The sequence below is a fragment of the Oncorhynchus keta genome, chromosome 14, assembly GCF_023373465.1.
Source record: "Oncorhynchus keta strain PuntledgeMale-10-30-2019 chromosome 14, Oket_V2, whole genome shotgun sequence".
Classification (NCBI taxonomy): domain Eukaryota; kingdom Metazoa; phylum Chordata; class Actinopteri; order Salmoniformes; family Salmonidae; genus Oncorhynchus; species Oncorhynchus keta.
In genome coordinates, this window is record NC_068434.1 from 39189752 (window position 1) to 39313592 (window position 123841).

Genomic DNA, 123841 nt, shown 5'->3' on the forward strand with positions numbered 1-123841 from the left:
TAAACTCAGCAACAAAAGAAACATCCCTTTATCAGGACCCTGTCTTTCAAAGATAATTAATCAAAATCCAAATAACTTCACAGATCTTCATTGTAGAGGGTTTCAACACTGTTTCCCATGCTTGTTCAATGGACCATAAACAATTAATGAACATGCAACATGAAGATGCAGACGGTAGGCATTTAAGGTCACAGTTATGAAAACTTAGGACACTAAAAGAGGCCTTTCTACGGACTCTGAAAAACACCAAAAGAATGATGCCCAGGGTCCCTGCTCATCGGCGTGAGGCATGAGGATTGCAGATGTGGCCAGGGCAATAAATTGCTATGTCCATACTGTGAGACTCCTGAGACAGAGCTACAGGGAAACAGGAGAGACAGCTGATTGTCCTCACAGTGGCAGACCACATGTAACAACACCTGCACAGGATTGGTACATCCGAACATCACACCTGCGGGACAGGTACAGGATGGCAACAACAACTGCCCGAGTTATACCAGGAATGCACAATCCCTCCATCAGTGCTCAGACTGTCTGCAATAGGCTGAGAGACGCTGGACTGAGGGATTGTAGGCCTGTTGTAAGGCAGGTCCTCACCAGACATCACCGGCAACAACATCACCTATGGGCACAAACCCACCGTCGCTGGACCAGACAATCCTCAAAAAGGGCTCTTCACTGACGGTTGTCTCACCAGGGGTGATGGTCAGATTCACGTTTATCGTCGAAAGAATGAGCGTTACACCGAGGCCTGTACTCTGGACCGAGATCGATTTAGAGGTGGAGGGTCCGTCGTGGTCTGGGGCGATGTGTCACAGCACCATCAGATTGAGCTTGTTGTCATTGCAGGAAATCTCAACGCTGTGCGTTACAGGGAAGACATCCTCCTCCCTCATGTGGCACCCTACCTGCAGGCTCATCTTGACATGACCCTCCAGCATGACAATGCCACCAGCCATATACTGCTCGTCCTGTGCGTGATTTCCTGCAAGACAGAAATGTCAGTGTTCTGCCATGGTCAGCGAAGAGCCCAGATTTCTGGGACCTGTTGGATCGGAGGCTGAGGGCCAGGGTCATTCCCCCCAGAAATGTCTGGGAACTTGCAAGTGCCTTGGTTGAAGAGTGGGGTAACATCTCACAGTAAGAACTGGCAAATCTGGTGCAGTCCATGAGGAGGAGACGCACTGCTGTACTTAATGCAGCTGGTGACCAGATACTGGCTGTTACTTTTGATTTTGACCCCCCCCCCCCTCGTTCAGGGACACATTATTCCATTTCTGTTAGTCACATGTCTGTGGAACTTGTTCCGTTTGTCTCAAATTGTTGAATCTTGTTATGTTCATACAAATATTTACACATGTTAAGTTTGCTGAAAATAAACGCAGTTGACAGTGAGAGGACGTTTCTTTTTTTGCTGAGTGTAGAAGTAGGGCTCGTCTACCTGGCCTGCGTGCAAATGTAGGCCTATACATGTGCCCATTTGGTGACGTCTGATAGTATTTCTGATTGTCTTAACTCACCACCACTTTTGAGCTGTGGGGCTTCCCAAAGTAATTTTTCTTCACCTCAGAAAGCAAGTAAACAAAGTGTTTTTAGAATCAATTGAGAATGACAATAGCAGCCTGGCCCACCCAGAGGGAAAACGGGAGGAACCCCTGGGGCAAACTTGCTGAATAGAAGCTCTCCTTCGTCATGGATGATCTTAACTTTGAGTCTGAGGAGGAGGCAGTCAAGTATTTGAAAAATATTTCCAGATCGATAACCACTCGACATGAAAGAGAAAAATGTAACGCTCTGATCCAGTAGAAACGTCATAATGATTGACAGATTACTTCTCATCCCTTATAGCTCACTGGCAATGGAAACTCTGAGGGCCCAGAATATTTGGCCATGCATAGCCAATGTGATTTATAGAGTATTTATTTTTATCAGGATATTTTTTTTACCTGCAGGCTGCAATGTTTTTATGTGTTGGCTTTATGTAGGCTATTATTACATAGTTGGTAATGACAATAAAATATACTTTTAGATTTGTACCATTTTCATTTGTATTTAGATAGAATATAGAATAACCACAGACAATGTGTCACGCCCTGATCTGTTTCACTGTCCTTGTGATTGTCTCTACCCCCTCCAGGTGTTGCGTATTCTCCCCATTGTATTTATCCCTGTGTTTCCTGTCCCTCTGTGCCAGTTCGTCTTGTATGTTAGTCAAGTCAACCAGCGTGTTGTTCCCGTACTCCTTTTGCTATTCGCTTTTTGATAGTCTTCCCAGTTGTGACCCCTGCCTGACTCTGGGCAACTGCCCCGCCTGCCTGATCATCCTGCCTGCCCTGACCTTGATTCTGCCTGCCCTTCAGTACCTTTTGGACTCTGAACTGGTTTTGCCTGTCCACGACCATTCTCTTGCCTTACAATACAATAAAGAAATATTGTAAGACTCCAACCATCTGCCTCCTGTGTCTACATCTGGGTCTCGCCTTGTGTCATGATACAATGATTTTGAGATACAAAGACTATTATAAATTAAATAAAACTGTTCCATGAAAATGTTCATATGAAAATCAGAACTGGCATGCAGATTGGTGGAAATAGTAAGATAAATTGGCACCCCAAACAAAAAAGGTTGCCGACCACTGGTGTAGCCAACTTCAGGAGCATAATAGCAGAATCTGAGAAGGCCAAAGGCCAGCAGCAGCAGGTGGGTCGGGAACAGGTTATCTTGATCTCTGGCTCACTTTGAGTAATTTGTGTCTTCATTATTTAGTCAAAGCGTGTTTAAAACATACAGTTGATTTGATTAAAACACATACATTGTGTCTATATATGGAAAAATATGTTTAAAAAAGTTAACAATGTTCAACAAATGTATTAATCAAAAGAAAATATTTAATTGGTCAGGGGCAGCTCTAGTAGAAATGCAGGAAATGAGCTTTAGATGTTTAAAAAAAATCTGAGCACGGACCGTCTTGGACCCCCTCACTTCTAAAAACAAAGTTGTGCCCTTGGTAATAACCTATTCATTATGTTGATTCCTGCTATGAAAGTATCTGCCTGCCCCTGTTTCCCTGTCAGCTGCCAACTCTCACTCCCTCTCCCCACTGTGAGCACGGAGTAAGGGAGAGATTCTGAGAAGCACAAGCATGCATATGACCGTTGTTCAAAATGCTATTGTGGGAGAAAGATCATTTTTAAAGCAACTACTGTTCTAGTTACAGACAGGAGAGTCACAGCTTTGTCTGAATATACAATGTATTTCTAACCTATAAATATTGAGTTCATGACATGGCACCACTTTACAACCGGAGTAGGCTGTAGTTATAATGAACAAAAATATTGTAACTACGTGTTTTACGTTTTTATTATGGTTTGAACAGAAGGCGCTTTGAATTTTGGGCCTGCTCTGAAATATGTGATAGTTGGCTTCTAAACGAGTTGGAAAGAGTGAGTGTAGTGTCAGTTTGTATCAGTTTAGTGTCAGAATGACATCTAATTGACTGATGGACAGTGACTTGCTGGCTGACTTTTGTCCATTTGCAATATGTTTAAACAGTGAGGTACCATCACCAAAGTGACATTCTGAAATCAACCCCAACGAGCGAGAATCACTGCCCAGCCATCCCGAGTTCATCAGGCCAGTCAATTTTGCATTTCTGCAATATTTTTGAGCATGACAAATTTGTGATGGTAAAAGCCCATTGAAACATATTGCAAATGCACAGTGCATTTGCAATATGATTCAACAGTGAAAAAACATCACCAAATGGACATGATGAAATCAACACAACGAGCGATGGAGAGGAACCACTATCACTGCCCGGCCATCCCGAGTTCATAAGGCCAGTCAATTTTGCATTTCTGCAGTATTTTTGAGCATGAACAATTCGTGATGGTAAAAGCCCATTGAAACATATTGCAAATGCACAGTGCATTTGCAATATGATTCAACAGTGAAAAAACATTACCAAATGGACAGGATGAAATCAACACAACGAGCGATGGAGAGGAACCACTATCACTGAGTTCATCAGGCCAGTCAATTTAGCATTTCTGCAGTATTTTTGAGTATATATATATAGTATTATTGAATATTTAAAACATACAATATACTTGCAGTGAAGCTGCTCAACAACTACGTCACATTAGTCATCTAACAGACACTCTGCTGGCCACCATCTTTGGATTTCCACTCACCATATCTTTCAACTGTGCTGTGATGTTTAACATACAATTTCAATCTATCTAATTGAATAGAATCCCCAGATTGTGAATTGAAGATAAATACTTTTACTAAGAGTATTATTATATTAGTAATTGACTGACCCGGTCTCTCCATATCTCCCAACAGTACTATTTCTAGGGTAAATTTTAGATCAATGATCAATGCATTTTCAGCCATACCTGAACCTGAGACCAGAAACAGGCTACCTGAGGGCAATACCAAAATAAATAGACTATTGATTCTGTATTCTCACAACAAAATCAGCAGAGCTTTGATGATTGTATGCCCCTTCGATGATTGTTGGTGGAAAGAAATCTATATAATAATTTTAGCTGAAAAGCACGAAGTTTTGAATATTGCGTTGTTTTATATAGCAACTCATGCACCCTTTACCACGGAATCGAGACATCAAACATTTCTTCCCAACTATTTTGCAATCTGTATGGCATAGCTGTCAACATCCTGGTCCTCAAATGAAACTGGTATACTAGTAGAAAGAGGAGGAAGGGAAGCGCTACCTAAGGTACATAATAGTACATTTATGTAGATAGAAGGTGCTCTTTGGTAAGGCACTACAAGTGAGAACCATTTAGGGTTAAAGTAAAACTTTTTAATAAGTGAAGCTTTTAGAGAGAGGTTTAGTGCTTTTATATTTAATCATCTCAACCCACCCAATTCATATTCACTATATAGATAGGCACTCTTTATCTTGTCTGGCTTAGCGTCCCAGATAAAGCAAAATCTTTTTTTGCTTATATGATTTGAAAAACAAATCATCAGGAGTAGGCAGCGCCATAAGTAAGTCAGTAAACTGAGATATTACTAAGGAGTTAATCAGGGCAATTTTTCCATAAATAGACAGGTATTTACCACTCCATGGCTGCAGGATCTTTGTGGGATATTTTTCAAGTTTTCTATTGAAATTCATTGTGGAGAGCTCATTCATATATTTTGTGACATGAATAACAAGTATGTCTACTTCACTGTCAGCCTGATAAACTTCAGGGTAATGTAAAAGTTTTATTTTTTAAAGATCCAAAACGTAATATTGTACACTTATCATAATTAGGTTTTAGTCCAGAGAGATCAGAAAATGTATCTAGATCTTCAATGAAACATTGCAGGAGTCTAGCTCGCGGACCTATGTCACGGTTGTGTGGAGAGACGGACCAAGGTGCAGCGTGATTAAAGTTCCACATATTTATTTGCGCGAAACTGCCAAACAAAAAGAAACAAACAAACGAACCTAGATTACCCACCCTAGTCACATCCCGACCTAAGCAAAATAGATAATAAAAAGGCTCTCTATGGTCAGGGCGTGACAACTTAACATAAAACTTGAGTCATCGGCATGCATGGACACTTAAGCCTTTGATTTCTAATCCTCTACTGTTGTTATTTGATCTGATTTTAATAGCTAGCATTTCCATGGCCATAACGAGTTCATATGGTGACAGTGGACAGAGCCCAAACTTGAACCTGATTGAACATCTCTGGAGAGAACTGAAAATTGCTGTGCAGCCACACTCCCCATCCAACCTGACAGAGCTTGAGAGTATCTGCAGAGCAGAATGGGAGAAACTCCACAAATACAGGTGTGCCAAGCTTGTAGCGTCATACCTAAGAAGACTTGAGGCTGCAATCACTGCCAAAGGTGCTTCAACAAAGTTCTGAGTAAAGGGTCTGAATACTTATGTTAATGTTATATTTCCGTTGCATACATTTGGGGGGAAAAAAAAAAAAAAACGTTTTTGGTTTGTCATTATGGGGTATTGTGTAGATTGATGAAGGGGGGAGGAACAATTTAATCAATTTTAGAATAAGGCTGTAAGGTAACAAAATGTGGAAAAAGTTGAAGGGTCTGAATACTTTCCAAATGCACTGTATATATCTATATATATATTTTTATCTTAAGCTGACAAGGGGTAGGCCTATGCTTTTAGCCATTTTATTTAACAAAAGCCACAATACCCTCAGATACCCCCTTAATCGAGCGCAAGTTTTAATTTACACACCAAGCACTTCACTGACAAAGATATTTAAGGTGGGCATGGTGACTAGGGTTGAATAGCGAGAACTGGGCTACTGAGATTTACCGCCCAAATCCACTCTCTTTTCCAGGGATAAATAACTGTGAGAAATTATAATACCTTATTTATATGAACAGCATTATGCAAAATGGAACTGTTAAATTGTATGCATTGTCTAAATCTGGCTTCTCTATGCCCTTCTCTCTGCTATCTGCATGATCAATAAGCAATGCTCAGGGTGGGGTCAGACAGCGCATAGCCATATCTAATTCTCAGAGAACATTGCCATCTACAGGCTTTTTTGCTTTTCTGTGAAGTAGCCTATATATCATAGACTGTGTATTAGATAATGACACAATAATTGTGGCATTTTTGGGCTTGGGCTCATAATATGTCTTTAATGTAAGGCTCATAAAATGTATTTAATGTGTGGCTCATCAGGCTCAGGTAGCATCAGGCTTGAATGTTAATGCCGACCAAAGCTCCAATGAAATCCAGACATTGGCTATTAATATGCTTTTGAATGACACTTCCAGTTTTGGCGGGAAATGCTGGGTTACCAGGGAGAAAAGTGATTTATTCTTGGGATGGATCATTTGTAATATACTGGGAAAAGATTCAACCCTAATGGTGACTGAAGGAATTGGCTAACGAAATCCATTGACAGTAGACTATATTTTTGTCTGTCAAACAGGTAGGCCTACCGCTTATTTCTTGAATATGAAGAAATAGCCCCCAATACAAAGATGTTTTGTTGTTAGTAGACTTAAGTCAAATTAAAATGAAGACTGTTAACCCACTTTCAGCACCCATGTCCTGTCCATCTCCGCGGCTGCCGCTTCATAGTAATGCAAATTATGTAAATTACTCTATATGTCTTATTGTGAGGTCAGTAACTCTGATAAATAGCTTCATTATGGACAACATATTGTTTTTATTCAAATGAATTATAGCCATAACAAGCCTACCTCCGGCCCTCCTTCTCATCTTTGCACTCTCCCTTTCAAATGAATAGGACATCTGTAGGCCTAGTCCTCATGCACAGATTTTTTCAAACAAATTGACTCACCTCCTGAAGTGCCACCATTCACAGCACAGTCCTTGGTTAGGCAGTACAAAACAGTTTACATCATCAAGAGCAGGGCAGGCTGGGGCTCATGATTGGGAACACCTATCCATTGCAGTGTGTAATGCAATGTAGCCTAGTTTTATCTACACCATCCAAGCAGTGCAAAAACTCGGGAAAGAAGTACATTTTCTTAGAAATATAACTTTGCCCTGTGCTTCTCAGAGCATGCACTTCGTATAGCCTAGGCCGATAGCCTATAGTATAGGCTGTGGATCATTTTATTGAGACCACACAAGGCACACTTGATATTGCGCGTCCAGCAGAAAAACAGGGATGAGGAGCATCATCAGGCACACAAGATACTATAATATGCAACTAATTCTCGAACCTTGAGAAATATGACATTTAATCAATACATGTTTTATAAAATATAGATGTTTTTGTCAAGGGCCTACACATAAATCAAATTCAAATCAAATTTATTTATATAGCCCTTTGTACATCAGCAGATTTCTCAAAGTGCTGTACAGAAACCCAGCCTAAAACCCCAAACAGCAAGCAATGCAGGTGTAGAAGCACGGTGGCTAGGAAAAACTCCATAGAAAGGCCAAAACCTAGGAAGAAACCTAGAGAGGAACCAGGCTATGTGGGGTGGCCAGTCCTCTTCTGGCTGTGCCAGGTGAAGATTATAACAGAACATGGCCAAGATGTTCAAATGTTCATAAATGACCAGCATGGTCCAATAATAATAAGGCAGAACAGTTGAAACTGGAGCAGCAGCATGGCCAGGTGGACTGGGGACAGCAAGGAGTCATCATGTCAGGTAGTCCTGAGGCATGGTCCTAGGGCTCAGGTCCTCCGAGAGAGAGAAAGAAAGAGAGAATTAGAGACAGCACACTTAAATTCACACAGGACACCGAATATGACAAGAGAAGTACTCCAGATATAACAAACTGACTAGCCCCCCGACACATAAACTACCGCAGCATAAATACTGGAGGCTGAGACAGGAGGGGTCAGGAGACACTGTGGCGCCATCCGAGGACACCCCCGGACAGGGCCAAACAGGAAGGATATAACCCCACCCACTTTGCCAAAGCACAGCCCCCACACCACTAGAGGGATATCTTCAACCACCAACTTACCATCCTGAGACAAGGCTGAGTATAGCCCACAAAGATCTCCGCCACGGCACAACCCAAGGGGGGGGGACGCCAACCCAGACAGGATGACCACATCAGTGACTCAACCCACTCAGGTGACGCACCCCTCCCAGGGACGGTATGAGAGAGCCCCAGTAAGCCAGTGACTCAGCCCCTGTAATAGGGTTTGAGGCAGAGAATCCCAGTGGAAAGAGGGGAACCGGCCTGGCAGAGACAGCAAGGGCGGTTCGTTGCTGTTTTAGTGACCTTAGGACTGTTGTCTATGAAACAGGAATGTCCGGGGGTATTGGGGGGCAGAAGCATTATAAATAAAGCCCAGAACACCACAATCGACCACGATAAACCCCAGAACACTAAACAAGAAATTAAAAATAAACCCAGAACATTAAACAGCAAATTAAACATGTCTCATAGGCCCATTGTAGGTGTACTTTGTGCCTCGTGTCAAGAACACAATGACAAAAACCCAGAGGACATTTTATGTGAGGCCCCTGAATGTTTTAAAGGAGTTTTGGATATGAGTGATGGACATATGGGTTACATATTCCAACCGGAGGATTCAACTGTGAAAATGTTCACAGACAGCGTCCACAGCCCCCTTTATCAAACAAAACCCGGGAGTTTTTCTCCTGTACTGCATATGAGAGAATGACTTCAGATACGGCTAGTGCTATGTCAGATTGAACACGCCCTGAGTGGTACATCCCTGCCCGGCTACGTGTTGGAAGAGGTAGTGTGCGGGCGCAATGATTTGAAAGCCATAAGAATCTCTTCAATGGCGTATATAGCCCCGACTCCAAAGTGACAATTTTAGCATGTGCCTAATATGATAGTTCAAATGCTACAAAATCAGTTAGTTCATATGTATTTTCCAAAGCCTGCAAGAATGTGAACTATTTAATGCCTGTCTTTAGCTTTAAGTGGGGCGATTATCATATATTCCTGGCCCTGATGAAACAGCTGGACAATCTTTTCCAACCCAGGGTCGACAGGCACGATGTTTGATCTCTCCGGGGAATGAAAACTTATGGAACGTGGAGTGTGCGGGATATCTTGCGAGCAAGAGAGGCTAACCCTATAGCCTCCCCCTTTTCTGGAAGAAAGGAATAGTAAAAATGTTGAACTAATTATAGCATGTTTTAAAAGGTCTGTACTAAATATTTAGAATTAAATAAAGGGTTTTAAAATTGTATCTCACCTTTAACGCCAGGAATATCCGTCTCTCTCTCCCAGTGTGTCTCAGAAAAAGGCTTTCAGGAAAGATGTGTGTGTGCGAGTGCGTGTGCGTGCGGGCGTTCGTGTGTGTGTTTCAAAAATATTGTTTTTTTCAGTGGTGTGTGTCTAAGGGTGTGCGTGTCTCTGCAGGGATGTTTGAAACAATGTTGCCACTATCATGTCACTAGCACTTAAGCCTCTCAAATCACACTTTAATCCCCCAGGGATGTGGGGGCTCAAAAGTCAAACCCCACAACCAGATTAGAATAGGTCTAGACAACCTCCTAAGGTTTAAAAACAATGTTTTTTTCGAATCAATACCGGTACTAACGGTTCATTATGCATACAGGATGTCCCCCCCCCCCAAAAAAACACTAAACAAACCCCCCCCCGTCTGTAAATTCATTCCATACATTGTCTCAGTCAGAACACAGTAGCCCATCTGAAAACTCTTTTCCTGCTTTTCTACAAGCCTATACACATGGAGAGTTTTGAAGGTGAGGTTGTGAAAATAATATATTCGATTTTGGGTGCGTTAAGTATTTTTTGGGAATTGTTCCATATTATGAAATTACTACACTGTTGGGGACTATCTCTCTCTAATATTTAAACGTTGGTATATATGTTTTTACAGATATTCTAAAACGGGTGGACATCGAATTTTCAGGTATGTATTTATGTCAATTGCATGTATTTTTATAGGTTAAAATGTATATATTTCGTATAAATATATGTTAATATTATCTAACATCTATTGGATACCCGACATTTACCCAGTTGCTACCTGGAATAATTGATTTGAATCATCCAACATTAGATGAGAAATCTGAGGTTCAAACCGAGACCGCGTCTTGTTTACGCAGCCCGTCCCCATCACACTATTTTCGACGTAAGTCCAAAAATAAAATCCATAATAATATTTATACATTAAAAACATAAAGTGTGTACCCTATTTTAAAAGCCAATCTTGTGTTTACAGCAGACAGCCCCCCAACAAGGATACATGATGCATTATGGACTTCGGAGGAGCAGATGAAACAGACAGTATTCTACCATTCTGCACGAACGGTTTTACCCAAACACCCCAAGAACCGCAGCTTTAACCAGCAGATATACACACCCGGGAACCTCAAGCCAATCACGACATAATCTAGCATTTACGGCGCTTCACAGTCCTTCACGACTCCGAACAACTTTGGCACAAGTGCATTGCATTTTTTGATAGAATATGTTAAAACAATGTCAAATATATATTTTTTCTGACTACAACGATACAAACCCGGGAGAATCTGCAAAGACAGAGGAAAAAAAGGGTAGAACCCCCGGTATCCATGATTCCTCAGAACAGCATGAGTCAAAAAACTCAGTGGTAATATAACTATATATATTGTTAATATATTATTATATCTGAAATGTATTTTACATTTTATCTAATATATTTTATTTTTAATACCCTATATTGTATGTATATTTTTCTTTTAGACTCCTCCCAGGCGTATACCGGCACAGGAGGCCCAACACATCGAGAGGACATGGTCGAGGAGGAATTCAGCGCCCAGGACATACCGAGTAAAACATTGAAATCTGATCATTTCAACACTTTAAATGACAATTCTGAGCTAGACAATTTGCTGATGTCATGATCATGATACAGCAAATTCTGAGGTAGAAACAACAGATCCTGAAATAGAACAAGATAGGTTTCTCACAGCCTTTTACAGAGCTCTAAAATCCAGAGATGTTCAGCTTCACAAACGTATGGTTGCTTTACTAAAGCGGCAATACAGTCAAGATCTATCCTTCTGGTGTAACGGTTTTCTAGGTGTGGTGAAGGAGAGTCGGACCAAAACGCAGCGTGTAGATTGCGATCCATATTTAATCAAACAAACGTAAACACGAAATAACACAAACACTACAAAACAATAAACGTAACGAAAACCGAAACAGCCTATACTTGTCAACTAATACAGCGACAGGAACAAAGACACTAAGGACAATCACCCACGACAAACTCAAAGAATATGGCTGCCTAAATATGGTTCCCAATCAGAGACAACGATAAACACCTGCCTCTGATTGAGAACCACTCCAGACAGCCATAGACTTTGCTAGATCACTCCACTAGCTACAATCCCTATATATACAACACCAAAACCCCAAGACAAAACACACCACAATACAAAAACCCCATGCCACACCCTGGCCTGACCCAATACATAAAGATAAACACAAAATACTTTGACCAGGGCGTGACATCTGGCATTGAACAATGCCCCGTTTGTTAACTTCTTATCGCTAGGGGGCAGCATTTTCACGTTTGGCTGAAAAGCGTGCCCAGAGTAAACTGCCTGCTACTCAGTCCCAGTTGCTAATGTATGCATATTATTAGTAGATATGGATAGAAAACACTCTGAAGTTTCTAAAACCGTTTGAATGATGTCTGTGAGTATAACAGAACTCACATGGTGGGGTGAAAACCTGAGAAAAATCCAACCAGGAAGTGGGAAATCTGAGGTTTGTCATTTTTGAACTCTTGGCCTATTGAATACACAGGGTCTATGGGGTCATTTTGCACTTCCTAAGGCTTCCACTAGATGTCAACCGTCTTTAGAAACTTGTTTGAGGCTTTTACTATAAAGGAGTGGCTCATAAGGGCTCTTAGAGTGCCAAGAGCTGATTACACGCATTCACATTGCTTTTCTGAAGACAAAGCAATTCTCTAGTTGGAACATTATTGAAGATTTATGTTAAAAACATCCTAAAGATAGATTCTATACATCGTTTGACATGTTTCTACAGGCTGTATTGGAACTTTTCGTCTGAACTTTTGCCAGGAACTGCCGCGCGTTGTGAGTTTAGATTGTGTACTGAACGCGCAAACCAAAAGGAGTTATTTGGACATAAATTACGGACTTTATGGAACAAATCAAAAATGTATTGTGGAACTAGGATTCCTGGGAGTGCATTTGGATGAAGATCATCAAAGGCAAGTGAATGTTTATAATGCTATTTCTGACTTTGTTGACTCCAAAATGGCGGATATATTTTTGGGTTGTTTTGGTCTCTGATCGCTGTACTCTGATTATTGCATGGTTTGCTTTTTCCATAAAGTTTGTAAAAAAAATCTAAAACAGTGGTTGCATTAAGGAGAAGTATATCTTTAAATCTGTGAATAAGACTTGTATCTTTTATCAATGGTTGCAACTACCATTTTCGGCCTTAATCGCAGGCCCATCCAATAGCGGTAAAACTTGTTTTGTAAAAAGTGTGTTAGAGAATTCTGAACATGTATTATCTCAGAAACCTGACAATATTGTGTGGTGTTATTCATGTTATACACCTTTGTACGATGAGCTGTTGAAGAAAATATAAATATACCCGCATCCCTATGTGATGATGAACTTTTACCTCCTCATGAAAACAATCTGCTGGTTTTGGACGATATGCTATTTGCAGGTAGCGAACATCCTGAAATTGCACGAGCTTTTACCCAATATATTCATCATAGAAACCTGTCCGTGCTTTACTTGGTGCAGAATGTGTTTCACCAAGGTAAAAATAGCCGTACCATTAGTTTGAACGCCAATTACATGGTTTTGTTCTAAAACCCTAGAGACAAACTACAAATAAACACTCTAGCTCAGCAGATGTACCCTGGAATGAAACCTTACTTTATGGAGAGCTATGAGGACGCTACCAAATCGTGGATTTAAAATAAAATACTCCAGAACACCTGAGGCTCCGAACAGGCTTGTTTCCGTGGGAGTGGCCGGCGGGGTACATTCCTAAAAAGTAACCTCTATGTCTCTGCGTTTAAAAAGAAACCTGCCGCTCTTGAGAAGCCTAGTTGGGGCTACCCCTAAAGAACGGAAGGCCATCTTGGGTCACTGTTTTTCAGATCTCATATTATTCCTATGTGAGATTGCTTTGAATCTTCTCAAAGGACGCATTCCACTCACCCTGACCCAATTAAAAAAAATAAAGAGACAAAAGACCGCGATCAAACTCTTTGCCAATAAAAGGGCCAGTCTTTAAAAGAAAAGACAAAGCTTACAACAGTCTGGGGGTTTTCTCCTACCTTTAATAAGTATAGCCGTGCCCTTCATCACCAGCCTTATTGCTGCCAGACGTGGGGGTTGAACACAGAGTGTGATGGCAAATCAAATCCGCTTGGTGCCTCAACAAGAGTTGAATAGACTTAATCAGCAATTACAGTGTCCTGAAAATATCATACAAACAGCGGGAAATGATTTGGATATGACCATGAAGGATATTTTGAACCGAAAAGGTTTGAACGCCTATGATAAGGTCCAAAAATACACAAACCTCTTGAGAGAGCCAATCCCCTGTAATGCCTGGACTGGCGATCTTACCGGTTGAAGATCAAATGCCTGTTGAAGTTAATGTGATGCATGACATGTTGACACATGTTCTGGCACGTAACAGGAAAAATGTTAGATACATTACGAACAAGATAAAAAACTCAAAGGGGGCTTCTACTTGGAATGACAAAGGAGAGTTTATCTTTCAGGGCGCTGTTGTCAAGGGTTCTCATATGATGGACTTGCTTAAAAGTACCACAGCAGCCCACAAGGTTGCTGATGACAGTAGACCTCCAGGATGGCGTCAGTTTCTTAAGGCCCTGGCAATCCTCAATATTCCCCTCTTGGGTGTACCAAATTCTAAGCTTCGTCAACAGATTCAAACTTTATAACAAAAACCTTCAACAGCACCCCTAAAGATGTTCTAACAACTCCTCCCCCCTTTGAAAGGGATGATGATGATAACTCATTTACACCCCTGAATGTCTCCAGACCATTTCCTAATCCTGATATCTCAGTGTGGTTAGAATTTTGAATGACTTTTGAATGACTATGATTAAATTCAATCCATTTTATTTGAAAAATTATACAATTTAACATTTGTGACATTCTTGAAACATTTGACGTGAGCCTTGATTACAGGGTCTTAAAGGACACATACTTGAACACTTTTGATATTTTCTAACAAAACAATCTTCAACACTATCATTACTATCATTACAAAACCCATACGTAGAATGTATGCACACATGACTGTAAGTCGCTTTGGATAAAAGCGTCTGCTAAATGGCATATATTATTATATTATTATTTTACTTCTTAAATCATCATTATAAAGAGACATAACATCTTCAAAAGAAAATCCACGGGCTCTTTGTCATAGGTAGAATACACCGTGTTGACCACATGTAGTGGAAAGGTTATCTTGTATTTGTTTGATGCTGTAGTAGATCTTTGATCCATTTTTGGTCAAAAACTGTTTAATAGATTTGGGGAAATGTGAAAATCCGGGGGGAAAGCCGTAGGACTCAAAAAAGTTTAGATTTTTCTTCGTCCTTCATCTTCTAATGTCACAGCTAGCCAATGCTCACCCGGCATGTGTTTAGGATGGATATTGACAGTAAACATGGCCGGTCGCTCCTGCCATTTCTCAATAGGTAATTCATCACAAGTCCACACTCCACAAAATTGTTTTCCAATCAAGGGGCTCATGAGACCTTCTAGCTCTTGGGTGTTCATGTCTTTGCTCAACAATCCTTAATTAATAATAATCCACTCAGACTTGTCTTCGGGCATTCACTTCCAAGATTGAATAAAGGTGTATGGAAACGTATTTCCAGCCTGAGGTTACCTTGGGACACCACAGACAGATATTCCGAGGTGTCATCATCAGATGATAAATTGAATACATACAATGTGTAACCATGTGCAAAATAATTTCTGTCAATATGTAAAGAGAGATCTTTTAGATGCCTCCCAGTAGCCAGGAATAGATTGTAAAATTCTTGCACAGATATGTTGTTATTCAATTGCGGTTGGAAAGCCTTAGCAGGGACCTGACGTCCGTCATGACAGAGAGCTACATACTCTGCATTGAAATGTTGAAAATTAAAGTTTTTTTTAATGTAAGCTGCCCGTATTAGAGGCGTGATCAACCAAGCCTATAACCATGTAGCGGGGTAAAGGGCCTAGAAAAGGGTTTTCTTGACTACAGATTCTACTGCCCACCGGTATGCTAAAGGTTTTCATGGTAATTCTTTGGAGAGGGTAAAGGGTATTTCCTTTCATCAAAGCCTGTGAATGACCCAGACAAAAGGCCAGAGATACAGACACTTTTTAAAATAAAAAGCGTTGCCCCCAAAATTTTTATCTAAAATCACTTTCTTGGGCAGACTTCAGACAAAACTCGTCCTTGGCCCTGGTTAATTTTAGCCTTAAATCAACTGAATTTAAGAGTAAACATTCTCGAAAGAAAATGTCAGAGTGAATAGGCCCTAGCAGATGAAACTCTCGAGATTCAGCACAGTAGCACAGTAGAATATTGGATATTGGAGGATAGCCTTATGTCAAGAAATGCAGCAAAGAAGCCACTTCTCTCCAGGAAAAACATCACAGACATACTGATATTCTCTTCTGACAAAGAGGAGTGGTAGGAAAGATCAGAGGATCAATGCGTAGAGTGGTAAGTGTCCATTTTAATATATAAAACTGAACACTACAAAAATACAAAATAACAACGTGAATGAACAAACGAAAATCAAAACAGTGTAGTGTAGTGTAGTACAAACACAGACACAGGAAACAATCACCCACAACTCAAGGGTGAACACAGGCTGCCTAAGTATGGTTCTCAATCAGGGACAACGATTGACAGCTGCCTCTGATTGAGAACCATACCATGCCAAACACAGAAAAGTAAATCATAGAAAAACAAACATAGACAACCCACCCAACTCACACCCTGACCATACTAAAACAAAGACATAACAAAAGAACGTGACACCATGGCCAGAACAGGGCTCCGGGCAGCCGAGCGGAAATGGAGGAAAACTCCCTCCCTGCGGACCTGGCATCCTTTCACTCCCTCCTCTCTACATTTTCCTCCTCTGTCTCTGCTGCTAAAGCCACTTTCTACCATTCTAAATTCCAAGCATCTGCCTCTAACCCTAGGAAGCTCTTTGCCACCTTCTCCTCCCTCCTGAATCCTCCCCCCTCCCTCCTCCCTCTCTGCAGATGACTTCGTCAACCATTTTGAAAAGAAGGTCGATGACATCCGATCCTCGTTTGCTAAGTCAAACGACACCGCTGGTTCTGCTCACACTGCCCTACCCTATGCTCTGACCTCTTTCTCCCCTCTCTCTCCAGATGAAATCTCGCGTCTTGTGACGGCCGCCCCAACAACCTGCCCGCTTGACCCTATCCCCTCCTCTCTTCTCCAGACCATTTCCGGAGACCTTCTCCCTTACCTCACCTCGCTCATCAACTCATCCCTGACCGCTGGCTACGTCCCTCCCGTCTTCAAGAGAGCGAGAGTTGCACCCCTTCTGAAAAAACCTACACTCGATCCCTCCGATGTCAACAACTACAGACCAGTATCCCTTCTCTCTTTCTCTCCAAAACTCTTGAGCGTGCCGTCCTTGGCCAGCTCTACCGCTATCTCTCTCAGAATGACCTTCTTGATCCAAATCAGTCAGGTTTCAAGACTAGTCATTCAACTGAGACTGCTCTTCTCTGTATCACGGAGGCGCTCCGCACAGCTAAAGCTAACTCTCTCTCCTCTGCTCTCATCCTTCTAGACCTATCGGCTGCCTTCGATACTGTGAACCATCAGATCCTCCTCTCCACCCTCTCCGAGTTGGGCATCTCCGGCGCGGCCCACGCTTGTTTAGGATTGCGTCCTACCTGACAGGTCGCTCCTACCAGGTGGCGTGGCGAGAATCTGTCTCCTCACCACGCGCTCTCACCACTGGTGTCCCCCAGGGCTCTGTTCTAGGCCCTCTCTTATTCTCGCTATACACCAAGTCACTTGGCTCTGTCATAACCTCACATGGTCTCTCCTATCATTGCTATGCAGACGACACACAATTAATCTTCTCCTTTCCCCCTTCTGATGACCAGGTGGCGAATCGCATCTCTGCATGTCTGGCAGACATATCAGTGTGGATGACGGATCACCACCTCAAGCTGAACCTCAGCAAGACGGAGCTCCTCTTCCTCCCGGGGAAGGACTGCCCGTTCCATGATCTCGCCATCACGGTTGACAACTCCATTGTGTCCTCCTCCCAGAGCGCTAAGAACCTTGGCGTGATCCTGGACAACACCCTGACGTTCTCAACTAACATCAAGGCAGTGTCCCGTTCCTGTAGGTTCATGCTCTACAACATCCGCAGAGTACGACCCTGCCTCACACAGGAAGCGGCGCAGGTCCTAATCCAGGCACTTGTCATCTCCCGTCTTGATTACTGCAACTCGCTGTTGGCTGGGCTCCCTGCCTGTGCCATTAAACCCCTACAACTCATCCAGAACGCCGCAGCCCGTCTGGTGTTCAACCTTCCCAAGTTCTCTCACGTCACCCCGCTCCTCCGCTCTCTCCACTGGCTTCCAGTTGAAGCTCGCATCCGCTACAAGACCATGGTGCTCGCCTACGGAGCTGTGAGGGGAACGGCACCTCAGTACCTCCAGGCTCTGATCAGGCCCTACACCCAAACAAGGGCACTGCGTTCATCCACCTCTGGCCTGCTCGCCTCCCTACCACTGAGGAAGTACAGTTCCCGCTCAGCCCAGTCAAAACTGTTCGCTGCTCTGGCCCCCAATGGTGGAACAAACTCCCTCACGACGCCAGGACAGCGGAGTCAATCACCACCTTCCGGAGACACCTGAAACCCCACCTCTTCAAGGAATACCTAGGATAGGGTAAGTAAGGGTAAGTAATCCTTCTCTTCTCCCCCCCAACAAGATTTAGATGCAAGTGGCTGTTCCACTGGTTGTCATAAGGTGTATGCACCAATTTGTAAGTCGCTCTGGATAAGAGCGTCTGCTAAATGACTTAAATGTAAATGTAAAATGGCCATGAAACCCCCCAGACCTTAATCCCATCGAGAGCTTGTGGTCAGAGAGCTTGTGGTCAATCCTCAAGAGACGGGTAGACAAAACCCCACAAATTCTGACAAACTCCAAGCATTGATTATGCAAGAATGGGCTGCCATCAGTCAGAATGTGGCCCAGAAGTTAGTTGACAGCATGCCAGGGTGGATTGCAGAGGCCTTGAAAAAGAAGGGTCAACACTGCAAATATTGACTCTTTGCATCAACTTCATGTAATTGTCAATAAAAGCCTTTGACACTTAAGAAATGCTTGTAATTATACTTCAGTATTCCATAGTAACATCTGACAAAAATATCTAAAGACACTGAAGCAGCAAACTTTGCGGAAATTAAAATTTGTGTCATTCTCAAACTTTTGGCCACGACTGTAGACTCTCGCCCGTATGTCTTACATGATTCATGATTTGCTCCAATATGTATTGCTACTTGTTCTCTTCGGGTTTATTGAGCCAGAATGTCTCCACATCAGCCACCAAATCTTCCTTGTATTTGTTGTTGTCCACCAGTGTGTGCCGGATTTCTTTGAGTTTCTCGTGGATGTAGATCGACTCCTTCAGTTCATGTAGGAAAGCCTCGGTTAACCCTTAAACTCTGGGAATAGATGGCACAAGACCCATAGACTCCAGGGCTCTGACCATCGAATGTATAAAGCGGCTGGACCACAGTCTTTTCACCAGCTCCTCAAAATGGTTGAAGAAGTAATACCGCTGTGGGACATATAAACATGGATGTCGTCGTTGGCTGGGGTGATTGATCTCACAACCGATTATTTTTTCTCTTATATACGCTTCAATCACCACGTCTAAAAGTACGGCAACAGAGGCCTTGGTGGTTTCCACAAAAATAGTACTGACCACTGACCACCCCATTACAGTATCCATTTACTGAGGACTCAAATTGCAGTTCATATGCCTTCGACTAGATGCCAACAGTCTTTAGAAATTGTTTCAGGCTTGTATTCTGAAAAATTAGGGAGTAAGAGCAGTCTGAATGAGTGGACCCTGCCGTTTCACAGAGCTTTTTCATGCACGCGACCGAGAGAGTGCCTTTCTTGTTTACCTTTTATATTGACAACATTATTGTCCGGTTGAAATATTATTGATTATTTAGGCTGAAAACAATCTGAGGATTGATTATGAACATCGTTTGAAATGTTTCTACGAACTTTACGGATACTATTTGGATTTTTGGTCTGCCTGTTGTGGCTGCGTTTGAGCCTGTGGATTACTGAAGAAAATGTGCAAACAAAACGGAGGTTTTTGGATATAAAGAGACTTTATTGAACAAAATGAACATTTATTGAATAAATTAATGTCTTCTGAGTGACACCATATGAAGATTATCAAAGGTAAGTGATTCATTTTATCTCTATTTCTGACTTGTGTAACTCTTCTACTTGGCTGGTTACTGTTTGTAATGATTTGTCTGCTGGGCTATGTTCTCATATAATCATAAGGTATGATTTCGCAGGTAAAGCATTTTTTAAATCTGACACCGTGGTTGGATTCACAAGAAGATAGGTTTAAAAATTATGTAAAATAGTTGTATCTTTTCTGAATTATTATAATGAGTATTTCTGTATTTGAATTTGGCGCTCTGCAATCTCACTGGATGTTGGCCAGGTGGGAGCATCCCACATACCCTAGAGAGGTTAACCTCTCTTGGGTAGAGGACAGTATTTTCACCTCCAGATGAAAAGCGTGCCCAAAGTAAATAGCCTGTTACTTAGACCCAGAAGCTAGGATATGCATATAATTGGTAGATTTTGATAGAAAACACACTACAGTTTCTAAAACTGTTAGAATAATGTCTATGAGTGTAACAGAACTGATATGGCAGGCGAAATTCCGAGGACAAACCAACCCAGGGGGATTTTTTTTTTTTAGGTCATAGGATTTTCCAATTGGTTTCTATGGGAACCCCTATTTATGAGGACCCTGGTTGCAGTTCCTATCGCTTCCACTAGATGTCAACAGCCATTAGAAATGGTTTGATGTTTTTCTTTTGAGAAATGATGAGTAGTCCTATTCATTGTAAGTGTCAGTCCAGGCGGACTACTGTTTTGATGCGTGTGAACTGGAGCGCGCTTCACATTGTTTTTATCCGGTATTGGAAACAGTTTATTCCGTCTCAAATTTGATTGATTATTTACGTTTTTGGGTACCTGAGGTTGGATTAGGAACGTTTGAAATGGTTGGACCAAGTTTACAGTTAACTTATTAGATACTTTGTAGGCATGTTGGGCGAGTTGAAACCGGTGTATTTCTGAATCAAACATGCCAAATAAATTGACATTTTTGGGACATAAAGAAGGACATTATCGAACAAAAGGACTATTTGTGATGTTTCTGGGACATTTTGGAGTGCCAACAGAAGAAGATCTTCAAAGGTAAGGCATGAGTTATATCGCTATTTCTGACTTTTGTGGGGCACCTGCCTGGTTGAAATATGATTTTCATGTGTTTGTATGCGGGGCGCTGTCCTCAGATAATCTCATGGTTTGCTTTCGCCGTAAAGCCTGTTTGAAATCTGACACAGTGGCTGGATTACCAAGAAGTTAAGCTTTATTTTTATGTATAACACATATTTTCAAGAATGTTAAATATTTGAATTTGGTATTTTTGAATTCCGCAATTCTGCAATTTCACCGGATGGTGGCCAGGTGGGACGCTACCCCTTTGTGATAACTCTCAGTTCGGGACACACCACCTTGCGAAACATCTGCCAGTCTTCAAGCCTGTATTCCACTCATAAAGTCTGGTCTGTATATTCTTCGGCTACGGTATAGAGTTTCACTCTACAGGCTGGGTAATCAAACAGATAACCCCATAGCTGTCCATTAGACATCATCACTTGATCTTTCAGCGCAGTTGCGGGCGGTATTTGGGTTCTATACATATTTAGAAACCGCTTTTTTGGCACATCATATATTGATTCTTTATACTCAGACCTTTCTCTATGTTTCAAACAAGTGTGTCACTGATCACAAAATCCATGTTTAATTTCTTTTAGTGGTTTATCGTGGTCGCTTGTGGTGTTCTGGGCTTTATTTATAATGCTTCTGCCCCCCAAAACCCCCGGATATTCCTGTTTCATAGACAACAGCCCTAAGGTCACTAAACAGGGTGGGGGCCATACTCTTTGAAATGTTCAAACACATCCCCCAGTGTGTGGACCTCAACGAGGTCCCTACACATCATCATGACAACTTCAAAGGAACAGATGCACTATATGCTTAAATAAACACTCACTCTAAAGCGTGAGAACCGAACGACAGGATGCCCATATATGGGCACTCCCTAGAGCACGTGAGAACTTCCCATATATGAGCATACACACGTGACCCATGACATAGGGTCATAAATCACACGTTTGACACGTGCCATCTACTCTATTCTTTCTTATGTTGTTTGACATTTTTACAAATTCATTCAAATTGAAAAGCTGAAATGCCTTGAGTCAACAACTATTCAACCCCTTTGTTATGGCAAGCCTAATTTAAGTTCAGGAGTAAAAATGTGCTTAACAATTCACGTAATACAGTCTGGAGTTTACATACAGTTAGGTTGGAGTCATTTAAACTCGTTTTTCAACCATTCCACAAATTTCTTGTTAGCAAACTATAGTTTTTTTCATTAGGGACATCTACTTTGTGCATGACTGTAACATTCGTCCTCTTCTTCTGACGAGGAGTAAGAGATATTGGACCAATTTGCAGCGTGGTAAGTGTCCACTTTAATGTAAAACTGAACACTACAAAATCCATAATAACAAAGTGAAAGAACTAAATAAACGAAACAGTCCCGTGTGGCACAAACACTGACACGGAAAATAATCACCCACAACTCAAAAGTGAAACCAGGCTACCTACGTATGGTTCTTAATCAGGGACAACGATTGACAGCTGCCTCTGATTGAGAACCATACCAGGCCAAACACAGAAATCCCAAAACATAGAAAAAGGAACATAGACAACCCACCCAACCACACCCTGACCATACTAAACAAAGACATAACAAAAGAACTAAGGTCAGAATGTAACAATGACACAAGTCATTTTTCCAACAATTGTTTATAGACAGATTATTTAACTTAACATTAAATGTTTCAGTATTCCAGTGGGTCAGAAGTTTACATACACTAAGTTGACTGTGCCTTTAAACAGCTTGGAATATTCCAGAAAATTATGTCATGGCTTTAGAAGCTTCTGACAGGTTAATTTACATAATTTGAGTCAATTGAAGGTGTACCTGTGGATGTATTTCAAGGCCTACCTTCAAACTCAGTGCCTCTTTGCTTGACATCAGAGGAAAATCAAAAGAAATCAGCCCAGGAAAGAAATTGTAGACCTCCACAAGTCTGATTCATCCTTGGGAGTAATTTCCAAACGCCTGAAGGTACCACGTTCATCTATACAAACAATAGTACGCAATTATAAACACCATGGGACCACACAGCCATCATACCACTCAGGAAACGCGTTCTGTTTCCTAGAGATTAACGTACTTTGGTGCGAAATGTGAAAATCAATCCCAGAACATCAGCAAAGGACCTTGTGAAGATACTGGAGGAAACAGGTACAAAAGTATCTATATCACTGTAAAAATGAGTCCTATATCGACATAACCTGAAATGCCGCTCAGCAGGGAAGAAGCCACTGCTCCAAAACTGCCATAAAAAAGCCAGACTATGCTTTGCAACTGCACATGGGGACACGGGTCTGTTGAAAGAAAAATAGAACTGTTTGTCCATAATGACCATCGTTATCTTTGGAGGCAAAAAGGAGGAGGCTTGCAAGCCGAAGAATACCATACCAACCGTGAAGCACGGGGATGGCAGCATCATGTTGTGGAGGTGCGTTGCTGCATGAAGGACTGGTACACTTCACAAAAGAAGGCATCATGAGGAACGAAAATTATGTGGATATATTGAAGCAACATCACAAGAAATCAGTTGAAGCTTGGTCACAAATGGGTCTTCCAAATGGACAATGACCCCAAACATACTTCCGAAGTTGTGGAAAAATGCCTTAAGGACAACAAAGTCAAGGTATTGGAGTGGCCATCACAAAGCCCTGACCAGAATCCCATAGAGCATTTGTGGGCAGTTGTGAAAAAGTGTATGCGTGCAAGGAGGCCTTTAAACCTGACTCAGTTTCACCAGTACTGCCAGGAGGAATGGGACAAAATTCACCCAAATTATTGTGGGAAGCTTGTGGAAGGCTATCCAAAATGTTTGACCGAAGTTAAACAATTTAAAGGCAATGCTACCAAATACTAATTGAGTGTATGTAAACGTCTGACATACTGGGAACGTGATGAAAGAAATAATAGCTGAAATAAATCATTCTCTCTGCTATTATTCTGGCATTTCACATTCTTAATATAAAGTTGTGATCCTAACTGACCTAAAACAGGGAATTTCTATTCGGATTAATATCCCTAAATGTCAGGAATTGTGAAAAACTGAGTTTAAATGTATTTGGCTCAGGTGTATGTAAATGTTCAACTTAAACTGTATATTGGATGGACTCTGTGTGAAATAATAGTGATTTTAACATTATTATTTTATGACTACCTCATCTCTGTACCCAACTTATGCAATTATCTGCATGGTCCCTCAGTCAAGCAGTTAATTTCAAACAAAGATTCAACTACAAAGACCAGGGATGTTTTCCAATGCCTCACAAAGAAAGGCACCTATTGGTAGACGGGTAAAAGAAAGCAGACATTAAATATCCCTTTCAGCATGGTGAAGTTATTAATTACAATTTAATCCTGGGTCTAATCCTGAATGTTAATAGCTTAAAACCTCATTCCAGCCAGTGTCTATACCACAAGTTACCAAAATCTATGATTTTGAAATGCCTATTTACTCTGTTCCATCTGACTGCACAATCCCCTGTCTCCTCAGCCCAGCCAGGCAATTTATAAACTTGATCTCCACTATAAAAAGCATCGAGACATTATCTCACATTTCTTTTAGACTAACATTGAGTTTTCAACAGCGGAGATTTGTATAAACCTTGCTGTCTGTCTCTTCGACACTTGCAACATTATTTTAATATTCCAATTTGATCTCCAGCTGTCCTATTTCAGGAGATGGGACAAGACAGAGAGGCAGGCAGAGTTTCTCAGCCATTCGAAATCATGAATCAGATAGCATAATTTGAATGGATATATACAAATAAATGTCAATTGAAAAAAGGTATAATGAAATGAAATGCAGCTAGTTTGCTGTCTTTCCAACTTCAGTTTGAAGTGATTATGTTAGCGGTGTTGTTGGCTAGCTCCTCTGAACAACAGTGTCCTGACGAGAGCTGATTTTCCATGCCAGGTGAAATTGCGCATTTTTAGCTCATTGTCATGGATGTGTCCAAATAAATGTCACTAGAAAAGCTTAAATAAATGCAAATGCAGCTACTGTTGTTATTCTGGCTGTACTGTTTAATGTGACTGTAAGTTAGCCTTATTTGGCTAGCTTGCTAGCAAGCAAGCAAGGGATAAGAACGTTGCCAGCCAGTATGGCAATGGAACATTTAGAACGAACGACTGGGTTGCTTCAATAGATACAGAATAAAAAGACTGAATGACTGGGTCGCGTCTCTGGCAACCGAACCGATAGAACGAATGACCAGCCGGCTTGGGTAGCAATATCTTGTGGAAGGATGAAATAGTATGAATAAATTCATCCAAATAAAATGTTTTATTAAAATATGTCAATCATTATTTAGGTATGTTGGTAGCCCGTTGTATGGAGGAAGACACATTTCAGTTGAATGCATTCAGTTGTACAACTCCCATTCCTTATATTGGCACAGTTTTCCAGCCCTCAACTTAATCTTGGGCTTAACAATAGCCATGCCAATATATCCTCCAAACACCGACTTCTCGGGCATTATCACTTAATTGGATTGTGTATCAATACATTCAGTCACGACAAAGTTACAGGCATCCTTCCTAACTCAGTTGCCAGAGAGGAAGTAATTTCACCACGAGGCCAATGGTGTCTTTAAAACAGTTACAGAGTTTAATGGCTGAGAGGAGAGTTGTATGACATTGAAGCTCGTCTGGAAGTTAGTTAACACACTGTCCAAAGAAGGGCCAGAAGTATACAGAATGGTATCATCTGCGTAGAGGTGGATCAGAGAATCACCTGCAGCAAGAGCAACATCATTGATGTATACAGAGAAAAGAGCCGGCCCGAGAATTGAACCCTGTGGCACCCCCATAGAGACTGCCAGAGGTCCGGACAACAGGCCCTCCGATTTGGCACACTGATCTCTGTCTGAGAAGTAGTTGGTGAACCAGGCGAGGCAGTCATTTGAGAAACTAAGGCTGTTGACGCTGCCGATAAGAATGTGGTGAATGACAGAGTCGAAAGCCTTGGCCAGGTCTATGAATACAGCTGCACTGTCTCTTATCAATGGAGGTTATGATATCGTTTAGGACCTTGAGCATCGCTGAGGTGCACCCATGACTAGCTCGGAAACCAGATTGCATAGCGGAGAAGGTACAGTGGGATAAGAAATGGTCGGTGATCTGTTTGTTAACTTGGCTTTCGAAGACCTTCGAAAGGCAGGGTAGGATAGATATAGGTCTGTAGCAGTTTGGGTCTAGAGGTGTCTCCCCCTTTGAAGTGAGAGATGACCGTGGCAGCTTTCCAATCTTTGGGGATCTCAGACAATATGAAAGAGAGGTTGAACAGACTAGTAATAGGGGTTGCAACAATTTCGACTGATAATTTTAGAAAGAGAGGGTCCAGATTGTCTAGCCCTGCTGATTTGTAGGGGTCCAGATTTTGCAGCTCTTTCAGAACATCAGCTGTCTGGATTTTGGTGAAGGGGAAATGGGGGAGGCTTGGGCAAGTTGCTGTAGGGGGTGCAGGGCTGTTGACCAGGGTAGGGGTGGCCAGGTGGAAAGCATGGCCAGCCGTAGAAAAATGCTTATTGAAATTCTCAATTATAGTGGATTTATCGGTGGTGACAGTGTTTCCAAGCCTCAGTGCAGTGGGCAGCTGGGAGGAGGTGCTCTTATACTCCATGGATTACAATGTCCCAGAACTTTTTGGAGTTTGTGGTGCAGGATGCAAATTTCTGTTTGAAAAAGCTAGCCATTGCTTTCCTAACTGCCTGAGTATATTGGTTCCTAACTTCCCTGAAAAGTTGCATATCACAGGGGCTATTCCATGCTAATACAGTATGCCACAGGATGTGTTTGTGCCGGTCAAGGGCAGTCAGGTCTGGAGTGAACCACGGGCTATACCTGTTCCTGGTTCTAATTTGAATTTGAATGGGGCTTGCTTATTTCAGATTGTGAGGAAAGCACTTTTAAAGAGCAGCCAGGCATCCTCTACTGGCGGGATGATGTCAATATACTTCTAGAATACCCTGGACAGGTCGATTAGAAAGGCCTGCACACTGAAGTGTTTTAGGGAGGTGTAATTGGAGGGCAGGTTGGTTAGGATGATATCTTTGAGGGTGCCTGTGTTTACGGATTTGGGGTTGTACCTGGTAGGTTCATTGATCATTTGTGTCAGATTGAGGGCATCAAGCTTAGATTGTAGGATGGCAGGGGTGTTAAGCATGTCCCAGTTTTGGCCACCTAACAGCACAAGCTCTGAAGAAAGATGGGGGGCATTCAATTCACATATGGTGTCCAGCACACAGCTGGGGTGGTCTATAGCAAGCAGTAACGGTGAGAGACTTGTTTCTGGAAAGGTGGATTTTGAAAGGAGAAGCAAGGAGTAGGATACGGCTAAAAAGCTATATGAACTGGTCGTCTAGTATGTTTGGAACAGAGAGTAAAAGGAGCATGTTTCTGGGTACGGTAGAATAGATTCAATGCATAATGTACAGACAAAGGTATGGTAGGATGTGAATACAGTGGAGGTGAACCTAGGCATTGAGTGACGATGAGAGAGGTATTGTCTCTAGAGACATCAATTAAACCAGGAGAGGTCACCGCATGTGTGGGAGGTGGGACAAGAGGGTTATCTGAGGCATATTGAGCAGGGCTGGAGGCTCTACAGTGAAATAAGACAATAATCACGAAACAAAACAGAAATGGACAAGGCATATTGACATTAGGGAGAGGCATGCGTAGCCAAGTGATCATAGGGTCCAGTGAGTAGCTGGGTGGGCTGGAGACACGGCGATTCAGACAGCTAGCGGGCCGGGGCTAGCAGGCTAGCAGAAGGGCCTTAGAGAGAAGTTGCGATGGAATAAGTCTGTTGTAGCCCCCTCGTGCGGTTACGTCGGCAGACCAGGCGTGATGGATCAGCAGGGGTCCGTGTAGTAAAAGGATCCAGGCCAATTGGCAAAATAGGTATAGTAGCCCAAGAAATTGGGTGATGGACCTCTTCAGCTAACAGTCCGGTATGCTCTGGACAGCTAGCGGGCCGCAGCTACCAGGCTAGCAGATGGGCATTCAGGGGACGTCGCAAAGGAGGAGCCTGTTGAAAAAAAACCCGCCTGGCGGATTACGTCGGTAGTCCAGTCGTGATGGATCAGCGGGGCTCCGTATCGGCAATAAAAGGGGTCCAGGCCAATTGGCAAAATAGGCATTGTCGCCCAAGAAGTGGCTGATGGACGTCTTCAGCTAGTCGGGAGATGGGCCTAGCATAGGCTGGCTCCAGGCTAATTGGTGCTTGCTTCTGGACAGAGACGTTAGCCAGGAGAAGCCAATCGGAAAGCAGATAGCTAGCTGCGGTGATCCAGGTGAAGAGGTTCAGAGCTTGTGGTAGGAATCCAGAGATTTGGAGAAAAAGAGGTCCGATAAGATCTGGGTTGAATTGCGCTGTGCAGACTGGCACGAGTTGTCCGGGCTAAAGGTTAGCTGATGACCGCTAGCAGTGGCTAGCTGACTCGTAGCTAGTAGCTAGTTGGCTGGCTAGCTTCTGTTGGGGGTTCCGGTTCTAAAGTAAAGAAAATATCAGATCCATACCACTTTGGGTGAAGCGGGTTGCAGGAGACTATGTTGAAGTTGGGGTTAAGAAAAATATTAAAAATATATGTGAAGAAAAAAGATATTAAAAGATATATATAAAGATATATACACGGGACACGACCAGACGAAGACAAAAACGCCTGACTGCTACGCCATCTTGGAAGAATGACTCAGAGGTGTGAATACTTATGTAAATAAGATATTTCAGTATTTAATTTTCAATAAATTAACTTTGTTACATAATTAAATAGTATGCATAATGAACCAGTCACCACTACAGCAGCGACACTAGGATGATAATAAATTGTTGCCACGTCAACAACTGCATCCATCCCAATTATACAAACATCCAAAGCATTGGATAATGAATACACAAACCAAAACACTTCCATGTATGATGACATGATTATCAGTCTCCCTACGCCATTCAAAACTACAGATCATCCTTGATAAACATCTAAAACATCTGATAATTAATAAATAAACCAGAAAACATATATTTATGGTGATTATCAGTCTCCCTACGTTATTCATAAGAGCGTCTTGCCCACCTGCTCTCCATGATAGTCTAATTAATAAAACAATTACTGGATTTAATTGCCGTCTCCTCTCCATCTGCTCCATGGTCTCTGAGATGGAAAGAGTAACCAGCATTCAGTAAGTCTCATTTGAGCAAGAACAGCCTATGGGATAGAAGCCTATCTTCTGTTTCTCTGAGAGGGATAGAGTAACCAGCATTCAGTAAGTCTCATCTGAGCTAGAACAGCCTATAAGATAGTAGCCTATCTTCTGTTTCTCTGAGAGGGATAGAGTAACCAGCATTCAGTAAGTCTCATCTGAGCTAGAACAGCCTATAGGATAGTAGCCTATCTTCTGTTTCTCTGAGAGGGATAGAGTAACCAGCATTCAGTAAGTCTCATCTGAGCTAGAACAGCCTATAGGATAGTAGCCTATCTTCTGTTTCTCTGAGAGGGATAGAGTAACCAGCATTCAGTAAGTCTCATCTGAGCTAGAACAGCCTATAGGATAGAAGCCTATCTTCTGTTTCTCTGAGAGGGATAGAGTAACCAGCATTCAGTAAGTCTCATCTGAGCTAGAACAGCCTATAGGATAGAAGCCTATCTTCTGTTTCTCTGAGAGGGATAGAGTAACCAGCATTCAGTAAGCCTCATCTGAGCTAGAACAGCCTATAGGATAGTAGCCTATCTTCTGTTTCTCTGAGAGGGATAGAGTAACCAGCATTCAGTAAGCCTCATCTGAGCTAGAACAGCCTATGGGATAGTAGCCTATCTTCTGTTTCTAGCGACAGGCAGCTTGATTTACAAAATGTTGATTGCTGAGAAATGTGATTGTTTATCTTGATTATATTGTATTTTATTTAGTATACTGAGTGCCAAGAAGAAATGCATCAGGTTCCATATTTTGTCTTTTGTATGACACAACCAGTGATCAAACGCCCAACCTGTCTATTGCTGTTTTGTTAAGTAATTTTTGTCTTATTTCACTGTAGAGCCTCCAGCCCTGCTCAATATCCCTTAGCTAGCCCTGTTGTTCCACCCCCCACACATGCGGTGACCGCACCTGGCTTCTGGAGGCTTCTAGCTTCTAGAGACAAAACCTCTCTTATCATCACTAGGTTTACCTCCACTGTTCTCACATCCTGCCATACCCTTGTCTGTACATTATGCCTTGAATATATCCTTCCGTGCCCAGAAACCTGCCCCCTTTACTCTCTGTCCCGAAAGCACTAGACGACCAGTTCTTTAAGACTTTAGCCGTACTCTTATCCTACTCCTCCACTGCTCCTCTGGTGATGTAGAGGTTAACCCAGGCACTGCAGTCTCCAGCATCACGCCCATTCCCCAGGCGTTCTCATTTGTTGACTTCTGTAACCGTAAAAGCATTGGTTTCATGCATGTTAACATTTGAAGCCTCCTCCCTAAGTTTGTTTTAATCACTACTTTAGCACACTCTGCCAACTCGGACGTCCTAGTCGTGTCTGAATCCTGGTTTAGGAAGGCCACCAAAAATCCTGAAATTTCCATCCCCAATGGTAACATTTTCCGACAAGATAGAACTGCCAAAGGGGGCGGAGTTGCAATCTACTGCAGAGATAGCCTGCAGAGTTCTGTCATACTATCCAGGTCTGTGCCCAAACATTTCGAGCTTCTACTTTTATAATCCACCTTTCCAGAAACAAGTCTCTCACCGTTGCCGCTTGTTATAGACCCCCTTGAGCACCCAGCTGTGCCCTGGACACCATATGTGAATTGATTGCCCCCCATCTATCTTCAGAGCTTGTACTGTTAGGTGACTTAAACTGGGATATGCTTAACTTCTTCGATATAGGGGAGGATGAAAAACGTTCCCGTTTTAAGCAAGATATTTTGTCACAAAAAGATGCTCGACTATGCATATAATTGACAGCTTTGGAAAGAAAACACTCTGACGTTTCCAAACCTGCAAAGATATTGCCTGTGAGTTCCACAGAACTGATGTAAACAGAAAAAACCCAGATAAAAATACAATCAGGAGGTGCCGCATTTTTTGAAACCGCCTCATGGCAATGACTCCTTATATCGCTGTGGAGGAGCTAGGAGTCAGCTTACCTTTTCCACGTTTTCCCCAAGGTGTCTGCAGCATTGTGACGTATTTGTAGGCATATCATTGGAAGATTGACCATAAGAGACTACATTTACCAGGTGGTCGCTTGGTGTCCTCCGTCGCAATTATTGCGTAATCTCCAGTTGCAGTATTTTTCTGTTTCTTCTGATGAGAAGCCAGCTGCCACCACTGATAGATTATCGAATAGATATGTGAAAAACACCTTGAGGATTGATTCTAAACAACGTTTGCCATGTTTCTGTCGATATTATGGAGCTAATTTGGGAAAAAAAAGTTTGCCGTTGTAAGTGACTGCATTTTCGTTTTCTTAGCCAAACGTGATGAACAAAACGAAGCTATTTCTCTTTACACAAATAATATTTTTGGGAAAAAATTAACATTTGCTATCTAACTGAGAGTCTCGTCATTGAAAACATCCGAAGTTCTTCAAAGGTAAATTATTTTATTTGAATGCTTTTCTTGTTTTTGTGAAAATGTTGCCTGCTGAATGCTAGGCTTAATGCTATGCTAGGCTATCAATACTCTTACACAAATGCTTGTGTAGCTTTGGTTAAAGCATATTTTGAAAATCTGAGATGACAGTGTTGTTAACAAAAGGCTAAGCTTGTGTTTCAATATATTTATTTCATTTCATTTGCGATTTTCATGAATAGGAAACGTTGCGTTATGGTAATGAGCTTGAGGCTATGATTACGCTCCCGGATACGGGATTGCTTCGACGCTCGAGGTTAACACCCCAGCCGTCCTATAATCTAAACTAGATGCCCTCAATCTCACACAAATGATCAATCTGATCTCATCTGCACAAATATCACACCAGTATTAATGCTAAATTGTAATTATTTTCGCCTCTATGGCCTATTTAATTTCTACTTCCCTTACTCTTCTACATTTGCAAACACTGTACATAGATTCTTTCTATTTTATTTTATTTTGTGTTATTGACTGTATGTTTGTTTATGTGTAACTCTGTGTAACACTGCTGTGCTTTATCTTGGCCAGGTCGCAGTTGTACATGAGAACTTGTTCTCAACTGGCCTACCTGGTTAAAAAAAAACTTTAAATACAAAAACCTTCCAATATCAACAAAACAAAGGAGATGATTGTGGACTTCAGGAAACAGCAGAGGGAGCACATCACTGACAAACTGAAATGGTCCACCCACACAGACAGTGTGGCTTGACACCTAAAACCCTCACTAACTTTTACAGATGCACAATTGAGAGCATCTAGTCGGGCTGTATGACTTTCTAGTACGGCAACTGCACTGCCCGCAACCGCATGACTCTCCAGATGGTGGTGCGGTCTGCCTAACATCACTGGGGTCGAACTACCTGCCCTCCAGGACACCTACAGCACCCAATGTTACAGGAAGGACAAAAATATCATCAAGGACAACAACCAACCGAGCCACTGCCTGTTCACCCCGCTATCATCCAGAAGGCGAGGTCAGCACAGGTGCATCAAAGCTGGGACCGAGAGACTGAAAAACGTATTCTATCTCAATGCCATCAGACTGTTAAATAGCCATCACTAGCATGTTAGAGGCTGCTGCCTATATACATAGACTTGAAATCACTGGCCACTTAAATAAATGGAACAGTAGTCACTTTAATAAGGTTTCTCATATGTATATACTGTATTCTATTCTATTCTGCTCTACTGTATCTTAGTCTATGCCGCTCTGAAATAGCTTGCCCATATATTGATATATTCTTAATTCCATTCCTTTACTTAGATGTGTGTGTATTGGGTATATGTTGTGAAATTGTTGAATATTACTTGTTAGATACTACTGCACTGTCGGAGCTAGAAACACAAGCATTTCAATACACCCGCAATAATATCTGCTAAACACGTGTATGTGACCACATTCTTTTTATTTGATTTATCAGGGCAGACACTGTAACCACAAGGTCACTGAGTTCATGTTGAGTAGGGTACATGCCGCAGTCTAATGATTAACTACAACATTCCTTTAATTGGCTGCCAGCTGTCTGTCTGTCAGAGTGAGGGATAGACCACCCAACAGGCATGCTCACACCCAGGGGCATCGCTAGGCCTATTTTAGGGGGACGTTTTCTATGTGATTTATTTTTTTATCAACCGTTCCATCGCATCTTATACTTTTTACCGGGCGGGCACTAGGACCTGGAGGGGGCTGCTGCTGCAGAGGCTGCTGCACTTGCTACTGACAGTTAGGTCTACTTGTAGCTAACATTTTGGTTAACGTTAGCTACTGCTGTGGGTTGACTACCAGCTAACAGTAAACTGGCAAGAAAAGGCTCTGACAGGACGGATTCATGCAAATAGTCTGATGTGAATGTAGAGAGAGAGAGAGAGAGAATTCAGCTGGAATGGCTTTTTGTTGTGTGATGACAGATGGAAATAAAGAGAGAGATTCACTACTATAGACTTTGGTCATAATCAAAGTTCCAGGCTATAAATGAGACAGATGACGTAACATCATGCACATCTTCTCATATTCAATTGCTTTAGTTCAGTAGGCCATTGTAAAACAATTATAAGTAGGTCATGTGTAGAAAAGGTGACATAGTGTTGATCACAATGTCTTTGTATTATCCTCAATTTCTCAACGGTAGGCTAGCTAACGGCTAACGTTAGATGGATATACGGGGGCAGTTCAAACAAACAAATTAAAACTTAAACTGATTAATCACCTATTAAGTTTCGAGTTGTTATAAATATGAGTTGAATCACAATATATTTCAAAACACAGCAGACAATAATAATAATAATAATATATGCCATTTAGCAGACGCTTTTATCCAAAGCGACTTACAGTCATGTGTGCATACATTCTACGTAAATCGAACCCACTACCTGGCGTTACAGCGCCATGCTCTACCAACTGTGCTACAGAAGGACCACAAGAATGAGGTAAAGAACCTGAAGGCTGACAGGGCTGAGGGAGCATATCTGATGAAGGTTAGTGATTTTTTTTAAAGCGTGTAGATGTTTAAGCTTTCAGATAAATTTGTACAGCACATGACAGAATATGTCTTACTTTTGTTAGGCATAAATAAATTATGGGTCATGCAGAAAGAGAGGCTTCTATGCAAGGCAGAGATCAACATGTGAGCTGTATACGTGAGAGAGAGGAAGCATGCCCAGAGAAAGAGGAACAGCGAACAGATCCAGAGAGAGAGGGACAACAAACAGATCCAGACAGGGAGAGACAACAAACAGATTTAGACAGGGAGGGACAACAAACAGATCCAGAGAGAGAGAGACAACAAACAGATCCAGAGAAAGAGAGACAACAAACAGATCCAGAGAAAGAGGGACAACAAACAGATCCAGACAGGGAGGGAGAACAAACAGATCCAGAGAAAGAGGGACAACAAACAGATCCAGACAGGGAGGGAGAACAAACAGATCCAGACAGGGAGGGACAACAAACAGATCCAGACAGGGAGAGACAACAAACAGATCTAGACAGGGAGGGACAACAAACAGATCCAGAGAGAGAGAGACAACAAACAGATCCAGAGAAGAGGGACAACAAACAGATCCAGACAGGGAGGGAGAACAAACAGATCCAGAGAAAGAGGGACAACAAACAGATCCAGACAGGGAGGGAGAACAAACAGATCCAGACAGGGAGGGACAACAAACAGATCCAGACAGGGAGGGACAACAAACAGATCCAGACAGGGAGGGACAACAAACAGATCCAGACAGGGAGGGAGAACAAACAGATCCAGAGAAAGAGGGACAACAAACAGATCCAGACAGGGAGGGAGAACAAACAGATCCAGACAGGGAGGGAGAACAAACAGATCCAGACAGGGAGGGAGAACAAACAGATCCAGAGAAAGAGGGAAAACAAACAGATCCAGAGAAAGAGGGACACCAAACAGATCCAGACAGGGAGGGAGAACAAACAGATCCAGAGAAAGAGGGAAAACAAACAGATCCAGACAGGGAGGGAGAACAAACAGATCCAGAGAAAGAGGGAAAACCAACAGATCCAGAGAAAGAGGGACAACAAACAGATCCAGAGAGAGAGAGACAACAAACAGATCCAGAGAAAGAGGGACAACAAACAGATCCAGAGAAAGGGACAACAAACAGATCCAGAGAGAGAGGGAGAAACAAACAGATCCAGAGAAAGAGGGACAACAAACAGATCCAGACAGGGAGGGAGAACAAACAGATCCAGAGAAAGAGGGAAAACAAACAGATCCAGAGAAAGAGGGACAACAAACAGACCCAGAGAGAGAGGGACAACAAACAGACCCAGAGAGAGAGAGGGACAACAAACAGATCCAGAGAAAGGGGGACAACAAACAGATCTAGAAAAAGGGGGACAACAAACAGACCCAGAGAAAGGGGGACAACAAACAGATCTAGAAAAAGGGGGACAACAAACAGATCCAGAGAAAGGGGGACAACAAACAGATCTAGAAAAAGGGGGACAACAAACAGATCTAGAAAAAGGGGGACAACAAACAGATCCAGAGAAAGAGGGACAACAAACAGATCTAGAAAAAGGGGGACAACAAACAGACCCAGAGAAAGGGGGACAACAAACAGATCTAGAAAAAGGGGGACAACAAACAGATCCAGAGAAAGGGGGACAACAAACAGATCCAGAAAAAGGGGGACAACAAACAGATCTAGAAAAAGGGGGACAACAAACAGATCCAGAGAAAGAGGGACAACAAACAGATCCAGAGAAAGAGGGACAACAAACAGATCTAGAAAAAGGGGGACAACAAACAGATCCAGAGAAAGAGGGACAACAAACAGATCTAGAAAAAGGGGGACAACATACAGTCCCAGAGAAAGAGAGGGACAACAAACAGATCTAGAAAAAAGGGGGACAACAAACAGACCCAGAGAGAGAGGGACAACAAACAGACCCAGAGAGAGAGAGGGACAACAAACAGACCCAGAGAGAGAGGGACAACAAACAGATCCAGAGAAAGAGAGGGACAACAAACAGATCTAGAAAAAGAGGGACAACAAACAGACCCAGAGAGAGAGGGACAACAAACAGACCCAGAGAGAGAGGGACAACAAACAGACCCAGAGAGAGAGGGACAACAAACAGACCAGAGAAAGAGGGACAACAAACAGATTTAGACAGGGAGGGACAACAAACAGACCCAGAGAGAGAGGGACAACAAACAGATCCAGAGAGGGAGGGACAACAAACAGATCCAGAGAGGAGGGACAACAAACAGATCCAGAGAGAGGAGGGACAACAAACAGATCCAGAGAAAGGGACAACAAACAGATCCAGAGAGAGAGGACAACAAACAGATCCAGAGAAGAGAGGACAACAAACAGATCCAGACAGGGAGGGACAACAAACAGATCCAGAGAAAGAGGGACAACAAACAGATCCAGACAGGGAGGGGGACAACAAACAGATCCAGAGAAAGGGGACAACAAACAGATCCAGAAAGGGAGGGACAACAAACAGATCTAGACAGGGAGGGACAACAAACAGATCCAGACAGGGAGGGAGAACAAACAGATCCAGACAAAGAGGGACAACAAACAGATCCAGACAGGAGAGAGACAACAAACAGATCCAGACAGGGAGGGACAACAAACAGATCCAGAGAGAGAGGGACAACAAACAGATCCAGAGAAAGAGGGACAACAAACAGATCCAGACAGGGAGGGAGAACAAACAGATCCAGACAGGGAGGGAGAACAAACAGATCCAGACAGGGAGGGAGAACAAACAGATCCAGACAGGGAGGGAGAACAAACAGATCCAGAGAGGAGAGAAAACAAACAGATCCAGAGAAAGAGGGACAACAAACAGATCCAGACAGGGAGAGACAACAAACAGATCCAGACAAAGAGGGACAACAAACAGATCCAGAGAGAGAGGGACAACAAACAGATCCAGAGAGGGAGGGACAACAAACAGATCCAGACAGGGAGGGACAACAAACAGATCCAGAGAAAGAGGGACAACAAACAGATCCAGACAGGGAGGGACAACAAACAGATCCAGAGAAAGGGAGGGACAACAAACAGATCCAGAAAAGACAAGAGGGGGGGACAACAAACAGATCCAGAAAAGGGGACAACAAACAGATCCAGAAAGGGGACAACAAACAGATCCAGACAGGGAGGACAACAAACAGATCTAGACAGGGAGGGACAACAAACAGATCCAGAGAAAGAGGGAAAACAAACAGATCCAGAGAGAGAGGGACAACAAACAGATCCAGAGAAAGAGGGACAACAAACAGATCCAGAGAAAGAGGGACAACAAACAGATCCAGAGAGGGAGGGACAACAAACAGATCCAGACAGGGAGGGACAACAAACAGATCCAGACAGGGAGGGAGAACAAACAGATCCAGAGAAAGAGGGACAACAAACAGATCCAGAGAGAGAGGGACAACAAACAGATCCAGAGAAAGAGGGAAAACAACAAACAGATCCAGAGAAAGAGGGACAACAAACAGATCCAGACAGGGAGGGGACAACACAGATCCAGAGAGAGAGGGACAACAAACAGACCCAGAGAGAGAACAAACAGACCCAGAGAACAACAAACAGATCCAGAGAAAGAGGGGACAACAAACAGATCTAGAAAAAGGGGGACAACAAACAGACCCAGAGAGAGAGGGACAACAAACAGACCCAGAGAGAGAGGGGGGACAACAAACAGACCCAGAGAGAGAGGGACAACAAACAGACCCAGAGAGAGAGGGACAACAAACAGATTTAGACAGGGAGGGACAACAAACAGACCCAGAGAGAGAGAGGGACAACAAACAGATCTAGAGAAAGAGGGACAACAAACAGACCCAGAGAGAGAGGGACAACAAACAGACCCAGAGAGAGAGGGGACAACAAACAGATCTAGAGAAAGAGGGACAACAAATAGACCCAGAGAGAGAGGACAACAAACAGATCCAGAGAAAGAGGGACAACAAACAGATCCAGAGAAAGAGGGACAACAAACAGACCCAGAGAGAAAGGGACAACAAACAGATCCAGAAAAGGGGACAACAAACAGATCCAGAGAGGGGGGGACAACAAACAGATCCAGAAAAAGAGGACAACAAACAGATCTAGACAACAAACAGAGAGGACAACAAACAGATCCAGACAGGGAGGAAGAACAAACAGATCCAGAGAAAGAGGGACAAAAACAGATCCAGAGAGAGAGGGACAACAAACAGATCCAGAGAGAGAGGGACAACAAACAGATCCAGAGAGGGAGAGACAACAAACAGATCCAGAGAGAGAGGGAGACAACAAACAGATCCAGACAGGGAGGGACAACAAACAGATCCAGACAGGGAGGGAGAACAAACAGATCCAGAGAGGGACAACAAACAGATCCAGACAGGGAGGGACAACAAACAGATCCAGAGAGAGAGAGACAACAAACAGATCCAGAGAGGAGGGACAACAAACAGATCCAGACAGGGAGAGACAACAAACAGATCCAGACAGGGAGGGACAACAAACAGATCCAGAGAGGAGGGACAACAAACAGATCCAGACAGGAGGGACAACAAACAGATCCAGACAGGGAGGGAGAACAAACAGATCCAGACAGGGAGGGAGAACAAACAGATCCAGACAGGGAGGGAGAACAAACAGATCCAGAGGAGAGAGGGAGGAACAAACAGATCCAGAGAGGGAGGGACAACAAACAGATCCAGAGAAAGAGGGAAAACAAACAGATCCAGACAGGGAGGGACAACAAACAGATCCAGACAGGGAGGGACAACAAACAGATCCAGACAGGGAGGGACAACAAACAGATCCAGAGAAAGAGGGACAACAAACAGATCCAGACAGGGAGGGAGAACAAACAGATCCAGAGAAAGAGGGACAACAAACAGATCCAGAGGAGGGACAACAAACAGATCCAGACAGGGAGGGACAACAAACAGATCCAGAGAGAGGGACAACAAACAGATCCAGAGAAAGGTAGGGACAACAAACAGATCCAGACAGGGAGGACAACAAACAGATCCAGACAGGGAGGGACAACAAACAGATCCAGAGAGAGAGGGACAACAAACAGATCCAGAGAGAGAGGGACAACAAACAGATCCAGAGAGAGGGGACAACAAACAGATCCAGAGAGAGGGACAACAAACAGATCCAGAGAAAGAGGGACAACAAACAGATCCAGACAGGGAGGGACAACAAACAGATCCAGACAGGGAGGGACAACAAACAGATCCAGACAGGGAGGGACAACAAACAGATCCAGAGAAAGAGGGACAACAAACAGATCCAGAGAAGAGGGACAACAAACAGATCCAGAGAAAGAGGGACAACAAACAGATCCAGAGAAGAGGGACAACAAACAGATCCAGACAGGGAGGGACAACAAACAGATCCAGAGAGAGAGGGACAACAAACAGATCCAGAGAGAGAGGGACAACAAACAGATCAGAGACAACAAACAGATAGGGACAACAAACAGATCCAGACAGGGAGGGACAACAAACAGATCCAGACAGGGAGGGACAACAAACAGATCCAGAGAGAGGGACAACAAACAGATCCAGACAGGGAGGGAGAACAAACAGATCCAGAGAAAGAGGGACAACAAACAGATCCAGAGAGAGGGGACAACAAACAGAATCCAGACAGGGAGGGACAACAAACAGATCCAGAGAGAGAGAGGACAACAAACAGATCCAGAGAGAGAGGACAACAAACAGACCCAGAGAGAGAGGGACAACAAACAGACCCAGAGAGAGAGGGACAACAAACAGACCCAGAGAGAGAGGGACAACAAACAGACCCAGAGAGAGAGGGACAACAAACAGACCCAGACAGAGAGAGGGACAACAAACAGATTTAGACAGGGAGGGACAACAAACAGACCCAGAGAGAGAGGGACAACAAACAGATCTAGAGAAAGAGGGACAACAAACAGACCCAGAGAGAGGGGACAACAAACAGACCCAGAGAGAGAGGGACAACAAACAGATCTAGAGAAGAGGGACAACAAATAGACCCCAGAGAGAGAGGGACAACAAACAGATCTAGAGAAAGAGGGACAACAAACAGACCCAGAGAGAGGGACAACAAACAGACCAAGAGAGAAAGGGGGACAACAAACAGATCTAGAAAAAGGGGACAACAAACAGATCCAGAGAAAGGGGACAACAAACAGATCTAGAAAAAGGGGACAACAAACAGATCTAGAAAAAGGGGACAAAGAACAGGTCCAGACAGGGAGGAAGAACAAACAGATCCAGAGAAAGAGGGACAACAAACAGATCCAGAGAGAGAGAGACAACAAACAGATCCAGACAGGGAGGACAACAAACAGATCCAGACAGGGAAAACAAACAGATCCAGAGAGTCAGAGACAACAAACAGATCCAGAGAGAGAGGGGACAACAAACAGATCCAGACAGGGAGGGACAACAAACAGATCCAGACAGGGAGGGAGAACAAACAGATCCAGCGAAAGAGGGACAACAAACAGATCCAGACAGGGAGGGACAACAAACAGATCCAGAGAGAGACAACAAACAGATCCAGAGAGAGAGGGACAACAAACAGATCCAGACAGGGAGAGACAACAAACAGATCTAGACAGGGAGGGACAACAAACAGATCCAGAGAGAGAGGGACAACAAACAGATCCAGAGAAAGAGGGACAACAAACAGATCCAGACAGGGAGAGACAACAAACAGATCCAGACAGGGAGGGAGAACAAACAGATCCAGACAGGGAGGGAGAACAAACAGATCCAGACAGGGAGGGAGAACAAACAGATCCAGACAGGGAGGGAGAACAAACAGATCCAGAGAGAGGGATAACAAACAGATCCAGAGAAGAGGGACAACAAACAGATCCAGAGAACAACAAACAGATCCAGAGGGACAACAAACAGATCCAGAGAAGAGGGACAACAAACAGATCCAGACAGGGAGGGACAACAAACAGATCCAGAGAGAGAGAGACAACAAACAGATCCAGAGAGAGAGGGACAACAAACAGATCCAGACAGGAGGGACAACAAACAGATCCAGACAGGGAGGGACAACAAACAGATCCAGACAGGGAGGGACAACAAACAGATCCAGAGAGAGAGAGACAACAAACAGATCCAGACAGGGAGGGAGAACAAACAGATCCAGAGAAAGAGGGACAACAAACAGATCCAGAGAGAGAGACAACAAACAGATCCAGACAGGGAGGGACAACAAACAGATCCAGCGAGAGAGAGAGACAACAAACAGATCCAGAAAGAGGGACAACAAACAGATCCAGAGAGAGAGGGACAACAAACAGATCCAGAGAGAGAGGGACAACAAACAGATCCAGAGAGAGGAGACAACAAACAGATCCAGAGAGAGAGGGACAACAAACAGATCCAGAGAGAGAGGGGACAACAAACAGATTTAGACAGGGAGGGACAACAAACAGACCCAGAGAGAGAGAGGGACAACAAACAGATCCAGAGAGAGGGACAAACAAACAGACCCAGAGGGGACAACAAACAGACCCAGAGAGGAGGGACAACAAACAGATCCAGAGAGAGAGAGGGACAACAAACAGATCCAGAGAAAGAGGGACAACAAACAGACCCAGAGAGAGAGAGGGACAACAAACAGATCTAGAGAAAGAGGGACAACAAACAGACCCAGAGAGAGAGGGACAACAAACAGACCAAGAGAGAGGGGGACAACAAACAGATCTAGAAAAAGGGGGACAACAAACAGATCCAGAGAAAGGGGACAACAAACAGATCTAGAAAAAGAGGGACAACAAACAGATCCAGAAAAGGGGACAAAAACAGGTCCAGACAGGGAGGAAGAACAAACAGATCCAGAGAAAGAGGGACAACAAACAGATCCAGAGAGAGAGGACAACAAACAGATCCAGAGAGAGAGGGAAAACAAACAGATCCAGAGAGTCAGAGACAACAAACAGATCCAGACAGGGAGAGACAACAAACAGATCCAGACAGGGAGGGTGAACAAACAGATCCAGACAGGGAGGGAGAACAAACAGATCCAGCGAAAGAGGGACAACAAACAGATCCAGACAGGGAGGGACAACAAACAGATCCAGAGAGAGAGAGAGACAACAAACAGATCCAGAGAGAGAGGGACAACAAACAGATCCAGACAGGGAGAGACAACAAACAGATCTAGACAGGGAGGGACAACAAACAGATCCAGAGAGAGAGGGACAACAAACAGATCCAGAGAAAGAGGGACAACAAACAGATCCAGACAGGGAGAGACAACAAACAGATCCAGACAGGGAGGGAGAACAAACAGATCCAGAGATCCAGGGAGGGACAACAAACAGATCCAGACAGGAGGGAGAACAAACAGATCCAGAGAGAGAGAGACAACAAACAGATCCAGACAGAGAGGATAACAAACAGATCCAGAGAGAGAGGGACAACAAACAGATCCAGAGAAAGAGGGACAACAAACAGATCCAGAGAGAGAGGGACAACAAACAGATCCAGAGAGGGGGACAACAAACAGATCCAGAGAAAGAGGGACAACAAACAGATCCAGACAGGGAGGACAACAAACAGATCCAGACAGGGAAGGACAACAAACAGATCCAGAGAGAGGGGACAACAAACAGATCCAGAGAGAGAGGGACAACAAACAGATCCAGAGAGAGGGACAACAAACAGATCCAGAGAGAGGGACAACAAACAGATCCAGAGAGAGAGGGACAACAAACAGATCCAGAGAAAGAGGACAACAAACAGATCCAGAGAGAGAGGGACAACAAACAGATCCAGAGAAAGAGGGACAACAAACAGATCCAGAGAGAGAGGGACAACAAACAGATCCAGAGAAAGAGGGACAACAAACAGATCCAGAGAGAGAGGGACAACAAACAGATCCAGAGAGAGAGAGGGACAACAAACAGATCCAGAGAGAGAGGGACAACAAACAGATCCAGAGAGAGAGGGACAACAAACAGATCCAGAGAGAGGACAACAACAAACAGATCCAAGAGAGAGGGACAACAAACAGATCCAGAGAGAGAGGGACAACAAACAGATCCAGAGAGAGAGGACAACAAACAGATCCAGAGAAAGAGGGACAACAAACAGATCCAGAGAGAGAGGGACAACAAACAGATCCAGAGAGAGAGGGACAACAAACAGATCCAGAGAGAGAGGGACAACAAACAGATCAGATCCGAGAGGGGACAACAAACAGATCCAGAGGGACAACAAACAGATCCAGTGAGAGAGAGACAACAAACAGATCCAGAGAGAGAGGGACAACAAACAGATCCAGAGAGAGAGGGATAACAAACAGATCCAGAGAGAGAGGGAGAACAAACAGATCCAGAGAAAGAGGGACAACAAACAGATCCAGACAGGGAGGGAGAACAAACAGATCCAGAGAAAGAGGGACAACAAACAGATCCAGAGAGAGAGGGACAACAAACAGATCCAGAGAAAGAGAGACAACAAACAGATCCAGAGAGAGAGAGACAACAAACAGATCCAGAGAGAGAGGGATAACAAACAGATCCAGAGAGAGCGGGACAACAAACAGATCCAGACAGGGAGAGACAACAAAAAGATCTAGACAGGGAGGGACAACAAACATATCCAGAGAGAGAGGGACAACAAACAGATCCAGAGAGAGAGGGACAACAAACAGATCCAGAGAGAGAGGGACAACAAACAGATCCAGACAGGGAGAGACAACAAACAGATCCAGACAGGGAGGGACAACAAACAGATCCAGAGAGAGAGGGACAACAAACAGATCCAGAGAGGGAGGGACAACAAACAGATCCAGACAGGGAGGGACAACAAACAGATCCAGAGAGAGAGGGACAACAAACAGATCCAGACAGGGAGGGACAACAAACAGATCCAGACAGGGAGGGACAACAAACAGATCCAGAGAGAGAGGGACAACAAACAGATCCAGAGAGAGAGGGACAACAAACAGATCCAGACAGGGAGGGACAACAAACAGATCCAGACAGGGAGGGACAACAAACAGATCCAGAGAAAGAGGGACAACAAACAGATCCAGAGAGAGAGGGACAACAAACAGATCCAGAGAGAGAGGGACAACAAACAGATCCAGACAGGGAGGGACAACAAACAGATCCAGAGAGAGAGGGACAACAAACAGATCCAGAGAAAGAGGGACAACAAACAGATCCAGACAGGGAGGGACAACAAACAGATCCAGACAGGGAGGGAGAACAAACAGATCCAGACAGGGAGGGAGAACAAACAGATCCAGACAGGGAGGGACAACAAACAGATCCAGAGAGAGAGACAACAAACAGATCCAGAGAGAGAGACAACAAACAGATCCAGAGAAAGAGGGAAAACAAACAGATCCAGAGAAAGAGGGACAAAAAACAGATCCAGACAGGGAGGGAGAATACACATATCCAGAGAGAGAGAGACACCATACAGATCCAGAGAGAGAGGGACAACAAACAGATCAAGACAGGTAGGGACAACAAACAGATCCAGACAGGGAGGGACAACAAACAGATCCAGACAGGGAGGGAGAACAAACAGATCCAGAGAGAGAGGGACAACAAACAGATCCAGAGAGAGAGGGACAACAAACAGATCCAGAGAGAGAGGGACAACAAACAGATCCAGAGAGAGAGGGACAACAAACAGATCCAGACAGGGAGGGACAACAAACAGATCCAGACAGGTAGGGACAACAAACAGATCCAGACAGGGAGGGACAACAAACAGATCCAGACAGGGAGGGAGAACAAGCAGATCCAGAGAGAGAGGGACAAAAAACAGATCCAGAGAGAGAGTGACAACAAACAGATCCAGAGAGAGAGGGACAACAAACAGATCCAGAGAAAGAGGGACAACAAGCAGATCCAGAGAGAGAGAGACAACAAACAAATCCAGACAGGGAGAGACAACAAACAGATCCAGAGAAAGAGCGACAACAACCAGATCCAGACAGGGAGGGAGAACAAACAGATCCAGAGAGAGAGAGAGACATCAAACAGATCCAGAGAGAGAGGGACAACAAACAGATCCACACAGGGAGGGAGAACAAACAGATCCAGACAGGGAGGGAGAACAAACAGATCCAGAGAGAGAGAGAGAACAAACAGATCCAGAGAGAGAGGGACAACAAACAGATCCAGACAGGGAGGGAGAACAAACAGATCCAGACAGGGAGGGAGAACAAACAGATCCAGAGAGAGAGAGGGACAACAAACAGATCCAGACAGGGAGGGAGAACAAACAGATCCAGACAGGGAGGGAGAACAAACAGATCCAGAGAGAGAGGGACAACAAACAGATCCAGACAGTGAGGGAGAACAAACAGATCCAGACAGGGAGGGAGAACAAACAGATCCAGAGACAGAGAGAGACAACAAACAGATCCAGAGAGAGAGGGACAACAAACAGATCCAGACAGGGAGGGAGAACAAACAGATCCAGAGAGAGAGAGAGAGAACAAACAGATCCAGATAAAGGGGGACAACAAACAGATCCAGAGAGAGAGAGACAACAAACAGATCCAGAGAGAGAGAGACAACAAACAGATCCAGATAAAGGGGGACAACAAACAGATCCAGAGAGAGAGAGACAACAAACAGATCCAGAGAGAGAGAGACAACAAACAGATCCAGAGAGAGAGAGACAACAAACAGATCCAGAGAGAGAGACAACAAACAGATCCAGAGAGAGAGGAGAGACAACAAACAGATCCAGAGAGAAAGAGAAAACAAACAGATCCAGAGAGAGAGACAACAAACAGATCCAGAAAAATAGACAACAAACAGATCCAGAGAGAGAGGGACTACAAACAGCTCCGGAGAGAGAGGGACAACAAACAGATCCAGAGAGAGAGGGACAACAAACAGATCCAGACAGGGAGGGACAACAAACAGATCCAGACAGGGAGGGACAACAAACAGCTCCAGAGAGAGAGGGACAACAAACAGATCCAGAGAGAGAGGGACAACAAACAGCTCCAGAGAGAGAGGGACAACAAACAGCTCCAGAGAGAGGGGGACAACAAACAGATCCAGACAGGGAGGGACAACAAACAGCTCCAGAGAGAGAGGGACAACAAACAGATCCAGACAGGAGGGACAACAAACAGATCCAGAGAGAGAGGGACAACAAACAGCTCCAGAGAGAGAGGGACAACAAACAGCTCCAGAGAGAGGGGACAACAAACAGCTCCAGAGAGAGAGGGACAACAAACAGCTCCAGAGAGAGAGGGACAACAAACAGATCCAGAGAGAGAGGGACAACAAACAGCTCCAGAGAGAGAGGGACAACAAACAGCTCCAGAGAGAGAGGGAAAACAAACAGATCCAGAGAGAGAGGGACAACAAACAGATCCAGAGAGAGAGGGACAACAAACAGCTCCAGAGAGAGAGGGACAACAAACAGATCCAGAGAGAGAGGGACAACAAACAGCTCCAGAGAGAGAGGGACAACAAACAGGTCCAGAGAGAGAGGGACAACAAACAGCTCCAGACAGGGAGGGACAACAAACAGCTCCAGAGAGAGAGGGACAACAAACAGATCCAGACAGGGAGGGACAACAAACAGCTCCAGAGAGAGAGGGACAACAAACAGCTCCAGAGAGAGAGGGACAACAAACAGATCCAGAGAGAGAGGGACAACAAACAGATCCAGACAGGGAGGGACAACAAACAGATCCAGAGAGAGAGGGACAACAAACAGCTCCAGAGAGAGAGGGACAACAAACAGCTCCAGAGAGAGAGGGACAACAAACAGCTCCAGAGAGAGAGGGACAACAAACAGCTCCAGAGAGAGAGGGACAACAAACAGCTCCAGAGAGAGAGGGACAACAAACAGCTCCAGAGAGAGAGGGACAACAAACAGCTCCAGAGAGAGAGGGACAACAAACAGCTCCAGAGAGAGAGGGACAACAAACAGATCCAGAGAGAGAGGGACAACAAACAGCTCCAGAGAGAGAGGGACAACAAACAGCTCCAGAGAGAGAGGGACAACAAACAGCTCCAGAGAGAGAGGGACAACAAACAGCTCCAGAGAGAGAGAGAGAACAAACAGATCCAGAGAGAGAGGGACAACAAACAGATCCAGAGAGAGAGGGACAACAAACAGCTCCAGAGAGAGAGAGAGAACAAACAGATCCAGAGAGAGGAGGGACAACAAACAGATCCAGAGAGAGAGGGACAACAAACAGCTCCAGAGAGAGAGGGACAACAAACAGCTCCAGAGAGAGAGGGACAACAAAAGCTCCAGAGAGAGAGGGACAACAAACAGCTCCAGAGAGAGAGGACAACAAACAGCTCCAGAGAGAGAGGGACAACAAACAGCTCCAGAGAGAGAGGGACAACAAACAGCTCCAGAGAGAGAGGGACAACAAACAGCTCCAGAGAGAGAGGGACAACAAACAGCTCCAGAGAGAGAGGGACAACAAACAGCTCCAGAGAGAGAGGGACAACAAACAGCTCCAGAGAGAGAGGGACAACAAACAGCTCCAGAGAGAGAGGGACAACAAACAGCTCCAGACAGGGAGGGAGAACAAACAGATCCAGAGAAAGAAAGTAATCATGCCACTGCAGCAACTCCATACAAGTGAAGCTGAATAGCTATCTACACAAAAGTTTTGGTACACAGAAAATGGTATTACAGCACTGCTGGTTTGAGAAATACAATTGGGTAGAGTACTGTGTCCGCAAAAACGCAGCTTTCTGCTTTCCATGTAGAGTTCTTGGAAAAAATATTACATTTGATTATTTTGTCAGTAATGGCTGCAAAATTTGGAAATAAGCTTTGTTTATCTTTGGTAAACATGAAATGGCACAAAAGTGTAGAGACAGTGTTGTGGCATGGCAAAGCTACCAGGCAACTAGCAGTCATGGGAACATTGCTCAGATTGTAACATCTGCTCATGCTAGTGATATTGCAGAGAGAAGGGAGTATCTGAGGAGAATTGTTGCGGTCACCTCAATGTTAGGAAGACAGGGACTCCCTCTCCGTGCCAATGATGAATCTAGTGAAAGCACAAATAGAGGGAACTTTCTTGAATGTATGGCACTTTTGAAGGAGTTTGACCCTTTCCCGCAAAAGTACAATACTCGATCAAATGGGACGTATCTCTCTCCAGAATCTCAGAATGACATGATCAAATGCTGTGCTCAAGAGATTATGGACACCATGGTCTTGCTGATGCCAAAGTCTGGAGTGTATACCATTATGGAGGATGAGGCCAGGGATGGGCAGTCTGAACAGTTGGCTCTGTGTGTTAGGTTTGTGACAGAGGGGACAGTTAAGTAGTGTTTACTAGCACTAGCAGCTATACATTTCACTCATTGTGGTTGTCCCCCCCACTCCTGGCTCTCTCTTCTCCTGTAGCTCCAAGGCAACGTGATTGGTCTCTACTATGTCTCCCACCAGATCCAGATCAGAAACAACTTGAAGCACTCTGCCTCAGATGGAAATGGTAAGGGGCTTTGCACTCCAGACTGGGACTCATCAAAGCAAACAGCACAGCCAGGAGGGGGGAAATGACTGGGAGCCTTCCAGCTACCACAGAACTCCTGTACGTCATCCATTGTTGGTCTGCCTCTATCACCACCAGCATCTTCAAAGGGACCGGGGACTTTGTCAGTGGACAAGGGGTCCTCAGATTCAGGGTTCTCAATGACTGGGGGGGCAGCTCCTCACTGTCACTGTCAGAATCTGATTCCTGACTTTCATACTCAGAGTCATTGTCAGAATTTGATCAAATATCCAGAATTTCCGCATTTGTGAGTTGTTTCCTTTTTGAAAGACATTGCTAATGCTACAGCTTAGCTCACTAGCTACACACATAAACAACACTGAATGGCTCAGTGGGAGTGAAAGGTTATGTAATTGACTGCCGGCATGCTTCATTTGTACCAATAAATCACTATCAGCAAATGTTTTGTGTGGTAATTATTTATATATTTACTGTTTTATTCACGTTTTTCAAGTACCGGTGATTTATCATGCATCCCGATTCTTGCGTAGATTGTGTAAATGTGTGTAAAATACTTTTTTGAAGGTTGTACTGATTATGATGAGCTAAGCTAATTCCAGCTATGTGTGTGGAGTCATGTTTGTTGACATACAATGCCTTCTGGGTTTCACGTAATCGTCTGTCTGACCAAAGATGCTATAACAAAATGAGGTGAGTAAGGGTTCACTCCTTTTTTGAGAACTTCAGGAAGTGAATGGTGGGATGTGAATGATGGTAGACGACACACCCCTTCAAAATGCATACTATAAACAGACCAAACTCATCTTGTCTTCTCTTACCTTTGGTTTCTGTGAGGGAAAAAAGCATGGCGGCAAGATGAAACTAATCGTAGGACTACTTTTGATTTCCAGAAAGTGTTTTACTCAGTTATTTCGATCAATGGTGAGCTCACCTGTGATGTGATTAATTATAAATAGTAATTGACATTAGCTAATTCATATTCTAGTTTGTCAGCCGAGAGTTACACTAATAGGACCGCTTGTGTTGCGTCAATCTTTCCTCAGTTAGCGCTCGGACAAATGTAGCCTACATTTTTCCAGTTTGGATGATTGTGTTATGCTGTAGATACTTCTTTGAATGTCTGAACGTTGCATCCAAAAATAAACTGCTTACATTCTGGGCATAACTTTGTAAGGACTGTGTTTGTGTAAATAGTTTCTGAAAAAAGTGTGGCCAGCTCAAATGCTGATTGTTGCGTCATTCAAAACTGGCCGTTCTAAATAAGCATTCTAAATAACCGTTCTAATCACATGGGTGTGATCGTACATTTCAGGGACCGCTATAGAATGATCACACCCATGTGATGGTACGTGTGAAATGGTTAAAACATTTTAATTATAAATCTTGTACCTTTGTTTTGTCCTCTGAAGTTGCTTAAATACATACTTTTTCAATAAATATTGATCAAATTTCACCTCCTTGGTGTTTTTCCTATTTTGTTGCATTACAACCTGTAATTTTAATGGATTTTTATTTGGATTTCATGTAATGGACGTACACAAAATCAGAGGTGTGGACTCGAGTCACATGACTTGGACTCGAGTCAGACTCGAGTCACAAATATGATGACTTGCAACTTTACTTGGATTTCAACACCAATGATTTGTGACTTGACTTGGACTTGAGCCTTATGACTCCGACCTGACTTGATACCCTCCCCAAGCCCAAATATTAAAAATGATGCTATTAAAAAGTGTGCAGCGCATCAACTCTTCATTTAACGGATTACAGTTTGAATCGGTCAGCAGCCAATCAAATTGAGCCAGCTGAGAAAAAGTTGTGTGTGGCAGTGCAGAGGAACGTCGGCGGGTGAATTCAGATGGAGCTCTTGGAAAGATGATACCCCAAAATATTATTTTCAGATATAAAGATGACGCTGTATCAACAAAAAACAGATTGCAACTTGCAAAACATGCAGAAGAAAATTACAGACGGAGGTGCAACAATTTCCAACTTTGTTCGACATTTGAAGCTGCACAAAGAACGGTAAGTCGTGGCTAATATAGCCGACAGCTATATATTTTATTACTTTACTGGTGTATCATGTAGGCTAACGTAACGTTAAATCAATGAGCCTCCACACAGTCAGTCAGTCAGTGTGGGAACGTGATCATTGCACCCAAGATTGAGCTACAACTGGCTAGGCAGTCGGTAGCCTAAATCCTGCCTGATGTTACTGCTGTTCCTAAAACCATTGACATATTTTAGCCTACTTTAACCACACAGAGAGAGCGTGTGTGTGTGTTTGTGTGTGTTAAGGTTGGGCGATTGTGTACAAGCCTATATCGCCCGATTGCACACCATAGCAATCCCCGATAGTCGATCACTATTGGGGGTCCATGGAAATATAAAGTTTATTTGGAAAGCAATAAATATATAGATATTTTTTTTAATAATTCATGATTTGCGTAAATGTAATTATACTATTATTCTTGTTAAAAATATGAAATGGTATTACATTTGGTGAAGAGCACATTAGAACTCGAAACTTACAGTTTGACCTCTGTCATTGCCAACAAAGAGTATATAACAAAGTATTGAGATAAGTATTTGGTCAATAACAAAAGTTTATTTTCCACCATAACTTGCAAATGGATTCATTAAAAATCCTACAATGTGATTTTCTGGATTTTTTTTCAAATTTTGTCTGTCATAGTTGAAGTGTACCTATGATGAAAATTTCAGGCCTCTCTCGTCTTTTTAAGTGGGAGAACTTGCACAATTGATGGCTGACTAAATACTTTTTTGCCCCACTGTACATCTGTTGTGAAAGGCCCCAGAGTCTGCAACACCACTACGCAAGGGGCACCACCTAGCAAGCGGCACCATGAAGACCAAGGAGCTCTCAAAACAGGTCAGGGACAAAGTTGTGGAGAAATACAAATCAGGGTTGGGTTATAAAAACATATCCCAAACTTTGAACATCCCATGGAGCATCATTAAATCCATTATTTAAAAAATGGAAAGCATATGGCACCACAACAAACCTACCAAGAGAGCGCCACCCACGAAAATTCACAGACCGGGCAAGGAGGGCATTTATCAGAAATGTAACAAAGAGATGAAAGATAACCCTGAAAGAACTGCAAAGTTCCACAGCAGAGATTGGAGTATCTGTCCATAGGATCACTTTAAGCAGTACACTCCACAGGCTTTATAGAAGAGTGGCCAGAAAAAAAGCCATTGCTTAAAGAAAAAAATAAGCAAACATGTTTGGTGTTCGTCAAAAGGCATGTGGGAGACTCCCCGAACATATGAAAGAAGGTACTCTGGTCAGGTGAAACAAAAATGTAGCTTTTTGGCCATGAAGAAAAATGCTATGTCTGGCAGAAATAAATTACCCCTCATCACCCCGAGAACTATATCCCCACAGTGAAGCATGGTGGTGGCAGCATCATGCTGTGGGGATGTTACTCATCGGCAGGGACTGGGAAACTGGTCAGAATTGAAGGAATGATGGATGGCGCTACATACAGGGAAATTCTTGAGGGAAACCTGTTTCAGTCTTCCAGAGATTTAAGACTGGGATGGAGGTTCACCTTCCCGCAGGACAATGATCCTAAGCATAACGCTAAAGCAACACTCAAGTGGTTTAAGCAGAAACATTTAAATGTCTTGGAATGGCCTAGTCAAAGCCCAGACCTCAATCCAATTGAGAATCTGTGGTATGACTTAAAGATTGCTGTACACCAGCGGAACCCACCCAACTTGAAGGAGCTGGAGCGGAGCAGTTTAGCCTTGAAGAATGGGGAAAAATCCCAGTGGTTGGATGTGCCAAGCTTATAGAGACATATCCCAAGAGACTTGCAGCTGTAATTACTGCAAAAGGTGGCTCTACAAAGTATTGAATTTGGGGGGGTGAATAGTTATGCACGCTCAAGTTTTCAGTTTTTTGTCTTATTTCTTGTTTGTTTCACAATAGAAAATATTTTGCATCTTCAAAGTGGTAGGCATGTTGTGTAAATCAAACGATACAAACCCTCAAAAAATCTGTTTTAATTCCAGGTTATAAGGCAACAAAATAGGAAAAATGCAGAGGGGGTGAATACATTCACAATGCACAGTATGTATATGTTTGTATTGTTTAAAAACCAATATAAAATATATTAAAAAAAATATTTAAATAGTACCTGCAAAACACCCGTTTCAACGTGAACAGTGAAGATGCAACTCTGGGACGCTGGCCTTCTGGTAGAGTTGCAAAGAAAAGCCATATCTCAGACTGGCCAATAAAAAGAAAAGATTAAGATGGGCAAAGGAACACAGACACTGGACAGAGGACTTCTACCAAGAAGGCAGTTACATCAGTTACACCAGCTCCGTTAGTTACACTTCCACAAGCTTGTGGGAAGCTTGTGGAAGGCTACCCGAAACGTTTGACCCAAGTTAAACAATTTAAAGGCAATGCTAACAAATGCAAATTGAGTGTATGTAAACTTCTGACCCACTGAATGTGATGAAAGAAATAAAAGCTGAAATCTGAAATCATTTTCTCTACTATTATTCTGACATTTCACATTCTTAAAATAAAGTGGTGATCCTAACTGACTTAAGACAGGGAATTTTTACAAGAGTTAAATGTCAGGAACTGTGACAAACTGAGTTTAAATATATTTGGCTAAGGTGTATGTAAACTTCCGACTTCAACTGTAGCTACATTTCTTAACAAAAGACTCTAGTTTCAGTGTGCCAGTGCGCAGATTAATGGATGAATTTCTGAATGCTGAATACCCATTGAATATGTCCGGTGTCAGTAAACGTTGGCAAAACAAAGCGTAATTCAATTGTTGCCAGCAGCACAGGTACAGTCACAAACGCCCAGGATGTAGTGATGGATGTAGTGATGGGTCGTTCGCGAACTTGTAGGTGAACATTGGTAGCCGGCTCGCATATCAGAAGAGCCAAATCTATTTATAAAATATAAACAAATTAATATTAGAATATTTAAATGAATAGAATGAACTAATTCAAAGAACGAAAAAATAAAGAAAATAATATAGGCCTAAATGCTCAAGCGCACACACATTCAATCTGACTGTCTACTCAGACTAACAGCATCACCTGTTGTTCCTGTCAATCAGACATGCAGTTTCAACCAATGAACCAAAGATGCGTGAGGGAGGGCCGAGCCAACTCACTCACAGTCACACACTGAGCAGCCGGGGAGAGAGAGGAAGGACAGCTGTGAAGACAACAGCTGGAAAATTAGTCGGAAGCACAGTAGCATTTGGATGCCTTTTAATAATGTAGTCAATGTTAGAGCACAGTGTAGAATTTGCCAAAACAAAATCTCATATCAAGCCGGTTCTACGCACAACCTACACCGGCATATGCGAACTGTGCACCCAACTGTGCAGCTAGCTGTAGCAGAGCTTCGAGAAACTAGCGAGAAACTTGACCCAGTCAAGTAAAAAAACTACTGCAGTTTGCCTTACCACTGACTGCTGGACATCAAGGGTAACCACTTCTTACATGTCGGTTACATGTCACCTCATTGAAGATTTTTCAATGTCTAGCTGTCTTCTGGACTGCTTTGAGTTCAGCAGACACAGACACACCTCAGAGAACTTGGCAGAGGAACTGTTGATGGTGGCCAGAGAATAGCAAGTAGATGGAAAAGTGCAGCTAACATAACCAAAGCCATGAAAATGTTCAAATTGACCCATCATCCATGTCTTGCCTACACAATCAACCTGATTGTAAGAGATGCTCTGAACGTGATGAAGCCCACTGTGGACAAAGTGAAAGCATCAGTAGGTGCTGAAAAACTAAAGTCTACACAATGCCAGATGGGGATGCCTGAGCTGAGGCCGAAACAAGACTGCACTACAAGGTGGAATTCAACATTTATATGTTGAAGCGGTTTCTTGAGTCAAAGGATCCCATCATCTCTACTCTGGCCATTGTCAATGCACCTGTTGATGCTCTGACCCAAGAGGAATGGGAGGTGGTGAGCAGAGTCCTGGAACCCTTTGAGCCAATCACTGTGGAGATCAGTGGAGAGGTACAGTAAGCAGTTATTACTACATCATATGATTTAATCCAGTATTATATATGTATATGAGTAGTAGATGAGAATGTAGTATCAGTAGACAAAACATGAACCTTAACTAATAAGTTACCGTTCTCTCTTTTCAGCTATGTGACAGCCTCAAAAATGATACTCTTGTGTCAAGGGTCTGCAGTGAATCACAGCCAGCCGTCAGAGAGAAGCAAATGTAACCACAGGACATGTGACAGAGTTGATGGACACCCTATGTTCATCAATGGACAAAAAGTTCCACAGAATGGAATATAGTCACGTGCTATCAGAAACGGCTGCGCTTGACCCCAGGTTTAACAAGTTAGCCTTCAGTGATGCCAGAGCGATTGATGTGGCTCTTCAGAGAATAGCCTCAGCAGCAGGGAGGGACAGTCTTTGAGATTATGTTTCAGTCATATCCAGTACCAGGAGTATCAAAATCCAGCCTTTGAACGATGCTGTGTCTGCATGTATGTATTACAATTATACACTTCAACAGTGTTTACCAATCTTGGTCCTGGGACATCAATGGTTACACATGCTAACTAATAGACTAGAAACAGGATTTAACTAGATAAAGGCTGATTTGTCATTCATATATACAGAGATAGAATTTAAAAAAACAGTACACTACCCTTCCTATGCATCATGTAAATACTCTAAAACCTGTTCATCTCAATATCTAATGCCCTTCATCTGCATCGATCTGATAAACACAGGATAAGTGTAGTATTTAATCAAATGAGACTTAATTTCAACCAGTAGAGAATGTGAAACACTTTATTGAAAGAAGTTCATTATCCAAGTGTTATAAATACATGCATTAATATTATAATTGTAATATTATAATTAGAAGTTCAATCTGTACGTCAATGCACATCGTTGTGAAAGAGATGGCGAGAGAGGTAAGAACATAGGAACAGGGATATGATTAATGAATCAGTGCTACCCAAATATTTTCTCAGTTCATCACAATTACATAATAGTGTCTCTAATCGGCCCGAAGGTTATCTTAAAAGCGGGTGAGGTTGCGATGATGGGACTGGGGGTTGGCATCCTCTCTCACAACAAAACGTATCTGCAGACGAGAGACAGATGAAGAGAGCAGGTTTAAGCCTTGTGTTTTTATTTTTTATCCTAATATTGTTTCTAATCATAATAATCAGGAGGTGAAATTCAAAACTGACCTTGGATCATTAACTCTTGGACTATTTGCATTGTGTGCCCACACCCAACCCATCTTTTACACTGCTGCTACTCTCTGTTTATCTTATGTGCCGAGTCACTTTAACTATACATTCATGTACATATAACCTCAATTGGCCCGACCAACCAGTGCTCCCGCACATTGGCTAACCGGGCTATCTGTAGTGTGTCCCGCCACCGCCAACCCCTCTTCTTATGCTACTGCTACTCTCTGTTTATCATATATGCATAGTCACTTTAACTATACCCACATGTACATACTACCTCAATAAGCCTTACTAACTGGTGTCTGTATATAGCCTTGCTACTGTTATTTTCAAATGTCTTCTTACTGTTGTTTTATTTCTTTACTTACCTACACACACACCTTTTTTTTGCAGTATTGGTTAGAGCCTGTAAGTAAGCATTTCACTGTAAAGTTGTATTCGGCGCACGTGACAAATAAACTTTAATTTGACTACTGTGTCTCTATCTGTATTTCAACGTAAAGCATCTCTTTAATAATACTTCCTGTTGACCTGACCAAGTGACCTCTCACCTCGGATCATGCTATGCCCTCTATATAGCCAGTTCAGATGAGGGAGGGGTTCACCGACACAACTGATATAACCTAGGAGATTTAGGGAGAAGAGGAGAGAGGGATAAAGTGAAGGAGAGAGACTGTTGTTGAGAAAATAAGGTAGTTAAAAAGACTGTTCGACAGGAATCTGTGTGTGTGGCCTCACCTGGTGTCCACACCACACTAAGTGGCTGCAGAGTACTTTATGCTGAAAAACATGAATGGACACATGATGACAAACAAAAGAAATCAAAGGGAGAGAAACTGGGAATTGCATTACTGCAGTTGACATAGCTAAGTAAATGGAAGAATACTCTTATTGCAATGTGAATGGCTCTTAAAATAGCCTTTGGTTGTGCATAGTGTAGTCTATGGTGTTGCCAGGGAACAGCACCCTCTTCGAAGAAGTAGGAGGTGACGAGCTCTAGCACACGGATTGCCTCTCTTGCTCCGTTGCTGGACCCCAACCTTGAAACATCCTGCAGAGCATCAGACTTCTCCTCTGGCACACGGCGGCAAGCTGCAGATCCCCTCCTGGTCCTCGTGTCCATCCTCATGAAGTTATGCAGGACACAGGTAGCCTTCACACACCTGAATTCCTCCAGGAGGCAGTCCCAGATGGCCCTGGTCACCCAACCTTGCAGTGCCCTATACGTTAACTGTGGGCAATGGTTTTGAAGGAATCTCCAATTACAAGGTATCTGTAGGAATATCGAAGATAATGTAATTATTAGACATTTACCAGGTCAATGTGGAATACTAAAGTATAATATCCCTGATAACAAAGCATGATAACATTGGATTGAAAGATGCATTGGCACACATATGTGAATGTGTAGCATGTGACAATAACAGAATCATATCAAGGATAGCATCACAAATGAATACATAAATAACACTTAGTTGATCATTTGAATCAGCAGTGTAGTATTAAGGCAAAAACAAAAATGTGCACCTCTTTGAGTCCCCAGGAATAGGACTGAGAACCACTGCTCTTCATTGAGATCTCTTCATCAGTAGACAGGCTTTCATAGCTCTCTCAATCTGAGGACAGAAAACCTCACAAGAAACAGACTTCATTATAGTCAAATTACACCACACCGAATATTATGTTGCTATTATCTCCATCCTCACTTCTAGGGACTGGAACTACTCAAAAGTACCTGCCCTATCCAGAATAGCATACTCTCTCACTGACAGTTGGGACTGCTATCTGTTCACCCTTCTCCATGTCTGTTAACTAGCTACCTACATATGCATTTTGAGTTTTTTACAGTGATATATATCAATATATCAAGATAGCTAGCTAATATGAAGTTAGGTAGATGGTGATATTTCATTCACTTAGCTAGCTATCTATACAGTCTGTGAAGTTTGCTAGATAGCTAGCTAGCCAACTAGCTAACGTAAACTCACCCCATTCCTTACAAATGTGCGCAACCGCGACATTCAAACGAGGCTACAAAGAAAACGAATGGGACTGTAGCGACTGTGTTTACTTCAAAATCTGGGGTGTGAACTACATTTATATTCAAGTGTTGATTGACATGGTAATGACTCTATAGTATTGGAGAAAAGTTGAAAAAACTGACCCCTCCGACGCTGTACGTTACATCGGGACATGTCATGTCGTAATATACAGCACACATAAAACAACTATTTCTGTCTTACAATCTCTCTCCACCAGGTGTAGCACTTCTCTCATTGTTTAAAAACAAGAAATGGACAGTGATGGGGGTAAGGGGGGGATACCTCGTCATTTTGTGTGACATCATTGCATGCGATCATCATTCTCAAAGCCGCTGTTTACTTCTAAGATCACTTTAGCACCGCCCGAAAAACCCGATTCAAATTCGACACAAACCTTCAAATAGGTTTGTAATGACACATTATATAAACTCTTTATAGTGTTTTATTTACATTTTAGAGGCGATAAGGTGATAAGTTGGACAGATCGAGTGAAAAATGTTTTTTCCCACACAACATCTCTCCTTCTCACTATCACGCATTAGTTTCGCTTCCCCACCCGCCATTTTTTAAAAGACCAGACGGGGCTCATTGTCTTCTTGAATTATGCAGAAACAGGCAGCGTGGGGGTCATTTAATTGATTATGTTGGAAAGGGGAGAAATTGTGCTTTACAACGGTATTGACATTACAGTTGATCTGGAAGTATTACATTTTTGGAGCGCTAAAATAAGGTCAATTGTACGGACCAAGACGATGTACAAAAGTGAGTGTGAGTTTACGTTAGCTCATTTAGCAGCTCATTTGAGTTAGCCTGCACCATAGCTAATTAGCTAATAATACATACTTTTTGACATTTTCGAAATGTATTTACTTACTTGAATAGGTTCTCCTAGCCATGTGGACAATTGGAAACAGGGCAGCAAAGTTTGTTTGTCACCAGAGCGTTTTAGAGCATATTACTATTGAACTATTTACCCATTAAATAACCAGACCTTCATACAAACTGGCTATGCTGAATTCTTGACGCACAATCGAACATGCTGCTATATGCTGCCAGCACACACACAAGCGAGTCACAATGGGCGGCCTAAGTAGCATGCAGCAATCTAGTGTACATTCACCGTAACCAGCTCTGCTAGGGCGAGTAAAATGGTCAGAGTGGGATGTTCTCTCATTATGAGTCTGGAAGTAGGTAGCCAATGTTTGCCAGTTAGATTGGGTGCTTGACTGTAGTTGTGAGGCTCTGAATGCGAAAACACAGAGCGATATGGCGAGTAATGTTCAGTGAGCTGTTCTCTGTCTGGAAGTAGCTGGCAAGTTAGTACAGAATGGTTGGATCAACCCTTAAAGAGATGGGTGGGGCTAAGGCTTAAGAGGGTGTGAACAATGCTGAATGGGTGTAGACAAAGAAGGGCTCTCCAATAGTAGCCCAATAGTAGTACCAAAACATTGAAAGACAGTTTTCTCAAAAGTGAGTTTAGAAGTTGATCAACTTTCAAAGCAGAATTACTTTCCCATTGTTTCCTCAAATGCAGTGTATGATACCATTTTGTAGCTCTGAGTCTCTACTTTTATACAATGTAAAAAACAGAACTTAAAATGTCGCTACAGAAGACAGAATCAGGTGGTGAGTCATAAAAAGTTTCATATTTAATCATACGTTTGACAATATTTAGATGTAAATCTGATAGATACATTGTGAAATTGTTACAATGTTTCGGTTATAACGTATTTCTGATCATTTTAATGACATCACAAAATAGGCATTAATTTTCCACATCCCATCCCTCGTCATCCCCAAGGTTTGGATGTTGAAGTATTCTGTCCCAATGTCTGTTGTTTGAAGTTTTGGGCAAGAGTCTCTCTTCTGTTAATACAAATTATGTCTTTCCCAATACTGCAGAGACAAAGGGAGAGTTTTTGCAAGGTATTTACAATACGGTTGTTAAGTCATAAAACTGGGCCAACTCCCACAGGACAGTGAGTGAGAGAGAGAGTTTGGCTGACTGTCAGCCATTGGCCCAGCTGATCCAGCAACTTTGATCCTCACAAAGGAGAGAGAGTCATGACACCGGTCATGTCCTATTACACTTTGACTATATAAATGTATTTAATTTCAGGTGGTTTCAAGTACATTGTTTAGATTGGCTAACCACAGCGGCTGCTTTGCTTTGCAGAAGTACATTCTACAGTGCCCTTCTTGGACCTCTCAGTTCTCCAGATAGAAGAGGCGTACCAGAACTTTGACCTCTATCCAAGCCATTGATCGGCAACATGGGGATGTCTGCTGAAAAGCTCCCACTTTGGAAAGGTACAGGTGGGGAGCCTCCTGTCTTACCAGAAGCCTCCAATCACAACGCGACACATAGTTCACCATAAGGAGACACCATCATTCCCTTCACTGCCCCCTGGATGGCTACAGACTGGAGAGCAACTTTCAAGGCTGCACATTTGTGCTCAGTGAAGAAGACCAGCTTCACATAGTCTCTTCAGGTGAGCTTTGCAACAGCCCATAAAATAGAGGAAGCTACTAGAGAACAGTGTGCTGTCTCCGACTGGCAGGTGCTCCCGAAACCACAAGACTGACCTCGTCACGGTTCCGAGAGGCTTGCCATGTGATAGGGCTGACATCCGCAGGCAATCTAGCTGAGAGGATCCTCAAAGGCACAGCACCAAAAGCTGACATTAATAAATAAATCATTTTAAAAGAATGTTACATTTTTTTCTGTTCTCTTGTCACTGTAAATTAAAACGCTTTACAGCATTTTGTGTTTGGAGTATAAGCAATGGTGTTTATCAATAAATGGACTACAGGGTGTTAGACAATGTGGTTGGTCACAGCAAAAAAAGGAAAGATGCATTGCAGTAGTAGCTCATTGCTCCTTGGCCCACGCCTTCACAAGAGGCCCACACTGGTCGTTTGTGAGAAGGCAAGCCACAGCACAGATGCAGTTGCTGCTTCCCATCAATGACATGGGGACCTCTGACTGAAACAGCTTGTTCAGTTTAATTCTGAAAATGAATCTCTCAATGTGGACTCTAAGATGGGCAATGATGGACCTCTGCTACTGGCACTTGGCTCTGTTTTGACAAAAAGGGTGGACGGTAAGACCTTGCCTGGCACACAGTCATCAATCAGGAAATCACTGCCATGTCTTCAGAGAGCAAGCCAAACAGTCCTGATTGTTTGAATAGCTCTTCGTCGCTGATGGAGCCAGCATACAATTCTGGCACAAAAGGAACTGCTCCATGTGGGGCCATCCCAAGCAGGCCTTTCAAGGTACCGTGGGACTTGTAATGAAAGTACATCTCACTGTGTAGAGGGAGACTGGCTGGCTACTGGCATCTCAACTCGGTACGGTCAATGGTGACTTGGGTGTCTGGATACCTAATGAACTCCTTCGGCAACACAGCCTTGACATCTTCCAAAGACATCCATATAGAGAGCCCAGCAGAATGTAAAGGTAGTTGACCCCTGTGTCAACGATCCTGCTTTACTGTTGAGTGATGGATGCCAAATCGGTCAACGAGGTCCATCTCAGATGACCCCAAGGACAAGTACATGAGGAAGAGGAACATTTACATTACATTTACATTACATTTAAGTCATTTAGCAGATACTCTTATCCAGAGCGACTTACAAATTGGTGCATTCACCTTATGACATCCAGTGGAACAGCCACTTTACAATAGTGCATCTAAATATTTTAAGGGGGGCTCATCCAGCATGGATAGGGCATGTCTCTGTAGGATACATGCACAAATCACTAACAGATATTTAAGGTAGGCTATAGCTTTTAGCTCAAGTGAAAAGTAAAGTTGGTAGGACAGTACAGTTAATCAGAAACGGGAGAACTTACATGGAAGTGGTACATGGAATAGGTACATGGAAGTGTCACCACCTCATTCCGCAGCTTGGCTCTCCTTGCTCGTGTGACCAGGACAATATTGTCAGTTGACGGTTCGATGAGACCAAAAGGCCATCAGATGGTCATATGAGGCAAGAATTATTAATCGGAGTTATTTACTCATAATTCTAAGACAGATATGCTGGTAGCTAGGGAAAATGGTTCCAGAAAGCAAACAGTGTAAAGTTTATGATGTAACAATACTAAGCAGGGCTAGGTTTACCCACCTTGTGAAGGACTGGATCTGTGCCTCTGATCCCACAAATCGCTGCAGCCCAAAATAACTCCTCACAGTCAACTCCTCTACTTTGTTCCATAGGTCCTCAATCTCTCTCTGCATCTCTTCCCTCTTCAATCAAAACCAGGTCAACTACATCGGGCCCAGCCACCGCACAGTAGTCGTGGTCATGGTAGCTATCCATCTTTTCATCCTCTCCATCTTCAACATGGTTGTCCTCCACACATCCAATCCTTGGTTTCTCCCTTCTTTCCCAAACACTTGCTCTTGCTTAGTTATTCCACTGGAATAGCAAAGGTACTGCTCCCTTCGAAGCCCACAAGGTTCAATGAAATCATGTGGTAAAAAGTGTCTACCACAGACACAAGAGTGACTTGTGATGGGGAAGTTTTCCCTGTGAATATTGATTACCCATTTTGCTCTTAGCTCAGTATCACTTGGAAATGAGTGAAAACTCAACAAGGAGTATTTCGCTGAGGAGGTACACAACGGAACAGAGCAATATTCCATGGAGATGACCTCTCGCCTCAACCTTGATGTTGCTCTTCTTCATTTCCTAACTTTCAATAAAGATGCTGCACCAACTAATAATGTTAACGTTAGCACTAACATTAGCTAGCTACTGGTAGCTAATGTTTGCTAGCTAAAGAGACAAAAAAAGACACAGAACACAGAAATGTTATCACTAACTGAACGAATAAACACAATTTTCAACAAGAATGATAAAACAAATGCTATGGAAATATGATTATATTAATATACTGAGGTAATGATAAAACAAGCGAGGCTAGTATGGCTACAATCATCCTGACAGGACGCAATCGGGAGAGGAAGCTATGCATCGGGTAAGACGTTGAACAGAAGTGGGCATTTCTACATTGTACAAAAGGACTATTGAGGCTAATTCCATTTTGAATTAGTATATTTTCTTCTTCACGATTGGCTGATCACTCCTGATGACCCAGTTGGATTTGACATGGAACAACCACGACATTTGACTACATTAAAATGGTGGAAGGCCTCAATGGCGCTGCCCATGCTAATATGGCCTTTCAGCCACTAGAGGCCTCTCATTCTTTGATTCCACCACGCTTGATACAACATAGTCTCTGCCACTATCCAACAACCAGGATGTTACAGTTTTCAGGGGAAATGGAAAGAGAGCCTTTGATGTGACAACCACTTTTGGACATTAACAAGGCAACACTCCATCTTAACTCCTCCTCCACATTTACTGGATTGGTTGAACAGTGCAGAAGAGAACCTCCTCCAACTGTTTTTTCTTCTTCTAATCAAGACCAGTATGTAGGGGATGTAGTTTCAGGCATTTCTTTTATGCCGGCTACTTTAGGTTAGATGTAACGTAGCAGGCATAAGAGAAACCTCTGAGCGGAGTTACGACATCCGGTTTTCAGCGGAAATAGGAAGCGAGGTTGAAAATAACTGTATCCCTGAAAACCAGAACATCTGTTTTTTTGGCAACTCATTTAAGGCTAGGTTAGATGCAAAGTGTATCTCACTGACCATCCCTAAAGTTCTCTGCTGCCTGCGACTGGAACGAATTGCAAAAATCTCTGAAGTTGGAGACTTTTATCTCCCTCACCAACTTCACCAAACATCTGCTACCTCACCAAACATCTGCTATCTGAGCAGCTAACCTATCGCTGCAGCTATACATAGTCCATCGGTATATAGCCCACCCAATTTTACCTACCTCATCCCCATACTGTTTTATTTTATTTACTTTACTGCTCTTTTGCACACCAGTATTTCTACCTGCACATGTTCATCTGATCATGTATCACTCCAGTATTAATCTGCTAAATTGTAATTATTCACTCCTATGGCCTATGTATTGCCTACCTCCTCATGCCCTTTGCACACAATGTATATAGATTCTTTTTTTCTACTATGTTATTGACTTGTTTATTGTTTACTCCATGTGTAACTCTGTGTTGTTGTCTGTTCACACTGCTATGCTTTATCTTGGCCAGGTCGCAGTTGCAAATGAGAACTTGTTCTCAACTAGCCTACCTGGTTAAATAAAGGTTAAATAAAAATAAAAAACATTTAAAGTAGCATGCGGAGTGATAAGTCAGCAGTCAGTGCATACAGTGCCTTCAGAAAGTATTCACACCCCTTGACTTTTTCCACAGTTTGTTTGTTTGTCAACAAGGGGAAGCCACCCTCGGTCGGACTCGTGACATCAGTTAGGATCACCACTTTATTTTAAGAATGTGTAATGTCAGAATAATAGTAGAGAGAATTATTTATTTCAGCTTTTATTTATTTCATCACATTCCCAGTCGGTCAGAAAGTTTACATACACTCAATTAGTATTTGGTAGCATTGCCTTTAAATTGTTTAACTTGGGTCAAACGTTGTGGGTAGCCTTCCACAAGCTTCCCACAATAAGCTGGGTGAATTTTGGCCCATTCCTCATCACCGAGATGGTGTAATTGAGTCAGGTTTGTAGGCCTCCTTGCTCACGTACTCTTTTTCACTTCTGCCCACAAATGTTCAATAGGATTGAGGTCAGGGCTTTGTGATGGCCACTCCAATACCTTGACTTTGTTGTCCTTAAGCCATTTTGCCACAACTTTGGAAGTATGCTTGGAGTCATTGTCCATTTGGAAGACCCCTTTGAGACCAAGCTTTAACTTACTGTCTGATATCTTGAGATATTGCTTCAATATATCCACATAATTTTTCCTCATCATGATGCCATCTATGTTGTGAAGTGCACCAGTCCCTCCTGCAGCAAAGCACCCCCATAACACAATGCTGCCACCCCCGTGCTTCACGGTTGGGACAGTGATCTTCAGGTTGCAAGCCTCGCCCTTTCCCTCCAAACATAAAGATGGGCATTATGGCCAAACAGTTCTGTTTTTGTTTCATCAAACCAGAGGACATTTCTCAAAAAATTACGATCATTGTCCCCATGTGCAGTTGCGAACCGTAGTCTGGCTTTTTTATGGCGGTTTTGGAGCAGTGGCTTCTTCCTTATTGAGCGGCCTTTCAGGTTATGTCGATATAGGACTAGTTTTACTGTGGATATAGATACTTTTGTACCTGTTTCCTCCAACATCTTCACAAGGTCCTTTGCTGTTGTTCTGGGATTGATTTGCACTTTTCGCACCAAAGTACGTTCAACTTGTCACGACCTGACCATGGAGAGCTTTTGTTTCTCAATGGTTGAGTAGGTCAGGGCGTGACCAGGGGGCTGTCTAGTTCAAATTTTCTATGTGGGGTTCTAGTTTATGTTTTCTATGTTGGTGATTTTTAGGATTCCCAATTAGAGGCAGCTGGTAATTGTCTCTAATTGGGGATCATATTTAGGTAGAATTTTCCCATCTGCGTTTGTGAGATATTGTTTATGTGTAGTTGCATGTTAGCACTCCATTGTCGTTTTGTTTATTCTTTTGTTGTGTGGTTCACTTACTTTAAATAAAAGATGTGGAACCCAGATCACGCTGCACGTTGGTCCAAGTATGCTTCCAACGATCGTGACAGAATATCCCACCACAACAGGACCAAGCAGCGTGCCCAGGAGGAGAGGGTAACATGGACTTGGGAGGAGATTCTGGATGGGAATGGATCCTGGACTTAGGAGGAAATCCTGGCAGGACAGGATCGCCTTCCTTGGCGGGAGACGCAAGGGGAGAAGGTAGGACAGTGACGATGCCGGGGTTCGCGGCCACAGAGAAAGCCCAAAAGACAGACCAAAATATTTTTTGGGGGGGGTACAAGGGTTCGTCAGCGGAGCCAAGGAGTGAACCAGAGCCAGTCTGGGAGAAGAGGGAGAAACTGGAGGAGAGTGAACGGAGAGAGTCAGAGACCGTCAGAGTGCGGATGGAGATATTGGAGGAGAAATTTTGCTTGATGATGTGTTGCTTGATGATATGACGTGTGTAGATTGATGATGACCATTTTTATTGAATCCATTTTAGAATAAGGCTGTACCTGTAACGGTTTTCTAGGTGTGGTGAAGGAGAGTCGGACCAAACTGCAGTGTGTAGATTGCGATCCATGTTTAATGAACAAAAAACGTAACACGAATCTAAAACACAAACACTACAAAACAAAGAACGTAAAGAAAACCGAAAACAGCCTATACTAGTGAAAACTAACAAGGACACTAAGGACAATCACCCACGACAAACTCAAAGAATATGGCTGCCTAAATATGGTTCCCAATCAGAGACAACGATAAACACCTGCCTCCGATTGAGAACCACTCCAGACAGCCATAGACCTTGCTAGATCACCCCACTCACTACAATCCCAATACATACACACCAAAACCCCAAGACAAAAACCACCACAATACAAAAACCCCATGTCACACCCCGGCCTGACCCAATACATGAAGATAAACACAAAATACTTCGACCAGGGCGTGACAGTACCGTAACAAAATGTGGAAAAAGTCAAGGGGCCTGAATACTTTCCGAATGCACTGTATATTCATATATCTGACACCAATCTCAAGTTCACAGCAGAGCGAAGTCGGGAGAGAATAGACATCTTGGATCTTACAATCCATAACAATAAAGAAAACAAGTTGGAGTCTACTATTTTCCTCAAACCGCAGAGTAGGAATACACCTTTAAGCTAACCACTTGGTACACCTTACGCCTTTGATCACACCCGGACAGTGACATTGCGTTTTAGTACACCAGAAGTACATTCATTTCCAACGCAGCATTGCGTTGCAGGGGCAGTTGCAATGTGTTCTATGTGGTGCATACATAGGATTTATGAAACGTATGCATCAAATTGTATGAGTAGACTGCTTAACAGAAATGGCAAAAGAAGATTCATGTTGAATTTTTGTTGCAGACATATCCACATTATGCTGCATATCATTTTTGCGCAACCACGCTGTCGGTATGATCTAGGCGTTAAGAGGAACATACCGGTGGATCAATTCCTAAGACTCCATCCTAACTGTAGTACAAACATAGATTTCGAGCACAAAGCTAATGATACGCACACCAGATTCCTGTGATGATAAGAATGTCATACTAAACGCCCCCACTTTTCTTTCCTTCCAAGGAGTACAGCCTGTCGCTCAACTCCATTGTACTGAAACATTGGAACACCCTCAACAGTTATCCAAATCTATGAGGGTTCACAACATTGCCCCTTCGCATTCTAGCCGATTCCGTTACACACAGCATACAGCGGGACACTTGGCTCCCAGGCCCGCCCAATGGCCATTACAAGTGTGGTCACTGTGTACATTGTCAAATTACGACTAATACTAAAATGTTTTAACACTCTAGAACAGGTAAAGAATCCAAAATCCAAAAGGTTCATTAATTGTAGCACCACAAATGTCATATGCATGCTCTAATGCATCTGCTGGGCTGCTTATACTGTATTTGTCAAACTAAACTAGCATTGAAACTTTGCATCATACAAATTTCACAAAGAGCTGACATCGAGAGAAAGAGGCATTCTGGCAGTACTCCTTACACACTGTGGATCCAAAGGGGCTAAACTATGATCTTTCATTGTCCTAACATTTCTATAATGTTGTTTTGGGGAACTCTTTGTCTACGGATTCATGAGGCACACGATTTATCTAATTATTTTGTTCTATAATTTGCTATTTACCTTGAAACATATCACGATTATTGTTTTTACATTGATGTGTCTCAATGGGCCACTAGGCTATAACTGGTAAAAAAGTGCACTGTTCAGATCACTGAGGAAGAAGTCAGTTAGACCTAGAAACATCACCTGTCACCTGTTCACATCCTGTACAAGGAATTCAAGTGAGAAAAAAATAAACCAATCTGCCTTTTTTTGTTGAGTGCTCCAACTACTTTTTACCTCAAATTAGTATTTTTGTAAGTTTTTCTTGGTAAGCCATTCTCTCAAATATGAGCATCTAAGCTCTTATTGCAGGGCTTCGACTGTGGAAAATCCCCCTCCCAGTCAGTCTATTGTGCGCAATGAACATTACACTGTACAGGCTAACCTATGGATTGTTCACCCATGAAATTGGGTATCAGCCTACTCAGTGACACCCACAGAACACAACTATGTATAGTTTACACAAATGTTAGCGTCTTAGCTCTATTTATGGACTCTGAAACCACTGTGAAATGAGCCACATTAGCTAGCCAGTCAACATACTATGGGTATTGAACATTCAGAGCTAATGTGGCTCATGTCACTGTGGTTTCGGAGTTCTGCAGTAAGAGCTAAGACATTCATATTTGTGTAAACTCTACATAGTTGTGTTCTGTAGGTGTCACGGTGTAGGCTGATAGGCCTCAGTATGCCCCCAATTCAGTAATGCGCTCTAACACATCCACAGTGGGATTTCCCCCAAAAAGTATGTTTATTGTCAAACTAATTCATTCATGTATTTAATTTTAAATGATGTAACATTCCAACGTTGTTGAGCATTATCTAGTCCAAATATGACATGATTCCGCTATTTGTATCAGTATGCATCACTTTCAATTGGGGACTTTTATTTTGAATGCGAGACGCAAATTCCACATAATGGAGACCACAACATGTAAGCATAGCAACAGTGTAAACAAACATTTTCGACCTGTGAAAAGTGAATCACTATAACACCATAAGCATGCAAAAAAAGTATTTTACAGTCAAGAGAAATGATTAACCCAAAAATAGATTAGAAAACAATGATTTGTATGGTTAGACATGACTCTGTAAACCCGCCTTATCTCAGCACACTGATCACCATAGCAACACCCACTGTAGCAAGCCTCCAGCAGGTATATCTATCTCACGGGTCACCCCCAAAGCCAATTCCTCCTTTGGTCGTCTTTCCTTCCAGCTCTCTGCTGCCCATAGCTGGAACGAATTGCAAAAATCTCTGAAGCTGGAGACTCACATCCCCCTCACTAGCTTTAAGCACCAGCTGTCAGAGCAGCTTACAGATCACTGCACCTGTACATAGCCCATCTGTAAACACCCCATCTATCTACCTACCTCATCTCCATACGGGTTTATTTATTTATTTTGCTCCTTTGCACCCCAGTATCTCTACCTGCACATTCATCTTCTGCCGATCTACCATTCCAGTGTTTAATTGCTATATTGTAATTTTTATATTGTACTTCGCCACCAAGGCCTATTTATTTCCTTAACTTACCTCATTTGCACTCACTGTATATAGACTTTTTGTTTTCTTTTGTTCTACTGTATTATTGACTGTATGTTTTGTTTATTCCATGTGTAACTCTGTGTTGTTGTATGTGTCGAATTGCTACACTTTATCTTGGCCAGGTACCAGTTGCAAATGAGAACTTGTTCTCAACTAGCCTACCTGGTTAGATAAAGGTGAAATAAAAAATAAATAAATAAAAATAATGTTAGCCAGCAGAACCAGTTTACCAAACGGGCACGCAGGGCACATGCCTCGGGGCACCCGACCTCCAGGGGGCCCCCAACTCCAAATACCAAAATTATAATAGCAAAATGTGTAGAATTGCAGGAAATTACCTTTAATACTGCTCATTTTTCTCTCAGGCTCATGGCAAAATGTGTAGAATATCAGGAAATTAGCTTTAACCTTTTCATGTGTGCGTTCCAAATATCTCTAACCGTTGCCCATGCATGAGTTTTTTCATGCGCGTGATGTCAGAATGCTCTCACTGTTCCAAAATGGGATTGTTACGCAACAGGACAGTTACCCGTGCTGGACTCAAATCAAGGCACGCTGCCTGCTAATTATCTATAGGCTATGTTGACTTGTCAATTTCAAATGACTTTCTAATAAGTTTTATTTTCTAACAATTCTTTGAATTGAGGTGTGTTCCGCCTCGTTAATTTGCATAAGAAGTAGCCAATTTCACGGTTGCGCATCTCTAGTCAGAACAGGCCTTGCACAAACATTTTCCCCCAGCACATTTTCTGACTGGCGCCCACATTGCTTCGTGGTTGTTTTCCTTACAAATTGGACATGTGTGTGTTCCCCTCAAAGTAAGTGACTAATTTTCTGTATATTGTGTTGTCGTTTCTGCTGTAGCACACCGTATGTATGTATGGATCATAATGTATTGACTGTTCTATTCACATGTTTAAGTTCATTGCATTGTAATGGACACATATGATGTGTGTAAAATACTTTTTTGAATGTTGTACTGATTATGATGAATTAATACTACGCTATTTGCCGGCTATGTGTGGCGCCATATTTGTTGACTTGCAATGCATTCTGGTTGTCACATAAGCGACTGCCAGACCAAAGATTTTATAACAAGGGAGAGTTCACTCAACTGACTTATAGTGCTTTCAAGACAACTGTGACCTCGGAAAAATACTAGGTAAAATCATGACGTCGATGATCTTCAGGTCGGAAAATCGGAGGTCTAGAAAGAGGCCAGAGTTACTGAGTTAGAATTGGATGACCGTTCAAAACTATTCTTTCCATCCGGAGCTAATTTTTTCCCCTGAGTTCCCAGTTGTCTTGAACGTGGCATCAGATTGTAACTTTGGTAGATCAGGGTTGCCAGCTCAACCCCCCTTCCAGGGGTTGAAGTCGCTCTGGATAAGAGCGTCTGCTAAATGACTTAAATGTAAATGTAAATGTTGTATTTTTATTTAGCGTATAAACTTCTCTTGTTTGCCCCCCATTTTTGATAAATCCCCCATCATAGTAATATTTCCTGCATCAAATGGGGAGGGTGGGGGGTGATTAGTGTCAGTGGCGGCTTCGGTGCGGGCCGAAGAACCTGCTCAGCTCGTGGATCCGCCAGCATCGGGGGCGGCTCTGGTGCGGGACGAAGAACCTGCTGAGCTCGCAGATCCAGCCATGGACCCGGGCTGAACACTGTGCCTGGACTGGACCTTGGTGTCAAGGAAAGCTCCTGCCATGGAGCGGGACTGTACACAAGCCCTGGCCTGGACATCAGTGCAGAGGAAGGCTCCTGTCATGGAGCAGGACTGGACGCCGTATCTGGACTGAGCACCGGCGCAGAGAAGACTCCTGCCATGGAGCAGGACTGGACGCCGTGTTTGGACTGGACACCGGCGCAGAGGAAGGCTCCTGCCATGGAGCAGGACTGGACGCCGTGTTTGGACTGGACACCGGCGCAGAGGAAGGCTCCGACCATGGAGCTGGACTGGACGCTGTGCTTGCACTGGGCACCGGCGCAGGGGGTTCCGGACCGTGGACCGGCGCAGGAGGTTCCGGACCGGGGACCGTCGCCGGAGGGTCCGGACCGGGAACCGTCGCCGGAGGCTCCGGACCGGGAACCGTCGCCGGAAGCTCCGGACCGGAAACCGTCGCCGGAGGCTCCGGACCGGGAACTGTCGCCGGAGGCTCTGGACTGTAAATGCACACTGGAGGCCTAGTGCGTGGAGCAGGTACAGGACGTACCGGACTGGTGAGGCACACTGGAGGCCTGGTGCGGAGAGCAGGCACAGGATGTACCGGACTGGAGAGGTGTACTGGAGGCCTGATGCATGGAGCTGGCACCGGACGTAATGGGCTGTGGAGGCGTACTGAAGACCTGGTGCGTAGATCCGGCACAAATTGTACCGAAACGATGACACATTTCACACGGCAAGTGAGAGGAGCTGGCATAGAGGCACACTGGGCTGTAGGCACACTGGAGACCTGGTGCGTAGATCTGGCACAAATTGTACCGGAACGATGACACACTTCGCATGGCGAGTGTGTGGAGCTGGCACCGGACGGGACAAATGACACGCTCCTCAAGGCAAGTGTGGAGAGCTGGCACAGGACTTACTGGGCTGTGGATGCGTACTGGCGACCTGGTGCGTGGAGCCGGCACAGATTTCACCAGACTAATAGCACGCTCCTCAGGACGAGTACAGGGAGCTGATTCAGGTGGCATTAAATTGATAAGACGCTCCTTAGGGTAAATGTCGTGCATCTTCCACCAACTCAACAACTCTCTCCGTTCATTGGCACACACTCACACACACACACACACTAAACATACACATGGATTTAGTACTGTAGATATGTAGTAGTGGTGGAGTAGAGGCCTGAGAGCACACAGTGTCATGTGAAATCTGTGAATGTATTGTAATGTTTAAAAACTGTATAAGCTGCCTTAATTTTGCTGGACCCCAGGAAGAGGGGATTCATAATAAATACAAATACAAACAGTTGTTTCTACAACTTAATTGGAGTCTCCTGTGGTAAATTCAATTGATTGGACATGATTTGGAAAGGCACACACGTGTCTATATAAGGTCCCACAGCTGACAGTGCACGTCAGCACAAAAACCAAGCCATGAGTTAGAAGGAATTGTCCGTAGAGGGGGAAGGGTACCAACAATTTTCTGCAATATTGAAGGTCCCCAAGAACACAGTGGCCTCCACCATTCTTAAATGGAAGAAGTTTGGGAGCACAAAGTCTCTTCCTAGAGCTGGCAGCCCGGCCAAACTGAGCAATCGAGGGAGAAGGGCCTTGGTCTGGGAGGTGACCAAGAACACTATGGTCACTCTGACAGAGCTCCAGAGTTCCTCTGTGGCGATGGTTGTCCTTCTGTAAGGTTCTCCCATGTCGGCAGCACTCCATAAAGCAGGCCTTTATGGTAGAGTGGCCAGATGGAAGCCACTCCTCAGTAAAGGCACATGACAGCCCGCTTGGAGTTTGCCAAAGGGCACCTAAAGGACTCTCAGACAATGAGAAATAAGATTCTCTTATCTAATGAAACCAAGATTGAACTCCTGCCCCCAGCGTTCAGGACCTCATATTGAGGCAAAGGTTCCCCTTCCAACAGTACAACGACCCTAAGCAAACAGTCAAGACAACGCAGGAGTGGCTTTGGCACAAGTCTCTGAATGTCCTTGAGTGGCCCATCCAGAGCCCTCACTTGAACCCAATCAAACATCGCTGGAGAGACCTGAAAATAGCTGTGCAGGGACGCTCCCCATCCGACCTGACAGAGCTTGAGAGGGTCTGCAGAGAAAAATTGGAGAAACTCCCCAAATACAGGTGTGCCAAGCTTGTAGCGTCATACCCAAGAAGACTTGAGGCTGTAATCGCTGCCAAAGGTGCTTCAACAAAGTATTGAGTAAAGAGTCTGAATACTTATGTAAATGTGATTATTTCATTTTCAAACATTTCTAAAAACCTGTTTTTGATTTGCCATTATGGGGTATTGTGTGTAGATTGATGAGGAAAAAAAACATTGAATCCATTTTAGAATAAGGCCGTAAGGTATCAAAATGTGGAAAAAGTCTAGGGATCTGAATACTTTCCAAATGCACTGTATGTGCATGTACAGTATATGCTCTAGGGATAAAAGTCTTGTTTGGATAACCTTATTATTATATATTGATTTGTATCTTGAATTTATTCACTCTTTATGCGATGCGCACTGCAGAGAACACTGGAAGAATTATCACTGAATAATCACAGTGAATTATTGTAATGTTTGTTTGTGTTAATTAATCCCGTAAGGGATGGCTTGCCAACTGCCGATTTGACACAAAAATACAATTTTCATTCATTAAGCATTTCACACATATTATCCAGATACTGACTGTTAGCACTTGGTCGTCTATAGCAGCTTTAACCTAACTTCAACAGTATTTAACATGAGATCCTCTCTAAGCTTTACAGGCATTTCTGTATTTTCGGTAGATGTTATTACATTACAATACATTAGATGTATTGCTACCACTGTATCATCTGTTACAAGCAAGTTATTGACTTCATGAACTACGGGCTATTTTTAGCACTTTTCTGGTTTGCTTGATTGTTTTTTTGGTACTTTCTACCCATTTTCGTGAGATCCAATTGGTAGTTACAGTCTTGTCTCATCGCTGAAACGCCCGCACGGACTCGAGAGAGGTGAGGGTCTGCATACAATAGCTGTACAAACAACTGAGGTATCCATGCGTCTTCCGAAACACGACCCTGCCAAGCCGCACTGCTTCTTGACACACTTAACCCGGAAGCCAGCCGCAGCAATGTGTCGGAGGAAACACAGTACAGCTGGTAACCGAAGCCAGCAGTCGCTAGAGCACGATGGGACAAGGACAACTGCGACGTAGCGCCTTAGACCACTGCGCCACTCTTGAGGCCCTGCTTGATTGTTGTTATGCTTGACTTGGAAGATTATCAGAAGTATACTTGCTCATGTTGTTTATATTGGAGCTGATAGTGTACTGTGAGCTGCACACAGTGGACTTCCTACTAGGGCACACTGCCTCAGTGCTAACAATGCAACTCTGCTTCATATACACATGATTACTGCATACAATAGCTGTACAATCAACTGAGGTATTCAGGGCAGTTATGGGGACATAAATTAAGTTACTTACATTGTGTCTGCCAACGCCTTTGGGATAATGTACATTTGATGCAGCATTAAGACAACTCAGCGTCACAATGGTAGGGTCTAACTGAGCTGATCTTGGGTCATTGATAAGTAATTGTCTCAACCAGTGGCGATTTTAGCATGTACAGTACCAGTCAAAAGTTTGGACACACCTACTCATTCCAGGGTTTTTCTTGTACATTGTAGAATAATAGTGAAAACATTAAAACTATGAAATAACACATATGGAATCATGTAATGACCCAAAAAGTGTTAAAAAATGTTAAATATATTTCATATTTGAGATTCTTCAAAGTAGCCACCCTTTGCCTTGATGACAGCTTTGCACACTCTTGGCATTCTCTCAACCAGCTTCACCTGGAATGCCTTTCCAACAGTCTGGTAGGAGTTCCCACATATGCTGAGCACTTATTGGCTGCTTTTCCTTCACTCTGCGGTCCAACTCATCCCAAACCATCTCAAATAGGTTGAGGTTGGGTGATTGTGGAGGCCAGGTCATCTGATGCAGCACTCCATCACTCTCTTTCTTGGTCAAATAGCCCTTATACAGTCTGGAGGGTCATTGTCCTGTTGAAAAACAAATGATAGTCCCACTAAATGCAAATCAGGTGGGATGGCGTATCGCTGCAAAATTCTGTGGTAGCCATGCTGGTTAAGTGCGCCTTGAATTCTAATGCAATCACAGACAGTTCATGTCTTAATGGTTCGTACCCTTTTATTTTCAATATTTGCCCAAAATTACGTACCCAAATCGATCTGCCTGTAGCTCAGAACCTGAAGCAAGGATATGCATATTATTGATACCATTTGAAAGGAACCACTTTGAAGATGGTAGAAATGTGAAATTACTGTAGGAGAATAACACATTAGATCTGGTAAAAGATAATACGAACAAAAAAACATGCATTTTTAAAATGTATTTGTTCCATCATCTTTGAAATGCAAGACAAATGCCATACTTTCAGATGGCAGCAGTGTGTGTGCTAAGTTCCAGACTGATCCAGTGAAGAATTACATTACTGCACAATATTTTGTATCAAGCCTGCCAGGAGTTTGCCCAAATGAGCCGAATTGGTCAATTGATACATTTTCAAGTACATAACTTTAGAGAACATTCAAAAATGCTATGGTAATAAAACATTTAAGATTACACACTCCCAGGAATGTCATACATGATGGACCATTAGCTTATACACTAACATTCACACATCTAGATGGCCTGGCGGGGTGGGTGTGGAGCCAGAGACAGCAGTTGGGTCAAACTGTAGACCCCAGTTACTTCATTTGAACATAAAAATGATTTTTATCAAACAAAATTATGCTACATTTTATCTCTGGGACCCTCGGGATGACAAATCAGAGCAAGATTACTGAATGGAATTACATTATTTACCTACAGACGTGAATGTATCAACCCAGTTGCTGTGATAAAAGTGTTTTGTTGTTGTGCACTCTCCTCAATAGCTACTGTTAATTGGTCTTGATCTTTTACCAAATAGGGCTATCTTCTGTATACAACCCCTACCTTATCACAACACAACTGATTGGCTTAATTATATTAAGAAGTAAAGCAATTCCACAAATTAACAAGGCACACCTGTTCATTGAAATTCGTTCCAGGTGACTACTTCATGAAGCTGGTTGAGAGAATGCCAACCGTGTGCAGAGCTGTCAAGGCAAAGGCTGGCTACTTTGAAGAATCTCAAATATAAAATATATTCTGATTTGTTTAACAGTTTTTTTGGTTTCCAGAAGGTGTCAGATATATCAATAAAAGTGATTCCAACAGACCTACAGTAATCTTTTAGCTAGGTGTGTAATGCCAGTAGCCTGATGAATCTTTCACACCCAAGGCCCAACGATTGTACCAGACCTGAAATGGTTGGCTGCTATTTGTAATTTCTCAGTGCTCGAATCAGTTCTTTAAAATCAATTTTCAGAAGTCCAGAGCTAGGCCTCCTGAAATCTTTAATTAAGACACAAACAAGCTTTTTACCTGACTACCTTTTCAAATACAAATTGAAATGTTGCCTACACGTTTTGTGGTCGTATTGGAATAAGTAACTCCCCATTGCTGACCAATACTTACCTATAATAGGGCTAATAACTCGCTATAGCAAAGAATATCAACAAACGTGCACAAGCGAGGCTCTGCGACCTGAACTGATCTGAGACGCGCATTAAATCGTGGGTGACTGAAAGACCGCTTGTGGGCTTCCTGTCAACATTATTTTACTCTGTTGCTCTCTGGCTCTGCCTAGATCAAAACCACAGACTCAATCTTGAAAAATTATATTCGTTATGGTTTGTTCCATTAAAAAGGGGCTGATATAATTTTGATTTGATCATAGAGGAAAAACGCTGATCTATAGTGCAAACTAATTGGGTGAACCCATTGAAGCTCAATCTCTTGCGTCTCTCCGCAGTCTGGCAATTATTCTGCACTGCTGTTCTGGAGGAGGTGCGCAGTTTAGAGGGAACATTGCTAATAAATCCACGGTGGGATTTCAACAGTTTCTTCTGTTTATTATCAAACGAATAAATTATTGTACTTCATTTGTAATTATGCAACAACATTCCAAACTTGTTCAGCATCATCTAGTCCAGATATAGCGTGATTCCACTATTTGTATCCGTTGGCCTCGCTTTCAAACGAGGGACTTTTATTTTGAAAGTAAACTGCTAATCATTAAAGTGGCTAGCTTCATGCGGGATAGATACAACGTTGGCCAACGTTCAGATAGAAATGTGTTATGTAGAACAATCATGCCTCTAATTCTAAGGAATCATGTCTGTTCTTTTCTATCTGCAACGTTCCAAAACGTTTTTGTATTGAACATACCCATATACACAACATGCTGTACGAACCCCGTTTTGCTCATCGCTTATCTGTCTGGAAAGCCTCCGCAAATGAAATCGTGTGGTGGGCGGGGTTGGCCCGGCAAGGAGCTTCTCTGTTAGGTGGGAGATGGGTATGAGTGACCCAGCTCCCAAAACTCAGTAGTTTAGTTGGAATTGAGAAGCGAGACATGAATATGAGAAATATGGAATTCCCTAACAAAAAGCTTTGATTTTGCTCAATTTGATCAACACTGAAGAATCCATTTCCCCATCTCCATTTGGCTGAACTGGGAAAAGGGCTACTTTAATATTGCGCGTTTATGCATCTACATTTTCATAGCTGCATCGCTGAACTATTGTAAACTACTGTCAAAGTAGTCACATTGGAGTGAAGCGCTCGCTCAATACGGTAAGTCTCCTCTTTTTTTGGTGTTACTAACCAGTTTTCCATCCAACCTTTTTCTGAGAGTAAAGTACAATGTTGGATAAAAAAAAATGTAATGACAGGCCTGATGGAAACAGCACATTTTTCGGTAAACTTTCAAAATATCGACAAAGCAAAATACACTAGACAAAGTGCTTTTTTTTTTTTGCCTGTAAAATTTGTGAAACATGGCGGTGGAAAAGCCTTTATGCGCAAATATTGATATAAGTATATCGAAGTAAAATTGGGAGTTTCGCAATGATGTTGATATCGTGTGTTCCTCCCACTACGAATCGAGAAAGCTGCAGTTTAGGCTACCGATTAAATCAATTATGATTAACTTCACACGGTTGTGAAAGTGCACAGTGATGAGCTTGACCCGATTGAAGATAGAATCTTATGGCAGGGGTGTTACTCGTTCGGAACGTTAAAATACAATGGTTGTGGAAATAAGGAATATTTCATATCAGCAATACATTTTTGTTGTTGTCAAGAAACCAAAAGGTTAAATTATTACACACCTTTTATAGGGTTCCCACACCGACATATTTCCATGTTATAGTGCTTATTTACAGAAGACAGATGCGTACCTGTGCAAATTAGTTATCTGCGTCTCCGAACACCTGTGTGTAAACGGAAGACGGAAACCACAAAACTGTCGGCTGCAACTGGTAGAACCGGTTAAAACAGTGTATATTTAGCATTTGTGAAATTATTTTTGATGTGATATGAAAGTATAGTGCTTTATGTTTTTACCACAATTGACAATCGATTCACGTTTAGATGGGGTATTTGGCTGTCAGAGCCAATTCTTCTCTATACAGAACACGTAAAGTCCTTTGACTATAAGGAGTAATGCTAGGCTCCTTTAGTCCACTGGGCTAGGTGACATGATGATTGATGCTTGGCTGCCTTTGACAAATAAAAATAATCTCACTCTTGTCGGTAATAAATCTCATCATATAGGCTCTCCACGCACTGTATATGCGAGCTGTTGGCTAGAGCGCATGTGCCAATACCATAACACAAAATTGTTACTGGAAAAAAAACATCAGTAGAGTTGAAAATGTGATGGAAAGTTGTATTTTTTGAACTGGTGGTAGTGGGGGATTTAACCACGAAAGTTATTTTATATGCACTACCTCATCATGCACTGTCAGTTTGATGTAAACACCCCTCTGGTGAGAAAATGCTCATATTGGTTTTGGTATTTGGTATTTTATTAGGATCCCCATTAGCCGTTGGGAAAGCAGCAGCTACTCTTCCTGGGGTCCACACAAAGAATGAAACAGAACATTGGTAGACAAGAACAGCTCAAGAACACAACTACATCATTTTTTTTAAAGGCACACGTAGCCTACATATCAACGCATACACACAAACTATCTAGGTAAAATAGGGGAGAGGCATTGTGCCACGAGGTGTTGCTTTATCTGTTGTTGTTTTTTAAACCAGGTTTGCTGTTCATTTGAGCAATATGAGATTCAATGGAATTCCATGCAGTAATGGCTCTATATAATACTGTACCCTTTCTTGAATTTCTTCTGGATTTGGGGACTGTGAAAGGACTCCTGGTGGCATGTCTGGTGGAGTAAGTGTGTGTGTAAGAGCTGTGTGTAAGTTGACTATGCAAACAATTTAGGATTTTCAGCACATTGTTTCTTATAAAAATAAGTGTTGCAGTCAGTCTCTCCTAAACTCTCAGCCAAGAGAGACTGGCCTGCATACTACAGTATTTATATTAGTCCTCTGATATTTTAACCATCTGTTTTAAGCAGATTTTAGAATATCAACATGAAAATCTCTCGCCAATTGGAAAGATACGGTAGTTCAAGCACAACCTAGGTTATCTTTAAACACCAACAATTACATAGCCATATCTATAACTAAAATGAGAAGACGTTTTAAAATCAGAGTTCTTTGATTTGATCTCTTCTTGTTCAATCTTTGAAATGCAAGAGAAAGGCCAAAATATAATATTGCAGTTTATGTGCAATTTAGATTCTGGCCACTAGATGGCAGCAGTGTGTGCAAAGTTTCAGATTGATCCAGTGAAGCATTGCAATACTGCACAGTATTTTGTATCTATTTTGTATTTAAGTCTGCCCAAATATGCCAAGTTGGTCAGTTAAAACATTTTCAAGTACGTAACTATAGAGAACATACATTTTGTATTACCATATCATTTCTGTAATTTTACACACTCCCAGGAATGTCATAAGTGATGGATCATTAGCTTATACACTAACGTTCACACATCTAGATAACAGGGTAGGTGTGGAGCCAGAGATGGCAGGGGTTCAAACTGTAGAACCCATTACCTACATTTAAACATACAATTATTATTTTTTTTTTATCTCTGGGACCCTCAAGATGACATCAGAGCAAGATTACTGAATGTACAGTTGAAGTCGGAAGTTTACATATACTTAGGTTGGAGGCATTAAAAGTCGTTTTCAACCACTCCACAAATTTCTTGTTAATAAACTATACTTTTGGCAAGTCTGTTAGGACATCTACTTTGTGCATGACACAAGTAATTTTCCCAAAATTTGTTTACAGACAGATTATTTCATTTATAATTCACTGTATCACAATTCCAGTTGGTCAGAAGTTTACATACACTAAGTTTACTGTGCCTTTAAACAGCATGGACAAATCCAGAAAATTATGTCATTGCTTTAGAAGCTTCTGATTGGCTAATTGACATCATTTGAGTCAATTGGAGGTGTACCTGTGGATGTATTTCAAGGCCTAGCTTCAAACTCAGTGCCTCTTTGCTTGACATCAAGGGAACATCAAAAGAAATCAGCCAAGACTTCAGCAAAAACATTGTAGACCTCCACAAGTCTGGTTCATCCAATGCCTGAAGGTGCCACGTTCACCTGTACAAACAATAGTACACAAGTATAAACACCATGGAACTAGGCAACTGTCATACCGCTCAGGAAGGAGATGTGTTTTGTCTCCTAGAGATGAATGTACTTTGGTGCGAAAAGTGCAAATCAATCCCAGAACAACAGCAAAGGACCTTGTGAAGATGCTGGAGGAAACAGGTACCAAAGTATCTATATCCACACTAAAACAAGTCCTATATTGACACAACCTGAATGGCCACTCAGCAAGGAAGAAGCCACTGCTCCAAAAATGCCATAAAAAAGGTTTGCAACTGCACATGGGGACAAAGATCATACTTTTTGGAGAAATGTTCTCTGGTCTGATGAAACAAAAATAGAACTGTTTGGCCATAATGCCCATCGTTATGTTTGGAGGAAAACGGTGAATGCTTGCAAGCTGAAGAACACCATCCCAACTGTGAAGCACGGGGGTGGCAGCATCATGTTGTGTGCTTTGCTGCAGGATGGACTAGTGCACTTCACAAAATAGATGGCTTCACGAGGAGGGACAATGATGTGGATATATTGAAGCAACATCTCAAGACAGCAGTCAGGATGTTAAAGCTTGGTTGCAAATGGGTCTTCCAAATGGACAATGACCCCAAGCATACTTCCAATGTTGTGCCAAAATGGCTTAAGGACAACAAAGTCAAGGTATTGGAGTGGTCATCAAAGCCCTGACCTCAATCCTATAGAACATTTGTGGGCAGAACTGAAAAAGCGTGTGTGAGTAAGGAGGCCTACAAACCGGACTCAGTTACACCAGCTCTGTCAGGAGGAATGGGCGAAAATTCACCCAACTTATTGTGGGAAGCTTGTGGAAGGCTACCAGAAACGTTTGACCGAAATTAAACAATTGGAAGGCAATGCTACCAAATACTAATTGAGTTTATGTAAACTTCTGACCCATTGGGAATGCGATGAAAGAAATAAAATCTGAAATAAATCATTCTCTCTACTATTATTTTGACATTTCACATTCGCACTTAAAATAAAATGGTGGTCCTAACTGACCTAAGACAGGGAATTTTTACTAGATTTAAATGTCAGGAATTGCGAAAAATTGAGTTTAAATGTATTTGGCTAAGGTGTATGTAAACCCTCGGCTTCAACTGTAAGTACATTATTTACCTTCAGAGGTGAATGTATCAAACCATTTGCCGTGATAAAAGGTTTTTGTTGTTGTGCACTCTCGTCAAACAATAGCATGGTATTTTTCACTTTAATAGCTAATGTAAATTGGACAGTACAGTTAGATTTACAATAATTAAAGTTGTCTGCCCATGTAAGACATGTCTATGTCCAGCAAAGTTAATTGTTACTTACAATGTCATTCTAGTCACAATAACACACGTTTAGCGCATGTTAGCATCAACCGTCCCGGTATAGGGACACCGATCCAGTAGAGCAGTGGTTCCCAAACTTTTTCTAGCCCGTACCCCTTCAAACATTCAATCTCCTGCTGCGTACCCCCTCTAGCACCAGGGTCAGCGCACTCTCAAATATCATTGACATCATTGTAAGCCTGCCACACACTATACAATACATTTATTAAACATAATTATGAGTGTGAGTTTTTGTCACAACCCGTTTCGTGGGAAGTGACAAAGAGCTCTTATAGGACCAGGGCGCAAATAATAATATAATAATAATCAATGATTTTGCTTTTTATTTAGCCATCTTACATATAAAACCTTATTTGTTCATCAAAAATTGTGAATAAATCACCACAGGTTAATGAGAAGGGTGTTCTTGAAAGGATGCACATAACTCTGCAATGTTGGGTTATATTGGAGAGAGTCTCAGTCTTGAATAATTTTCCACACACAGTCTGTGCCTGTATTTAGTTTTCAAGTTAGTGAGGGCCGAGAATCCACTCTCACATAGGTACGTGTTTGCAAAAATGACATCCGTGTCTTAACAGCGCGATTTGCCAAGGCAAGAAACTCTGAGCGCAGATATCTAGCCGTTGATATCAAGCCGTGGCTTCTGATTTAAATTCAATTTTCACAGAACCGCATGTTGCAATATCGATGAGACTCTCTTGTTCAGATATCGGTAAGTGGACTGGAGGCAGGGCATGAAAGGGATAGCGAATCCAGTTGTTTGTGTCTTCTGTTTTGGGAATGTACCTGCGTAATTGCGCACCCAGCTTACTCGGGTGCTTCGCTATATCACATTTGACATTGTCCATACTCTTGAGTTCATTTGCACACAAAAAATCATACAATGATGGAAAGACCTGTGTGTTGTCCTTGTTAATGCAGACAGAAAAGAGCTCCAACTTCTTAATCATAGCCTCAATTTTATCCCGCACATTGAATATAGTTGCGGAGAGTCCCTGTAATCCTAGATTCAGATCATTCAGGCGAGAAAACAACATCACCCAGATAGGCCAGTCGTGTGAGAAACTCATCATCATGCAAGTGGTCAGACAAGTGAAAATGATGATCAGTAAAGAAAACTTTAAGCTTGACTCTCAATTTAAAAGAAACATTTGTCAATACTTTGCCCCTTGATAACCAGCACACTTCTGTATGTTGTAAAAGCGTTACATGGTCGCTGCCCATATCATTGCATAGTGCAGAAAATACATGAGAGTTCAGGGGCCTTACTTTAACAAAGTTAACCATTTTCACTGTGGTATCGAAAACGTCTTTCAAGCTGTCAGGCATTCCCTTGGCAGCAAGAGCCTCTCGGTGGATGCTGCCCAAATGGCGTCGGGAGCAACTGCTTGCACGCACGTTACCACTCCACTATGTCTCCCTGTCATGGCTTTTGTGCCATCAGTGCAGATACCAACACATCTTGACCACCAAAGTCCATTTGATGTCACAAGGCTGTCCATTACTTTAAAAAATACCCTCTCATGTTGTCCTGGTTTCCAAAAGAGGATGGCTTCCTTAATTGACTCCCCATAAATGTAACGGACATATACCAGGAGCTGTGCCAGGCCTGCCAAGTCTGTTGACTCATCCAGCTGTTATGCATATTATTCACTGGCTAGTATGCGAAGCAGGAATTGTTTCAAATCATCTCCTTCCATGTCACTGATGCGTCGTGAAATAGTGTTGTTTGATGAAGGCATTGTCTGTATAGTTTTTTGGGGCCTTTTCCCCCAGCATCGTCCCCGCCATATCTTACGGCAGCAGGAAGAATGAAGTCCTCCACAATAGTATGGGGCTTGCCTGTCCTAGACACTAGGTAGCTCACCATATAAGACGCTTCTAACCCCTTCTTATTCATGGTATCTGTTGCTTTTATACATGTCTTACTACTCGAAAGTCGTCTTTATTCTCGCTCACAAACGTCCTTTTGTTTCTAAATGTTTGCACAAGAGCGAAGGTTTCCCTCGAGAGAGTAATCGTTAATGTGATTGGATGTGAATGATTTTACTAGGCAACCTGTATTTGACATTGTGTTGTTATTTCGCTGAACACTAGATGGTTTCATTTTATTTGAAACAAGGCTACTCAGGCGAGGGGGAAAAAAACTCAACCAAATGTATAGCCCCGTTGGAAAATATAAATGTGAAGAATTGTATTTTTAATATGAATCACATTTTTATTTGGCGTACCCCCAGACGGCATTACATACACCAGTTTGTGAATAACTGCCGTAGATGTTAAAACGTTGATGAAAGTTAGTTTTGCAAAGTTTCAAGATAATACGATGAAAGGTGCATGTTTTACTAAAGCTTTTCCTAAAAAAACGTTATGGTTATTAGGCTATATTGCCTGTCAGAGTCAGCCGTTGACTGTGGAAACACAAACAAAACTCAAGACCCTTCAATTTGGTCTATATTGCTTCATTAACATCACAACTTCACCACTAATATTGGACAGCTGTGAGTGGAAAAACAAACTCTGAGCCCTTTCTAAAAGCCATAAAATGTGATGGACTGAAAATACGTTTTTGAGACGTGGCGACCTACTCTGTAGCCTAATGGACCAAATTCATGCAATTTCCTACTTTTCAAATAAAGCTTGAACTCCAACATATAGACCTTAAAGGTCCAGTGCAGTCAAAGGCATGATTTTCCTGTGTTTTTATATACTGAACAAAAATATAAAAGCAACTTGTAAAGTTTTAGTCCCATGTTTCGTGAGCTGAAATAAAAGATCCCAGAAATGTTCCATCACGAACAAAAAGTTTATTTTTCTGCAATTTTTGTGCACAAATCTGCTTACAGTGCATTCATTTTGTTGGCATTCAAACGTGTTTCTAAAATGAATTAAATAACATTTCCTCATCAATCTACACACAATACCCCATAATGACAAAGTGAATACAGGTTGTTTTTTAAACTTTAAAAACAGAAGTATTCAGACACTTTGCTATGAGACTCGAAATTGAGCTCCGGTGTATCCTGTTTCCATTGGTCATCCTTGAGAAGTTTCTACAACTTGATTGGAGTCCAACTCTCGTAAATTCAATTGAGTGGACATTATTTGGAAAGGCACACACCCGTCTATATAAGGTCCCACAGTTGACAGTGCATGTCAGAGCAAAAACCAATGATACATTTATTACATCCAATTTATTTTATTATTATAGTGGCTAGAGATAAGTCAGTATGTTGGCAGCAGCCACTCAATGTCAGTGATGGCTGTTTAACAGTCTGATGTCCTTGAGATAGAAGCTGTTTTTCAGTCTCTCGTTCCCAGCTTTGATGCACCTGTACTGTCCTTGCCTTCTGGATGATAGCGGGGTGAAAAGGCAGTTTCCTGAATTCCACAATCATCGCCTTTGTTTTGTTGACATTGAGTGTGACTTTATTTTCCTGACACTACACTCTGAAGGCGCTCGCCTCCTCCCTGTAGGATGTCTCGTCATTGTTGGTAATCAAACCTACCACTGTAGTGTCGTCTGCATCTTGATGATTGAGTTGGAGACGTGCATGGCCACACAGTCATGGGTGAACAGGGAATACATTAGAGGGCTGAAAACGCACCCTTGTGAGGCCCTAGTGTTGAGGATTAGCGGGGTGGAGATGTTGTTTCCTACTCTCACCACCTGGGGCAGCCCGTCTGGACGTCCGAGACCCAGTTGCACAGGGCGGGGCCGAGACCCAGGGTCTCGAGCTTAATGACGAGTTTGGAGGGTACTATGGTGTTAAATGCTGAGCTGTAGTCGATGAACAGTATTCTTACAATAGGTATTCCTCTTGTCCAGATGGGTTAGAGCAGTGTGCAGTGTGATTGTTATTGCGTCATCTGTGGACCTATTGGCGCGGTAAGCAAATTGGAGTGGGTCTAGGGTGTCAGGTAGGGTGGAGGTGATATGGTCATTGACTCATCTCTCAAAGCACTTCATAATGACGAAAGTGAGTGCTACAGTGCATTAGTCATTTAGCTCAGTTACCTTAGTTTTCTTGGGAACAGGAACAATGGTGGACCTCTTGAAGCATGTGGGAACAGCAGACTGGGATAAGTAGTGATTGAATATGTCCGCAAACACACCAGGCAGCTGGTCTGCGCGTGCTCTGAGGACGTGGCTAGGGATGCCGTCTGGGCCGGCAGCCTTCTTGTTAATCCAACCGTTATGTCAGATTTCAAAAGGCGTTATGGCAAAAGCATACCATACGATTATCTGAGGACAGCGTCCAGAACACAAAACATTAAACAGTTAATAGCCAAGTAGAGTAACGAAAGTCAGAAATAGCGATAAAATTAAAAACTTACCATTGATGATCTTCATATGGTTGCACTCACAAGACTTCCAGTTACACAATAAATGTTCATTTTGTACAATAAAATCCCTCTATATATCCAAAAACCTCTGTTTTGTTGGCACGTTTTCTTCAGTAATCCATTGGCTCAAAGGTAGATGAACAATCAGGCAGATGAACAATCCAAAAAGTAAACAGTAAACAGTAAAGTTCGTAGAAACATGTGAAACAATGTTTATAATCAAGCCTCAGATTGTTTTTAGTCATAATAATCAATAATATTTCAACCGGACAATAGCTTCGTCAATATATTTAAAAAAAAAGAAAGGCGCACTCTCGGTCGCGCCCAGAAAACAGCTCTGGGACTTCCCAGGGTCCACTCACTCAGTGGTCTTACTCCCTCATTTTTCAGAATACAAGCCTGAAACCATTTCTAAAGACTATTGACATCTAGTGGAGGCCATAGAAAGTGCAATCTAAGTCCTAAGTCCTAAGTCATTGGACACTGTATAGGCAGTCAACGGAAAACTACAAACATTTAAAAAAAAATCATACTTCCTGGATGGATTTTTCTCAGGTTTTCACCTGCCATATCAGTTCTGTTATACTCACAGACATTATTTTAACAGTTTTGGAAACTTGTTTGTATTCGGTCATGTTTCCGGTCACCTTTCCCTGATCAAAAGCTGTGGTTCGTGCTTTTGCATGAATGCTGCCATCAATCCACGGTATCTGGTTGGGGAAGGTTTTAATAGTCGCTGTGGGTACAACATCACCGATGCACTTGCTAATAAACTCGCTCACCGAATCAGCTTATTCATCAATGTTATTGTCCGATGCTATGCGGAACATATCCCAGTCCACGTGATCGAAGCAATATTGAAGCGTGGAATCCGATTGGTCGGACCAGCGTTGGACAGACCTGAGCACGGGCGATTCCTGTTTTAGTTTCTGTAAATAGGCTGGGAGCAAAAAAATGGAGTCATGGTCAGATTTTCTGAAAGGAGGGCGGGGGAGGGCTTTGTCTGCATCGCGGAAGTTAGAGTAACAATGATCCAGGGTTTTGCCAGCCCGGGTCACGCATTCGATATGCTGATCAAATTTAGGGAGCTTTGTTTTCAGATTACCCTTGTTAAAATCTCCAGCTACAATAAATGCAGCCTCAGGATATGTGGTTTCCAGTTTACATAGAGTCCAATGAAGTTCTTTCAGGGCCGTTGATGTGTCTGTGATTATAATCGAAGATAATTCTCTTGGTACATAATGTGGTAGGCATTTGATTGTAAGGAATTCTAGGTCAGATGAACAAAATTACTTTGAGTTCCTGTATGTTGTTATGATCACACCACGTCTCGTTAATCATAAGACATACACCCCCGCCCTTCTTCTTACCAGAGAGATGGACAACCATCTCTGCAGCACTCCACCAATCAGGCCTTTATTGTAAAGTGGCCAGATGGAAGCCACTCGTCAGTGAAAGGCACATGACAGCCCACGTGGAGTTTGCCAAAAGGCACCTAAAGGTCTCACAGACCATGAGAAACAAGATTCTCTGGTCTGACAAAACCAAGATTGAACTCTTTGGCCTGAATGCCAAGCTTCACGTCTGGAGGAAACCTGTCACCATCCCTACGGTGAAGCATGGTGGTGGCAGCATCATGCTGTGGGGATGTTTTTCAGTGGCAGGGACTGGGAGACTAGTCCAGATCGAGGGGACAGATGAACGGTGCAAAGTACAGAGAGATCCTTGATGAGAACCCACTCCAGAGTGCTCAGGACCTCAGACTGGTTTGACAGTTCACCTTCCAACAGGACAACAACCCTAAGCACACATCCAAGGCAACACAGGAGTGGCTTCTGGACAGGTCTCTGAATGTCCTTGAGTGGCCCAGCCAGGGCCCGGACTTGAACCTGAACGAACATCTATGAAGCAACCTGAAAATAACTATGCAGCGACTCTCTTCATCCCACCTGACAGAGCTTGAGAGGATCTGCAGAGAAGAATGGGAGAAATTCCCCAAATACCAGTGTGCCAAGAAACAAATTTGCACAACTAAAAAATGTTTTTACTTTTTCATTATGGGGTACTGTGTAGATTAATGATGGGGGAAAAACTATTTAATCCATTTAAAATAAGTCTATAACGTAACAGAATGTGGAAAAAGTCAAAGGGTCTGAATAATTTCCTGCACTGTACATCCCTGTTAGTGAGCATTTATCCTTTGCCAAGATAATCCATCCACCTGACAGGTGTGACATCAAGAAGTTGATTAAACAGCATGAACCTTAGTTTTGAGGGAGTGTGCATTCTCTTTTGCCAGAGGATTGAATGTTCAATTCTCTACCATAAGCCGCCTCCAACATTGTTTTAGAGAATTTGGCAGTACATCCAACCAGCCTCACAAATGCAGACCGTGTAACCACACCATCCCGGGACCTCCACATCCGGTTTCTTCACCTGAGACCAGCCACCCAGACAGTTGATGAAACTGTGGCTTTGCACAACCATAGTATTTCTGCACAAACTGTCAGAAACCGTGTCAGGGAAGCTAATCTGCGTGCTCATCGTCCTCGCCAGGTTCATGACCTGGCTGCATTTCGGTGTCGTAACTGACTTTAGTGGGCAAATGCTCACCTTCGATGGCCACTGGCATGCTGGAGAAGTCTGCTCTTCACGGATGAATCCGTGTGTAGGGCGTTGTGTGGGCGAGCGGTTTGCTGACGTCAACATTTTGAACAGAGTGCCCCATGGTGGAGGTGGGGTTATGGTATGGGAAAGCATAACCTACGGACAATGAACACAACTGCATTTTTTTCGATGGCAATTTGAATGCACAATGATACCAAGACGAGATCCTGAGACCCATTGTCGCGCCATCACCTCATGTTTCAGCATGATAATGCACGGCCCCATTTCGCACGAGTCTGTAAACAATTCCTGGAAGCTAAAAATGTCCCAGTTCTTCCATGGCCTGCATACTCATCAGAGATGTTACCTATTGATCGACACGTACAACAGCGTGTTCCAGTTCCCGCCAATATCCAGCAACTTTGCTCAGCCATTGAAGAGGAGTGGGACAACATTTGGCAGGCCACAATCAGCAGCCTGATTTTAACTCTATTTTGAAATAAATTGTTTTTGATATCTTAGCTGTATTAGACTAATCACAGATATTTGAGGATGTTGAAATATTGACATTGAAATGGTGCTGGAATAGTGGAGGCTGCTCTCGTTTTCTTTGCGACTTCGGTAACTCTCCGTGGTTCCAAATCAATAGTTGTTTAGTAGTCAGAAACATTAACTTGCTTGACTACGCTGTAGGTCATGCAACTATTTGTTATATGCAATATGGTTTGTGGACTTCACCAGACAGATGTTGCTCTCTGGTTTTGTGATGAAACAAAGGTTTGGATGAATTTATTCTGCCACTGTCTTTTTATTGTCTCAGCCTTAGGCCTATATATCATGGTGCCAAGGGATATGAACTAACAGGGTATAGAGCAAGCAATGCAATTATTACAACACAGGTTGTAATATGTATTTTTTTTCTTGACTTGGCTTCCTCAGTGAAGGACCCCTCCTGTAGAGGTTTTAAGTACTATATACAGTGAGTGTACAAAACATTAGGAACACCTTCCTAATATTGAGTTGCACCTCCTTCTACCCACAGAACAGCCTCAATTTGTCGGGTGTCAAATGCGTTCCACAGGGATGCTAGCCCATGTTGACTCCAATGCATCCCACAGTTGGCTGGATGTCCTTTGGGTGGTGAAACATTCTTGAAACACATGGGGAAACTGTTTAGTGTGAAAATACTAGCAGCGTTGCAGTTCTTGACACACTCAAACTGGTGATTCTGGCACCTACTACCATGCCCCACTCAAAGGCACTGAAATATTTTGTTTTACCCGTTCACCCTCTCTGAATGACACGCATACAAAATCCATGTCTCATTTTTCACAAGGCTTAAGGATCCTTCTTTACCCGGTCTCCTCCCCTTCACCTACACATATTGAAGTGGATTTAACAAGTGACATCAATAAGTGTTCATAGCTTTCACCTGGATTAACCTGGTCATTCTATGTCATGGATAGAGCAGGTGTTCCTAATGTTTTGTACACCCCGTGTAGATATGAGTCATTGATTTAATGTGTGCAAGAAATTAAGTATGTGGGTATGCATAATTATACACAGGGGTGGCATTTAGCCAGGAGTGGTGTGATCTGGCTAAGGATGCTTGGTTTCAGTCTTAAGTAGCCCAGAGCATTTTGTGTTTTGAGCTGGAGATGGAATGAAATTAGATAGACACAGCTTTGACTCCTTTTTTGGCCTGGGCAAGTCAATAACTGTGTTAAGTGAGGTGAGCTGAGGAGTGTGTGAGATGAGTACAGAGGCGATGTGTCAGAGTGAAAATGGGCTACCTGCCTCGCTGTTCACTGTGCTTGAGAAAATAGTGTTGGAACCTGTTGCTAGTCTGTCTGAGCCACTACAAAGATCGAATCTCTATCCTGACCCAGCTAACAATTCTAGGGAGCAATAACATTGTTGTAATGTTACCCGTAATGTTCATCTTCTGTCTATGTTTGCAAAAACCTTCTGAGAACCTTTGTTTTTAGCATGTTTTGGTGTTAAAGGTGGGAGAACACTCACTTCATCTCAAACAGAACTTATCTAGAAGGTGGTTAACAATGTTCTCAGAATACGGATTAATGTTCTCGATACTTTTTTTTTTATGGGACATTGCAAGCACATTCATGTGTCCAGTTTTCTGAGTGAAGAGAATATTCCATCAATGTTTGCCATGTTCTCAGAATGCAAGATATTAATGTTTTGTGATGTGTAATAAATAAAGTTCATTACACATCAAACTTTGTTACAGTTGCCAAGCCCATCAAGGGCCTGGTTGTTGAACCTGTCATGTCCTGACCATAGAGAGTCCTTATTTTCTATGGTGGAGTAGGTCAGGGCGTGACTGGAGGGTTAGTCTAGTTTATATTTTCTATGTGGGGTTCTAGTTTCTTTTTCTATGTTGGTGTTTGGTATGATTCCCAATTAGAGGCAGCTGGCTATCGTTGTCTCTAATTGGGGATCATATTTAAGTAGCATTTTTCCACCTGTGTTTTGTGGGATATTGTTTATGGGTAGTTACTGTATGTCAGCACGTTTTGTGCTTCCTTTATTGTTTAGTGCGATGTGGAACCCAGATCACGCTGCACGTTGGTCCGAGTATGCTTCCAACGATCGTGACAGAATATCCCACCACAACAGAACCAAGCAGCGTGCCCAGGAGGAGAGGGTAACATGGACTTGGGAGGAGATTCTGTATGGGAAGGGATCCTGGACTTGGGAGGAAATCCTGTCAGGACAGGATCGCTTCCTTGGCGGGAGACGCAAGCAGAGAAGGGAGGACAGCGACGATGCCGGGGTTCACATGGGGTGGTCAGTGGAACCGGATAGTGAGCCAGAGCCTGTGTGGGAGTTGATAGAAGAAGGTAATGAGAGATACCGGAGAGAGGTTGTGGAAAGGAGTATGCTGCAGCGCAGTTGCGTTGGAAAGCGTTTTCTCAGCCGGCACCATCTGTGCCAGCTCTACATCGACCACCATGTCACCAGAATAAGACCTTCTATATTTATTGGAAATTAGCATCAAGCTCATCATGCACTTTCATCAACCTGTGAAATTCATAACTTATTTCAACTATAGCTGAATAAACTGCATTGTTCCCGAGTCATAGTGAGAGGACTACACACAATTTCATCACGTGACTGCCAGTTTACTTAAACATCAAGGCGGTACCACCACCATTTCTCACATAATTAATTTTAAATAATGACATTAACATATTTTGCTAAGAATGTGACAGTAGGGTGAATCAAATCAAATCAAATTTCTTTATATAGCCCTTCGTACATCAGCTGATATCTCAAAGTGCTGTACAGAAACCCAGCCTAAAACCCCAAACAGCAAGCAATGCAGGTGTAGAACCACGGTGGCTAGGAAAAACTCCCTAGAAAGGCCAAAACCTAGGAAGAAACCTAGAGAGGAACCAGGCTATGAGAGGTGGCCAGTCCTCTCCTGGCTGTGCCGGGTGGAGATTATAACAGAACATGGCCAAGATGTTCAAATGCTCATAAATTATAATAATCACAGTAGTTGTTGAGGGTGCAGCAAGTCAGCACCTCAAGTGTAAATGTCAGTTGGCTTTTCATAGCCGATCATTAAGAGTATCTCTACCACTCCTGCTGTCTCTAGAGAGTTGAAAACAGCAGGTAGCACGTCCGGTGAACAGGTCAGGATTCCATAGCCGCAGGAAGAACAGTGGAAACTGGAGCAGCAGCAAAGCCAGGTGGACTGGGGACAGCAAGGAGTCATCATGCCAGGTAGTCCTGAGGTATGGTCCTAGGGATCAGGTCCTCTGAGAGAAAGAGAGAATTGGAGAGAGCATACTTAAATTCACACAGGACACTGGATAAGACAGGAGAAGTACTCCAGATATAACAAACTGACCCTAGCCCCCGACACAAACTACTGCAGCATAAATACTGGAGGCTGAGACAGGAGGGGTTAGGAGACACTGCGGCCCCATCCGATGATACCCCCGGACAGGACCAAACAGGAAGGATATAACCCCACCCACTTTGCCAAAGCACAGCCCCCACAACACTAGAGGGAAAGCTTCAACCACCAACTTACCATCCTGAGACCAGGCTGAGTATAGCCCACAAAGATCTCCGCCACGGCACATCCCAATGGGGGGTGCAAACCCAGACAGGAAGATCACGTCAGTGACTCAACCCACTCAAGTGACGCACCCCTCCTAGGGACAGCATGAAAGAGCTGCACCAATTACACTTGACAACTGTACTTTTAAAAATGCATTTTATAACTCTGTCAGTTCAGCGAGTCAACTGAAAATGGGCTACATACCTTATTCCACTGTACTTGAGGAAGATATTGGCTTTGGCACCTAATGCTCCAGGCTCTCTGAGCCACTACCGAGATGACAGCTCTGTGCTGAAGGTGCCATTAAAGACAATTTTTGCATCCCAAATGGCACGGTTGGCACTCTAATTCACTTTATAGTGCACTACTTTTGACCTGTTCAACTATAGGGAATAGGTTGCCATTTTGGACACATCCTATCATGCTCCATTCTAGTTCTTGTGGTTCTCAGTGCCCTATTTGACACAATTGATCATAACATCCTTGTTGACCGGCTGCAGAGGTGGGTGGGAATCTGCAACGTTTCCCTCGACAGGTTCAGGTCATGTCTATGTGGCAGGTGTTTCTCAGTGAGCATGGGGTGGTTCAGTATTGTCCCAAGCATCTATTCACTATGGTGTCCCTCAGGTCAATTCTGGGCCCCATCCTTTTTTCCCCGCAATCATAACATTCAGTTTCACTGCTATACAGATGACACGCAGCTTTATTTACCAATCCGACCCGTTGACCAAGCTACCATTCACAAGTGTCTTGCTGAAATCAAATGTTGAATGTCTGACTATTTTCTCCAGCTCAAGGTTAATAAATCAAAGGTTGTTTTATTTGGCCCCCACCTTGCTAGAACCCACAATGTAAATATCCTTGGTAATTTGTGATGTGAACGCCTGCGGCCAGAAACCTTGATGTCTTCTTTGACCCTAGATTACTGTAACTCTTTGTATAAATGTCTCAGTCAGAAATCATTCCATCCTCTACAGTTAGTTTAAAATTCTGCATTTAACAGGTGCCAGAAAATGTAACCATATCACACCTATTTTAGCTTCTCTAAATTGGCTACCAGTCACTTTTAGAGTTGTAAAATTGTATTAATCACTTTTAAGGCTAGGCTTGGTTTAGCCCCATCCTATATCTCTGATCTTTTATGTCCCTGAGAGCCACATTGCAGCCTGAGATCCCCTGGAAGGACACTGTTGACCATTACAAAGTCTAGGTTGAAAATGAAAGGAGACTGGGCATTTGCATTAGGGGCCCTAGACTTTGGAATTGTCTGCCAGAGGAGATCAGGCTTGCAGTTTCAGTGCCTCTTTTTAAATCCCTGCCGAAGACACACTTTTATAAAGATGCTTTTAATCTATGATTTAAATTTATGTTTTTAATGGCAGGTTAACGTTCTTTGTCATGAATCTTGTTCTGGAGGCAGCTCTTCAGAGTGATCTCTAGCTGGCACAGCCACAAAGTCATAACATCTGATTTTAAACCTAACCTTAACCCTATAAAGTAGATATAGCCTGCACATTCATAAGCTCCACCACATGCCTTTTATTAATGAACAAACAACGTTTGGATCACACAAGGATCTTCGTTAGGTTATTTCCTTGCACGATCAACATTTTTGGTTTATTAATAAAGGTACATGGTGGAGCTTATAAGTGTACTAGTTCTATTTATTTTATACCTGCTTTTTTTGGCCCTGCACCCCATTAAAAGATGTGCGTCTGATCACACTTGACTAACCTTAACCCTAACCTTAACCACACTGCTAACCCTAATGCCTAACTTGAAATTAAGACCAAAATGCACTCTTTCTTTTTTAAACTTTTTTTTTTTTTTACAGTATAACCAATTTTGACTTTGCAGTTGGTCTATCTAAAAAGAAACTGCTTATTTCCGCCTCCAAGGCAAGACTCGTGCATTTTACTTAGATTGTTTTGGTATTCTTCTTCCCCCTGTTTTTGTTTCTTTTGTTAGTATTTTATTATTTTATGATGTGATTTGTTCCTTGTATTGAAAAGTGCTATACAAATCAAGTTATTATTATTTTTCCTGTCACCATTAACCCAGATAATAAAGGAAATATTATTTTCTTTGCCTGACAATAACAGAAGATGGGTAGGTAGATACTTTTGGTCATGTACTGTATGTGGACACCTACTCGTCGAACATCTCATTTCATGGGCATTAATATGGAGTTGGTCCCCCTTTGCTGCTTATAACAGCCTTCTCCTTCCACTCTTATGGGAAGGCTTTCCACTAGATTTTGGAACATTACTGCGGGGACTTGCTTCCATTCAGCCGCAAGAGCATTGGTGAGGTCAGACACTGATGTTGGGCGATTAGGCCTGGCTCGCAGTCGGCGTTCCAATTCATCCCAAAGGTGTTCGATGGGGTTGAGGTCAGGGCTCTGTGCGGGCCAGTCAAGTTCTTCCTTACCGATCTCAACAAACCATTTCTGTATGGGCCTTGCTTAGTGCACTGGGGCATTTTCATGCTGAAACAGGAAGTGGCTTTCCCCATACTGTTGCCACAAAAGTGAAGGCACAGAATCGTCTACAATGTCATTGTATGCTGTAGTGTTAAGATTTCCCTTCACTGGAACTAAAAGGCTTTGCTCGAACCATGGAAAAACAGCCCCAGACCATTATTCCTCCACCACCAAACTTTACAGTTGGCACTATGCATTGGGGCAGGAAGGGTTGTCCTTGGATCCGCCAAACCCAGATTCGTCCATCGGACTGGTGAAGCATGATTCATGCCTCCAGAGAATGCATTTCCATAGTTCCAGAGTCCAATTGCGGTGAACTTTACACCACTCCAGCTGATGCTTGGCATTGCGCATGGTGACCTTAGGACTGTGTGCAACTGCTTGACCATGGAAACCCATTTCATGAAGCACCCGACGAACAGTTCTTGTGCTGGACGTTGCTTCCAGAGGCAGTTTGGAACTCGGTAGTGAGTGTTGCAACCAAGGACAGACGATTTTTATGCGCTGCGCCGTTCAGCGGTCCCATTCTGTGAGCTTGTGTGGCCTACCAGTTCACGGCTGAACCGTTGTTGCTCCTAGACATTTACACTAAACAATAACGGCACTTACAGTTGACCGGGGCAACTCTAGCAGGGCAGAAATTTGAAGAACTGGCTTGTTGGAAAGGTGGCATCCTATGATGGTGCCACATTGAAAGTCACTGCTCTTCAGTAAGGCTTTTCTACTGTCACTCTTTGTATATAGAGATTGCATGGCTGTGTGCTCAATTTGTGTACACCTGTCAGAAACGGGTGTGACTGAAATAGCCAAATCCACATATAGTGTATCTGGACTAGAGGTCGACCGATTATGATTTTCAATACCGATACCGATTATTGGAGGACCAAAAAACCCGACACTGATTAATCGGACGATATTTATTAGATTTTTTTCTTAGTATTATATATATTTTTTGAATGTAATAATGACAATTACAACAATACTGAATGAACACTTATTTTAACTTAATATAATACATCAATCAAATCAATTTAGCCTCAAATAAATAATGAAACATGTTCAATTTGGTTTAAATAATGTAAAAACAAAGTGTTGGAGAAGAAAGTAAAAGTGCATTATGTGCCATGTAAGAAAGCTAACGTTTAAGTTCCTTTCTCAGAACATGAGAACATATGAAAGCTGGTGGTTCCTTTTAACATGAGTCTTCAATATTCCCAGGTAAGAAGTTTTAGGTTGAGGTTATTATAGGAATTAGGAGTATTTCTCTCTATACCATTTGTATTTCTTATACCTTTGACTATTGGATGTTCTTATAGGCACTTTAGTATTGCCAGTGTAACAGTATAGGTTCCGTCCCTCTCCTTGCCCCTACCTGGGCTCGAACCAGGAACACCGACAACAGCCACCCTCGAAGCATCGTTACCTATCGCTCCACAAAATTCCGCACCCTTGCAGAGCAAGGGGAACAACTACTCCAAATCTCAGAGCGAGTGACGTTTGAAACGCTATTAGCGCGCACCCCGCTAACTAGCTAGCCAATTCACGTCAGTTACACCAGCCTAATCACGGGAGTTGATAGGCTTGAAGTCATAAACAGCGCAATGCTTGAAGCATTGCGAAGAGTGCTGGCAAACGCACGAAAGTGCTGTTTGAATGAATGCTTATGAGCCTGCTGCCTACCACCGCTCAGTCAGACAGCTCTATCAAATATAAAATCACAGACTTAATTATAACATAATAACACACAGAAATACGAGCCTTAGGTCATTAATATGGTCAAATTCGAAACTATAATTTCGATAATAAAAACATTTATTCTTTCAGTGAAATACGTAAGCGTTCAGTATTTATTTTATCTAACGGGTGACACCCATACATATAAATATTCCTGTTACATTGCACAACCTTCAATGTTATGTCATAATTACGTAAGATTCTGGCAAATTAGCTCGCAACGAGCCAGGCGGCCCAAACTGATGCATATACCCTGATTCTGCATGCAATGAACGCAAGAGAAGTGACACAATTTCCCTAGTTTAATATTGCCTGCTAACATGAATTTCTTTTAACTAAATATGCAGGTTTAAAAATATATACTTCTGTGTATTGATTTTAAGAAAGACATTGATGTATATGGTTAGGTACATTCATGCAATGATTACCGTAATTTCTGGACTATTAAGCGCAACTGAATATAAGCTGAATTATTAAAAAAATATTTATTTTGTACATAAATAAGCCGCACATGTCTATAAGCCGCAGGTGCCTACCGGTACATTGAAACAAATTAACTTTACACAGCCTTTAAACGAAACACGGCTTGTAACAAAAATAAATAGGCTTTTAAACGGAACACGGCTTGTAACAAAAATAAATAGGCTTTAACGAAACACGGCTTGTAACAAAAATAAATAGGCTTTAACGAAACACGGCTTGTAACAAAAATAAATAGTCTTTAACGAAACACGGCTTGTAACAAAAATAAATAGGCTTTAACGAAACACGGCTTGTAACAAAAATAAATACGAAAAATAGCAGTAAACAGTAGCCTACCAAGAAAGTCATTGGTCACGGTGTCGGAGTTGAATAGCCTCAGAATTGCTTCATCCGATGTTGGATCGTTTTCATTGTCGCTCTCGTCACTTTCATCCGGAGGCAAATTCCCCGCTGAGCTCATGCTGCCCTCTTCAACACGCAGCAGTCCAGCCTTTCGAAACCCGTTGATGATAGTGGATTTTTGACAATGCTCCACGCTGTCAGGATCCACTGGCAGACTTGACCATAAGTTGCTCTTCGCATGCGGCCCGTTTTTAGTGAAGGATTTCTCCCCACTTGTCATCCAAGCCTCCCACTGAACACGGAGCGCCACCTTAAATGCACGATTTACACTGATGTCGAGTGGCTGCAAATACTTTGGGCCATCTGCTTTTCTTCCCTCTGAAAGCTTTTGTTGTCTTTTTTTTTTCCTCACGCTGCTGTTTCCAACGTCTTATCATCGACTCATTAAGGCCAAGCTCCCGTGCAGCAGCTCTATTTCCTTTTCCAACAGCCAGATCTTTCGCCTGCAACTTGAAAGCTGCATCATATGCATTTCTCCGAGTCTTTGCCATGATGAGGGTGACAAAATGACTACCGTAATCAGAATTATGGTAAGTTTGAGCGCGCTCGATTTACGCCACATTATGTGACGGTGCTCAGTTTTTTGGCGGCATGAATCTTGTGAAAGCGGGAAAAGTCCATAAATTATCCGCGTCATTGTATAAACTGCAAGGTTCAAAGCGTGGGAACAAAGTAGCGGCTTATAGTCCGGAAATTATGGTATGCTTTTTTCTCAAATGCGCTTTTGTTAAATCATCCCTCGTTTGGCGAAGTTGGCTGCCTTTGTTAGGAAGAAATGGTCTTCACAGTTCGCAACGAGCCAGGTGGCCCAAACTGCTGCATATACCCTGACTCTGTTGCACAGAACGCAAGAGAATTGTCACTTCTCTTGCGTTCTGTGCAACAGAGTCAGGATATAATGAAGAAATTCATGTTAGCAGGCAATATTAACTAAATATGCAGGTTTAAAAATATATACTTGTGTATTGATTTTAAGAAAGGCGTTGATGTTTATGGTTAGGTACACATTGGTGCAACGACAGTGCTTTTTTTCGTGAATGTGCTTGTTAAATCACCCGTTTGGCGAAGTAGGTTACGATTCAATGATAAATTAACAGGCACCGCATCAATTATATGCAACGACGGACAAGCTAGATAAACTAGTAATATCATCAACCATGTGTAGTTAACTAGTGATTATGTTAAGATTGATTGTTTTTTATAAGATATGTTTAATGCTAGCTAGCACCTTACCTTGGCTCCTTGCTGCACTCGCATAACAGGTAGTCAGCCTGCCACGCAGTCTCCTCGTGGAATGCAATGTAATCGGCCATGATCGGTGTCCAAAAATGACGATTACCGATTGTTATGAAAACTTGAAATCAGCCCTCATTAATTGGCCATTCCAATTAATCGGTCGACCTCTATTCTGGACCCATTACAATGGTTAGGACTGTGCATAGTCCGTAAATAACTGCATTTAATAACTCCACCAGGGTCCAGAGGCTATGACTCAGTAAGATACTCGCATCACTTACCATCACAGGAGTTGTCCTGACCTATAATCACTGATTGTAACCAGTTTGTCCTTAGCATTGATGGAGGTGGTGATGACAGTCTAACAATAGCACCTGTAGTCTTGTTAGGGCTCTCGAGTTGCGCAGCGGTCTAAGGTACTGCATCTCGGTGCTAGAGGTGTCACTACAGACCCTGGTTCAATTCTAGGCTGTATCACAACCGGCCGTGATTGGGAGTCCCATTGGGCGGCGTACAATTGGCCCGGTGTCATCCGGGTTAGGGTTTGGCCGGGGTAGGCCGTCATTGTAAATAAGAATTTGTTCTTAACTGACTTGCCTAGTTAAATAAAAAATAAACAGCACAATCCATTTGTCAACAACAACTGTGTGATCTGCTTGCTTATTTTTCCATTTTAGTTGATGGATGGAAGAAACCAACCCTTAGCTAGTCCTGATTTGACATCACTAATACAAATGGAGGAGGCTCTCACTGGCTGTAATTACAGTACTATACTTGATGTATGTAGAGACTTCCAATGATGGGCTCATTCTGTTCAAGCCAGTTAGAAGGAGCTTGTTGCTGTAATGCATGTGAAACTCGCCCGTAGCATATTGGCTGAAGTTCATTGGGTACATCCCAACTCCCCTGAGATCTAAATGCAATGGTCGCTCACAGAGTCACAGAGAGTCTCTTGGGCTATATCCCAATTATCTCTCCTTCCTCCCAAAGTGTGCACTTTTTCACTTCTGTTCACTGATTTTGAAAGGAAATTACTGCCATTAAAAATATGGTAAACTCCCACTAGCCCATGCCTCCACCAATCAAATGGTTTCAGATCTGTGGGAAGTAGTGAACAAGTGTAGGAGAAATGAGATCTTTCTGGGAAGTACCCTAGCTCTGTTGGCTAAGACTTTGTGTTGTGCAGGTTGGATGTTTGCGTTCCGGTAGGGGTAGAACAAAACAGATGGAACAGACCATAAGCTAATAGTGATGTAACAATGTCCAAATTACATTAAATAATGCAGAGGAGTCTCCAACAACTATGGAAGAAAGGTTTGTTCAGTTCAAGCCAATTAAAAGGAACTTGTTGCTGTAGCGGAAGCAAATATTTAAACAAAATCTTAACATGAAAGGGCTGTCAACTTGTCAGGCATTAACATCAACCTGTTCCTTATTAGCCATATTCTTTGCATGACTTTAAAATCTCTGTCCCAAATGTACTGTATATTTATCTCATTTGAGTAAGCAGTCTTTATGATCTATCAACCCCTCTATAAAATAAGTATGCCATTGAATTATGTATGAGTGATCTATCAATTGTGAATTTATCAACCTCTAAACACAAGTCTGATTTTGAGTGATCAATGTGTTTACGTACTGGTCAAGCATGCAGCCTCAGGCTGGAAAATCAAGCATCAAGCAAGAATTATAAGTGAAATAATCTATCTGTAAACAATTGTTGGAAAAATTACTTTTGTCATGCACAAAGTAGATGTCCTAACCGACTTGCCAAAACTATAGTTTGTTAACAAGAAATGTGTGGAGTGGTTGAAAAACAAGTTTTAATGACTCCAACCCAAGTGTATGTAAACATCTGACTTCAACTGTAGCACGCTTCTGTCTATTTGAGCTGGTCAGTATGTTTATGTAATCTTGTCTTACGCAGCATTTTTTAAGTGTATCACATAGTAAAACTGCATAAGTGTAGCTCTCCACTTTCTGGAGGACAGAGTTTTGAAATCATTGGAATTCGAGTATGATAGCTAAGGAGATGGAGAAAGATGGGCATTCAGCACATGTTGGGTATGGTCAATTATTTGGGGAAGTTTGTACTAAATCTGTCAGCTAAAACAGTGAACTTAATGGACACTCCTTCAGGACAAGACAGAGTTCTCGTGGAACAGAGAACATGAGAGTGTCATAAACCATCACTCAGAACCCCATCAGTACAACCTGTCTTCGGATTACATCTTTAAACTAAGGGCAACCGTGGCATCCGTGACCGGGAGATGCGTCCACCCATGAATAATGTATACGGGTAAGATAGTCTAGCATTACCTGTATGATCTTATTATTCGTATCTCAGAACCATTTCCATTGCTAGTTATAACTTCATGTTAGCTAGGTAACATTGAACCTGGTTGGTTAGCTTCCGGCAGATTCATGCAGGGTAGTTACGTCATGATTTGGGATTATGGTTAATTGTTTAGCTAGCTACATGTCTTATAAAAGACTCCACTATGCAAGTATCTATTTCAATAGAATGTCACTGCAACAACTGTTGATGCATATAGCTGGTAAATTCACTCTGTATCTACTCCGATTTCAGACCACAGGTAAGATAGTCTAGATAGCTACATTTTCAGATTTTACACGTTTGTGTAATTTTGACATCGTCTTTTCATTTCAAGTTAAAGAGTACTGTTAGCTGGCTGGCTCGCAAGCTAAGGTTACGTGTATGAACTAATTATTCGTATCTCAGAGCCATTTGCTTGGCTAGTTATAGCCTAATGTTAGCTAGCTTATATTGAACCTGGTTGGTTAGCTACCTGCAGATTCATGCAGGGTAGTAATGTCATGAGTTGAGATTATGGTTAATTGTTTAGCTAGCTGCATGTCTTAACAAAAGACTCCACTATGCAAGTAACCATTTTGGGTGCGTCCGTACATTCAATACTCCGATTTCAGAATACTCTCATCTGAGTGTGTCAGAGCGTAGATGAATTTACGAACGCTCAACACTTGTTGAATATGGCCGGTGTCAGTAAACGTCAGCAAAAAGGGCGTAATTAAATTGTTGCCAGCAGCACAGTTACTGTCACATGTGCTCCCTCTCCGGCCTCTAGGTCACCAGGCTGCTCATTATGGCATCTGTCAGCATCGTTACATCGTTACGCATTTTTACACTTACCTAGACTCCATCACCTCCTTGATTACCTGTTAGTGTTTCTTGATTTGTATTATGTTCCGTTTTATTTTATTAAAACTTGCTTCCCGACTCTCAGCGCACATCTTTACAGAATGACGCCTCACCAAAGGGAAGCATCAGTGATTCCATTGCCTCAGCGGGTTTGACAGTTTCCCCTGCCTCAGCTGACTCGACGGATTTCCATACCTCAGCGGGTTTGACAGTTTCCCATGCCTCAGCTGACTCGACGGATTTCCATACCTCAGCGGGTTTGACAGTTTCCCCTGCCTCAGCTGACTCAACGGATTTCCATACCTCAGCGGGTTTGACAGTTTCCCCTGCCTCAGCTGACTCGACGGATTTCCATACCTCAGCGGGTTTGACAGTTTCCCTGCCTCAGCTGACTCGACGGATTTCCATACCTCAGCGGGTTTGACAGTTTCCCCTGCCTCAGCTGACTCGACGGATTTCCATACCTCAGCGGGTTTGACAGTTTCCCATGCCTCAGCTGACTCGACGGATTTCCATACCTCAGCGGGTTCGATAGGCTCCCATGCCTCAGTGGGTTCGATAGCCTCCCATGCCTCAGCGGGTTCGATAGCCTCCCATGCCTCAGCGGGTTCGATAGGCTCCCATGCCTCAGCGGGTTCGATAGCCTCCCATGCCTCAGCGGGTTCGATAGCCTCCCATGCCTCAGCGGGTTCGATAGGCTCCCATGCCTCAGCGGGTTCGATAGCCTCCCATGCCTCAGCGGGTTCGATAGCCTCCCATGCCTCAGCGGGTTCGATAGGCTCCCATGCCTCAGCGGGTTCGATAGCCTCCCATGCCTCAGCGGGTTCGATAGCCTCCCATGCCTCAGCGGGTTCGATAGGCTCCCATGCCTCAGCGGGTTCGATAGGCTCCCATGCCTCAGCGGGTTCGATAGCCTCCCATGCCTCAGCGGGTTCGATAGGCTCCCATGCCTCAGCGGGTTCGATAGGCTCCCATGCCTCAGTGGGTTCGATAGCCTCCCATGCCTCAGCGGGTTCGATAGGCTCCCATACCTCAGTTTGGTGAACAAGTTCCCGTGCCTCGATCGAGGCAACCAGGGAGGGCTCAGCCGGCTCATCAGGTTTCTCCAGGATCGTCCCTGTGGTTGGCGTCCTGCGGCTGGAGCAGAACACGCCAGGGAGGGGGTACTGTCACGTATGCTCTCTCTCCGGCGCTCTAGGTTGCCATGCTCCCGTGCCAGGTTCCCGTGCCTCCGGTTGCTCCTTAGAGGTGACCGGTCTGCTCCTGATCCCCGGGATCGTCATCTTGGTCGGCGTCCTGCGGCCGGAGACACGCGTCGGGGAGGGGGACTGTCACGTGTGCTCCCTCTCCGGACTCTAGGTCACCAGGCTGCTCGTTATGGCGCACACCTGTCACCATCGTGACGCGCATCAGCACATTATGACACTCACTCACCTGGACTCTATCACCTCCTTGATTACCTGCCCTCCCTGAACTTGCTTCCCGACTCTCAGCACACATCATTCCAGTTACAGTCACCAACACTCTGGATAACAGGAAAACAGCCAAACTAGCTCTGCTAGAGCGAGTAAAATGGTCAGAGTTTGGGTGGGGGCTAAAGCTTAAGAGGGTGTGAACAATGCTGAACGGGTGTAGACAAAGAAGAGCTCTCCGGTAGGTACCAAAACATTAAAACGCAATTTTCTGAAAAAGTGAGGTTACAAGTTTATCAACTTTCAAAGCGGAATTACCTTCCCATTGTTCCCCAAATGCAGTGTATGATATACAATTTTGCAGCTCTGTGTCTCTGCTTTTATCCAAAGTAAAAAACACAATTTGGCTACATAAAACCGAATCAAGGTGGTCGGTCACATATGTAGAATGAAGCACATTGAATAAAAGCCTTTTCTATCTTTAATTGTTTTGTTTTCGCACTATCAAGCTTTATATTCCTTTTATTTCCCTTTATCTTTTTATTTAAATGTAATAGAATGGAACACTTATTCTTTGTTCCATTGATAAATTGAATCACATGTGACTTGGGTTCATTAAAGATGTTCAACTGTTCTTGGATGAAAACTGAAGAAAATACTTCATCCTAAAGGCCATGATAATAAGACGGCAGGGTGGCCTAGTGGTTAGTGCGTGGGCCTATTAACCGAAAGATCGAATCCCCGAGCTGACAAGGTAGAAGTCTGTCATTCTGCCCCCGAACAAGGCAGTTAACCCACTGTTCCTAGGCGGTCAATGAAAATAAGAATTTGTTCTTAATTGACTTGCCTAGTTAAATAAAGGTACAATTTTCAAAAATGAAAAATTGACTGTGAGCTAGTACCCTAACAGTATACTGTCATTTTCTTTCTCCCTTTTCTGACTATAATTACACAATACTGTCCACCCACACACCAGCAATTAACCATGGCATTTAGAAGTCTACCCATAATAATACATCTGAGAACAGAATAGAAACGTGTCTTCTATATGGCAGAACAGTACTGCTTCCCAAATGGAACCCCTTTTTCCTATATAGTGTACTACTTTTGACCAGAGCCCTATGGTATATTGTAGTCCACCATTTGTGATGCATACCTGCAAGTGATTGTTGCTAAAGCCTATTAAACAGAAGCACAGAAGTGGATTGTGTGTGTGTGTGTGTGTGTGTGTGTGTGTGTGTGTGTGTGTGTGTGTGTGTGTGTGTGTGTAAGGTACAAGCTCTCGACGCCAGGTTAGAAAAATCCGCCTATCAATATCTACAATTAACAATAACTGATGTAATAAGGAAATATATTTCTGAAATATACCTCTGATGGTTCAGTTACAGTACATCCACTTTGAAGCATTTTCTTTTACTGTGCTACAGTGCAGATCACATTTTATGGCCAAAACTGACTGTATTTCATATTTGTAAGCTGCACAAATGATACATTATTGATTAGACATTCTAAATGGCAAATAGATAAGGACAGAACCCTAGATCGATAAATGCCATGGAAATATCAACGATGCCTTGACAGCACTGTCCAACTGTCATAACATTGTCCATCTCATCTCAAGGGTTTTACGTTAATGAAAAGCCCTTGAAAGCAGCAAACTGTGAATTTATGGATTGAGGATTAATTAGAGGCATTGAAGGGGTGCTTTCTATGCAGATAATTTATTTCAGAACCAGTCAGGCAATTATGAAGTACAAAGATTGACACAGACTATGTCCATATTTTGGTGATGACCAAAAATGACAGATAAAGAATGAAACAGTCTCTGTGATGTCTTTGTTGTTCTAAAATATTATAAAGGATATGCAATCTGGAAACGGGTGTGAACAGGTCCGAGATTCAGAGTGGTTAGTACAGTGGTCTGATGGATGAACAACGTTTCATACTGACTTTACTGTCAACAACAAAAACACACTAGAGGAAATCGTTTTCAACTAGCCTGAGTCTTTACATAATGACACCAGGGAAACACATCGTCTTTAAGTATCTGGGTGTAAACATCAATAGAAAACTATGCTGTGTACAGTGCATTCCAGAGTTCATCAACCTTATTTTTAATGAGACCCAAGAGTTTACAAGCTGGATAGCATATTGCCTAGGAACACACAATCATATGATTCAGGATTCAACAACTGTATTTTATTTTTTTACACCTACTGTAGGTTTTTGGACTTCACTGTATGTTGATCCTTTGGACATTCTCCAAGTAAACCATTTTTTGTCTTCTCATGTTTGATACAAATTTGACAATTTAAAAAGGATCCAAAACGGAATGGTTTTTTTTGGTTCCAGTTTCACGCAGAATGACCCTTCTGTGTATCGCGTGTTGTTGGTTTCTATAAAGCAACGTGTACAGTTCCGTTCAAAAGTTTGGGATCACTTATAAATGTTCTTGTTTTTGAAAGAAAATCACTTTTTTGTCCATTTTTAAAATAACATCAAATTGAACAGAAATACAGTGTAGACATTGTTAATGTTGTAAAGGACTATTGGAGCTGGAAACGGCAGATTTTTTTAATGGAATATCTACATAGGTGTACAGAGGCCCATTGTCAGCAACCATCACTCCTGTGTTTCAATGTCACGTTGTGTTAGCCTTTTCAAATGATAAACTTGGATTAGCTAATTGATCAGTAGAAATCCCTTTTGCAATTATGTTAGCACAGCTAAAAACTGTTCTGATTAAAGAAGAAATAAAACTGGCCTTTAGACTAGTTGAGTATCTGGAGCATCAGCCTTTGTGGGTTTGACTACAGGCTCAAAATCGTCAGAAACAAATACATTTCTTTTGAAACTTGTCAGTCTATTCTTGTTCGGAGAAATTAAGGCTATTTCATTAAATTGCCAAGAAACTGAAGATCTCGTACAATGCTGTGTACTACTCGCTTCACGGGACAGCGCAAACTGGCCCTAACCAGAATAGAAAGAGGAGTGGAAGGCCCCGGAGGGCAAGAGGATATTAGTGTCTAGTTTGAGAAACAGACGTCTCACAAGTCATCAACTGGCAGCTTCATTAAATAGTACCCGCAAAACACTAGTCTCAACATCAACAGTGAAGAGGCAACTCCGGGATGCTGGCCTTCCAGGCAGAATACTCTAATGTCAAAGTGGACTAAAATATAGTTGTTGTAAGTTTTCACCTTCAAATTTTATTTGTCACATACACATGGTTAGCAGATGTTAATGCGAGTGTAGCGAAATGCTTGTGCTTCTAGTTCCGACCATACAGTAATATTTAACAAGTAATCTAACAATTCCACAACAACTACCTTATACACACAAGTGTAAAGGAATGAATATGTACATAAAAATATATGAATGAGTGATGGCCGAATGGCATAGGCCAGATGCAGTAGATGGTATAGAGTACAGTATATACATGAGTAATGTAGGGTATGTAAACAAATTGGAGTGGGTCTAGGGTGTCAGGGTGGAGGTGATATGGTCCTTGACTAGTCTCTCAAGCACTTCATGATGACGGAAGTGAGTGCTACGGAGCGGTAGTCGTTTAGCTCAGTTACTGTACCTTAGCTTTCTTGGGAACTGGGACAATGGTGGCCCTCTTGAAGCATGTGGGAACAGCAGACTGGGATTGCTGGTCCACAGACGACGCAATCGCAATCACACTGCACACTGCCCTAACCCATCTTTACAAGAAGAATACCTATGTAAGAATGCTGTTTCCTCGACAACAGCTCAGCATGGGTGCGTTCTGAGCCCTCTCCTGTACTCCCTGTTCACCCACGACTGCGTGGCCATGCACGCCTCCAACTCAATCACACTACAGTGGTAGGCTTGATTACCAACAACGACGAGACGGCCTACAGGGAGGAGGTGAGGGCCCTCGGAGTGTGGTGTGAGGAAAATAACCTCACACTCAACATCAACAAAACAAAGGAGATGATTGTGGACTTCAGGAAACAGCAGAGGGAGCATCCCCCTATCCACATCGATGGGACAGTAGTGGAGAGGGTAGTAAGTTAAGTTCCTCGGCGTACACATCACGGACAAACTGAATTGGTCCACCCACACAGACAGCGTCGTGGAGAAGGCAGGAGGTTGAAGAAATTCGTCTTGTCACCAAATGCACTCACAAACTTCTACAGATGCACAATCGAGAGCATCCTGTATCACCGCCTGGTACAGCAACTGCTCCGCCCACAACCGTAAGGCTCTCCAGAGGGTAGTGAGGTCTGAACAACACATCACCGGGGACAAACTACCTACCCTCCAGGACACCTACACCACCCGATGTTACAGGAAGGCCATAAAGATCATCAAGGACAACAACCACCCGAGCCACTGCCTGTTCACCCCGCTATCATCCAGAAGGCGAGGTCAGTACAGGTGCATCAAAGCAGGGACCGAGAGACTGAAAAACAGCTTCTATCTCAAGGCCATCAGACTGTTAAACAGCCACCACTAACATTGAGTGGCTGCTGCCAACACACTGACTCAACTCCAGCCACTTTAATAATGGGAATTGATGTAAATTGATGTAAAATATATCACTAGCCACTTTAAACAATGCTACTTAATATAATGTTTACATACCCTACATTACTCTTCTCATATGTATATGTGTATACTGTACTCTATATTATATACTGCATCTTTATGTAATACATGTATCACTAGCTACTTTAAACTATGCCACTTTGTTTACATACCCTACATTACTCATCCCATATGTATATGCTGTACTCGATACCATCTACTGCATCTTGCCTATGCCGTTCTGTACTATCACTCATTCATATATCTTTATGTACATATTATTTATCCCATTACACTTGTGTGTATAAGGTATTAGTTTTGGAATTGTTAGGTTAGATTACTCGTTGGTTATTACTGCACTGTCGGAACTAAAAGCACAAGCATTTCGCTACATTCGCATTAACATCTGCTAACCATGTGTATGTGACAAATACATTTGATTTGATTTTGATTTGATTTATTGGGGCAGTAAGCACATTTGAGTGGGTCTAGGGTGTGCAGTAGGGTGGAGGTGATATGGTCCTTGACTAGTCTCTCAAAGCACTGCATGATGACGGAAGTGAGTGCTACGGTGCGATAGTCATTTAGCTCAGTTACCATAGCTTTTTTGGGAATAGGAACAATGATGTCCCTCTTGAAGCATGTGGGAACATCAAATCAATTTATATAGCCCTTCGTACATCAGCTGATATCTCAAAGTGCTGTACAGAAACCCAGCCTAAAACCCCAAAAAGCAAGCAATGCAGGTGTAGAAGCACGGTGGCTAGGAAAAACTCCCTAGAAAGGCCAAAACCTAGGAAGAAACCTAGAGAGGAACCAGGCTATGTGGGGTGGCCAGTCCTCTTCTGGCTGTGCCGGGTGGAGATTATAACAGAACATGGCCAAGATGTTCAAATGTTCATAAATGACCAGCATGGTCGAATAATGATAAGGCAGAACAGTTGAAACTGGAGCAGCAGCACGGACAGGTGGACTGGGGACAGCAGGGAGTCATCATGTCAGGTAGTCCTGGGGCATGGTCCTAGGGCTCAGGTCCTCCGAGAGAGAGAAAGAGAGAATTAGAGAGAGCACACTTAAATTCACACAGGACACAGAATAGGACAGGAGAAGTACTCCAAATATAACAAACTGACCCTTGCCCCCCGACACATAAACTACTGCAGCATAAATACTGGAGGCTGAGATAAAGATTGTTTGATTGAATATGTCCGTAAACACACCAGCCAGCTGGTCCGCGCATGCTCTGAGGACGCGACTAGGGATGCCGTCTGGGCCAGCAGCCCTGCGAGGGTTAACACGTTTAAATGTTTTATTCACGTTGGCTGCTTTGAAGGAGAGCACGCAGGTTTTGGTAGCGGACCATGTCGGTGGCACTGTATTGTTTTCAAAGCGAGCAAAGAAGTTGTTTAATTTGTCAGGTAGCAAGACATCGTGGTCTGCGACAGGGCTGGTTTTCTTTTTGTAGTCCGTGATTGACTGTAGACCCTGCCACACACCTCTTGTGTCTGAGCCGTTGAATTGCGACTCTACTTTGTCTCTATATTGACACTTAGCTTGTTTGATTGCCTTGTGGAGGGAATAGCTGCACTGTTTGTATTCGGTCATGTTTCTGGTCCCCTTGCCCTGATTAAAAGCAGTGGTACGCGCTTTCAGTTTTGCGCGAATGCTGCCATCAATCCATGGTTTCTGGTTGGGAAAGGTTTTAATAGTCGCTGTGGGTACAACATAACCAATGCACTTGCTAATAAACTCGCTCAATGAATCAGCGTATTCATCAATGTTGTTGTCCGACACTATGCGGAAAATATCCCAGTCCACGTGATCGAAGCAATCTTGAAGCGTGGAATCAGATTGGTCGGACCAGCATTGGGCAGACCTGAGCACAGGTGTTTCTTGTTTTAGTTTCTGTCTATTGGCTGTGAGCAATAAAATGGAGTTGTGGTCAGATTTTCCGAAAGGAGTGCGAGGGAGGGCTTAGTATGCATCACGGAAGTTAGAGTAACACTGATCCAGGTTTTTGCCAGCCCGGGTCGCGCATTCGATTTGCTGATTAAATTTAGGGTGCCTTGTTTTCAGATTAGCCGTGTTAAAATCCCCAGCTACAATAAATGCAGCATAAGGATATGTGGTTTCCAGTTTACATAAAGTCCAATGAAGTTCTTTCACGGTCGTCGAGGAGTCTATTTGGGGGGGGGGGGATATACACGACTGTGATTATAATCTAAGAGAATTCTCTTGGTAGATAATGCGGTCGACATTTGATTGTAAGGAATTCTAGGTCAGGTGATCAAAAGGACTTGAGTTCCTATATGTTGTTATGATCACACCACGTCTCGTTAATCATAAGGCATACACCCCCGCCCTTCTTCTTACCAGAGAGATGTTTGTTTCTGTCGGCGCGATGCGTGAAGAAACCAGGTGGCTGTACCGACTCTGACAGCATATCCTTAGTGAGCCATGTTTCCGTGAAACTAAGAACGTTACAATCTCTGATGTCTCTCTGGAAGGCAACCCTTGCTCAGATTTCATCTACCTTGTTGTCAAGAGACTGGACATTGGCGAGTAGTATACTCGGAAGCGGTGCACGATGTGCCCGTCTATGGAGCCTGACTATAAGACCGCTCCGTCTGCCCCTTCTGCGGTGCCGTTGTTTTGGGTCGCCGGCTGGGATCCGATCCATTGTCCTGGGTGGTGGACCAAACAGAAGATCCGCTTCGGGAAAGTCGAATTCCTGGTCGTAATGTTGGTAAGTTGACATTGCTCTTATATCCAATAGTTCCTCCCGGCTGTATGTAATAAAACTTAAGATTTCCTGTGGTAACAATGTAAGAAATAATACATAAAAAAACTAAATACTGCATAGTTTCCTAAGAACATGAAGCGAGGCGGCCATCTCTGTCTCATTCCTGAGGTAAAACATGTTAGAAACACCTTTGGCATCGGATTGTGCAATATTTGCCCATTTATTATTTTCTAAATTCTTCAAAGATGTTGGGGATCATGGCAGTTTTCAGTCAAAGCTGTAACTTGACCATTCCGTAACATTCACAGTCACTTATTGGTAAGCAACTCCAGTGTAGATTTAGGCTTGTGTTATAGGTTATTGTCCTGCTGAAAGGTGAATTCCTCTCCCAGTCTCCAGTGTTATGCAGAGTGGATCAGGTTTTCCTCTAGGATTTTGCCTGTGCTTAGCTACATCCTGTTTCTTTTTATCCTGATAAACTCCCCAGTTTTTGGCCTCATTGCAACATCCCTGAGTAGTTTCATTCCTGTCCTGCAGCTCAATTCAGAAAGAAGAATGTCTTTGTGTCTGGGTGGTTTAATACATAATCCACATCATAATTATTCATTTGAATTTTTTTTTCCCTCACCTTTATTTAACCAGGTAGACAAGTTGAGAACAAGTTCTCATTTACAATTGCGACCTGGCCAAGATAAAGCAAAGCAGTTCGACACATACAACAACACAGTTACACATGGAGTAAAACAAACATACAGTCAATAATACAGTAGAAAAATAAGTCTATATACAATGTGAGCAAATGAGGTGAGATAAGGGAGGTAAAGGCAAAAAAAGGCCATGGTGGCGAAGTAAATATAATATAGCAAGTAAAACACTGGAATGGTAGATTTGCAGTGGAAGAATGTGCAAAGTAGAGAGAAATAATGGGGTGCAAAAGAGCAAAATAAATAAATACAGTAGGGGAAGAGGTAGTTGTTTGGGCTAAATTATAGATGGGCTATGTACAGGTGCAGTAATCTATGAGCTGCTCTGACAGCTGGTGCTTAAAGCTAGTGAGGGAGATGTGTTTCCAGTTTCAGAGATTTTTGTAGTTCGTTCCAGTCATTGGCAGCAGAGAACTGGAAGGAGAGGCGGCTTCAAGAGAGGCGGCTTAAAGAGATTGTCAATGTCACTGCCATTCGTTATGAGGCTTTCAAAAAGCTCCCTATAGTTAAATCTGTGTTTTGAAATTCAATACTTGACTGAGGAACCTCACAGATGTTGTATGTATGGGGAACAGAGGAAGGGTTAGTTAGTCAAAAATCATGTCCACTCTTATTAATTCCCTATTAGTCCATGGAACTTATTATGTGATTTGTTAAGACAAATTTGACTCCTGAACTAATTTAGCTGAAGAGGCCAACTTATGCAATGACTATATTTTAATTATATATATATTTTTTATTTTCTTAAATAATTTTTCTTTTTATTTTGTGTAGCTTGTTGACGAAAAAGTACAATTAAATCAATTTAAATCCCACTTTGTAATGTGAAGAAATCCAAGGGTCCTGAATATTTTTGCAAGGCAGTGTGATTTTTTTTCTTCTTCTTGCACACATGATAGTTAAGGCCTGGTTCATTGTTTTTATAATATAATTACTATAAAACACATTTCCAGTATGTACTGTATCTGTGAAAGAAAGGCAGTTATTAAGAAAAAGGTTCAAGATAAGGTTACTTATTGTAAATGTCTCTCTTTGTTCTCAGGCTCTTATTATCGTAGGGCCTTGCTCATAGATTAGAATTATAACACACATAATGACTTCCTGGCCTACAGTATGCTGTTTCAAGAAGGCGTCTGAAAGAAAGAAATTAACAAGAACAATTTTCAATTTTTTAGGCCACTTATTGTAAAGGTCTCTCATTGCACGATTCACTGAATGCACAATGATCCTTGTACGTGACTCTGTTAAAGATGCAATGTAAGATAAATGATTAGTGACAGTGAGTCTCTAAGGGGAACCCACTGGGCACACACTGGTTGGATCAACGCTATTACGTAAAAACAACGTGGAATAGTGGGAAGTGATTGGTGTCTTGGAAAACATTTAAAAACATTCGAAAATGAGTACCAAGTAAAATGAAAAGGTTTTCAGTAGATGGCATGAAAACATTAACAGGTGTAGGATCTTAATTTGATCACCCTGTTGCAGGACAAGTTTCTTGCAATGCAGGAGATTTAAATCTTTGATTAAAAACGCTATTGAAGTTTAATAGCCACTTTGAGATTTCAGACTTGATTTTCTCTTCAAATAAAGATCCTACATGTCTAAGTGTACCAATATTGTATGAAGAAACAGACATTGACAGACATTACATTTTTGGAATAGAATTATAGATGCAGAATAAATGCCGTATCAGAACATTTTATGTACAGTATATAATTAAATACTTAAAATAATTAGACTGAATAAGATTGAATGTGTCCTTTTAATTGGAGAACATCTTGAGATTTAACCTACAACTAAAGATTAATTTACTTTTCTACTGCCTTCCAAAGGCAAACATGAATTTCTAATTTTACTCAACAAGCTTTTACAAATTCAGCTCACTTCTAGCAGTTTGTTGATCGAACAAACTAACACATTGGCCCAAATTCTTGTTCATTTAAAGTCCACTCAACTCAGAATAAGCAATTGGTTAGCATGGCACGTTTCATTTAGTTTCATATAGTAGACGTTTGTCGAGGATTTGGATATCATGTGCACATAATTATATTACAGTAACTGGTTCAAATATGGAACTGTGTAGAACCTGATTAGTATTTTATTCAGGAGGTGATCTAAGTTGCTGGAAATTTTTTGAGGTCAACGACAGGGCTAACTGGCATGTAATTTTAGCTCTCATCAATGGGAGCTGCTTGTGAGCTAACTATCTATTACTAAGAATTGTGCTTCATGTCAATGTGATTAATCTCAGTGTGTCTGAGGTAAGCGTAAATTACTACAATGACAAATTGATGATATGAGATCCTTGTTATTTATTCTGAAAGCAATATCCTCAAGTCAGATCGAAGGTCTATTACAGTGTCTTTGTACCAATATCCAAACTTGTGCGCTACCAAGTATGAAGTGTATTTGCTATGAAATTCAAATGACTGAATAATTAGAACGTCTGGAGATGCACTGTATGAATCTGCTAGAATTTTATAAGGAAATGATTTGCTTCTTTTTGTCTGTGTCCCAAGGTGCAGAGCGGCGTGTGAGTGGCTGCGTGCCCCACCCTGAAGAAGAGAGGAGTGATGGAGGTGTGGAGCAGCGAAGAAGAGAAGGGTCTGACTGAACTGGAGGGCTCGACAGGCACCATGATAGCCTTGAACTCTTCCAGCCACCTCCTCCTCTACTATGATGCTGCTAACCACACCAACTACACCACCACCAACAACATCACCTATTTCCCTTACTACCAGCACTCCCTCCCTGTGGCTGCTAGCTTCATCCTGGCCTACCTGTTCATCTTTCTGCTGTGCATGGTGGGTAATGTGCTGGTGTGTCTGATCGTGCTGGGGAACCGCCGCATGAGAACCGTTACCAACCTTTTCATCCTCAACCTGGCGGTCAGCGACCTGTTGGTGGGCATTTTCTGCATCCCCACAACGCTAGTGGACAACCTCATCACAGGTAGGCAACGGTTTGACTGACCTGGTGAATGCAACTCTGTCTGAGCCGGCGAATCAAAACTGGTCGACTACGTCAAATATGTACAGATACAGTGCATCCGGAAATATTCAGACCCCTTCACTTTTTCCACATCTTGTTACGTTAGTGTTGTTCTAAAATTGATTAAATACAAAATGTTCCTCATCAATCTACACACAATACCCCATAATGGCAACGCAACAACGGGTTTAGACATGTTTGCAAATGTATAAAACAAAAAAGATATCTTATTCACATAAGTATTGAGACCCTTTGCTATGAGACTCGAAATTGAGCTCATGTGCATCCTGTTTCCATTGATCATCCTTGAGATGTTTCTTCAATTTGATTGGAGTTTACCTGTGGTAAATTCAATTGATTGGAGATGATTTGGAAAGGCACACACTTGCCAATATAAAGTCCAAAAGTTGACAGTGCATGTAAAAATAAAAACCAAGACATGAGGTCAAAATAATTGTCCTTAGAGCTCCCAGACAGGATAGTGTCACGGTACAGATCTGGGGAAGGGCAACAAAAATGTCTGCAGCATTGAAGGTCCCCAAGAATACAGTGGCCTCAATCATTCTTAAATGGAAGAAGTTTGGAACCACCAAGACTCTTCCTAGAGCTGGATGCCTGGCCAAACTGAGCAATCGGGGGAGAAGGACCTTGGTCAGGGAGGTGACCAAGAACCAAATGGTCACTCTGACTAAGCTCCAGAGTTCCTCTATGGAGATGGGAGAACCTTCCAGAAGGACAACCATCTCTGCTGCACTCCACCAATCAGGCCTTTATCGTAGAGTGGCCAGACGGTAGCCGCTACAGTGAAGCATGGTGGTGGCAGCATCATGTTGTGGGGATGTTTTTCAGCATCAGGGACTGGGAGACTAGTCAGGATTGAGGGAAAGATGAACAGAGCAAAGTATATTGAGATCCTTGATGAAAACCTGCTCCAGAGCGCTCAGACTGGAAGAAAGGTTTACCTTCCAACAGGACAATGACCTTAGCTAGGGAAGCACACAGCCAAGACAACACAGGGGTGGCTTCTGGACAAGTCTCTGAATGTCCTTGAGTGGCCCAGCCAGAGCCCGGAATTGAACCCGATTGAACATCTCCGGAGAGACCTGAAAATAGCTGTGCAGCAACACTCCCCATCCAACCTGACACAGCTTGAGAGGATCTGCAGAGAAGAATGCGTGAAACTCCCCAAATATAGGTGTGCCAAGCTTGTAGTGTCATACCCAAGAAGACTCAAGGCTGTAATTGCTGCCAAAGGTGCTTCAACAAAGTAGTGAGTAAAGGGTCTGAATACTTGTGTGAATGTATCAGTTTTTCTATTTGTAATACATTTGCAAACATTTCTAAAAACCTGTTTTTGGTCTACTATTATGAGGTATTGTGTGTAGATTGATGTGGGGGGGAAACTATTTCATCAATTTTAGAATAAGGCTGTAACGTATCAAAATGTGGAAAAAGTGAAGGGGTCTAAATATTTTCCGAATGCACTGTATGTGCACCATGTCATTGGTCTCTGACTCGCTCTGCTGTGTGTGCATCTTGCTAACTGTCATGCAAATGGCAGGGGCTGAAGCTCATTGGCAGGTACTCAAATTGTTAGGGGGCTGGCCAATGTGGGGGGAAATGGTGCAGCACAGCTTCCAAAAAAATGGTTGATTTTAAACTAGGGATTTTGTTGCTAATTGAGGTAAGACAGTCTGCTCATAGATTATGCATGTATGAACTACACATTGACACATCCAGCCCACAGCGGGAGGTTAAAAAATAGACTTAATAGCAAAGTTCCGGAGCATGTCTTTAGTAATTTGTGAATTGACTGAATGACTCGTCAAAAACAAAGAACAGAAACATTGTTATAATGAATATAAACAAAGTGTTGCTGCAGGCAACATTAAATGATCAGAGGAGACATAACAGAGTGGGGAATATTGTCAGAGATCGTTCCTGCTGAATACTTTTCATGAGTTCATTTTTACCACTGGCCATGTTCTTCTTATCGTCCAAAAGCAGGACAAAAAAAAATGGAAACTTGGCTACTTCAGACCTCAATTTACATAAGAATTCATATTTTATCACTGGGTTTGGATATTGGAGGGACCCATGTATGCCCATAAGCATTGAACATTTTAACCTTGGTCCACCCCACTATCTTTTCGTCACCCCCAAGACCCAATGTGAAGGCTAAACCCTGCCAGTGGACATACATTACCAGTCAAAACACACACCTACTCATTCCAGGGTTTTTCTTTATTTTTACTATTTTCTACACTGTAGAATAATAGGGAACACATCAAAACTATGAAATCACACATATGGAATCATTTAGTAACCAACAAAGTGTTAAACAAATCAAAATATATGTTATATTTGAGATTCTTCATAGTAGCCACCCTTTGCACACGCTTGGCATTCTCTCAACCAGATTCGATACGCATTTGATGTTGCCTATAGGGCACAAGATTGCTGGAACCATGGCTGGCAAGTGAGCTGTGTGACATACGCCTAAAATAACATTGCGGGACTGCAGTTGAGTTTGGGACCAGGGAGTCGGGCAGAAAACCAGCAGGTGCGGCTGGAATGCGATATGAAAAGCTGTGGATGTGCGGTGCAGACCTCTACCTTGCACCATGACTCTAATGCCTGTAACACTAGTGCTGTTTATTACTGTCTCAGTGTGAAAAGTAGGGAATTAGCTAGGCAAACTGACAGATCAATAATGTTACATCGACATACAGACTAATAAAAACTGACATTGCACTGGAAAAAAACCGTCAGAATATGAAATCTTCAATTGTTTGGCTGATGGTTTCATCATTTGATTCAGGTCTAGTTGTGATTGAGGCAAAAATAATAGCTAAAGTTAGCCAACTTTTGGCAAGCTCTCTCTTTCTCTAATGGTACATCAACTGGTGAAAGCTAGCCAAGTGAATTTACTTCTGTTGAAATGGGACAAAACAAAGGCTACAAAACATTTCCATACAAACAACTGCTGTTAGATAGCGATATGCGGTGGCTATTATTACTATCTGACAGATAGCAAGAGGCTAGAGCTGACCTGGCTGTGGTAGCTACTAGCTAGCATAGCTAATTCATCCACCTCAGTCGAGAGGGGATGAAACATTAGCTAACGTTACATGTCAGTTACAATACCAGCTCAGAACTGCGAATAAAAACTAGTTTAGTTTTTTTCTATAAAGTTAAACAGCAGTTACCTGGCCAGCTATATCAGTCAACTAAAGAGTAGCCAGTTTCTGCTCTACTTGCGTTTACAACTCGGTGAAAGAGGTCCACACACACACTGAACTATGCTCAACTCTTGCGTGCTGGTCCAGCCAGCCTTCCAGAAGCTTTGCATGACCCCACGTCCCCAGTGAAAGTTGCACCCTGTAAAAATATATGAAAAATGTATCCAAAGTTAGAAACATAGCGTGACATCTCGGTCAACGACCTTCATAAGACAGAGTAGTACCACTACTCCAGTTGTTTGAGCACATAACCCCCTTTTCCTCCGAGACAATGTAGAGTCATAATGAGATTTAATTCATATTAATGATGGGTAAGAAGAGTAGCACCTCGTGGACAAAGATCAGATCCCGATTCTCTACATTCTCTGTCGAGAAACTATCCCTATAATGGGTGTACATATCCTCTTGTCCTCATTATTCATAATGTTAATCTTTTGCACGCCCATTCATTTGAGGAAATTAAATGACTATTGAACTAAAGTGTTTTGTAGAAAGCAATCTAATGGACAGAAAATCATTGCTTTTGGGTATCTTGTTAATATACATTTTCTGCAATTTATCCTGGCAACGGGATCTAAATTGTGCCTATACCCTGCTGAGCTTGGTGTGATGAAGAGCTCTGTTCAAACATAACTTAGAAATCTTAGACACTGTTAGAGTTTTATTTAATGCATATTTCATCATGTTCATTTCAGACTGTCATTATGCACTTTCTACTGATGGAAAATGGGGGGGGGGTGTAAATTGCTAATTTACAGACTAGTTGTGTAACTGTTATACATATAAAGAATGGCTCATCTATAGTTGTATAACTACAAGATAGCAAATTATACTTATGATTCCCCATTCTATAGACTCATTCAAATTGGTTTTCATTACCATCTTATGCCTTATTCATAAAGTCCTTCAAAAACAAACAGAATAGATGTTTAACCAGTGTTTAGATCTCCATCTGTGGGTTGAGTGATTTGTGTCTGTGCAAATGTATGTATTTTGCCATCAACTTGTTAGTGCATATGACAACTGTGTACAAGGCCTAGGAAATTGCAGCTGGGAAAGTCTATATATTTGAATTTGTCATTATTTTACCAAGTGAATTGAACTATATGGCTGCTGTCTCTTTGTAGTTGTTGGTCATTGTCATTGATTTTGTCAACAGGCTGGCCGTTTACCAACACTGTGTGTAAACTGAGTGGTCTGGTGCAGGGGATGTCTGTGGCTGCCTCAGTCTTCACCCTGGTGGCCATCGCAGTGGACAGGTTGGTATGATGGAGGGAATTTGGTTGCAGGCAATGATTATTGTTTACTGTGTAATTTATCTCACCTGTGATTGAGGGTGCCCTACAGTGTAGAAACAGCCATTCAACCAGTTTTGAATGTAAAAAAACAGAACATTGCACTAAGTGCAAGGGGTGCCAATATATTTGACCACATTTGTGTATAGTGCCTTGGCACAAAAAACAGCAAGCATTCTTCCTTTTCCTCTCTCTATTTCCACTCTCCACAGGTTCCGCTGCATTGTGTACCCTTTTCAGCCCAAACTCACCCTCTTAGTTGCCAAGGCGACCATAGCGATGATCTGGGTTCTGGCCGTGGTAATCATGTGTCCCTCAGCAGCTGCCCTGACCGTGGAGGAGGTGGCTGATCACTACATGGTTTACAGCCAGAACTACAACATGACCTACCCCCTGTACTCCTGCTATGAGAACTTTGCTGACCCGAAGATGAGGAAGGTCTACACCACGGTTCTGTTCGCCCACATCTACTTGGTGCCCCTGACTCTCATCACCGTCATGTACGGGCGCATCGGGGTGAAGCTCTACACTTCTGTGGTGTCAAGCAGAGAACCTCAGGATGCAGCACCTCCTCCCCCCCCAGCAAGGCATGACGGGGGAAGGCCACAGATCTCCCAGAAGAAGATCAAGGTGATCAAGATGCTGATCGTGGTGGCCCTGCTGTTCATGCTGTCCTGGCTGCCGCTGTGGACTCTGATGCTGCTGACGGACTATGGAGGGCTGGGAGAGGAACAGCTGGAGCTCCTCACTGGATACATCTTTCCATTCGCCCACTGGCTAGCCTTTTCCAACTCTTCTGTCAACCCCATCATCTACGGATACTTCAACGAGAACTTTAAGAGGGGCTTCCAGGCCGTCTGCCAGACCAACTCTTGCTGCCCCACAGGGAATAGGGGTGAGGTAACGGGAAGGGGAACTAGGGAAGGTAGAGCAAGAGATGGGGGTAATGGTGGATTGGATGGAGGCGGACTGAGGGATCCCACAAGCAACCCCAATCCTCTCTTGTTTGGGGCAAGAAACAAAGTATACACCGACGGTAATGTGGCAGACTCTGTGCTCCTTGAGCTGGAGTTGAAGAAGAATTCAAAGGTGGGAAGCAACACGGTCCATATTGAGGGCAGGGGGACTGGGGCGAGTGGAGGAATGGGGATTGGCTATGTGATGAACAAAAAGGGGATTCATGTTGAGGAGCCCACCAGCCCAATGGGAGTGTGTCAGGCCTGGGATCATTAGTGGGGATTGAAACTATGGAGGTGATTTCAGCATCCCTTGTGAATAGAAAAGATAGGCACAGTCTTATTTCATTTTATTTTAGATGATGTGGTATGTGGACTCAAGTCAACATTGAATTAGACCACATGACAAACTTTGACCTTGGAGTCATTCTAAGATCCCTCCAACCACTAAAAGAAGACCTGGGCCCGTATCCACAAAGTGTCTGAATAGAAAATTGGTCATAATAAGTGCTGAGAATAGATGCATCCCACTGGGTGCACACTGGTTGAATCAACATTGTTTCAACGTAATTTGTCAACGCGGTGTGCCGTGGAATCAACGTAGGAAATGCGTTTAGATTATTTTTTAAAGTCATCAACCAGTGCCGTTTATCATATTTCAACCAGCGTTGTAAACATTGAAATTAGAATAAAACCAACTTAAATTCATAGATTAAACAACATAATAATCATGTCTACTTTAAACTGGGTTAAATTCTACATAGAAATGTTAATCTTTTTCATCCTATATTCAATATACATTGTTTTGGGTGGTTGGAATTATGTTGAATTTCATATTTGATTAGACATACAGTGCCTTCAGAAAGTACTCATACCCCTAGACTTATTCCACATTTAGTTGTGTTCGAGCCTGGATTAAATATATTTTTCTCACCCGTCTACACACAGTACCCCATCATTACAAGTATTTCTTTGCACATTTATTGAAAATGGAATACAGGAATCTCATTTACATAAGTATTCACACCCTTGACTCAATAACTTGTAGAAAAGAGGGAGGCAGCAAAGAACAAATGCCGGAGCAGAAGAAGTCGATATCGATCCGCTAATACAGAATTAGTAAAGGCTCAGTGCACTACTTTTATGGAAAAAAAGTAAACTAAAACGTATGAGTGTTTACCAGCATGTGTAACTTGAGTCTGATAATTGTGTACAAAATAGTTAATCTGATAATACTTGTGGAATATAAAAAATAATTTCTTGATATGTTTTCCAGTTTCTTGAAATACTTTGCAAATGCAACTTATTTCTATGTAAAACCTGACATGGTCTATTCATTCCTATTCCATTTTAGCATACACACTTATCCAGGGCTACTTAGTGAGTGCATACATTTTCATACTGGTCCCTCGTGGGAATTGAACCCACAACCATAGCATTGCCAGCACCATACTCTACCAACTGAGCCACACCATTTCTTCACAAACCACTTCATGTCTCAATGTACTCAATTACTGTATTATGCATAGTTTTTCTTCTTGGCTATGGAAAGTCTACAGGTACAAACCTAGATGAAGAGCCTATGTACAATACCAATAAAATCTCACACTAAATTCATGCAAATATGTACAAAAAGTATTTTCGCAGATTGTGCGTTTTCGTGAGGCTTAATTTGTGTGAAAAGACATTTTTGTGCAACTTCATTCAGAGGAAAATGCATTTTGTTCGGGGGCAAACTGAGGAACAATCTTTGAAAGTTATTGGAGCAATGCATTTTGACAAATGCTGTTCTACACTGCCTTTTGTGTCCCACATTTATTCATATAAAAACGGCTGACAACCCAATATTATTAATCAACCAGGTTTTCACCAAAATACTTTTGGAATCGTTTTGATTAATGCCTATGCTGTCTTCTATGTTTGTTTTTGCTTAATACTTTGGGATACCGGTGCTATGTTTGCAACTATAACGAGTCCGGGCTATGATCAAGCTATAAATGCAGTTAAACAGGTTCATGGAAAATAATGAATTATGTTGGCTGTCACTTATGGCACTTCCAAGGCCGTTTCATTATGATTATTACGGTCGTGTCAATCATGTTATGTACTTAGGCTATTGTAACAAGGTATATGCCAGCATTGTAGGCCTACTGGCTTTGTCCAGAGGACCTACTATGCTTCCATGGCAACGGCCGTTAGAGCAGACTTTTTTTCCTAGGTATGAGCCGTGGTTAGAGTCCCTGTTGCAGCTTTCACTCTTCCACTACATTGGTGGCAGCGTTGGGATCATATACAGCTTGCGTCTAATTATGTGATCTAGTGGTGGGAAGCATTCTGTTTTTCAAAACTGTTGGGTGTAAATACGGTGATATATCTAGTGAACAATGGATAAGCAACAATGTTATATTCCACAAGCGGACCGTGATGGATAGAAGTAGCCACTACAGGTGTAATCAAGCATTACATCAAAGTTGCCTGAAGCTGAATGGAAAGTGCTCTGCCCTGACCAGTTATTCAGAAGGAAATCCTCTGTGACTGTCTATTTTACATAAGTTAACTTACCAGTGTGGACCAAAAAACAAAAACACATTCTACACATTTACTAACTACCTGTTTAAAGTGTTATTACAACTATGGTGGTGTTTTGTTACTGAAGCGTGAATATCTAATAACCTGACAATGATCCACATCATATGGGTAGACAAATAATGGTGTGTTTTGCAAGAAAAAACAACTATTTTTTTAGGATGCAAACCACTGTTGTTCCATCCTGGTCTGATCTAATGAGATTGAAGTAGGATTTTTTTCTGGCCTAGAATCGAGTCCTTTCCCAGTCAGGAAGGACAAAGTAGGCCCCTCTTGGTTCTCATTGTCTAAGACTGAACTCAAGTTAGGGGTTATAGGTCAGGCTCTCCTATACCACTTTGCCCAACATGTTATCCCAGAGGTTGTAAATAAACTATTTTTAAGGTGATATACAGTACTAGTAAAAAGTTGACACCTACTCATTCCAGGGTTTTTCTTGATTTTTTAAAACTTTTCTATATTGTAGAATAATAGTGAAGACATCACAACTCTGAAATAACCAACAAAGTGTTGTGTACAAATATTTGGATTTGTTTATTTGAGATTCTTCAAAGTAGCCGCCCTTTGCCTTGACAGCTTTGCACACTCTTGGCATTCTCTCAACGAGCTTCACCTGGAATGCTTTTCCAACAGTCTTGAAGGAGTTCCCACATATGCTGAGCACTTACTTGTTGGCTGCTTTTCCTTCACTCTGTGGACCAACTCATCCCAAACCATCTCAATTGGGTTGTGGTCGGGTGATTGTGGAGGTCAGGTCATCTGATGCAGCACACCATCACTCTCCTTGGTCAAATAGCCCTTGCACAGCCTGGAGGTGTGTTGGGTCATTGTCCTGTTGAAAACAAATGATAGTGGAACTAAGT

General features: G+C 42.6%; 1 protein-coding gene across 1 annotated transcript; it reads left to right on the plus strand.

Annotated features, from left to right (window-relative positions):
• The first annotated feature begins 77291 nt into the window (after positions 1-77291).
• On the plus strand, positions 77292-121331 carry LOC118394248 (neuropeptide FF receptor 1-like). The gene is made up of 4 exons (XM_035787462.2): positions 77292-77663; positions 114428-114860; positions 119301-119400; positions 119649-121331. The coding sequence occupies exons 2-4, from the start codon at positions 114482-114484 to the stop codon at positions 120667-120669; spliced, it is 1500 nt and encodes a 499-aa protein (XP_035643355.1). The 5' UTR covers positions 77292-77663; positions 114428-114481; the 3' UTR covers positions 120670-121331.
• The last annotated feature ends 2510 nt before the right edge of the window (positions 121332-123841 follow it).

What these genes read in the sequence shown, in the direction of transcription:
- LOC118394248 (XM_035787462.2), top strand. Translation starts at nt 114,482, where the DNA reads ATGGAGGTGTGGAGCAGCGAAGAAGAGAAGGGTCTGACTGAACTGGAG. An exon ending in AGTGGACAACCTCATCACAG is followed by an intron (nt 114,861 to 119,300) that starts GTAGGCAACGGT and finishes TTTTGTCAACAG; the next exon opens with GCTGGCCGTTTACCAACACT. An exon ending in GTGGCCATCGCAGTGGACAG is followed by an intron (nt 119,401 to 119,648) that starts GTTGGTATGATG and finishes CACTCTCCACAG; the next exon opens with GTTCCGCTGCATTGTGTACC.